General features: G+C 46.9%; 1 protein-coding gene and 2 long non-coding RNA genes across 10 annotated transcripts in view; 2 read left to right on the forward strand and 1 right to left on the reverse strand.

The window, feature by feature from the left end:
• The window catches only part of LOC310714457, a 48,780-nt gene extending 41,151 nt beyond the window's left edge, over window positions 1–7,629 (forward strand). For both annotated transcript variants that reach the window (XR_014529789.1, XR_014529790.1), the window contains exons 3-4: window positions 1,215–1,334; window positions 6,301–7,629. This is a non-coding gene — a long non-coding RNA (uncharacterized lncRNA). The remainder of the gene's footprint in view (window positions 1–1,214; window positions 1,335–6,300) is intronic.
• A 19,250-nt stretch (window positions 7,630–26,879) lies between these two features.
• On the reverse strand, window positions 26,880–107,587 carry PCDH1 (protocadherin 1). Of its 6 annotated transcripts, none has more exons than XM_083519061.1 (6): window positions 106,391–106,679; window positions 81,793–82,604; window positions 74,619–76,811; window positions 42,905–43,124; window positions 34,793–34,836; window positions 26,880–31,048 (listed from the first exon to the last, which is right to left on the reverse strand). In XM_083519061.1, exons 2-5 carry the CDS (start codon window positions 82,585–82,587, stop codon window positions 34,811–34,813), a joined length of 3,234 nt encoding a protein of 1,077 aa, XP_083375187.1. In that variant the 5' UTR covers window positions 82,588–82,604; window positions 106,391–106,679; the 3' UTR covers window positions 26,880–31,048; window positions 34,793–34,810. The 6 variants fall into 6 exon arrangements, with proteins under 6 accessions (XP_083375187.1, XP_083375186.1, XP_083375184.1 ...); XM_083519060.1 differs by lacking the exon at window positions 106,391–106,679 and adding an exon at window positions 105,732–106,322; XM_083519058.1 differs by lacking the exons at window positions 34,793–34,836; window positions 106,391–106,679 and adding an exon at window positions 107,453–107,587.
• LOC310714444 lies at window positions 106,581–111,236 on the forward strand. 2 transcript variants are annotated; one of them, XR_014529773.1, is made up of 3 exons: window positions 106,581–106,774; window positions 107,486–107,637; window positions 108,894–111,236. It is a non-coding gene; the product is annotated as an uncharacterized lncRNA (long non-coding RNA). The 2 variants fall into 2 exon arrangements; XR_014529774.1 differs by lacking the exon at window positions 108,894–111,236 and having other exon boundaries at window positions 106,660–106,774; window positions 107,486–107,766.
• The last annotated feature ends 32,943 nt before the right edge of the window (window positions 111,237–144,179 follow it).

A 144,179-nucleotide genomic window follows, 5' to 3' on the forward strand; every position in this document is an offset into this window, starting at 1 on the left:
GGCGCCTTCACTATACACTTTTAGGTGCCAGGCAAAAACGTTTCTTTTCAACCAGGCCTTTGCCTGACTTGATTTATATCCTATACCCTTTTAAAAAAGGCTGGCTCTTTTGGTTGTGTGTGTGTGTGGTTTTTTTTATTGGGTTTTTGGTTTGGTTTTGATTTTTTATGTATTTGGTATTTTATGTGAACCGCCATGAGACCTTCGGGTTTAGGGCGGTATAGGAAATTAATTAATTAATTAATTAAATAAATACATCTGAATGTGAATTTGCATTTTTCCTCCATCTCCATGCTTATGGAAGAGTGTGCTGTTCTCTGTGTAATGTCCCCCCCCTCTCTCAGGAATAGATTGTACCCACTGACACCAACTGCGCCAGCTTTCATTCTTTTACACTGATTCTTCCGCATGCTATGGATAGCTCAGTTGGTTAGAGCATGGTGCTGATAATGTCAAGGTTGCACGTTTGATCCCCTTATGGGACAGCTGCATATTCTTGCATTGCCAGGGTTGGGCTAGACCAGGGGTCTGCAACCTTTAAGACAAAAAGAGCCACTTGGACCCGTTTCCGAAGGAAAAAAAACTGGGAGCCGCAAAACTCGGCATTATAAAAATAACTTTTTGGTCACTTTTTATTATTTCTTTGTTTGACCCCTCAGAATTACTCCTCCTCATAGAAATAAACGTTAAATTAACAAGTTACCTTTTTTTGTGTGTGTGTTCTTCACTCCCCTTCAAAACAGTGACCAGCGTACATGCCCCCTTTCAATGCAGTGACCAGCGTACATGCCCCTTACAATGTAGCGGGCGGGCGGGAAGGTGACGTCGGGACGGTGCGTGACTAACGCACGCACCGCCCCCATGCGACGTCACAGCAAGTACAGTGCCTGCCACAGTGGGGAGTGTCGGGGCGCACAATGCGCCTCCTCCCCTCGCAAGTATCCGCCCCGGAGCCGCGGCAAAGGTGTAAAAGAGCCACATGCGGCTCCGGAGCCGCGGGTTGCAGACCCCTGGGCTAGACGATCCTCAGGGTCCCTTCCAATTGTACAATTCTACAGTTCTCTACCATTCTATTACGTGTGCGTGTGCGCGCGCACACACACACTTCACCTTGGATGCTGCTGTCTACCACCTAGGTAGAAAGGAACTGAAAAATTCTTTGGAGCCATCCAAGCAAAATCCAAAACGTGTACTCTCTCCTTATGTTTACACAGGAGAACATCACCTGACAAATTCCAAGACAGTCTTGTCTGACTGTACTCATGCACCAATGGATTCCTGAGGATCGATGTCTCCCGAGGCAGACAGATGCCAACCGATCCCTATTAACACAGGTCATTGCAGCTTGTCTCAGATATAGCAGTAATAGCTGTTGTTTAATAATGCAGATAAGCTGCATGTTTCTCTATTGTGAAACACGGTTCCTCTACTATATTATTGTAATACAAGTTGGGTCCTTCTTACAGATTGGAAATAAATGATGTTGTTGGGATCTGTCTGTCTTGAGATACGAGGGAAGAGAGCGCCGGGGGGGGGGGAGGCGGGGGGCGGCGGATTTAAACCATTGGAAAGCTAGAGCACCTGCTGTGGCTGTGGAGACCGACATGGAAGAGAAATGTTTTATTGTAAGTGGGGCAGATGAAGACGTCTGGTTTACAACCTATTTTGTTATTCTAGACTTTGTTTTGTTGATTTCCCCTCTATCAGGCAACCCAACTGAAATATACTCGGAGTCGAGTGTGAATTTCATGATCTTTATTCAGCTCGTAGTAGCAATGAATGAAACTTTCCCCAGAATGTCTAGCTATACAGTGGTTCCTCGGGTTACATACGCTTCAGGTTACATACGCTTCAGGTTACAGACTCTGCTAAGCCAGAAATAGTGCTTCAGGTTAAGAACTTTGATTCAGGATGAGAACAGAAATCATGCTCCGGCAGCGCGGCAGCAGTGGGAGGCCCCATTAGATAAAGTGGTGCTTCAGGTTAAGAACAGTTTCAGGTTAAGTACAGACCTCCGGAACAAATTAAGGACTTAACCCGAGGTACCACTGTATATACATTATTTACACAATGGGCCCTGCGTGATTGGCTAATTCTGGGCTGCTCCTGTAGGCCAATGAGGTTGCGGATTCACTTTCTCCAGAATCCTGATTGGCTACTCCTGCAGGCCAATCAGGTCGCTGATTCACTTCCACCTGGAGTTGGATTGGGTGGCTCCTGCAGACCAATCAGACTGCTGCATTCTGGAACCTATTCTTCTAGGATTCAGCTCAGTACATAACACCAACCATCATTATGGTGCACCATGATTCTTAGTCAATGATCCAAACGCATATCAGGACACAACTGTTACAAGAGCTGCCATAGCACTAGGTGGGGGTGGTGAGGAACCTGACTTGGGCGCAGAGACTGAGACAACCTTCCTGCTGGCTGTGACAAGAGACAGCTGGTGAGAACCTCGGGGGCCTTGCAGCTATCCTTGAAGCACAGTTGGCACACAAGCCTGCATTCCTCACATGGCACCCTGCCATCCCATTTCTTGGGATTATTTGCTGTTGGAACCTGGACACACTCAGATGTTCCAGACGCATGGACACATATGAGTTGCTTTCCTATAACAGTCTGAACATGCAGAAATACACTGTATTGTAAAAGGTAAAGGGACCCCTGACCTTCAGGTCCAGTCGCAGACGACTCTGGGGTTGCAGTGCTCATTTCGCTCTAAAGGCCGAGAGAGCCGGCGTTTGTCCGCGGACAGCTTCCGGGTCATGTGGCCAGTATGACTGAGCCGCTTCTGGCGAACCAGAGCAGCGCACGGAAATGCTGTTTACCTTCCCGCCGGAGCGATACCTATTTATCTAGTTGCACTTTGACGTGCTTTCAAACTGCTAGGTTGGCAGGAGCTGGGACCGAGCAATGGGAGCTCACCCCCATCAGGGGAATCGAACTGCCAACCTTCCGATCGGCAAGCCCTAGGCTCTGTGGTTTAGACCGCAGCGCCACCCGCGTCCGCACACGCTATTGTACACAGCTCTTTTTGTTGTACTTTTTCTTCAAAATCAACCAAAAATATTTTTTTAAAGGACAGTTCATATTTCAGGCAATATCCAAAGCAAACTGGAACAAGGAGTTCCTTTAGCTGAGTGTTAACATCAGTGTGATTGGAAAGACATATAGTCTTGCTTTTTTTTCTTCACCCAGTGTATGCCTTTTGTGTCTATTTCTTCAGCTGGATGAGATTCTTATTTTTCGTGTCTTCAGACTGGTTTTGACAAAGCAGGAAACAGCTGTGGATGTGATTACCTGGCCTGATAAGCATCTTATTGTGAATGCTCTCCTAGATTAAGGAAGGGAGGAATTGAAAAGGAAGGACATTACACAATAGCCCCCAGCTGAAGGTAGGGCTTTTCCAGGAACTTTGCCCTTCCTGCCCTAGTTTAGCTTCTTGGAGCAGTATCTTGGGAATTCGTTCCCTGTGACCAGCTGCTGAAAGCGACACCTACACCAGTAAAACTGTAATATCTAAATGACATTTGTATGTTGTTTGGTTCAGCGGAGATATGTGCAAGAGCCAAACAACAGATACATATGTGATTCATATGCATCTTCTAGATTATCAAATAGCCACAAACTGGGGTGGGGAAAAGACGTTAGCCAGGGGTTTCTGGCCTTGTTTGAAAATATAGGCTATATATTAAACAGCGACCAATGAGAATGAGTCCCTCCCAGAGATCCCTGCCTGAAATGTTTATGAAACAGAACAGGAAACTCCAACTAGTTTATAATAAAAGATCCGTCATTTCACAGAAAACAATTCATACTGATGTTTGTGTGTGATCATTGCCTGTGAACTATCCAGTTCATAGTACGATGACTATCTAGTACAATGGTACCTCCGGTTAAGAATACTTTGGCCACCTCATGAGAAGAGAATACTCCCTGGAAAAGACCCTGATGTTGGGAAAGATGGAGGGCACAAGGAGAAGGGGATGACAGAGAATGAGATGGTTGGATGGTGTTCTTGAAGCTACCAGCATGAGTTTGATCAAACTGCGGGAGGCAGTGGAGGACAGAAGTGCCTGGCGTGCTCTGGTCCATGGGGTCACGAAGAGTCGGACACGACTAAACGACTAAACAACAACCACAGCGATGCTGTCACCGCCTAAATATCAACAGGGAACACTCCTCGGTTCCAGTTCCCATTTCACAGAAATTACTTAGAAGGGACCTGCACTTTCTGTTCCACATCTTTCTTTCTAGGAGAGCTAGGTACTTTTTATTGAAAGCTCAGAGTCTGGGACACCCATGTCATGGTGCTCACAGGCACTGGGCTGGTGACCCCTGGAGTATAATGATACAACTTGTCAGGTGGTCAACCACGGGCTCCACTGTGCCTCAATGTTCCCAACAGGAAACAAAGACCTTGCTAAGCATCTCTTGGAGTTTGGGGTGGTGTCTTTCAGTTAGCAAATGAAAAATGAGAATCTGCTTGTTACATTAATGGATATTCTTCATTTCCCCATTCTGTGACTAGAAATTTATGCTTCACAGCCTTCTTTTTTCACTCAGAAGTGTATATAGATGTAGGAAGGCAATGACAGATACTTCCAAAGCGATCACACTTCTCCCACATTCTTTGTTTATCAGAATCTTCTTCGGTAATATTGGAAGGGAGAATTGTTCATTACCTTTGTTACTGAGATTGATTTCTCTTGACCCATCTCCATGTTGCCATCTGTCTGTATCATTTTTATTACTGAATGTAGTCTAGGTCTCCTCTCTCCCCCCCCCACTCCACACACAATATTGTACATGTTCTCTCCCCCAGAAACACCAAATCAAAGAGCCAGGCAGTTGCACATTATGGATTTCACATCTTTTGCAGTGGTGGCATGAAAGGTTTCCATGGCAACCCCAAGGCTCACTCTCTGACACCGGGCTGGAAAACGCAAACATTTCCAGTTCTTTCACAATAGCAGTATTTCCACAGCCACCCTCCTGAAGGGCGGCTGATGTGCCATACAGTATTTCTGTGCGTTAAAGAAGGTGTGCGGGTGCCTTTAATAGTGCCAGTCTGTACCAGACACTGAATCAAGCAGGTCCCAGAGATATAAAATAGTCACGTTTTGTTAGACAGAACTCCATCTTGTCTAGGGCTGTTTATTCGGACTGGCAGCAGCTCTTTAAGATCTCAGGTAAATAATCTTTCCAAATGGTACTATGTGAGAGCCTTTTAAAACTGGTGATAATAATAATAATAATAATAATAATAATAATAATAATAATAATTTATTATTTATACCCCACCCATCTGGCTGGGCTTCCCCAGCCACTCTGCGCGGCTTCCCCAAAAATATTAAAATACTGTAATACATCAAACATTAAAAGCTTTCCTAAACAGGGCTGCCTTCAGAAGTCTTCTAAAAGTCTGGTAGTTGTTGTTCTCTTTGACATCTGGTGGGAGGGCGTTCCACAGGGCGGGTGCCACTACCGAGAAGGCCCTCTGCCTGGTTCCCTGTAACTTGGCTTCTCGCAGTGAGGGAACCACCAGAAGGGGTGGAGACGCTCCTTCAGATATACTGGGCCGAGGCTGTTTAGGGCTTTAAAGGTTAGCACCAACACTTTGAATTGTGCTCGGAAATGTACTGGGAGCCAATGTAGGTCTTTCAAGACCGGTGTTATATGGTCTCGGTGGCCGCTCCCAGTCACCAGTCTGGCTGCCGCATTCTGGATTAGTTGTAGTTTCCGGGTCACCTTCAAAGGTAGCCCCACGTAGAGCACATTGCAATAGTCCAAGCGGGAGATAACCAGAGCATGCACCACTCTGATGAGGCAGTCCGCAGGCAGATAAGGTCTCAGCCTGCGTACCAGATGGAGCTGGTAAGCATCTGCCCTGGACACGGATTTGACCTGTGCCTCCATGGACAGCTGTGAGTCCAAAATGACTCCCAGGCTGTGCACCTGCTCCTTCAGGGGCACAGTTACCCCATTCAGGACCAGGGAATCCTCCACACCTGCCCGCCTCCTGTCCCCCAAAAACAGTACTTCTGTCTTGTCAGGATTCAACCTCAATCTTTGATGCCGAGGATGTGCTCTGTCACTGAGCTATGGCCAATGGTCGCTGGTCGCTAACTATCGCTACCAAAGTGCTGCTGTATTTCACAGAATCATAGCCTTGTAGAGTTGGAGGATCGTCTAGTCCAACCAGTATTTTTAATTAATTATTTCCTGTTTCTTTAAGTGCGAGCATGGCAAACATTTGCTGGAATCTCTCATCCATATTTTTTTCTTTCTTTCCAGGAGAGCTGAGAATGTGAGCTTGGAGCTAGAGGAAATCTCAGCTATGTGACCACAGCAAACCCCCCTATCTTAGCCACCAATCATAGCCACTGAGCCATCTTGTAGGTCATTATAGTTAATTTATGTGAAGTTCAGTAAACACTTGTGCAAAAACTGTGTACTTCAGTTGTAGTACAAACATGTATGTTGTAACAACTAACAGGTCTGAATCTATTCAGAAGTTCTCCTGTAGGAACAAGGGGGCGGGGAATGCATTCACAGAGTACACTTTCTCTGAAAATACTATTATTGATATACTTGCATTTCCCCAATGCAAATCCCCCAAAATAAGCATTTTTGTAGGCACTTTCCCCATAAAATACTGTTATCACTTATCTGAGAATGCTATTTGAATCGCAGAACAACCATTGCATAGGGTGGGAATGTGAGTAATCAGATTTGAGGATGCCCACGCCTCCAGCGACCAATCATGGGCCTGAGGACAATGGTGTCACAACACAACACAACACAACACAACACAACACAACACAACACAACATTTCAAGGGTCTTTTATTTTTTTAAAAAAATGTTTTAATTAAATATTTTCTTGGGTTCTTTCAAGGGTCTTTTCATAGAAAGGAACAGAACAAGTAAAGTCTAATTTAGCCCAAGATCCAGTAGTTGTTTTCTGAGACCTGAACTACTTTTTAATTCTTATGGGCAATCATGCATTCTTTCTCTCCATAGCATCTTAAGGAGCAGTTGAGTGGGACCATCATTCCTATATCTATATATTTTATGTCTGTTCCCAGTCCTGCGGCTGCATGCAGCAGCAAATCAACAAGTCCTACAAGTTTTCCAAGTCAATCCTCACATTGCAAATAGATTAAACAGAGGAGGCTGGTCCACTAGGTCTACTGGTAAATAGAATTGCAAGTAAAAAAAAGGTAAAAGCCCTTCCCCTCCATAAAACTAACTAACCAAAGCCACACTCTTTCCTGGTCTCCACATACTCTTATCCTTCCATCTGAATTTAGAGAAACTCCTGAAAATAGTTCTGTCAATCTTCCATTATCTGACCAATCAGCTCTCTGCACAATCCAGCCAATCCCCATTCAGAACAATATTGCTGTGGCCAGGAGGTCCCTCCCATCCATCTGGGATGGGTTGGGGGAGGGATGTGAAAAATCTACATTTTGAACTGCAGACTCCTGAGAAATAGCACTTTGCAGGTTATCCTCCCTCCTCCTTTCTCGTAATCTTAAATACAGATTTGCATTTTGAACACTGTTGTTTTTCTTGCCTTATGTTTAATAAATAAAGCTTGTGAAAAATAATAGAAAAGAAATGCTGAATGGTGAGGATAGTAGTTTTCTTGGCTATCTTGTATTAGGTAGATGCAGTGCTTCTCAAACTTGGGTCTCCAGCTGTTGTGGGACTACAACTCCCATCACCCCCAGTTTGCAGAATCAGTGGTCAGGTGTCACAGGAACCCCCCCCCCATCATTCAGTTTGTACAAACTCGACACACACTCACACACACGACATACGCGACACGTCTGTTATAAATTCATAGAAAATCAACCATACATTCCACTTTTATTTTACTCCATGAAGGAAGGACTACAAAATGGGGAAGGTTTCATACAGGCCAGCTATAATCCCTTGAGCATACCAGCACATACACAGGAGCCCTGCCCAGTTGCTATGCCAACCCTGATGGTCCTAGACAGAAGACCATCAAGGTCACAAAGGACTTGCATATGGGAGTGGATTCATCAGGGACTGGAACAAAGGACAATGATCAGATCTTCCCTCTGGGGGCAGGAAACTGCCAACTCCCTTTTGTCCTCTGGAAATGACTTATGGGGAGGGGGAGAGGAGGAACCAGCCAGGTGACAAGATACTCAGGTTACCTCCACAACTCCTCCCTCAACCCCTCCTTTTTGTGATGTGTCAATGAGGTAGTCATGATGTAGTTGTGATGTAGTTCTAGGGGTGTAGTTTGGGGGATTAGTAACTAATAAAAGTTGGGGGTCTTCTTTTGTTTTGGGCTTCCATTTTGTTTCACCTGGTGGCAGGTGGGAGTCCTGTCGCGACAGTCTTCAATAAAGACCAAGCCTACTGGCTGCTGTTTTCCTCTGGTATTCCTGGCTGGTGTCCTTGTTTTTTTGTCCAAGGGAGACCTCAGATTTCTCCGTTAACATCAGGGATGAGGGGAATTGTAGTTCAAAACCAGCTAGAGAACCAAGTTTGAGAAATACTGGTTAGTGTCTGACTAGGGCAGGGGTCGGCAGCATGCGGTCCATGGGCCAGATGTGGCCCACGAAGACCGTTTTACCGGCTCACAAGCTGCCCCTAAACCAAATCGCCCGCTTGGTGAATCCCCCATGCGCTGCACTAAACCAGCACAGCACAGTGCAGGGACTTGCTGGGCTCACCGGACATTGTGCCTGTGCACGCGCAGATATCGGAAATCGCATCTGCGCATATCCAGATGCCGGAAATTGCTTCTGTGCAGGTGCAATTTTCAGCGTCTGGCCATGTGCAGAAGCAATTTCCAGTGCCACGGACATGTGCAGACGCGATTTTCGGCGTAACACCTCGCCAGTCCAGCCCACAGACAATCTCCGTGGGAGTGATCTGGCCCACGGCAGTTAAACCTTGCTGACTCCTGGATTAGGGCCTGGGCAAACGGGGTTCAAATGCCCACTTCAGCCACGAACCTCACTTGGGTGACCTTGGGCCAGTCACAGTCTCTCAGCCTAGCCTCCCTCTGAGGGTAGTTCTGAGACTAAAATGGGGAGGAAGAGAAACGTGTGCAGGGAAGGTGGCATGTAAATGCACTAAAATTCTTAAGGATGAATTTTAGGCACTATCTATTCTGAAGGAAATCAGCCCTGAGTGCTCCCTGGAAGGACAGATCCTGAAGCTGAGGCTCCAATACTTTGGCCACTTCATGAGAAGAGAAGACTCCCTGGAAAAGACCCTGATGTTGGGAAAGATGGAGGACGTAAGGAGAAGGGGACGACAGAGGACGAGATGGTTGGACAGTGTTCTCAAAGCTATGAACATGAGTTTGACCAAATTGCGGGAGGCAGTGGAAGACAGGAGTGCCTGGCGTGCTCTGGTCCCTGGGGTCACGAAGAGTCGGACACGACTAAACGACTAAACAACAACAACAAATGCCCTAAAAAGAAATAAGATTTCTCAGTTAGTAAGCTGTAACTTTGGAGCAATGAAAGCTCCAGTTAAATTGTGGGGTGTTTTAAAGGCTGGAACCGAAACTGAAATGTCATGTAAAACATAGTCTCCGGAGGGGGCTGTTCGCTTATAGCCTCGACCTGGGGCCATTTACTGTGTAAGGAAGTGTACCGATTGCTGCTGGAACGACTGAGTGCAGCGCTCAATTGTTGTTAATACTGTGGTGATTGTAGGATTTACTCTTTAAGTGGAGGTTGATGACCAAATCACCTTATTTAGAATAAAGTGGAACACACATTAGGCATAGGGAAAAAACACAGCCACCAGCAATCTATTCCTTCAGCTGCTTCAGGCTGCTCAGCTTTTTGTAAAACATGGACCGGAGCTGCTCTCGGCTCTGGTAAATCGGAGCACATAAAATACAGAATGGATTCCCTTAACATTACAGTGATGACTGCTTGTCCCATCCCCGCCCCCACTCCTCAAAAAAACCTGTCTGCTTTTTAGCCTAGTAAATGAAAGGCAGTGTTTCTATGCATCACGTAAATGACAATGACAGAGAGGGGCGAATTATATTTCAGCTGTTGAGAAATCATCTTATTAAATACAGTGGTACCTCGGTTACATACGCTTCAGGTTACATACGCTTCAGATTACAGACTCTGCTAACCCAGAAATAGTACCTCAGGTTAAGAACTTTGCTTCAGGATGAGAACAGAAATCGTGCTCCAGTGGCATGGCAGCAGCAGGAGGACCCATTAGCTAAAGTGGTCCTTCAGGTTAAGAACAGTTTCAGGTTAAGAACGGACCTCCGGAATGAATTAAGTACTTAACCTGAGGTACCACTGTACAGAGATTCCTCATTGGTCAAGCAGCTCTGCACATGCTCATGCTGTGTATTTCTGAGGTCCATAATTCTTAGCCACACCTCCCCCAACTTAAATGAACCTCCTTAGGCTGCAGCGTGTTTTGATTGGCCTCACATTTTCTTTCTCCGTAAGCCAAAATAGTGGACTTTCAGCCAACTAGCCATGGTTTGCAGCAAAAATACAACACTTAAATATAATACTGAACAGTAGCTCAGTAGTACAGTGGTGCCCCGCAAGACGAATGCCTCGCAAGACGGAAAACCCACTAGACGAAAGGGTTTTCCGTTTTGGAGGTGCTTCGCAAAACAAATTTCCCATGGGCTTGCTTCGCAAGACGAAAATGTCTTGCGAGTTCCTGCGGGTTTTTTTTCCTCCCCCCCTTTTTCCCAAGCTGCTAAGCCGCTTATCAGCTGATCCTAAGCCGCTAAGCCGCTTAACAGCTGATCCGCTAAGCTGCTTATCAGCTGATCCGCTAAGCCACTTAACAGCTGATCGGCTAAGCCGCTTATCAGCTGATCCGCTAAGCCCGCTAAGCCGCTAATAACGCTAAGCCGCTAAGCCGCTAATGGGCTTGCTTCGCAAGACGAAAAAACCGCAAGACGAAGAGACTCGCGGAACGGATTCTTTTCGTCTTGCGAGGCACCACTGTACTTTGAAAAAAGAGTAAATATGCACAGGTTTTCATGGATTACCAGGAATAAGGCATCTGAGGCATTGTAGTCTGAGAAACTTTAACAGAAGGAAGATATTCTTTAGGAGACATTCTATATGACCAGATCTCCCTTCCCAGGTGGCATAGGACACAGGGATCTGGGGTGCCGGTGGAGGGAAGGGAAAATTGCAGTAGGTCTTAGGAAAAGCCTTGAAGAATAGGTTTAAAGAGGGGGAAAGATGCAAATCATTACCTATTCTTCCCAAATGGGTGCCACAGAGAGACCAGTGGAAGCGCTCAATTGTATCTTATTGTATCTTGACTAGATCTGCTTTAGAGTCCAAGCAGAGCAGAGGGTCATTGATTTGGTATTTTGCAAGTTTGCCAGAGCAAAAATAGGGAGAGCAGGGATGAGAGATCAGTCATTACGGCCAGCCACCTAGCAATTGGCCTGTATGATTATTTGAATGCATCTTCTTCTTTAGTGATCACTCGTAGCCGAGTAAGATTGTTTTCCATGAGCGTGGGCTTAGCGGTGTGTCCATAGGTGACTGTGGAGGCCAATTCTAGATCCGCACGTCCTTCTACAGTGGGGAGATAGATTTCCGGGTGGGAGTTGATCAGGGTGAGGGTTTGCCAACTGTACCTTCCTCTTAGCACGTTTCTCCCTTTCATCCTGAGTTTGAGCGCCTTCAAAGTCCACGACACCTTTGGTAAAGGCTGTTCTCCAATTGGAGCACTCGCAGGCCCGTGTTTCCCAATTCTCAGTGTCTATACTACATTTTTAAAGATTTGCCTTGAGAGCGTCTTTAAACCTCTTCTGTTGATCACCAGCATTACGCTTTCCATTTTCATGTTTGGAATAGAGCAGTTGTATACCTCAACAAATGGGATACGGGTGGCGCTGTGGGTTAAACCACAGAGCCTAGGACTTGCCGATCAGAAGGTCGGCGGTTCGAATCTCCGTGATGGGGTGAGCTCCTGTTGCTCGGTCCCTGCTCCTGCCGACCTAGCAGTTCGAAAGCACGTCAAAGTGCAAGTAGATAAATAGGTACCACTCCAGCGGGAAGGTAAATGGTGTTTCCCTTTCTGCTCTGATTTGCCAGAAGCGGCTTAGTCATGCTGGCCACATGACCCGGAAGCTGTACGCTGGCTCCCTCGACCAATAAAGTGAGATGAACACTGCAAGCCCAGGGTCGGACACGACTGGACCTAATGGTCAGGTGTCCCTTTACCTTATACCTCAACGATGTTGAAGGATCATTGCTTCAACACTAGTGATCTTTGCTTCTTCCAGAACACTGGCATCAGTTTACCTGTCTTCCCATGTGATATGTAAAAATTTTCGGACACACCATTGATGGAATTTTTCAAGGAGTTTATAAGTGTTCCATGTTTCACAAGCGGACAGTAAGGTTGGTAGTACAATAACTTTGTAAACAAGCATTTTGAATGCATGGTTAGTCCACATCCACCACTGGCATCAACCTCCATGTTATATACACACTCTTGACCTCAAGCATCCTGCCTGCAGTTTGGTAGTTACTAAGATTTTGCTTCCCCCCCAGTCTCTACTTTTCCTCTCCTTCCCTGGCCTTCTCCCTCCACCACAGCCAAGCTGTCTTAGCTGTAGCACGTGAAGTGCTTTGGATTGTCTAATCCCACTGGGATGTGGGCTCGTGATTCTCCCATCTGCTTGTTCTGAGGCAGACATTAGCAGCGGCACTTTCACCACACGAGCTTTAATGCAAGCAAATCTAATGAGATCAGTGCAAGCAAGGGACACAGCAAGAGAGGACAGATAGTCTTTCTGGCTGGCTATTTGTCCGTCGAAGGTTGGCCATCTATTTCATTATTTCAGCCTTGAGAAGCCAGATGAAGAACCTTCTAGATGGATACACTACTATTAAGAGTAAAACAACATAAAATGGCAAACCAGTAACACCATGCCTTATCTTGTTAGGGCCTATGCACATGAAAGAAGATCCACATAAATATTCATAGAATCATAGTTCATAGAATCGTCTAGTTCAGTGATGGCCAAACTTGGCCCTCCAGCTGTTTTGGGACTACAGTTCCCATCATCCCTGACCACTGGTCCTGTTAGCTAGGGATGATGGGAGTTGTAGTCCCAAAACAGCTGGAGGGCCAAGTTTGGCCATCACTGTTCTAGTTCAACCCTCTGCAGTGCAAGAATCCAGTGTGGGTTGAATCCATGGCTCTGAGATTACAAACCTCACACTCTACCAACTGAGCTAAAGATCACTTTGTAGTACAATTCTCCACTCTGGATCTGACATTCAATCAGCACAGGAGGATGGTGGTCTGCATGTGGAGGACTTCCTTTGAACTCCCTTTTCAAACCCTTTCCTAATGGGAATTCTTCTCCCCCTGCAGGCTGATACAGCCACATGCTCCACCTGTGCAAGCGGATGGATTCTTGAAAGCCTTTGGGAAGTTTCCACCTAGCATGGCTGGTGCTCCTGTTGACACCTTGGCCAGTCTTTCAAGTCCTGAGATAGCTTAGACCAGTGTTTCCCAACCGGTGTTCTGCGGCACACTAGTGTGCCGCCAGACGTTGCCTGGTGTGCCGTGGGAGGGAGGCGGGCGAGGCGGGCGGCGAGAGGCGGGGCGGCGGCGGCGAGGAGAGGCCGCCCAGCGCGGGGCTCTCGCCGTCTGCCTGCCTGGCTGCCTGCGTGGCGCTGACGTCACGGGGCTGTAACGTGCCCCACATAGGCACGCTTAGACCCTGGCTAGGAAGCGCCTTTGCCCTTGCCTTTTGCTCTCCTTACTTCCAGAAAGCTGGGCTGGTCGCCCGCTCCTCTCGGCGGCGGGAAGTGATGCCGCTGGGAGCTCCGGGAGGCGGCGGAGGGGGCGCCGTGGGCCGGGAAGCCCCTCTCCGTCGGGGCCGGCAGGCGGCTGCCGCTGCTGCTGCGGGTGCTGTACAGCCTGGTGCTGGCGATGCCTTCGGAGCCGCTGCCGCCTCCGCTGCTGCGCGGGAACTCCTTGAGCGAGCGGCTCAGCTGCTTGCCTTTGCTGCGGAAAACCTCGCGCTTGCAGGTGCCGCTGGCTTGCGGCGTTGGCACCGTGCTCTTGGGCAGCGGCTGCAGCGTGCGCTCCGTCCTGCCGGGCTCGTTGGTGAAGTGGACGGGCCTCAGGAAGCAGATGTCGATGCTGGACTCGGACGAGGCCGGCGAGCACGCTTCGAAGGCGGGCAGGTTCCGCAGCGGCTCCACCTCCTCGTAAGGGTCGCCCCGGTACTCGAAGCCCTCGTAGTCCGGCGCGAAGCCGGAGCTGTCCTGCAGGAGGTCCGCCGCCGAGGCCCGCCGACGGGGCCGCTCGCGGTTGCCGTCGGGGCCCGTCGAAGGAGGCGCGCTGTTGCCGCCGTACTCCAGGTCCAGGAGGGCGTGCAGGGAGGCGGCCAGAGCTTTCAGGTCGTGCTCGCTGAGCTGAGAGGGCGCCAGGCCGTGCTCGGGCCGCCGCCCGTCCGTTTCCCACTCGCAAGGGGAAGCGCCTTGCAGGCCGTCGAGGCCTTGCTGGGGGCTCGCTTTCATGTGGGACCTCGAGTGCCTTGGAAGGGAGACCAATCAGTGTCGGATTTAGGTATAAGCTAAACAAGCTATAGCTTACCATTACCTTCTATGCTGTTACTATTTTTTTTTATTTTTTTTACATAGGTAAAAAGTGACCTTTCCCCATCTGGCATGGTGGTGTGCCTCGAGATTTTTTTCATGAAACAAGTGTGCCTTTGCCCAAAAAAGCTTGGGAAACACTGGCTTAGACCACAATTGCTCCCTTAAGTTTTTCTTTAGAGAAATATTTTTATATGCCACGGTGGCAGCCCGAACACTAGTAGCAAAAAATTGGAAAGGGGAAAATGTTCCGACTTTAATGGAGTGGCAGAATAAACTACAAGCATATGTGGAAATGGCGCGATTGACCAACAGTTTAATTCAAGACAAGAATTTGGGGGGGGGGGGGAAATGGGACAAATATAAGAGATATGTGCAAAAAAATGCCAGTGGTTTATCATCTATGGCAGCACTTGAAGAAAGAAAGAAACATATGAGAAATAAGATCAACGGTACAAATTGTTGTAAGAATGTATTAGAGAATATATAAAGAATAGAGTAATAATGGTAGGTACATTCACTATCAAAATAAAATTATACAACGGGAATTGACAGGAAGTCAAAAGTCCTTAGGATATTTGTTGTTAATAATTCTTGGTAAGAATTTTTGTTAATAATTGCATAAAAGGTAACATAAATACAGCAGAAGTTCAAGGTAAGAAAAGATAAAGTATATGTTTTTCTTTTATTTTTGTGTGTATATGATTGAAACTTCAGTTTACTTTATGAGATGTATCATATATTTATGTAATGTATTGTAAGACTATTAATAAAGGGGGGGGGGAATAGACCACAATTGCTCTCAAGGAGCCTCTGCTGCTGGCAAGAGGTCACAGAGTTTGATGCTGGACTGGGTGAGTGGGAGCAACGAAGCAGCGGGAACAATGCTAAGAACACAGATGGAGGACGTCTTGAAGAACTCTTGGCTGAACTTGAGTTTAGAGCATGTTTTAGGGCAGGGGTAGCTAACTTTTTTAAGGCAGAGGGCCAATATTGACCCAATGCTCTGGAGGGGCATTTCAAAGTGGGTGTGACTGAACTGTAGAAGTGGGTGTGGCCTTTTAAAAAATTCAATGAGCAGCTTTTGAGGTCTCTTGAAAGGCGTCGGTTTCTGGTATTACAATGGTAAAGGACCCCTGACATTTAAGTCCAGTCGCAAACGACTCTGGGTGGTGTGGCGCTCATCTTGCTTTACAGGCCAAGGGAGCCGACGTTTGTCTGCAGACAGTTTTCCGGGTCATGTGGCCAGCATGACTAAGCCACTTCTGGTGAAACCAGAGCAGCGCACGGAAACGCCGTTTACCTTCCCGACGGAGTGGTACCTATTTATCTTCTTGCACTTTGATGTGCTTTCGAACTGCTAGGTTGGCAGGAGCTGGGACCGAGCAACGGGAGCTCACCCTGTCACGGGGATTCGAACCGCCGACCTTCTGATCAGCAAGCCCTAGGCTCAGTGGTTTAGACCACAGTGCCACCCATGTCCCATTACAGTGGTAGTGGTCAGGAAAAAGAATTGCAGTGGTACCTCAGGTAATATATGCTTCTGGTTACATACGCTTCAGGTTACAGACTCCACTAACCCAGAAATAGTACCTCGGGTTAAGAACTTTGCTTCAGGATGAGAACAGAAATTGTGGCACGGCAGCAGCAGGAGGCCCCATTAGCTAAAGTGGTGCTTCAGGTTAAGAACAGTTTCAGGTTAAGAACGGACCTCTGGAACGAATTAAGTACTTAACCTGAGGTACCACTGTACTGCTTTTAAAAAACAGATAAAAGGTGCAGATTTTGTGGACCCCAGTGGACCCATCCCAACCACCCCCTCAACTTGACAACATAGTATTAAAGAAAGATACCTAAAGGAGCAATAACAAATTAAATAAATAAATTCGAAAAATCAATTTGGTGGTGGTGGTGGTGATGATGATGATAAATGAAATGGGGTGGGCATGGAGAGCCTCCAAGATTGACCACTTGGTGGGGCATGGGGCAAGGAGGGTTGATCGATTATGCTGGTCAGCAAACTTTTCCAGCAGGGGGCCAGTCCACTGTCCCTCAGACCTTGTGGGGGGCTGGCCTATATTTTGGTGGGGGAAAAAGAAAAAGAATGAATTCCTATGCCCCACAAATAACCCAGAGATGCATTTTAAATAAAAGCACACATTCTGCTCATGTAAAGGTAAAGGTAAAGAGACCCCTGACCATTAGGTCCAGTCATGGCCGACTCTGGGGTTGCGGCACTCATCTCGCTTTACTGGCCAAGGGAGCCGGTGTACAGCTTCCGGGTCATGTGGCCAGCATGACTAAGCCGCTTCTGGCGAACCAGAGCAGCGCACGGAAACACCGTTTACCTTCCCACTGGAGCAGTACCTATTTATCTACTTGTACTTTGACGTGCTTTCGAACTCCTAGGTTGGCAGGAGCAGGGAGCGAGCAACGGGAGCTCACCCCGTCGCAGGGATTCGAACCGCTGACCTTCTGATTGGCAAGTCCTAGGCTCTGTGGTTTAACCCACATCGCCACCCATATAAAAACACACTTATTCCCGGACCGTCCGCAGGCCGGATTTAGAAGGCGACTGGGCCGGATCTGACCCCGGGCCTTAGTTTGCCTACCCCTGACCTTGAGAGTGGTCATCAAAGTTGTAAATGAATGAATGAATGTTATGGCTTCCGTCAGCATCCTGACAGCATTTTCTTTGTAACTTGGGACACAATCACCTAGCACTAGTTAGTCCTAGCTACATCTACTGCATAAGGCAGCCACCATGCAGGGGCATTTTTCATGGGAGCACAATCTCATAAAGCTGGAAGCAAAAAGCCATTGATTCCAGCCTCTTCCTGTGCAACCCAATCAAAGCCCAATCAATCATCTATGAGGCCGGCACATTTTGTGCAGGCAATCCAGGTCACAGGAATAGTAACAAGAGCAGCAGAAACGTTCAGGAAGGTTTTTTGGGCAGGGCTGCTGGGATGGGATACACTGCTGGTATTCAAGGATCATTCCCCAAGAGATGGCTTCCCCTCTCCTCATATTGCAGGGCTAAGACTGGGCAGTGGGGTGGGAAACGTTGTCATTTGATCCCTGGCTGTTCAGGGAACAATCCCTGAAGAGCTGGCATGAGAGAGCTTCGTGTCTGTGTCTGGTGTCTGTGTTTGTGTGCATGGGCATATGTGTGTGCTGGTCATGCAACCTTCAAGCTGACTGTCAATGTCAATGGAAACGGTTCACCAGTCCTGATCTAGGGATCCCTTTTCTCACTTGGGACCCCACCTAGGGAAACCTGGGACCTGACTTTGGATGACTTGATACCCATTCCCCATCACACCTCCTGATGCAACCACCTAAAATGTGATCAAATGACTCTATTTACTAAAATGAACAAAAAAGCAATTAAAAGTGCAATAAAGGGTGAGAAGCGATTCCCTTTAGTTAAGGTGAGAGGGGGAAAAGTTCACTTTCAAGATTCTATAGTTCATAGGAATGACACTTGCTTAGCTAACACCTTGGAATTTTGCATACATGATCTGCACGATGAGGTCTACAACCATTTCAGATTTCAAACCAATCTGATGAAAATTGCCACTGGTATAGCAAATTAAAAAGTGCTGAAAATTGATACTGCCCTATTTGTTTGTTTGAGAAATGATCCAACACATTTCTTTCCAATCTTTGTGTGAATGACTTACGCACTTTATTCAGGTTTTCCATGGAAGACGATCATGCATTGGTTGGGAGAAGTTCTGAGCAGCAGTTCAGAAGTTATTAAGCTTTCCCTGCCCCACTGAAGCCTATGGAAACCAAAGTACTGGCAGATCGCACAGGGCATGGTCAGATCCAAAAATGAAGCCACACGTCCCGTCAGAAGAGCAGTGCTTGCAGAGAGAGCCACCTAGTGGCTGCTATGTGCAATGCCTACTTTTTGTTGTTAAGGAATACTGTACATCTGTTTCAGGGGTCTGCAACCTTTAAGACAAAAAGAGCCACTTGGACCCGTTTCTGAAGAAAAACAACAACTGGGAGCCGCAAAACCATTGCAACATTTAAAGCATGCGCGCCGCTGCCCTCCGATCTGACAGCGGGCGGGAAGGTGACGTTGGGACGGTGCGTGACTAACGCATGCACCGCCCCCATGCGACGTCACAGACAGTACAGCGCCCGCCACAGTGGGGAGTGTCGGGGCGCACAATGCGCCTCCTCCCCTCACTAGTATCCGCCCCGGAGCCGCGGCAAAGGTGTAAAAGAGCCGCATGCGGCTCTGGAGCCGCGGGTTGCAGACCCCTGATCTGTTTGGTCAGACAAGGGCTCACCAATATTTCTGCAGGACATTTAATATCTCCAACATTTAATGTGGGAACATGAGCTGTCATATAATATCCTAACCTCGTGCACTGCAAACTCCAACCCTACCCCTTAATCAGTGGTTGCAGTGTGGCAAGGTGTAGAATGAGGCTGTACAGAAGCTTTTGGGAATGTTCAGGATTCTTCTCCAGCATTTATCCTCCCAACAACCCTGAAAGGTAGGCCACATGGAGGGATAAGGACTGCAGCAATGTATCCCTTTGATATGCATGTCACAGCATCAGCCTCATGCCAGCATTCTGCACGAGCTGCAGTTTCTGGATCAATCAATAGGGAAGCCTCACATTGAGTGCAGCATTCAGGTCTTGAAGTCACCAGTGCCTAAACTGCGGTGATCAAACTATTTTGGTGCAGAAACAGTCACAGCTGTTTTAACAGCTGCAGCTGAGGAAAGGTGCTCCTGGCCACTGCTAAACAAAATGGCCCATTTGCTCTCTCACCTCTTCTTGGAATAAGAGCCAGGCAGACCTTCATTTAGATTTTTAAAAATTATCCACAGATCCTTTATCCACCAAGACCTGCACATCTGTGCTTGCACTGCCACTGCCAGGCAGAGAGAGCCATCGACTAGGCTTTCTGTAGAGCCGACTGCGGAAGACTCAAGAGTGCTTCAGACCATCAAACAGATACTATTGCTACATAGAATATGCAAATCAGACCCCCCCCTGCTGTGTATTTTGGGTTTCCACAATTTGACAGTTATAATTTACATTCTTTTGAGGTTCTATACCATGCCAAGTGTCCATACTTTCCAGGGACAGTCCTAGAATTACGAACAAGCAGGCAGTGGCTTCTGTTCCTTCTCACTACCATGTGGAAGAGCAGTCCCACGAGGCTCCTGTTAGTATGGTCAGAATCAGGGTTTGGGTCCCTGGTGGGTGCCTGACTTTTGATGCCTGACCCCGCTGTCAGTGCAAGTCTATGTGGCCTTAGCGGCTCAAATGCGCACTGGATTTATTTCTCTTAAGCTAATCTTGACCAATTACTCCCACGATGCTGTGAGAAATACAGACCTGTCTCTTGGCAGGGGTGCAGGCATCTCTCTCATAGCTTTGTACCTTTCAGTCTGAAATTCAGAGAAATCCTGAAAGCAGCTTAAAATGCTTATTGTTATGTACTGAAGTTCTCACCCTGGGCCAGCAGGGGGATACTGTAGATAGTTCAGGTCCACATATGCAAATAAGGGATTGAAAGTGACGTTCAGTGATTGGATAGTTACAGAAAGTGGTTACAGTTACGTTGTACTGGAGCTCTATAGAAGCAGGCTGGCTGAACCCTTCAGTTCAGTTCTGTTCTGGCCTGTGAATAAACAAGAGCCGTTTGAAGAATCGCTGTGTCGTCTGATACGTTCACCCACGACTTAACACTTATGATCCTGGCTCCTTTTTTTGAGTGCCTCCGATGAGCTCAGCTGAAGAACCTCGGAACATTTTATTGCCAGTGCTACTTGCACGAGAAACTGATCCATGGCTTTTGGACACCCAAGAGGAAGGACTGCTGGTTCAGAGATCTGGGATGAGCACTTCCAACACCAAGATGCAAAGCGAGTTGAGATGACATGCTGCTTTTGAGGACAGAGCAGTCACAGGAAGTCCAGGGTGTCAGGAAGCCCACTGTATCTGCCAGCACTGAGATCCAGCCCAAGGACAGTAAGTGATACCCAAGATATCCTTCAAGGCTCCTTCCTACATCTGCTCCTTTATTTTCTGTGAGTAATTGCTGCAGAGAGTATTAAGTCTGGCTTTTCAACCCTGCCTCTTGCTGTAGATTAGATTCAGTTAGGAAGTGGCTGTGTATGCTCTGGTCTCTCATATATCCCTGATTTCCATGGCTATGAAAGTCTCCAGTTCTGCAGACCACATGCTTAAACAAGGAAAGGCGTGATGATGTCACTCCTGAGACTAACATAACATATCCCATCAGATATGTTGTCATGTGAATTTCACCAACTATTCTGCAAGGCATTGGGTAGGGGGATTTTTAAACAGTTTAGAAAAGAAAATTCTCAGAAAAAATGTCTCAGAAAAATCTCTTCCAATAAGTTTAGATTCCTATAATACTGAAGAAAATCATATTAGTAATTCATGGATGGATGAAGGAAGCAAGGCTAAGAAAGGCTAACAGGAGAGAGTAGGGCCAAGCCCATTTTTGCTTTCAAAAATATTAATATATACAGTATTAGGTTAGATCAACAGCTGTACCTAAAATTCACCCCCCTACCTTGAGATGTTGAAATAGAAGTGGTTTTTTCCATTCTCCTAGGTGAGGTCCAACAAGAAAACGCTACTCCTTTCTGCATTGAAATGTCACATTTGCACATGAATCCTGCAATTCTCACATGCTTCACATGTATCATGGGCTGGGGAAACTCAGCCAGATGGGCGGGGTATGAATAAATAAATAAATAAATAAATAAATAAATAAATAAATTGTGTGATGCTCCACATCCTGTGCTGTTTTCAAAAGTTTAGCGTGGAATGGGCTGTAAGGTGGTGGACTGGGCTGTTCAGTACTATGCACCAACTGGATGCGAGAGGTTGGCAGCGGCTGGTACCCAACTCCACAGCCAGGCCCAACTGGGTTCAAACCAGGGTGTGTGCCAGAAGTGCTGTTGTGCAGTAGCAGCTGATCACCCGAGATGCCGTCACTTCCTCTACGAGCACCCAAGGGTGGCAAGGCCCCACTTTTAATCATCCTGAAGCCCTTTTCTCGAAATACAAAGGAAGAACAGGGTGTAAGTTATGGAAATAAGGAACTGAAAATATATATAAATCCATAAAGCAATTTTCAAATAATAAATACTAAGGAGGCGGCCACCTCCCCCTGTCTACACTTATTTTTACTTTGATCAGGATTTCCTCCTGTTCTCAGTCACACACTCTGCGTCAGCGCCTTGAAAGAAAAGCCGTTCCCTTCTGCTGACACCCCCACTCCACCGGGTTTCCTTTCCAGACAATAGCTATTCTGGCCTCCCTTTGCGGATTTCCTTCCAGTGAATCGCACCAAGCCGTCAACTCAATGGCTCCCTTCCCCATTCCAATCTAGGAAAGCTAGCAGGGAAAGGCTGGATATAAGCACACCTGGTATCACAGGGGATAAGAGATTGCCCAGAGTTCAGCAGGCAGGCTCAGCCTCTGGTCTTTTAGCACCTAAGGCAAAATATTACATTGCATAGTCACATGCTTTCCTCCTATTATGGTGGGCCCTTCTTCCACTACTTGGGCTGCGGTCCTCATCACGACGCGCGTTCTTCTTGGGATCCTCACCTCCAGCCTGCTCCTCTCTGTGAAATCTAGCTCCGCTGATATTTGTCCCTTGCACCAAATTCTGGCAATAACCGTAACAACATGTAATTCTATGCTTGTCTACTGCATTTGAAGTACAGTGGTACCTCGGGTTAAGAACTTAATTCTTTCTGGAGGTCCGTTCTTAACCTGAAACTGTTCTTAACCTGAAGCACCACTTTAGCTAATGGGGCCTCCTGCTGCTGCCGCGCCGCAATTTCTGTTCTCATCCTGAAGCAAAGTTCTTAACCCAAGGTACTATACCTGAAGTGTATGTAACCTGAAGCGTCTGTAACCAGAGGTACCACTGTATTTCTGGTATTTCACCTTATTGAAATAATTCTTGGTGGCCCTGTGGGGCCCTCCCCCATCCTGTTTGGCTGCCGTCTGAAGCATAGTTACTTGAAAAGCTCAGTTAGCAATGTTCATGTTCATGTTCAATAGCATTCATGACAAAGAAAATGTCTGTACGTTTGATTTTTGTATACTCAGCTTTGCCATGAATTCTCCAGGTGTTAAAGGTCCATTAGGTCCAGTTGTGGACGACTCTGGGGTTGCGAAGCTCATCTCGCTTTACTGGCTGAGGGGGCTGGCATACAGCTTCCAGGTCATGCGGCCAGCATGACTAAGCCACTTCTGGCGAACCAGAGCAGCGCATGGAAACGCCATTTACCTTTCCGCCAGAGCGGTACCTATTTATCTACTTGTACTTTGACGTGCTTTCAAACTACTAGGTTAGCAGGAGCAGGGACCAAGCAACGGGAGCTCACCCCATAGCGGGGATTCGAACTGCCGACCTTCCAATTGGTTCAAGTCACATCAAGCTTGCCCCAAAGATTCAGAACTATCTCAGAGCTTCACAAGGGTGTTTTGACATTTTCCTGCAACCCAGTTTGATATACGTTTGTTTTCTCCAACCAACCTGCCCCCCGGCAAGCTCTACATAAGTGGAAAATGCCCAGCATAGAGAAGTAGCTCTATATGTGCTCTCTATGTGCTTCCTTTGACAGGAAACGATTTTAACCACATTTTACTTCCAGTAATGTGGAGGTACAGTGGGCCTACCTTATCAAAGGCAAAAACGCACAGAGGGGAACCCCCAGAATTGCTCCCAACCTCATGAGGTGGTGGGCTGCTTACCAGGTGCAATGGAGGGGGCGGGCATAAATAAATGGGACAGCAGAGAATGGTTTTCCATTAATCTATTTGCTTCTCCCTGCCGACTAAAGCAAGCACATCTGGTTAAGGGATGAAGCTCCCCAGGTTGACAAGTAAAGGGTGGACTTATGGTACACATGGGGGGGGGGAGCCAGGGCTGATTCCACCTCACTTGGCCCACGCCCTTGGCCCAAGATCCTCCTGAACTGACCTGACTTTGGGTTTGGCTGAATCCAGTGCACAGCCCTGCTGGTTACCACCAAAGATTCCTGGTGGAAGAGATACTCCCCCTACGTGGATTTTGGGAAATGCTATCAAGATATCTCCATTGGCATGGGCTGGGGAAGGCATAGAACCGGGTTAAAAAACAGACCCAAACTCCTTTCCCAAATCACTGGGGTGCCCTGGGGAAATGATTCACTGAGAACAGGGCCATGAGGTACAGGCATCCGGCAGGATTCCCCCCCCACCCCAACGGGACCAGCACCCACCCTTGCCGCCACATGATCCCAGTAAGCGAGGCTTGCGGAGTGGGGAGGGGGGTGCCAGAGCCATAGCTAGGTGATCTTGCGCCCCTGGCAAAACTGTCCAGATTGCGCCCCCAAATTAGCTCTTCTTTCCGCCTCCACTCTAACCCTCCCCCCCATTCAATTCACCCTCTATTAAAAACCTTTTCTTATGAGGCAATAATCAATATTTTTATTTATGGACATATTTTTAAGCCAATTTTGTGTGCCCCCTTGCCTGCGCCCCTGGCGGGGGACCACCTCACCACCCCCTAACTACAGCCCTGGGCGGCACCTTCCTATTTTTCCTCAGGTGGCCAAACAGGCCCCTGCCACCATAAGTAAAGATCTCCCCACCTTTCTAAAGTTCTGGACACAGAGCCATCTTTCCCATAGGGCTTAGTGGTGCATCGTGCCAGGGCGCCGGCCTCTCAGGGGCACCCCAGCAAGTGGGGGGGCTGTGGGGCTTTGCCGGCGCCCTCCCCTTTCCCTGCATGCCCGCCAGCTGCGCCCCGCCAACCATAAGGCTTGCGGGCGTGCAGCTTCCCTCCCAAGTCTGAATGAATGAATTTATTAACACGGTCACAGACCAGCGTCAACACACACAATATCACAAATCATTAAAAAAATAAAAATATCAGAAATACAGAGGACAATATAAATATAACAAGGATTTAAATATAAAAAATTAAAATTAATTATTAGCGTGCCCCCTGTAATTAACATTTAGGGGTTTGGTCATTATGGGATACCACTTGCTTCCTGCGATTAATTACAGACGCACAGAATTTGGCAACATTTAATGTGGTCTTGGGATTCTTGTCCTCTAGCAGTAGTTTTAAACTATGGTGTTCCGAATCTTTCCTGGACTTTTGCAAGACAGGTGTAATAAAAGTCAAGCGCATATCCTCATAAAGACGACAGCGTAATAGTACATGTGAAGCAGTTTCAACTTCCAACGAGCCACAAGGGCAGACCCGGTCTGTGTATGGTTTACCCTCAAATCTGCCCTCCCAAGTCTCTGCGGGGATCGTTCTCCTCCCGAGGAAGCTTGGGAGGGGCGCAACGTCACTCCCAAGCCACTGCAAAGACCACTCTCCCGCAGCGGCATGGGGGAGAGTTGCACCCCCCCAATGGCTGGCAGTGCGCAGCTACGACCACCCCAACACTATCCATGGTAATTTGGGGGCGCAGGGTGGATACTTGCGCCTCAGAGCTGCATCTGCAAAAGACAGCCCTGTCCGGGCATTTACCCAGGCAGCCTGGTTTCGTTTCGGGAGAGAGGAATCCAGGCAGTGGCGTAGCGTGGGTTGTCAGCACCCGGGGCAAGGCAAGTAATTTGCGCCCCCTAACCCGTGGATTTGCGCCCCCTAACCCTCAGATGTTGCACCCGGTGAGGCCGGCCCCCCCTGCACCCCCCATGCTACGCCACTGAATCCAGGAAAACTGCAGCTGCAGCTACTCTGTGGGTGTCCCAGGTGTGGGGCAGACAGCTTTCCCAGATGAGAAACAATATCCCTGGGGTCAGGCGGAACCCCACTTCCTTGATCTATCTTGTCTAGGCTGAGTTTCAGTTTATTCGTTCTCATCCAGCCGTATTGCTGACCTCAGACACTTGTTCGGCAGTCTTCTTAAAGCAGCCCCCCGGGGTGGGGGAATTGGCTCAGGGCAGCAGGGCACACAAGGGATACTTTAAATTTTGTTTCCCCCAGGCCATTTCCTTGCCCATTGAAGCTGCAATAGTCTCAAAGGGGATGACGGATGGAGGGAGGGACTTGATACAAGACAGACTATTGGCACAGTGCAAATAAAGACTATTAAAATTAGTTATTAAGCTTATAGTTAAAGCTAGCGTGGTTAAGAGTGTTGGACTAGGACCTGAAGTGCCGGAATTGGGCATAAAGCTCATTGGGTGAACTTAGGCCACTCACTGCCTCTCAGCCTAATCTGCTTCACAGGATTGTTGTGGTGATTAAATGACAGGGAGAACCATGTAGCTCCTTGGAGTTAAAACTGGAACATAAATGCAATAACTGAATAAATAAAATGAAATGAAACTTTCATGGACTAGAGTCCACTCCATCATATGCATAATTATCCTTCATTGGATCCACAATGAAGTGGATCCACATTATGCCAGAATAAAATCGGTCCAGTATACCTGAAGGAGCGTCTCCACCCCCATCGTTCTGCCCGGACACTGAGGTCCAGCGCCGAGGGCCTTCTGGAGGTTCCTTCGCTGCGAGAAGCCAAGTTACAGGGAACCAGGCAGAGGGCCTTCTCGGTAGTGGCGCCCTCCCTGTGGAATGCCCTCCCACCAGATGTCAAAGAGAAAAACAACGACCAGACTTTTAGAAGACATCTGAAGGCAGCCCTGTTTAGGGAAGCTTTTAATGTTTAATAGACTATTGTGTTTTAATATTCTGTTGGAAGCTGCCCAGAGTGGGCGGGGTATAAATAATAAATTATTATTATTAATATTATTAAATTGCCAGGCTTTAACATTTTGCCAGCCTTTAACTTCTGTCTGCAAGATGCCTTTTGAGAACTTTGCCCTGAAAGGCAAGTTTGATATATTTAAGCTAAGTTTATAAGAGGCTACACAACTGTTTTTTTCCTGCTATGAAAATGGGCATAATATAGATGTCTTTCCCTCCTGTGGGCAAATATCATCTGGCAGGGGACACTGAGCTGGGAGAATTCATTGAATCCCCTTCCCTCCTTCTGGTGCTACTGCTCCAGGCTAACTAACCCTTATTTACAGCCTAGTGGTGTTACACACACACACAAAAACACACACACACGGAGATCTAGTCATGGGTCTTCCTGGTTGCATATTTTGTCCTTGAGAAATGATACGGAAAGAAGCCCACGGTACACATATCTAACACCTAACCTAACTGATCTGCCGAGACAATAAATCAGATCAAGCCAGAAGGTTTTCACATTTTTATTGTAAAGCTTTGGGAGGGCTAATTACAGTGGAGTTTGTCATCTGACAGCTCAGCAAACAAACAGAATGGAAGAGAACAGAAAAGGGCTCACGAGGTGTCATGCTCACTGTTCCAAACAAAAAGGATTACAAGGGAATCAATTGTGCTCATGGCGCCTGGGGAGAAGGAAGCCCCGGGCCCAAAGCCTTCCCAGTGCAAGGGGAATGCATCACATTGAGAGCAATACAACCTTAGCAAGAGAGGCAGCGCCTAAACATAGGTCACCATCTGAAAAATAGTTGGGTACTCTTTATTCTGCCATAGGAGTCCTCCTTTTAGAAAAAGCTACACCTGCGTGTACATAAAACTGTACAAAAAACAAGGCATCACAAGCAAGGAACTGAAATCTCATATAAATAGAACCAACACGAAGAGCTACAAAGGGGTCACTTGGCTCCATCTTACACAGCTGGCCTGTGCCTGGCCTCCCACCTTTGGTTTTACCCCTGGCTTGTCCTAGTGCAGTGCTCAAAAGTGTCCTTCCCTCCCCCCTCGCCCTTCAATGTGCTTGTCTAGCCCAGGACCCTTGAGCTCCTCCTCTTTCCCCACCCCATCTCTGCGCACATAGGCTCTCTCCTTCTGGCTTTGACTTGTGCAAAATGAGCTTCTCCTGGTGGCACCTGGGCTCTTGGAGATCGCCTGCACCACCCTGTGGCACCTCCCTATTCCGTGGCCTTTCAGCCCAATGGCACTACCGCTGTCCCCCTAAAACATCCTCACCTCTTCTGCCGCACGCGGGAGGCAGCTATGTCTTGAACGTGGTTTTCCTCATGGTTTTCCTTCATGGGACCAGAGACCAAGCCCCCTTCTCTTTCCTCCCTCCGCCTTCTTTTATCCGATTTTCCAGGGGCAAACCAAGAGGGAAGAGGTGGAAGACTTTACACACACACACTCGCACTCATATGCGCACACACACACATCATGTCAGATACCATCAGATACACCAGTGTGGATTGATCCGGCCTGTCATTCACATTCACGTATCGGCCTTTGCCTAACTAAGAAGGGGACAAGCAACCCTAGCTTGCTTGGTACATGCTCATTTTGCTCCATGGAGCCCTGTGGCAAATGTCTCCAAGGATGGGAGCAGCGTTCGGCTGAGGGTAGCCTTAAAATGCCCGTTGTCCAGCGAAAGGCCTGGGCTTTCCCGTTGTGTTCTTTTTGCTTTCTTTCAGCAGGCCCGACTTATGGACAGGCCTATTTGAATGTCCCATTCCATAGGCATTATTATTATTATTATTAAAAATGAAATAAGGTAACCTTACCTGGGAACCACAGGTGAGTGAGCCTGGCTCCCATCTATGCCTTCCACAGCAGGGAAGAACTAATATGGAAGAGGGTCCTGCCCCCTCTCCACCTTAGAGTGGCACTTTAAAGTGTCTGGAAAGGACAATGTATGGTTCAGGATGGGTGGCTGAAATCCCTTTGATCCCTGGGCAGAGCAGATATAAGCTTGTGTTTGAGTGGGTATGGGAAGAACAGCCATTTCCAGCTCCTTTGAGGTCAAAGCTCACCACTGGCCCCCCAGCCTCTTGGTACCAGAATAAATAGGTAGTGCAAGGCGCCCCCTACCATCTGTGAGTTGCTTCTGGACCAGCCCTGAGTCTCAGAGAGTGTAGGCAACAGAACAGGAACGTCCTTTGCTCTCGTGCAGACTGCAAGTCACCAGGGATCTCAAACGGAGGACTCTAGTACTGAGATCCAGACACCTAATTCTCTGGTTGGTGGCAGCCATTGAAGGAAACTGCTTGTTTGCTCTGTTCTGCACTTTGGTGTCACCAGTGCCAATGGTCAGAAGATGATAGTTTAGCAACCTACTTGGTGGGAGCCAGGTGACACAATGGGACAAGAGGGTCCTATAAAGCTTCTGGCTCTGGCCTGGCTGTTCGGTCTTGGAGACTGCTCCTCCCCACCTACCTGCTTCCAGACTGTCAGCCCGGACACACATACACACACACACAACTGTACCACAAAAGCTAAGGAGAAGTATCCCTGCAGATACCACGAGGTGCTTCCCCCCCTTCTCCCCAGATCCATGCAACAGAGAAAGTTGAACAGAGACACAGCAAAGGGTGACGACCAGTCTGCCTCCTGCAGCCCAGCTAAGAAGAACACATCCATGACCCATGGCAAAATGTGGGGAGGGGGCAGGGTCTATGGGCACCAGAAGAACCAAGTCCAATGCAGGGACCAAGAGGGCTGAGCCGGGCCCAACGAGTATCAGTGGTCAGGTGAACAGAGGTCCCACAAACAGTTGTATCCTCCATTGCCATGCAGATTGGAGTGAAGCCCCACCGCTCGCAGGGTGGACAGGTGGATGGGCAGGGATGGCCACGAGCTCTTGGCTATATGGAGCCAGGTCCAATTAAGTCAGGACACCTACGAGCAACTGAAGAACTAAGTTACTTGAGCAGCCCATGGGTGGCTGGAGGTGGAAGAGTGCCCCTCGCCCAATTGGGGCTGGTCTTTTCACCCATCCAAGGGGACAACCCACTGCGGGGATCAATGCTTCCAAGGGTAGTTCCATGATTTGTTATAGGGCCCTGCTGGAACCACGATACCACCAGAGAGTTCCTATGTGGCTCAACCTGTGGCACCCAAAGAGAACATTGGAGCCCTTGAGGCTGGCTCTCTGGTCTCAAGGCAGAGGGAGGGAGGGGGGTGACTCCAGCATACAGAGGCCTCGTGGCCCCCAATGTGACCCTGAGTCAAAGCTCCATTCACAAAGGCAATGGTGGCTTACAGGCAGACTTTTCAAAGGCCGGGATCATGGCGCTGGGGCCCAGTGACCCCATGGGAGTTCCCTGCCTCGCGTGAGGCAGAAGAGATACTGGGAAGTTAGGGGGTTGGACGTCTCTTCCACCTTTCCAGCTGGCCTTAGCTCCACTGTCCAGGGGGCAGGGGCAAAGCAGGACCAGATGGAAGCCACAACCAGCAGCTCTAAGGCTCCTCCTCCTCCTCCTCCTCACATGTGACGAGAAGAGTTGCTGAAGTCTGGAAAGAGATTGGGGTTGAAAGCTCTGCAATGCCCTTCCGCCCAGTCCTGGTGACCGGCCAGAGCTCTCCCCTCACCAGCCAGTGCCCCATCCTTTTTACACTGCGGAAGGCGAGGGTGGGCTGCTTGGAAGCACTTGCTCCCATGTGCTCTTCTGTGTGGTGAAAGATTCAAGCTGGAAATTGCTCCCTGTGGTTTTTGTTTTGTTTCAAAGTCTTTTTGTTTCAAGGACAATAAAACTTCTGATCAGGCAGGACGCAAATGTCATTCCTAAGATTCATATTTACAGGAGTCTACAGTAACAAGAGAGGCAGCTTTTCCCCCTGGACCTGTGCCAGGTGCCCTTGGCCCTGTGCCCAATGGACTCCACCAAGTCTACGTGGACCTTTGGTAACTCAGCCCTTCCCCCCACCCCCAGCCCTGAAGCCATGAGGCCAAGCCCTCTTCGCTACGTTCCTCTCTCCCTCTTTCCAGGCATCTAGGGACCACTCTACTGAGAGCTTGGTAATTCATGTTGACATCGCTTCTCTTGCCCTGGGAGCAATGAGTTCATAAAAAAGTGTTCCTGTGCCCAGGGCCTGGGCAAGGCATTCTCACCTGGCAGGCACAGAACCACCAATGCGAGCGATAAAGCATCACAGTTTGAAAAGTCCCTTCTTTTTATTCTTCTTTGAAATCCAGACACTGGTCTGAGGTGTTTCGCAGGCACCTTCCACGGTCCTCTTCATCTCACAGGTAGATCTCCCGCTTGGCAGTTTGGGACGATGGTGTGGTGGCTGCCTGGAAGTCCGAGGTCTGGGTCAGAGGGATTTCCTCCATGGGGGAGTCCTTGCAGGGCTCATGGCTACTGTTGGAGAAGGCACTGTACGTGGGGAGCAGGTGGAGGTTAGCCATTTTGGTGTTGCGCTCTTCTGAGAGTCTGGGGCTGCCATTCCCAACTTGTTCTTGACTCCCTCTGTCTTGATAAGGCACAAATGTGGAGAGTTTGAGGGCGTTCTTGGGCCTCCGGCTTGGAGAGGACTGACCTGGCATCCAGCAGGTGTCAGAGTGACCAAACTCTGTGCATTCCCGGGTGCAGTTCCCTGTCATGGCTACGTCAGGCAGAGGCCGGAGATCTGCATACAACAACAACAAAAAGGAAGGAGAGGGAGGAGGATTAAACACGCATAGAGACACAGTGCGCAGTGTGAGAAGCTGCTATGGCCAAACTTCAGGCAAATCACACACACCCTCAGGAGCCATCTTCCTCACCTGTCCTTTCCATTATTCCAGTGCTGCATTATTCACAGAAGAAATACTAGAAGTGAGGACTGGAGCAGAGGCAGAGATGGGGGAGCACCACTGGTTCAGACACTCTGGGCACAGAGCCCTGGGGCAGGGCACCACTAGGATGCAGAATGCAAGGCGAGAGGGTGCCAAATTTTGGTGTTGTGCAGGGCGCCACTGAAAGTTGAGGACCCAAGGTCTGCAACTGACTAGAGAGTCAAGCAAAGCACTACCCTCATGGGTTAGGTGAGTTGTATTACTATAAAGGTAAAGGTAAAGGGACCCCTGACCATTAGGTCCAGTCGTGGCCGACTCTGGGGTTGCAGCGCTCATCTCGCTTTATTGGCCGAGGGAACCGGCGTACAGCTTCCGGGTCATGTGACTAAGCTGCTTCTGGCGAACCAGAGCAGCGCACGTAAACGCCGTTTACCTTCCCGCTGGAGTGGTACCTATTTATCTACTTGCACTTTGACGTGCTTTTGAACTGCTAGGTTGGCAGGAGCAGGGACAGAGCAATGGGAGCTCACCCGGTCGCGGGGATTCGAACCGCCGACCTTCTGATCGGCAAGTCCTAGGCTCTGTGGTTTAACCCACAGCGCCACCCGTTTCCCATTGTATTACTATATGCCAGGCAAAAAGACTGAGGCCTGGTCCAGACAACAGAATGAGGCTGGACTGATATATAACCGAGTCCAGATGGGGCAAAATGAATGCTAACACTTCAGACTGTAGAAGAGGGATCAGATGTGTGACTACTCTTCTACATTAGGAAAATCTTTACATGCAGAAAACACAGCAAAGGAGAGAAAAGGCTAGAGAGAAAATTTCTCCCAAAAGGTTTTGTTTTTTTACCTGCAGATATATTTTTTTAAAAAAATTGGCATTCCTCCCACTTACAGTCTGAAATGCCTATACAGTCTACCTCCTCCAGGATTCTTTCATCTTATTTTCCTTCATGTGCAAACCAAGCCTATAGCTTAGGCCAGTCTAAAGAACTCTGTCTTTCTGTTTACCTCTGGTTTGGTTTGGTTTTTTGCACATGTGCGTATGCACAAACATACCCCCGACCCCACACCCTACAGGATCGTAGTACCACTTCTCATTTCAGCCATATTTCCTTTATTTGCCAGCAGAGCCCACCTCTCCTTCCCAAGGGGGCACCTGGGCACCAAAAACCAGCGGCCGCTCCCCAAGGTGGCAGCTGCTCCTCTGCCTAGGCTACAGCTGACGTGGACATAGGAAAATAAACATATATACCCACATTTTTCGCTCTATAAGATGCAGCAGACCACAAGACGCACCTAGTTTTTGGAGGAGGAAAACAAGAAAAAAAATATTCTGAATCTCAGAAGCCAGAATAGCAACAGGGATCGCTGCACAGTGAAAGCAGCAATCCCTCTTGCTGTTCTGGCTTCTGGGATAGCTGTGCAGCCTGCATTCGCTCCATAAGATGAACATACATTTCCCCTTAATTTTTAGGAGGGAAAAGTGAGTCTTATAGAGCAAAAAATACGGTATATGTATGTTGCGATGAGAATATTTCCATGCACAGAACTGAACCCTAGATGCCTAAGTACTTGCAAGGCACCTCACTAGTCTTATGGTGCAGAGGCTGGAGTGGAACTTCAACTAGGGAAACCTGGATTTAGCTCCCAGCTCAGCTGTGAAGGCTGCCAGGGGACTTGGACAATCATTCTGTCCCATGATGGCCTATCTCGCAGGGATGCCTAGATGGAAAAGAAAAATTAGCTCAGACTACTTAAATAAATTATATGCTTCTGCTTTTGGGTGTTTATTGCTTCTGCCCAACTGTAGCTGTTTGGGCCAAAGGTGCCTAACAGATCTCTCGCCATGCTTTTATAAAAAGAATTTTTCACTGGGGAAGGGCATTTTTAATCATGCAAAAAGGAGGGCTTAGCCTTTCATTGAAATAAAATCCACACTATGAAGCAATATTGTGACAAATGTACTTTAATTTAAATGTGATTTTTTTTAAAAAAATTAGTATTTACATTTAAATAAAAGCACCCAGATTTTCAAAATAACTGCATGCCCGAGATGATATTTTCTGCATTCTGCGCCATCTGAATTTCCATCCATGGATGCTTCTCCCTCCCCCCCCCCGCTGCCCCCCACAGAAACCTGTGAAGCTTCAGTGGAAGGGGATGTGCTGTGTTTGGTTTTTCCAAATGATTCCATCACCTGCAATTGCTTGCCTTTACTAAGAAGGGGCACAGAATGGGCGAGGTGGGCCAAGGGATCCGTGCCCTGAGGGTGAAGAAGCAGGCTGGACAAACAGGAAAGTGGCAACACTTTGAGCTCACTAGAAGGCAATTCACAAGGGCTGGAGGAGGAGAATTCCCCACTACTATACATGCTTAAAAATACCCTGCAATATCTCTATTTATGGGCCCATTCCTGCAAGCTCAGACACCAATTAGCCACGCTAATTATTGTCACTACCAATTAAGGAAGGACAAGTCAGTCTAAGATATTTTGTGTGTGTGTGTGTGTGTGTGTGTGTGTGTGTGTGTGTGTGTGTGTGTATGTAATATCTTATGGAAATTTGCCCTGTCCCACTTTAAAGTTGCCCTAACAACTTGTAAAAGGCTATAAAATACTGGTGCGCTGCAGACTGCAGGCAGATACACTATCAATAATAAAATAAAATAAAATAAAATAAAATAAAATAAAATAAAATTAAAAAAAATAAAATAAAAATTAAAATAAAAATAAAATAAAAATAAAATATAAAAAATAAAATAAAATATCCCCTTCTGCTACCCATCCTGAGCACTCCAATGCTAGCTCTGCTAATGTCCCCTAAGGCTTATGCTTATGCTTACCAGGAAATCGTGTTACATCTATACTTCTGAATTCTCCACTGGTTCACTGCCTTGTCTGAAGGGATCATGTGGATCACCTTTCCTGCCCTCCCACATAACCACGCCCAAAATGCCAAGACTGATTCCTCTTGCCCATTGGCATTTGTGATATATACTATAATCGCTGCATAGGATTCACACAGATGGGGAAGCAGACTAAAACACTTCAATGAATAAGCAAATCAATGAAGAACAATAAAGATGGAAATCATGAGCTCAGCCACCTCCCTTCCCCTTTGCTCTCCGTCGCCCAGAGATTCCAGCGACAACAGAGGGAAGAAAAAGCAAAGGGACTGGATAATATATCTGCAGGGAGGCTCAGAACATGCCAGTATCCTCTTTTCCTGAGCTTTCGAAATTGCATCAGCTGTCGCCTGTTGCACTCTTTGCCCCCAAGAGCATGCGTTTCCCCAAATCATGCAGGACTGAACGTTTCTGTTCGGTTTTGCCCCGTTTTTGGTAGCAGCAAAGCGGAAGCACCTCTCTCTCTCTCTCTCTCTCTCTCTCTCCTCGCACTTCCACCCACGCCAGTTTGCCAGCAGTGCCTTTGTTCCATCTCCCAAGGCTGCCTCCCAAAACATCTCCATGCTGCTCCAAGCGGGGCTGCGCTTCCTAGAGCCCCACGTCCATTGCCTCCCCGCAACCCTCTCAAGGTGTGTGTGGGATTCGTAGGTCCCACGCTCTCCCTGGAAAGCCATGCACACCTACCTGGGTGCAGAGCCCCCTTCACAGTCTGCTCCATTCAGGGGACACTAATGAGGAGCAGAAAAAGGAGGAGAGGGTCACTCAGGATCAGGGCCGGATTTAGGCTGGATGAGGCCCTAAGCTTCTAAAGGTCACGGGGCCCTTTCTATGTCCAGCTGTCCTTTGTCAACAACAAATTGTCGCTGTTTTTTGTGATGAATATATGGTGTATGGTAATTTGTGGACCTAATAGGTATCTAATGCCATTTGCCACTGTTGCGGTATGTAGGTTTTATTTTCATCTTATAATTTGGAAATGTACGTCCAGTTTTTCTTTCCTTTAATTTTTTGGGGGGTCCCAAGAGAGTGGGGCCCTAAGCTATAGCTTGATTAGCTTATACGTAAATCCGGCACTGCTCAGGATACGGCCCCACTCTTAACTCCCTAAGGGTTCACTGTCCCACCTACCCATCCAGCAATCCCATGGGGCTTTCACCACCAAAGCAAGGCAATGCTATCTTTCCAAGACCTGATCCTGGCCTCCCCCAGAAACAGCCAGTTCTGGAACCCATGAGTATTCTGATTCACGTCAACACCTTTTACAGTCTTCTCCCCCCCCCCACCTTCTAAATTGACAAAGTTTGTGCTCCTAACCTGCATTTTCACACATCGAATCCCAAACTGTGGGCCAGGCACATTTGTGTAAAGATTAGAGGGATGGACTGGGCCTGGGGAGACCCAAACTAACAGGCAAATTAAGCAGCTGAACAGATTGAGCAGCAGGGAAAGCTGACAGCACAGACCACTCTGCCCTTTGAGCTAACAGATTCAAAGGTCCCAAGGAAACTAATTCAATTAAAACAGGCATGTAGGTGGAAAGGCACCAGGGGCCTGAGCCTAGGAACCAGGGCCAAGGCTTGTGAATCCAGGATCAGCAAGAAGGAGTTCTGGACTTCGTGGGAGCTGAGAAGTTGTTCCAACAAGTATTCACACCCACCAGCCAAGCTTTAAACTGAGTTGGCGTGCAGTCCTTACTCATGAGAATCTCTCCTTGCAGGTCTTGCCTCCAAGCAGGTGCTACATCTAGATGGTTGGGCCTCCTGCCTCCCCATAGGTGCTGCCTTCCCCTGGGAGAGAGCGCTGGACCGGCCTCCACCTCTACTTCCTGCTCAGTCACCCCAGGCTGTGGCTCAGAGCCCTCCCCAGACTCCGACAGCACTCTTTCCCCCACAGGAAGCGGGGAAGAGGGTTGAACTCCTGTCTCAACTTTGGGGCCGTACGTGTTTGGAGAGAGGGAAAGGCTTCCATCCAGGGGCATACGAAGTGGGAGGCGGGTGCCACTCTGGGTGTGTGTGTGACAAGATGGCTCCTGCCCTCCCCCCGATGTAGAACGGCCAAGGGCGCATGGCATCCATACGGGCTGACATTCTCTCGCACCATCCGTATGGGCTACCTCTTGCACGACGACTGCACAGGCTGCCGCGCGTGCGCGCTCCATACAGGATGCGACACATGCACAGTCCGTACAGGCTGCCACTTGCACGATGACTGTACAGGCTGTTGCATGAGCAGCATCCCATACGGACTGTGCATGTGCTGCATCCTGAATGGAGTGCGCATGTGCAGCAGCCCGTGTGGTCGTGCTGCAATAGGCAGCCCGTACGGATGTCCGCATGAGATGATGCAAGAGAGCTGCACATGCGCAATACGTACGGGCCGCACATGCGCAATACGTACGGGCTACCCTGCCCCGAGTGCCAGAGAGGGTTCCTCCGCCACTGCTTCCATCTCCTCCAACCTCTGACTCATCTCCCTTCAGAGTCTGCCATCCGGGTCTGAGCTTGACGGTACTAAGATTGTAATGACATGGTTGGGTCTTGCAAAGCACCCTAAGATTTCCACAGGGACCTTAGAAGTTTCTATTGGGGAAGAGCGGCTGGTGATTGCTTATTTGAGGCCCCCTTATGAGACATCCTGCTACTTTATTTTATTTTATTTATTAAAGATTTTCTTGATTTACAAAAGTGTTTGCAATGTCTCTCTCTGGTACCCCCCCCATGTAACATTTTTACAAATCAGTTTCATTTGTTGAGACATTAGGAAGAAAAGGGGGAAAGAGCTGGAGGGGGGAAAGGCGAGTGGGGGTGGGGTCGGGTGGTGATGTTTCTCTTTTACTTACTATATGTAGGGTTTGGTGTCAGCGTTGCTTGTGCAGGTTCTTTGCTGTTCGCTTGTGTTCCTTTGGTGGTGAGAGAGGTTGGGGTTGGCCTAGGGTGTGGCTGTTCATTTGTGGTTGGCTGTGGTGGTCTTTGTTTTCATGTGTGAGTGGGGTGGGTGGGTGTTTTGGATCAGGTTAGCCATATTGATTTGTATGCTGTTGGTGGGTTTTTGTCGTTGTCTTGTTGGGCTGTGTATGTGATAAAGGGGAGCCATACCGGGGGGAAGGTGTCTTCTTCTATTTGTCCCCATGTCAGTTTCAGTTTATTAGTTAATTTTTCTAGTAGGGCTGTTTCCCATACTATTTGGTACCATTGGTCCATGCTTACTCCTGACAGGTCTCTCCAGTGTCTGGCTATGATGCTTACATTCTGCTACTGTTGGCATCTATTACTGCCCACACCGGTGCAGAACATTTGGTCATGCCTTTCCTGAAAGGGCCTTTCCCCCTGGTGTTTGTTTCAAAGCATTTACTGCTAATGAGCTTTTCCTTTAATCTGCAGTGTGCAGTTACTTTTTTTGCATTTATTCCCTGACAGAATAAGCATCAAAGAACTCAAAGTAAGCAGGATGTTCATCAATGGAACTTCCTGCCACTGTAGAGCAGGCAGTGAGATTGCTGTAGGAACTTACATCTACTGATGCTGCTAATCTTTGTTTTGCATTTGCAACAGGAGGGACCCATAAAAGGAAAACGCTGCAGCTGGAAACAACATATTCCCTAAGCCCAGAGCTAGGAATAATAGCTAGCTAGTAGAGTTGGAAGGGGCCCTGAGGGTCATCTAGTCCAACCCCCTGCAATGCAATAATCTCAACTAAAGCATCGTTGACAGATGGCCATCCCATCTCTGCTTAAAAGCCACCAAGGAAGGTGAGTGCACCACCTTCTGAGTCCATTCAACTGTTGAACACCTCTTACTGTCAGAAAGTTCCTCCTGATGTTTAGCTGGAGTCTCTTTTCTTGTAACTTAAAGCCATTGGTAGGAGTCCTCCCCTCCAGAGCAGGAGTGCTCCTTCTTCCATGTGACAGCTCTTAATATACCGTATTTTTTGCTCTATAAGACTCACTTTTTCCCTCCTAAAAAGTATGGGGAAATGTGTGTGCGTCCTATGGAGTGAATGCAGGCTGCACAGCTATCCCAGAAGCCAGAACAGCAAGAGGGATCGCTGCTTTCGCTGTGCAGCAATCCCTCTTGTTGTTCTGGTTTCTGAGATTCAGAATATTTTTTTTCTTGTTTTCCTCCTCCAAAAACTAGGTTCGTCTTATGGTCTGGTGCGTCTTATAGAGCAAAAAATACGGTATTTGGTGATGGCTACCCTATCTCCTCTCAGTCCCCTCTTCTCCAGGCGAAACATACCCAGATCCTTCAACCGTTCCTCATAAGGCTTGGTTTCCAGACCTTTGATCATTTTGGTTGCCCTCCCTACCTCAGATTCAGAAGCATTCCAGGGAAAAGATTTGGAGGTAAATGCAGCAGGCAACAGGCCTGCAAGCAGATCCCCAGTGAAGGAATTGGAAGAGGCCTGTAAGGCACTGGAATTAATGGGGCTAAGCTAGTCATGTCGATTCATTTCAGTGGGTTTACTCTGAGTAGAAATAACATTGGCTACAACCCAAAGGTTTCAGGCATTGGATAATCAGTGGTTAAGATAGAAGGAGAGAGCATGCAGCTAGTGCAAAACAAAGACAGGATTGTTTCAATTGTTTCCACTGCCTTGACGCCAACCCATTAAGCCGCCACCCAAGGACAGGTATTAAATCTCCCTTCTCTCTTGGCAAGCAAGCCTAGCAAAACCCTCAGGGTCTCCCTGCTTCTCCATCTTCTGTTTCCAGCCTAATCATGTCTCTCTTTCTTCCCCTTGCTATTGTGAGTTCTTCCCTCCTTAGATGGCATCACCTCCAAATCTCAGATCCATCTTTCCTCACAGTCTATAGCCACCCACTGGAATTTCAGGCTGGCAGGCAAAGAGTGCACTTTGCAGCAGATCTGAGCCACAGAATGCTTTGTATGTCTGCTCAGGATTAAGTCCCACTATGTTCAGTGTGGGGGCTTCTTCCTTGGTAAGTGTATTTGGAATATTCAGTAATGGGATTTGTATAGTTAGAAGGATATAAACACTATTGACAAAAAGAGAGCATAATTAATGGAGCAGTCCAATAGAGAAGTCTATGCTTTTGGTTCAGGATCCAAATCAACAAGAAGCAAGGGGTGGTACCAAAGGGGGTCTACTAATGCTTGGTTGACCAAAGAACTACAACAGCCTGGAGCCAACCCTTCCATTCATCTAGCTAGGCTACATGTTTACTATGATGGTTCACCTGAGAACAGGGACTCCTCCTAAGTTATTTTCTGCATATACTACAGCACAGTAAGTGGAAATGCAAAATGTGAAAACTTTGCAAAGGGGGTGCTTCTGTGCAGGAACTGAAGCCCAGCCACTCATTAAGAATTCACTATATAGCTGACAAAGGTCCGTATAGTTAAAGCTATGGTTTTCCCAGTAGTGATGTATGGAAGTGAGAGCTGGACCATAAAGAAGGCTGATCGCTGAAGAATTGATGCTTTTCAATTGTGGTGCTGGAAGAGACCCTTGAGAGTTCCATGGACTGCAAGAAGATCAAACCTCTCCATTCTGAAGGAAATCAGCCCCGAGTGCTGACTGGAAGGACAGATCCTGAAGCTGAGGCTCCAATACTTTGGCCACCTCATGAGAAGAGAAGACTCCCTGGAAAAGACCCTGATGTTGGGAAAGATGGAGGGCACAAGGAGAAGGGGACGGCAGAGGATGAGATGGTGGGACAGTGTTCTCAAAGCTACACTCATGAGTTTGACCAAACTGGAAGGCAGGAATGCCTGGCGTGCTCTGGTCTATGGGGGTCACGAAGAGTTGGACACAACTAAACGACTAAACAACAGCAACATATAGTTCTTATAGTGCAATGGTATACAGATGCATGAGTACATTACTGTACTATGGTGAGTGGATAAAAAGAGTAAACAATATTATTATTGTGATTTTGTTGATGTATCTTTATGTTACTTCAAAGCTACATTGGGAGGATTTGTATCCTGATATAAATAAATGTAATGTATAATAAATGGACAGAGTATACTGCATTTCGACAGGTATTTTGTCCAATTTTATTCCCCTCCCCGGAGCTAACATGCAGGGAGTTTTTACGTGAGGAAGTATCCAAAAATATGACCCCCCCCCCACATCTGCAATCTGATGTTTAACCCGTGGAAATTAATGAACATGGCTTGACTTAGGTCCATTAACTTCAACATGTAAGTCTACTTTAAGTAAAACTTAGTTGACTATCACCCAGTGTCTAGAAATCTACCACCCAAATGGTATGTGAAACTTGCAGAATGGCTCAAAAATGTTGTTCTTTAAGATATTCTGAAGGTCTGAGGGAAACCAGTTGGAGCTGTCAGCTATGGATTTTTGGTGGACATAAAATACCTGGACTTGCTTAGTGAATAAAATCATCAAGTGAGGGATTTATCCTTTTTCCTTATGTTACATTATGTTAAGTATATTTAAGTATGTTAAGTATATTTAAATCCAGCATCTAGGCTGGATTGAGGTACTGTTGCAGAACAAGGTGGAGGTATCATCAGTGCTTGGAATGAATTCCTTCAGTTGAACCAAGTTCACTGAACTAGCTAAAAAAATAAATAAATCTGAACTACACACAAAAGTAGTTTCCCAAAGTTGCCAGGTAAACTAAAGGTGAATTAAGTTCATTTTGGAGTAGAACTTTGAATAATTTCTAGTTCATCTTCATGTTCATTCTCTCCCTGCCTCCATTGGGCTCCTAGCTCTTTAAAGAAAGCAGAACATGGAGGCAACATTCTAAGGTTTATTAGGCAGATATGGAGGCACTGCTGTTGCTAAGGATGCTTAGTCACTTAATCACTGTTGCTAAGCAACCAGAAGGAAGGAATGTGAGGGATTTTCTGTATCTTCCCTGATTAAGAGATTTGTTCTCTTCCAACAGGAGCAGCTGGCAGTGAGAAGTACAGGAACAGGAACAAAGTGAATGATTTCTTGTGCTTTTAACGACTGTGTGGCTGGCACAAATTAAACAGGGCAAGCCTTTTCTAGCATGGAAATACAATTGTGAGGCAAGCCTTACCTGTTCATATTCTTGTCTTTCAGACATCTTTTTACTTGTTTCTGGCACTGGATTTACTTGTGGATACTCTATTTTAGCACAGCATCATGTAACACCCGAATGCAGGTATATTATATATATTTTCCCGCCCCCCCCCCAATTTAATTTAAAAATTAACAATCTCTCTGCAAGACCATGAAATGTATGTGTCCCCAAACCTGAGTGCAAGGCAGGGGAAAGGATCTGATACCCAATGCACAAAATCACCTCTTTTAAGCCAGGTTTATGCTCCAACAGGAACCCATTTCACAGAAGGAAAAGTAGTGATACTAACTAAGGAGACAGTTAACTTGCCCCAGAACCCAAGGACAAAGGCAGAGGTGGGGGCTGATGCCAAAAGCATAAAACCATTCCTTAACCTACAGTTCTCTCTTTCAGGATCACCCACAACTCTCTTTTACACACATTCCCCTAAAGCACACTCACACTCAAAACTTTCACACACACACAAACATCTTCTCTCCCTGTTACTTAACCTCCTGTTGCCCCTCCCCCCACCATTAAAATTCAGCGGGGTGAATTATTTCATTCAAGTGGCGCTGGAAATCTTAATAATAAATTGAGGTAGGTTATTTTTGGCCTCCTCTTTTTCTTCCCTCCTACTTCCTTAATCCTTAGCAGCCCAAGGCAAGCATGTACCCAAGCTGCTGCTCAACATGCAAATTTCTGTCTTTGTTTTGGGGTTTCATTTCTACATAAGTGTTGATGCATTAAAGATAAAGGGACCCCTGACCGTTAGGTCCAGTCGTGGCCGACTCTGGGGTTGCAATGCTCATCTCGCTTTATTGGCCGAGGGAGCAGGCGTACAGCTTCCAGGTCATGTGACCAGCATGACTAAGCTGCTTCTGGCAAACCAGAGCAGTGCACGGAAACCCCGTTTACCTTCCCGCTGGAGTGGTACCTATTGATCTACTTGCACTTTGATGTGCTTTCGAACTGCTAGGTTGGCAGGAGCTGGGACCGAGCAGCGGGAGCTCACCCCATTGCGGGGATTCAAACTGCCAACCTTCTGATTGCCAAGTCCTAGGCTCTGTGGTTTAATCCATAGCGCCACCCACGCCCCATGTTGATGCATTAGTGATCTGCTATTCTTCCACTTTGTTTTCTGGACTTTGCAGTTTTCTGAAGTCCACAGGCTGTATCTTCTTTTCTTACGGTTTACTGATGTGCACCAGTACATCTGGGGACTGACTAATTTACAACACGGAAAGGAATGTGAATCCTATTGTGTCATCACATCCAAGGTCCCTTTTTGCCCTGTGCATATGTTCTGGTGTGCATCAGTAACCACCAGCAGCAAGAACATAGATGGAAACTGAAAACGGTGCACAAAAAAAGGCATTCACCAAATCGGAAATTATGTTGAGAATTACACCAAGTTAAGTCGGAAGGTAGACTGAACAGAATGCAGATCATAGCAAACTCATGGAAGGGTATGGATTAAATCCATCCATATGCTGAATAGTCTGCTACAAACTCATGTCTTGAAACCCTGTGTGTCTTCTGCTCCTTTCATTCCTTCCCCTATCCACTCTTTGGATATCGATCTGTCCCAAATTTTTACAGCAAATTTACCATCAAAGTATTTCCCTGCCACTGTTGACGCCCGATGCACAATCCTGCTCTCTTCCTTGCTTTGGTAGCAGCAGTGCACGCTCTTTGGCAAGTGGGAAGCAGATCTACTCATACTGGTGGGTTTCCTAAAGAGCCTTAGCCATTTTGAGCAGGGTCCTTACCATTCTCAGGGTGCTCAATTTCCCCAATGCTGCCGTCTGGCGTGGTGCGCTCATAGTGATCCTCCGGCAAAGCCAGTGGTCCAATGCGGGGCCCCGATGACGACTTGCTGCTTGGTGTTTCTGACTCCTCAAGACCACTGTCATAGTAACTGTGTTGGGAGGGGTCCTGCAGATCTTGCGCCTGATTGGCTGCAGAGAATGTCACTCGGCGATGAGGTAACTGCGCAAAAACAAAAACAAAACAACAAAAAATCACAAAAACATATTCCATAGGTGAACTGCAAAATGTTGCCACTACAATCAGGGGCAAACGAAGGCGTCGTGACACCCAGGGCAGCAAACCGCTATGTACGGCGCATGTGCGGTGTCGCTACGTACTGTTTATGCGCCAAAGTAGCGATGCTGCACATGCGCCGGACATAGCAGTTTGCTGGTGGCGTCGCTCCAGCGCCACCAGGATCCTCTGCTCGTGGCTACAGCCGCAAATGGAGGATCCTCCACATGTGGCTGTGACGGTGCAATGGCTGCTCACACCGTCACGAGCCCCCGCGAGGTGCCTTCTTGTCACCCCCCCCCAGACATGGCACCCGGGGCACACCGCCCGCACCGCCCCTGTTGCGACGCCACTGACTACAATGAATAGCAAGGAAGCTCAACTTATCAATGCAACCTGAGAAACACTTCTTCGTTAAGAGAGCCCACCTAGATCATGAGATGAGCTAGACTGTACCCAGTACATGCAACAGTAATAAATACTAAGAGCTGTTAGCAACCTGAAGATAGTCAATGCCAACGATCTTTGTACTAAACATAAGGCAGAGATTCAAGATGCCTTCTCACACTTTGTGATGCTGCCTCCTCAAAAGTACAAAGCACATAAAAGGTACATCTAAACCTCCAAGATTCCCTAGTGTGTGTGTGTGTGTGTGTGTGTGTGTGTATGTACGTGTATGTCTATCTATCATCTATCTATCATTTATCTCTCTCTCTCTCTCTCTCTCTCTCTCTCTCTCTTATCTATCTATCTATCTATCTATCTATCTATCTATCTATCTATCTATCTATCTATCTATCATCTATCTATCTATCATCTATCATCTCTCTCTCTCTCTCTCTCTCATCTATCTATCTATCATCTATCTATCTATCTATCTATCTATCTATCATCTATCTATCATCTATCTATCATCCATCTATCTATCTATCTATCTATCTATCTATCTATCTATCTATCTATCATCTATCTATCTATCTATCTATCTATCATATCTATCTATCTATCTATCATCTATCTATCTATCTATCTATCTATCTATCTATCTATCTATCTATCATCTATCTATCTATAATAAATCACTGTTTTACATATTTTTACCCTTCCTTTCAAGTTATGTACCCTTTCAAAGTGGTTTCTTTGCTCATAAGTGCCATAGTCACAGAGGCGCCTGATGAAGTAGACGCCAGTCCCCCAAAATGTATGTCGTGGGGGTGGCGGCTTGCCAGCGTGCAAGATGGCTGTATAATTTAATCTCTCCCATACCCACCAAGGTCCTTTTTGCTCTATACCAACATAACTTAGATGCGCTAAGTTGTTGAGACGGACAATCTAGCAGGGGAATGCAACTGGCATCTGGTAGGAGACATACAAAACCCCCTGAATTAGATCTGCCTGAAAGAGAACATTCTTAGTTGGGGCTGTCAAGCGCCAATGAAACTGATACCGTGCAGGATGGGCTCCGACCAGGGAAAGGCGTGAAACTAACAACCTGTCAAATGGTGGAGACATTGCTCATTACTTTAAATCGCCCCACAATGACTTAGCAGCGGACTGGCAAGCAGCGATTGCACGGCTTGGTCTGAACCGTTCCGATTTGCAGGGATGGTGGATACGGCAAGCAAGGCGTTTGAACTGCCTCTGCCCCCCATCTCAGAATCCCTTTCTCCCTCTGGCAGATCACCCATCCCACACAGGGCTCATGGCAACCCTCTTGATTAACCAGGTCTGAAGCTCCTCTTTGCTGTCCTTACTGCAAGGTTGAATATGGTGGGGTGGTGATACCTCAGTGCAGTTTGAGTATATTGCACCGATCCTGCCCAGACGGCACTGGCTGCCATTTAGCTTCCGGACCCAATTCAAAGTGCTGGTTTTGACCTATAAAGCCTTAAATGGCTCAGGACCGCAATCAGGGCTGGATTTAGGTTTGATGAGGCCCTAAGCTACTGAAGGTAAAAGGTTAAGGGACCCCTGACCATTAGGTCCAGTTGTGACCGACTCTGGGGTTGTGGCGCTCATCTCGCTTTATTGGCCGAGGGAGCCGGCGTACAGCTTCCGGGTCATGTGGCCAGCATGACTTCTGGCGAAACAAAGCTGCGCACGGAAACGGCGTTTACCTTCCCACCCGAGCGATACCTATTTATCTACTTGCACTTTGAGGTGCTTTTGAACTGCTAGGTTGGCAGGAGCAGGGACCGAGCAACGGGAGCTCACCCTAGCACGGGGATTCAAACCGCCGACCTTCTGATCGGCAAGTCCTAGGCTCTGTGGTTTAACCCACAATGCCACCCATTGAAGGTAATGGGGCCTTTTATATGTCCAGCTGTCCTTTGTCAACAACAAATTGTCACTGGTTTTTTTGTGTTGAATATATGCCATATGGTAATTTATGGACCTAATAGGTATCTAAAGCCATTTGCACATAACAAAATATGTATTTTATCAAAGCAATTGTCGATCTGTACTGTATATAGAAATGAGCAAACCAGTGATATTTTAGGGAGCAGGCTAGCAGGCGGGGCCCATTACTTACATCATAGGAGACTACACAATACAAAACACTGTTGCTGTATGTAGGTTTGTTTTATTTGTTTTTTATCTTATATTTTGGAAATGTACATCCAGGTTTCCCCCCCCCCCTTTAAATTTTTTTGGGGCCCCAAGAGAGTGGGGCCCTAAGCTATAGCTTGTTTAGCTTATGCACTGACCGCAATACCTCAAGGATGGCCTCTCCCCATATGAACCAGCCTGGACCCTGTGATCATCCTTTGAAACCCTTCTTCATGGGCCTCCCTCACAAGAGGTCTGGTGGGTGGTAACATGAAAACGAGCCTTTTCCGTGGTGGCTCCCCATTTGGGGAACCCTTTTCCCAGGGAGGCTGACCTGGGGCCTTCCTTACAAATCTTTAGGCATCAGGCAAAAACATCCCTTTTCTCCCAGGCCTTTGGCTAATTAAACCATCTATGGCCTTTTAAACTCAGGTGCTGGGGGTTACTGTTTTGTTTGTTGCTATGGTATATGTTTTTGTGATTTTACATTTTAAATTGCCAGGTGATCCTTGGATGAATAGCAGTACAGAAATTTAATTAATAAATACATCCATCCATCCATCCATCCATCCATCCATCCATCCATCCGTCTGTCCGGGTTTCATTCTGACTAGGCAGACTGCAGATTCTATGCATAGAGGTTTTAACTCTCAGAAGGTCTCAACATCCCTGAGTATTCTTGATATTTTTAAAGTATTCAACTAAATCGCAAAATTAATAAAAGCAATAGACACATTAAGCAACAAGGCATTTTTTTTTAAAGACAAACAAAAGGAAAAATTAAATGGAACAAAGAGAATTTAAAACAAGTAATTATAGCGGGTGTTGTTTGTTAAAACACAGAATGTGATTAGAATAAAAAAAGAAACAAATAAATAAATCACATAAATAAAAGCCGTACAGCTGAACTAAGGCAGGGGTAAAATGGAATGACCCTATACTGATCCCTCCTAAAAGTTTGCAAAATAACAACCAAACTTACACAATCTGGAAAAAATGAAAAACAGCAGAATGAAGTCAAATTGATTGAAATATTGATTTTCAGTTGTTTGCTAGAAAACAGAAAGCAGCTGGGAAGAATGCCAACAGTCCACTCTTCTTCCAAGCCCCCTGCTTTTTCAGGCAGAACTCGCAGAACAGCATCAAGGAAACAAATGCTTTTTATTTACTTCAACATTCCTCCTCCAAATCATTGTAATATGTATGCCTTGGAAGAATATTTCGCTCTCGTAAAAACCTAGATCTGACCACCAAAAAAAGCCCACCTCTCCACCTTCTTCCCACTTGAGCTCAGGGTGTTTTTTGTTTAATTGCAATAGTTGCTTTATGTTAAATAGGAAAATGTCGTGGTTTGGGGGGAGGGGGTGGCTAAGTCCACAGATCAACATCAGACTTTAGAGGGTCCCTGGTGTGATGTGAGATGCCTTATTGCTGGTACAGTCCAACACAAACATGTGAAAACCTCACCCAAATTCACTTCATAATTTGGGCTGCATATCCCTAATACAGAGGGACGAAGGTGGCGCTGTGGGTTAAACCAGAGCCTAGGACTTGTCGATCAGAAGGTCGGCGGTTTAAATCCCCGCAACAGGGTGAGCTCCCGTTGCTTGGTCCCTGCTCCTGCCAACCTAGCAGTTCGAAAGCACATCAAAGTGCAAGTAGATAAATATGTACCACTCTGGGGGGAAGGTAAACGGCGTTTCCGTGCGCTGCTCTGGTTCGCCAGAAGCAGCTTAGTCCTACTGGCCACATGACCCGGAAGCTGTACGCCGGCTCCCTCGGCCAGTAAAGCGAGATGAGCACTGCAACCCCAGAGTCGGTCATGACTGGACCTAATGGTCAGGGGTCCCTTTATCCCTAATGCAAACTCATGTAGATCCATTCCTAAACAGTCTGTCCTCGGGGTCAGAAATTAGGCGGTTGTGTCAAAGTTTTCATAGAATCATATCATTCATAGCATTCTGGAGTCAGATGAGATCCTGGAAGTACTCTGGTCAATGCAGAACAGCCACTTTTACTCTAACCAAAACACAAACTAGAATGTAGGACCAATAGAGTCAAACAATAAAAGCGATCTGGCAACGGAGGAGCATGAAGTAGGCTTCTTACTCACATATATCATATAGAATCAAACCAGAATTCAACTGCTATGTAGTAAAACCTCAAAGCTGGAAGCTGTACAGTGGTACCTCAGGTTACATACGCTTCAGGTTACAGACTCCGCTATCCCAGAAATAGTGCTTCAGGTTAAGAACTTTGCTTCAGGATGAGAACAGAAATCGTGCTCTGATGGCGCGGCAGCAGCGGGAGGCCCCATTAGCTAAAGTGGTGCTTCAGGTTAAGAACAGTTTCAGGTTAAGAACAGACCTCCGGAACAAATTAAGTACTTAACCTGAGGTACTACTGTATTTTAATTTAGATAGTAAAGATAAAGGAACCCCTGACCGTTAAGTTCAGTCGTGGATGACTCTGGGGTTGCGGCGCTCATCTCGCTTTCAGGCTGAGGGAGCCGACGTTTGTCTGCAGAGAGTTTTCTGGGTCATGTGGCCAGCATGACTAAGCCGCTTCTGGCGAACCAGAGCAGCACATGGAAACGCCGTTTACCTTCCCGCTGGAGCGGTACCTATTGATCTACTTGCACTTCGTGCTTTTGAACTGCTAGGTTGGCAGGAGCAGGGACCGAGCAACGGGAGCTCAGCCCGTCGCGGGGATTTGAACCGCCGACCTTCTAATCGGCAAGCCCTAGGCTCTGTGGTTTAGACCACATCTTCAAATATCTAAAAGCCATGGAAGATGCAGCAAGCTTGTTGTCTCCTGCTCTGGAGGGCAGGACCCGAACCAATGGCTTCAAGTTGCAAGAAAGAAGATTCCGACTAAACATTCAGAAAGAACTTTCTGACAGTAAGAGCTGTTTGACAGTGGAACAGTCTCCCTTGGGAGGTTGTGGACTCTCCTTCCTTGGAGGCTTCTAAGCAGAGGTTGAGTGGCCATCTGTCATGGATGTTTTAGCTGAGATTCCTGCATTGCAGGGGTCTGGACTGGATGACCCTTGGGGTCCCTTCCAACTGTGCAATTCTATGATTCTAGCCTCTTTAGTGTTTCCAGTAGTTTCCTCCCTCCCTTAATCTTGTCAAACACTAAACTTTTTTCATAGATTGCTTTCTTCCTGTGATCTGAGGCAGCCACCTCAGGTGAAGAAGTGAGGATAGATAAACAGTTGTGGCTTCTGGTGAGATCTCATGGGGTTCTTGTGATATCTAACCAGAAGCCACTGTAGTCACTTCTCCTGCGGTGGGGGAGCACTCTGCCTGCCCCTGCTGCCATGACTGATCAAAAAGCAAGGGAAATCAGCATCTTCCAGGTTTCCGTGAGATCTTGCAGGCCTCTTGCGAGATCTCTCTGGAACCTGGAAGCTGCACAAGCCTGCTAAGTGAGGTTTCAGCAGGAGGGCTCCTTCCCATTTCAGCTCAGGTGGTGAAATGGGATGGACTGTCCCTGGGCCTACCACCTGCTCACTTGACCCTTGCCTTTTAGGACTGGGTGTCTAGGCTTCTGAGGTAGCTTAATACCTCCCTGAAGGAAGGGTTTGTTCCTATCTGCTTCAAGGAGGTGCTGATAAGACTACTTATGGACCCCTCGGTCTCAAATTTCCCTCTTGAGGGCAAGGTGCTGGATGAGTGGTTACCTCTTAATTCCAGACAGTCTTGGGTGATGGTGATTATTTGGATCCATTCCAGTCTGGTTGCAGGCCTGGTTACGGGACAAAAAGTAGCTTTCACTGGTGAATGGATGGGTTATGTGCTACCATATTAGTTCTGGACCTCTCATAGCAGCTTTCAGTACCACCTACCATGGTATCCTTCTAGGTCACCTGTTGGGGTTGGGCTAAAGGGGGCACCATCTTACAGTAGTTTTGGCCCTTCCCAGGTGGCCGTACTTAATAGGGTGGTGCCAGGGTTTACAGAGTTCCATGGGAGTCTATATGATTTTCAGCCAATGAGGAAAGCCATCGAGAAGCTTGCAGTGCTGTTAGTACATTGGTGACACACAACTCTACCTCTCTTTGTCATCCTCTAATCAAGGGGTTGCTGAAGTTCTGAACCGATGGCTGGAGACAGTTCTGGGGTGGGTGAGGGTGAATAACCTGAGTTTAAATCTGAGCAAGATTGTGAGTTCCCCAGATCCAGATCCAGAAGGAGGTTTACAACTGGTTCTGGATGCAATAGTACCCCCCTTGAAAGACCAAACTCACACAAAAACTAAATCCATATGAAAAAGATCCCTGTTCAATCCTTTTTGTATGGTTTAATTAATGTGCATAATCATACTAACTGAAAACTGCAGCAAATTGCACATGACAGCAAGCTTGACGAAAAAGGGATTGCAAATGCATTGCTGCCACTCCTCAAATAAGAAATTTCAGAACTCTGAACTTAGAAAGAAAACCAGATTGTTGCCCTCATATCTGACTGTTTGTTGTTGTTGTTTAGTCGTTTAGTCGTGTCCGACTCTTCATGACCCCATGGACCAGAGCACACCAAGCACTATCTGACTGTTTACTCCATTTAATTCAATGCGATTTTCTTCTGAGTATACATGCATCCCACAATATTTGTTACAACTTACTTTGTAATAATAATAATAATAATAATAATAATAATAATAATAATAATAATAATTCATTAGGAGTTCTAGAAAGTGCGGAATTTAAAACAACACACTGGAGTGTGTCTCTTCCAAAACGATGGCCTTAAAGAACTGCAGTCTCAGAAAGATTCCAGATTGCCAACAGCAGGGTGGTTCCTTTCCCCTTAATATATCGAGGGCTGAGGGCGGTCCATTTCTGTTGCTTGAAAAGGCGCCTGTTCCAGCCAGCTGATATTCTGATGCAGAGGTGGGCTGGGAGAAAACTCTTCCTGGCCAGCACATTTCACGCTCTTTTGATTACTGTTCAGCGTGATATGGAACATCTTGGGGAACAAATCCCTCTTTAATGAGGCAGTTGGTTTCCTGCAACACATTGCAAATGTGGTGTGAACAACACCCACACTTCTTGGTAGTCTGGAAACAGAGGAGGCTGCCTTATATCAGTGGTCCCTCTAACTCACTATTGCTGCTAGTAACTGGCAGTGCTTTTCCAGGGTTTCAAACTAGAGTCTGTCCTTGCCTTACCTAGAGATGCCAGCGACTGAAGCTGGGACCTCTGCCTGCCCTACCCCTGAGTCACAGGGCTTCTAACACAGCAGGTGAACACACTTATTATCATTCAGTAATGTCACTACCACTTGGTTTCCTGACCAGCAACACCTGAGCCAGTTCTGGGTGTTCCTTGGGAAGAGTTGCTTGGGCTCTTATCACTTCCACTGCCCGCTGCAATTCACAGCGTACCTTCGTTGCTCTGTGCTCTGGTTCCGCTTACGGAGTTTGTTTCCTTCTCAGCTGCAGCCACAGAGACACCTGCTGGTAGTTGCTACTCAATACTTACTCACTTTGATGTGGCTATCCATCTCATCATTTTGTCAAGGGGAAGCAGTAAGATGAGAAGGAGGAGAATTATGCCCTTTATATGCAAACTACATTATTAAGCGTACACTGTTTGCCTGCAAGCCTAGAGTTTCCTCTGCATTACCTTTAAAGAAAAAGAAAACAATGCCCCACAGAGGAACTTACATTGGCCACAAGAAAAGCTGAATCTGTAACCTGCATAAATGATGTAAATTAGCATTATTATTTTGAAAGATTTACCCAGCATTTTCACTAATAATGCTTTCTATACTAGAAGTCACCAATGTGGGGCCAATGGGCTCCATGGAGGCTTGCAAAGCTATCTACTCCCCTCTGTGCCAGAAATGTTGGCAATGACTATGATTGAAATAATGGTAATAGTTGCTTCTTCCCAGTTCCTGCTTGACCCTGTCTGTGCATTGGGCCTGGTGGGGCAGAGGACATGGCAGTGAGTGGTAGGTGGAGCTAAAAGTTGGTGTCCCTACGTCCTCTTGCTTTGCCCATAGGAAGCGCCATGAGTTCCAAGTAGCAGGGCTGGCTGGATGCAATGGATGCTCCTGGAGAGGGTCTCAGTGGGGTTGGACAGACCCTGCCAGGGGCTTGCGGATGAGGATTCAGGGAGAGGTGCAAGTTTGGCGGGATCCTCTCTGCCCAATCCCATCACCCAGGCATGCAGCTTCTGCATCTCAGGAGTTGCCAGGGTCCACCCAGACATCTTGCTTGTGAGGCTAATCCTGCCTCCAAAGGCATCTGAGTCTGTCTCTGGTTTGGCCCCTCAAGAGAAACCTGTCTACTCCAGAGGATTCACAGCACAGGCCTGAGCCCAGTCTTCTCAAAGGAATGCCCGCTTGCATTTCCGGTCTAAGGAACAGTCCTGCTTGCCGGGCTAAGTTTGTGCCCATATCATGGGATCATAGGTGAGGAGGAGGTTGTTTGTTGGACCAACGTCTTAGCTTGCTTAGCCATGCATTGCATCTGCAGGGTCTTGAACTTCCCTTTGTTTACGTACTGCACTGATTTCAGTATTAACGGTTTTGTTGAACCCATAATTTGAGTTCTTCGCCCAGTGGGAACCAGGACAGGAAGCTGCCAAGTCAGACCTTCGGCTCCTCTTGCTCAGTACCGTCTGCACAGCACTTGACCACGGATTTAGACAGGGACCTTTCCTCTACCTGGAAATACCAGGGATTAACCCGACAGGCATGCAAACAAGATGCTCTGCTACTGACTTGCACTCCTACTCCTCCAGAATGCTAAGATTAAGAAATTAAACAGATGAAGCTATTCATCACCTGGCTAGAGAAACTTCCATTCTGAGCTTCTACATGTATAGTTAGAAGTAAGTTCCCCCGTGATGAAAAGATTTTATTCATTAGTGCACAGGACTGCAGCATTGATAAGCTTACTTTTCGTTCTCATTAGCTTTTTGTGTGTATCTGGCTGCTGCTAAATTCACAAGAGCAGAGCCAATGAAAAAGAAGCAGCTGGCAATCCTCTGCCTTGCAGAGACAAGTAGGGCTACCACCATTTTTCACAGAGCTCAGTCCTCCAAGGACCACCATTTTGGAGACATTTTCTTTTCCGTTCCGAGTATCATCCATTTTGAAGTAAGCAAAACTGTACGCATGTTTTATGTTTGAGTACTGAGTACAAAATTATCTCCCCCAAAGCCCTGAGATTCCTGATAACTTGTCCCCAGGCAGAAACAGCTCAGACCTGCCAATGGTTCTACTTCATTTTCTCCCTACAAATTGTGGAGAATTTTGGGAAACTCCACAGAATTGCTCTCCTTTACAGTGCTTTGATGGGCTGAATGGAACTCCCCTATCTACCCAGAGACAACAGGGAAACAGAGCAGGCAGGTGTGCTCAAAATATTAATCTAAGGGGCAGCTGGTCAAGTGGACTCCCTGGCTCTCCCAAAGCTTCTCTAAAGACACTTCCTTAAAGGTCTAGGGCAGGGGTCTGCAACCTTTAAGACAAAAAGAGCCACTTGGACCCGTTTCCGAAGAAAAAACAACTGGGAGCCGCAAAACTCGTCATTATAAAAATAACTTTTTTTGTCACTTTTTTAATTATTTCTTTGTTTGACCCCTCAGAATTACTCCTCCTCATAGAAATAAACGTTAAATTAACAAGTTACCTTTTTGTGTGTGTATGTTCTTCACTCCCCTTCAAAACAGTGACCAGTGTGCATGCCCCCTTTCAATGTAGCGGGCGGGCGGGAAGGTGACGTCGGGATGGTGCGTGACTAACGCACGCACCGCCCCCATGCGACGTCACAGCCAGTACAGCGCCCGCCACAGTGGGGAGTGTTGGGGCGCACAATGCGCCTCCTCCCCTCGCTAGTATCCGCCCCGTAGTCGCGGCAAAGGTGTAAAAGAGCCACATGCGGCTCCGGAGCCGCGGGTTGCAGACCCCTGGTCTAGGGCAAAAGTACCTTCTCAACTGCCCTTTATTTCAACAGCTGCCTTTGCCCTTACTGTATACTCACAGCGCCTGCTATCCAAATGCTCATTGTACAAAAATTCACTTATCCAAAGATGAGGAATTAGTGCCCAGACCTCGCAATACACACCACAGGTACCCAAACAGCCAGACCTACATGTAGTACTGTAAACACATAAACAGCCTTAAGCAAACTTTTCTTTTTGTGTTTTGGTCTGCAGCAACCGTTTCACTTGCAAAAAGCAAGCAAATAAGGAAAAGGTGCTCTCTTATTTTTCTGCTGTCTCCCTTTCCCTCCTTTTGCAAACTTTCAGAGGTTTTCCAGGGTTTTTTCATGTGTGCGTGTGTGTGTGAAAACTCCATGTTCAAGAATGCATTAGAAATTTCCCTATAGAAAGCAATGGAAATCGTTAGCTCGTTATGTGAATGTTCACACCAATGAACAATTTCCTGAAAACGCCTTGTGTTTGGATAGCAGGACTTGCATGTGCACCCTTATTCCCTCCAATAGAGCTGAAATTCCCAGAGTGGTTTAACAATCAATCTCTCTTCCCAATGAACTCTGGGAATTGTAGGCTTGAGATGGGAAGAGGAGTCTCCTAACAGCTCTCAGCACCCTTAACAAACTGCAGTTCCCAGAATTCTTGGGGGGGGGGGAGCCATGAATGTTCAAAGGGAGAGTGAGACTGCTTTAAGTTCCTGTGCTTGTTCCCATGAGGGTCTAGGGAAAAGAAGGTGGCTCCTCTTTATACAACTTTTGTAAGGAGTGGGTAGCCAGACCCCAAATTAAGAAGGAAGAAAGTTGGCAATGGTGTGTATGGAGACTTACATAACCTCCCTTCCCTCCGCCAAGTCTCCTCACCAACCGCTGCTTCTCGCATCAGAACGGGAAGCAGATTAAAGAGGCAATTTAAGGTTCCTTTATTTCTACCGCTGCAGCCAGTCAACAGAGAGGTGTTGAAGGGCAAGGAGCAAAAGAATGACTGGGAGATGAATTATGAACCTGGATTATGAATTATGCACCCACGGTTTTCCTGCACTGCCATAGGATTATGACAATAATTACAAATCACGAATAAATGGCATGCATGCAGCACTATTGGTATGCAATAACTGGTTGCAATTGAAAATTTAGGAAAACACGTCAACAGAAAGAGCCTTATAAACTCTCGCCATTTAATACTCCACACCCCAGCCTCCCTTTCCTGTGTCTGTTCTGCCCAATACACAGAAGTCTCCAAATGCTGCTAGATGAGGTCGCAAAAGGTCCTTGGCTTGATACCAGGAGGTAGTAGATAATGACTTGCTCCAAAGGGCTCACAAGTTCTAATAAGCAAACAGCAATGCAGCTGAATGTGCGAGGCATGAGCTACAGTGCCGGGAATATCAATCAGAGCTACTGGCATCCCTGCACAGCAGAGAGAGAGAGAGAGAGAGGGAGAGAGAGGGAGAGAGAGGGAGAGAGAGAGAGATGGGGTTGGCGTTGCAAAAAGCTGGGGCTTTTATACACAGAAGTACTTCTGTACAGATTGGAAAGTGGTGCAAAGGGTGGAGCCACTGACGTAGCTTTCAATAGATTCAAACACTTCAGACTGCACTGTCATGGCACACAACAACAACAACAGTTATTATTAGAATAATAACAATAATAAAGTTGTGTTGATTATTATTATTATTATTATTATTATTATTATTATTATTATTATCATCATCATCATCATCATCATTGTTGATAATAATGATAATGATATGCTATTGAATGATATGCTATCTAATGATAATGATATGCTATCTATGACAAATCTAGACAGCATCTTAAAAAGCAGAGACATCACCTTGCCAACAAAGGTCTGTATAGTTAAAGCCATGGTTTTCCCAGTAGTGATGTATGCAAGTGAGAGCTGGACCATAAAGAAGGCTGATCGCCGAAGAATGGATGCTTTTGAATTATGGTGCTGGAGGAGACTCTTGAGAGTCCCATGGACTGCAAGAAGATCAAACCTATCCATTCTTAAGGAAATCAGCCCTGAGTGCTCACTGGAAGGACAGATTCTGAAGTTGAGGCTCCAATACTTTGGCCACCTCATGAGAAGAGAAGACTCCCTGGGAAAGACCCTGATGTCGGGAAGATGGAGGGCACAAGGAGAAGGGGACGACAGAGGACGAGATGGTTGGATAGTGTTCTCGAAGCTACCAGGATGAGCCTGACCAAACTGCGGGAGGCAGTGGAAGACAGAAGTGCCTGGAGTGCTCTGGTCCATGGGGTTACAAAGAGTCCGACACGACTAAACGACTAAACAACTAAACAACAACAACAACAAATGCTATCTACATTGTGTTCTGCATTGTGTTTGATAGGTTCCTATCACAGGAGCTTACAGTTTTAAAATAAATACAAGTGAAACAACAGCGGAAGTGGAGAATGGAGGCAGGGCAAAAGGGGAAGAGTATGTGATAATTGCAATTACATGAATTTTGGCTTAGTTACAACAGGGTGCTGGCTGTTCCAGAGGCTCCCTGCAAAAGGTGAGTTTTGAGGGGCAACTTGTAAGGGAAGGGTTGAATTCTGGGAGGGAGCAGTCAGTAATTTAATTTTTTTAAAAAGGAATTTAATGGTCAAATTTGGGGGATCTTGGATCCCCCCAAAAAAACTTTTGACATCACAGTATCACAGAGTGGGAACTTATGGGAATAGTCATTTAAAAAAATAAAAAATTAGGGTCAACTTTTTTGATCTGCGGAACTGTGCGCAGTTACAGGTGCCACATAATATTCATTCTGCTCTAGCAATCATTATTCTAGTGTGGCAGCACCTACACTTTGGAATCCCCCTGCCTATTGATATCTGGAAGACACCTTTGCTGTACTTTTTTCGGTGCCTGTTTAAAATGTTTTTGTTTAGGCAAACTTATCCAGACATGTAGAAAATTCACATCTGTTTTAATCCCCTTAATCAGATACCATTTCATGCCATTACTTTTTTAGCCTCAGGACAGTTCCACCAGCAGTGGATACAATCTGCTCTATCCATTCCACATCCATCCATTTCCAGCACTCATCATTTCCCACTTTGTATATGTTGTGTATTGCCAACAAAGGTCTGTATAGTTAAAGCTATGGTTTTCCCAGTAGTGATGTATGGAAGTGAGAGCTGGACCATAAAGAAGGCTGATCACTGAAGAACTGATGCTTTTGAATTATGGTGCTGGAGGAGACTCTTGAGAGTCCCATGGACTGCAAGAAGATCAAACCTCTCCATTCTGAAGGAAATCAGCCCTGAGTGCTCACTGGAAGGACAGATCCTGAAGCTGAGACTCCAATACTTTGGCCACCTCATGAGAAGAGAAGACTCCCTGGAAAAGCCCCTGATGTTGGGAAAGAGGAGGGCACAAGGAGAAGGGGACGACAAAGGACGAGATGGTTGGACAGTGTTCTCGAAGCTACCAGCATGAGTTTGACCAAACTGCAGGAGGCAGTGGAAGGCAGAAGTGCCTGGCGTGCTCTGGTCCATGGGGTCACGAAGAGTCGGACACGACTAAACGACTGAACAACAACAACAACAACAACAACAACAACAACAACATATGTTGTGTATAAATACCACAATATCCAAAGTTTAAAAGAGTCTCCCCCCTCACAGACATCAATATTGATTTATCCAGCCTTGAGGAACTGTTACCCCATGTAGCATTGCTGTTAAATGGCATTAAAATACAACACAGCACGGTTTGCAAGAAGTTTTGTAAGGTGAATTATTTGAAATATTGCAAAAAAAGATAATGAGAAGAATTCTTAAAGATAATTAAAGGTAATATGAAATTAAGAAATGCATAATAAGTGATAAGAATGGAAAATCATCAGAGGTGTTGACAGAAGTCCAAAAATTATTGTATAAGATGAGAAGTTTTGTTGTATGAATGATAATTAATATGTTAAAAACTAATAAAAATGTATATAAAAATAAAATAAAATACAACATAGCACTTCAGTAATTTCCTCCCATTTTGTAACATAGTCAATTTTTGTTCTATCTCCCACGTGAAAAACAATTTGATATTTTTGGAGCAATTTTTTTCCAGGTTTTTGACAAATTGATTTCTCAAACTTATTTGGCCATTTATTTTAAGAATCTCTAATTCAAAAATATTAATATAATATGAATTCTATATTATCCAAAGCTTCCCTCGTTTGATCTATAGACATTATTTGATTATTACCAATTTGTTCAATCATAATTTTCCAGCCCTCCTTTATGCCAGTTAACAAACTACTCCATGGTTTCATTTTTACTGAATGGTGGATAAAATAGCAGAGATGTAATTAGTGATGTCAATAGACACAGTTTGCTTTTTATTTATCCCATATAGTGCAAAGTGCTGGAGAAACAATCCTTCTCCAATATTCTGTCTTTTGGGTCCATCCATAATAATACATTTGATGGGATTGTTACAAAACATTCCTCTACTGCTTCTATTTCTCCTTGTCCTGGTTGATAATACCATTTGGTAATCCAAATTATTTGCCTGAAATTCATTTATTAAATCAGGAGATGACAACCCTCCCTTATTTTTGTTGGTGTACGTTATTTTAGCTTTAACTTGTGGTGTTTTTGTTTTTCAGCCCATATAAAACTGATATTTAATTGTTGCCAAGTTATTACCTTGATGTTGCCCTCTCTGCAGATTAAATTTTGTAGATAAGCTTCCTTTCACTAAAACTCTTGCTTGGAGTAAACTGAATCTATTTTATAAAACTTGTTCCGAAGGCAACTTTTTTCAGCACATATAAAAGATAGGACCATTCAAGCCTATCAAAAGCTTTTTAGTGTCGACAAAAGTGATAAATGATTCCCCCATTGATGAAATTATTATATTTATCATTTCAAGGATATTATATGCCATTCTCCTTCTAAGAAAAACCTACTGTTCTGTATAAATTTATTTATGCATTACCACATCAAAGCTCCTTGCCAGTGTTGATGGAAATATTTTTAATCAGAATTTAATAATGATACTGGATTATGCTGCATGGGTAGTAATAAATTCTTTTCTGGTTTGGGAAAAATCATGACTGAATCCTCATTCAATTTTTGTAGGATTTAACCTTCCTTCAACATAGAATGACAGGCATCGCCCCATGTCCATGCGATCAGCATGTATGTGCCATTTTCAGCACTGCAAGGGGGTGGGGCTGGTCATGAATGCACTTCTGTGTGAGTGGGGAGTTTCCTGTATAACATACAATTGTATAGTTGGGAGATATCCCAATGGTCATCTAGCCCAACCCCCTGCAATGCAGGCAAGTGCTATGTAGAACTCAAATGAAAATCCATCAGGTCTGGACGATATTTGAACTTTAGCTTTTGCTATCATTTTCCTTACTTCTTTTTCTTGAATTGGAGCATGCAAATATTCTTTTTCTACACCTGTTAGGTTTCACAGTCTTATATTAGGAAAAAACTTTTGTTTTTTCTTGTATTTGTGGATTTTTGGAAGACATAACTTGATATAATATTTATTAAACCCTTCCTTTAGTTCTTGCTCATTAAGAACATATTGATTATCATCCTTCCTATTAAGTGGAATAACTTGCTTTCTAAACTTCTTTCTTAAATAATATGTAATTTATCATCTGTTACCTTTATTTTTTAAAAAACGTTTTCTTGCTAAACCAAACTGTACTTTCACTATAATAGCCTTTTAGCTTCTAATAATTTTTCATTAATCATTTCCTTGCATCCTTTCCCCCCTTAGATGCACCTTTTTTTAACCCCCCCAAAGGCCGTAGCAGATTCCCATAATATAGAATCAGTAATCTTTGGGGTATCATTATTATCAAGCTAAATTTTAAGTTCCTCTGAAACAGTTTTAACAAAAGACTTATTCTGTATTAAGAACAAATTAATATTTGCATTATATTGTATAGTTAATAGTAAAACTAATTGGACTGTGATCACTATATAGAGTAGTACCAAGAGTTGAATAGTCAATCCTTTGTGTTAACTCTGATGATGTACAACAAATATTTGTGAATAAATATCAGGTACTCTGAAATAATATATATAATCTCTGTAATAATAATAATAATAGGCTGGTTTTATTGTAAAATATTTCTGAGATGACTCATAATACGTTTAGAGAATGCAGTAGCTAGGTTGATGACTGGAGCCATTTATCACCGGGCTGCCGTGCCTCCTAGAATATTTGAGGGCTCTTTGCATCCTTTCTCTCTCACACCTGAGACAACTGAGGAATGGAAGGAGAGGTGTAAAACAGCCACCCCACCCCTTTGAGTGTCCTCCCTTCTTGCCGCATTCAAAAAATGGCAGAGGTTTGAGTGAAGCAGGGTGGAATAACACAGAGGGCTTGTTTTTCTAAAAGCAGGGAAACAAAGCAGTTTGAAGAAGGAGAAATAGAAAGAGAAGCTACAATGCAGAAGCTAACAAAGCAGAGGCTTTCCCTAACTTCCTTCCTGCTGTACTCAATCCCTGTTTTAAATTGCCACTTTCCTTCCTTCATTGTCACCCCTACTCAACACTATTTTAACCTCTGCCACCGTTTAAAATCTCTACCATTTCGTTTCCATTCCTGTTTCATTCAAACCTCTGCTGTTGTTTAAAACTGCACTCCTGCTTTACTCAAATATCTGTAGTTTAAAACAATTTTTTCCCTTAGTGTTGCTCTACCGCTGCTTTACTCAAACTTCTGCCCTTATTTAAAACAGCCACTTCTTTTTCAGTGTCTCTCTTTTTATTCTCAAACTTTTCCCTCTTGTATACCTCAGCTTCCTCATGTGAGAGATAAAAGATGTAGAACTTTACTCAAGACCTCTGTCATGGTGTAAAACTGCCATTTTATTCTCAGTTCCCTCCACCCGTTTTACTCAAATGTCTCCTGTTGTTTTACACCACCACTTTCCCTGTCTGTGGTGGCTGCTGGTGATGTACAGCCTGCCTTCTCTTTGCTCCCTGACCTGACTCTGAATTCATGCATTTTCTTCAGTGGGGGCTGTGCTCCGACTTCAAGGAAATCCAGGATTGTGATGCAGCACTACAAATGATAGCAGCCTTGCATTTTTATGTATATAGGAAGATATGTGCAACACTAACCTGGAGAGCATGGTAGTGAGTCCAGGTGTGGCACAAAGCCTCAAGCAAGAACATGAGTGTGGGAATTGCTAGTTGGTTTTGTCCTCACTTAGGGATGTGGGTGGCGCTGTGGGTTAAACCACAGAGCCTAGGGCTTGCCGATCAGAAGGTCAGCGGTTCGAATCCCTGCAATGGGGTGAGCTCCCGTTGCTCGGTCCCTGCTTCTGCCAACCTAGCAGTTCAAAAGCACATCAAAGTGCAAGTAGATAAATAGGTACCGCTCCAGCGGGAAGGTAAATGGCATTTCTGTGTGCTGCTCTGGTTCACCAGAAGCGGCTTAGTCATGCTGGCCACATGACCTGGAAGTTGTGTGCCGGCTCCCTTGGCCGGTAAAGCAAGATGAGCGCCGCAACCCCAGAGTCGTCCGCGACTGGACCTAACGGTCAGGGGTCCCTTTACCTTTACCTTTGTCCTCACTTATTTTTGTTGTCTTAATCAGTAACAAGGGGATCACTGGCCACGCATCCCCTCCCCAGAGTATGGTAGGAGGGCTTTCTTGCTCCTGAAGGTGTGTAGTGAAATGGAGTTTCTTTTGCAAGAGGACACACTAGAGCAGGTATCAGGGACAGGTGACGCACCTATGGCCACTGACACCTAAGAAGAACGATGCAGGAGGTAGTGACTAAGGTTGAGTATCGTCTCTTCCCCTATCCTGCCCATGTGAAGGTTCTTGCAGTTTGAGAATCTTTGGCTAAATGCCCAGTGACTGAGTGGTTACCTCCAAGTGAGTTATGAGCACTGCAAGGAAGAGAGGTGGTGATGGAGACTGTGGACGAGCAACAGTGGGAAGGAGCAGCAGCAGATGAGATGATAAAGAGCTGCTGACACAAGGAGAGGTCTGGTGATGGGGGTGGGCAATCCACACCAACGCACAAACCAGGCCAGGGGCCACGGTGGCTGTTGACTTAGCAGCAACAGATCAGGGGTAATCAGAGGGACCTCCAGGGTTTTTTTCATGAAACATTTTTTGATTTATAGATTTGGTATTCCTGGATTTTAAAGAACTGTGACATTTTGGGTGCCACTGTGGCTTTCATTATATTGCTTCTGTTTTTATGCTGTGTTTAGATATTGCTGTTTTAATTTCATAGGCAATGTTTTACCTTTATTGTAAGTCACCTGGGGAACTCTTGTTATTGGGTTGGCATATAAACTTTGCAAACAAATAAATCAAAATTCAAGCAGCCTCTATCCTGAAAATACAATTTAGCAAAAGAAGATGGACAGACCTGAAGCAGAAAGCCTCATTTTAGTGGACAGTGCAATTTTATAACAAACTGCGGTTGACAAGCTGGAACCAATTTCCATATTACTGACAGCAACCTGCCACAAGATGGAGATAGCAGGTAAGAGAGGAGACCCTACCTTTCCAACTAAAGTTTGTGTGCAGTTAGACCCCGACAGCAAGCCCAACTGAACTCAACGAAAGTTACTTCTGCGTAGGACTGCACTGCAAGTCACAGCAACTTCCACTACTGAATTATTTTAACACGTCTTGAAAAAAAAGTCTTTACAATCTAATCAAAAAGAATCTCACCAAAGCTACACACACCATTGGAACAGTTCACCGTCCATCATGGGCACACTCTATGCATTCGAAGCCATGGCCTGTGCCGTCTTATTTTATAAAATAAACTTTATTAATTTTTAAAATATAGACAAAATACAAACAACACAAAACATACGGATACACAAGGAAAGAGGGGCCAAGTGACTAGAGTAGATAAAATGGAGGGGAAGGTAATAGAAGATAATAACAGTAAAGGTAAAGGGACCCCTGACCGTTAAGTCCAGTTGCGGACGACTCTGGGGTTGTGGTGCTCATCTCGCTTTACTGGCCGAAGTAGCCGGTGTTTGTCTGCAGACAGCTTCCGGGTCATGTGGCCAGCATGACCAAGACACTTCTGGTGAATCAGAGCAGCGCACGGAAATGCCGTTTACCTTCCCGCTGGAGTGGTACCTATTTATCTACTTGCACTTGACGTGCTTTCGAACTGCTAGGTTGGCAGGAGCAGGGACCAAGCAACAGGAGCTCACTCCGTTGCGGGGATTTGAACCGTTGAACTTCTGATCGGCAAGCCCTAGGCTCTGTACCCTACATTAATTAATTAAAGTAACCTACATTAATTCATGTGATGCAACTTTTATAGTCACAATCCAAGGCATGAAAAAAGTATTCTACCATAATCTTCTAAAATATATCCTCTCCACAAACTTAATTGGACCGTTGAGGGTCCATGTTCCGTCTCTGCTGTATTGACGTATATCAATGATTTAGACCAAATAGCACAAAAAGAATCTGATTTATGTTCTCCCCTCATTTTTAAAAATTTTTTTTGGTATGTGATGTGCTCAGAGAGAGATGGCTTAAGGGCTCATAGTAATATTTAAGGGTATGAACCTGTTTCAGATGAAGCAACAAGTTTATTCTGCTTATGGCCTCAAAGACCATCTTGCTGAAGCCTCAGAACCTCATGGACAGCTAAGATTTCCACCAGTTATGTGAAGGGCTTCAGTGACTTGCTGCCATGCCTTTATCTGACCTGGTACCAGACATTTGTCCTCAGAGACAAACCAGAAACAGCACTGGTTAAGGAGCTGGCAGGGCCCCTTGGAATCAGTGCTGAGAAGACCCACTGAAGAGTCCTTGACGTTGTCAGAAGAGGAGGTCCTTGTGAGTGCTGGCACCAAAAGATCAAGGTCCAGGCCAGACAGCAATGACACAGCATGTTTCTACAATCCCAGAGTTGTCGCCTGGGCCTCATGAGTAAGCAATCTCAGAAATGCCTTCATTACTAGCTGCAATGGTGTGATCTAGAAGGGCAGATTAAAGGAGGTCTCCCTCTCCCTCTTGAGCCTTCCAGTTGCTGGAAATAACTCAAGCTGCTGACTCCTTGGTCCACTTACCCCTCCTTGTATCTTGCCTGAAGTCCCTCTGATAATGACCTTGAGCTGTTGCCCCACCTCACACCTCTGGGTTGTATTTTGGACCTAGATGGATTCTCTGTGCTTGACTTTGGCTTGTCTGAGCAGTGCTGCACTCATCATACCACCTGAGACTGGGACCCCAGACCCTGAGGATACCCACTAGACCACGGCTCCTCTTAGATCCTTGCCTGCTCCCCAAGATGAGCAAAACTAGGATCTAGATTGCTATCGGAAAGCTTTTAATGTTTGATGTGTTCCTTTATACTTTGTTGGAAGGCACCCAGAGTGGCTGCAGCAACCCGGTCAGTTGCGTGGAGTACAAGAATTATTATTATTATTATTAATATTAACTATCTCTCTCTGCCTTTTTCCTTCTCCTTAAAGCGAAATTCACGTGCACACACTCAAAAAGCCATGAAAGAAAGTAGTACTGCTGCTATTGGTATGACTCCCCCTAGGTCAGACACAATCCACTTGCAGGTTCCAAGCCATCAGCAGAATGGCTGTATAGGGAACCAATGGAAGCTGGTCCACCCGGGTTATCAGGGCACAGCCAGGGCTTTTTTCGTGGGAACTCACTGGAATTCAGTTCTGGCACCTCTCAGGTGGGCACCATTGCCATTCTAAGAGAACGAGGGAGGTGTTCATGGCAAGTTCTGTCACCTCTTTTTCTACAAAAATAGCACCAGGCACAGCCCTCCTAATGTGTATGTCAAGCATTTTAAAGATAAACTTATTTCAAAGCTACACTCTCTTTCCTGCCCCCCCCCCCCATTTTATAATTCTGATTGAAGTCTGAGGTTCTGCAAACGTTGCTGTCAATCAGCTCTCTGCCCCACACAGCCAACCCCAAATTCCTCCCATGCATCTCTAAGCAAAAAAGGCAAGTGATTGAATGGACTTGTCCAGCTAACAAATCTGTGGTTAAGAGGGCTATCCAGCACAGCCACTATAGCAGACTTGGGAGGTGTTAGGACTGCTTCAAGAACAGCCTTAGCCTAGATCAGAACCAGGCATCTGTTCTGAGCATGCTCAGAGCTGTTTCCTTGAAGGCCACACATACCCAGCCAGGCCTTGGGAGTGCACTTGTTCTCTGAGCTCCATTGCTACCTTTTTGTGTAACTGAGCAGGACTGGCTGCAAAGTGGCTTTGCTGTCTTTCCCTATGTATTTGTTTTACTTATACAATTTTTGTTACATGGATGGAGATACTGGGAGCACTTTAAGGGTTTGCAAGTGTATTGCTACATAAATGTTCACGGTTTACCACAAATGATGCATCGGACGAAATGGACTTTAGCCTCCAAAAGCTTATGCACTAATAAACGTGCTGGTCCTTTCTCTGTTTTGCTGAAATTGTACTGCAGTACAAGCTATTTTAAAGGCTTCTAAGGATAAAAAGAGTATGGCACACTTGGGCAAATTTAAATTGCATTACAAAAGGCTCAAACAGGAACACTGTGCACGGGTTGCAGTCTCTTCTTGCACACCACACCCAGGCAAGCCTGTTGCAACAGGCAAGGCACATGCTGGATTTGCTGAAGAGCTACCTATAAAGTCTTATGTTTCTAGGTCCGCATATCGCAGCTGTAGATCAGATCATTTCCCCCTTTGATTTTGGCTTGCTGTTTTTCATTTGTTTGTTTAATGATTCCAAACCGGCCCTCCACACCTCCCCAATGCAAAACCAGGGGCAGGAAGGCTGGATATTTACTTTTTAAACAATTCTCATTTCTTTTAATCATTATTGGGTTTGTGTCCATTCCACCCTTCCTCCAAGGAGCTCAATTCAAAGTGTTGGTGCTGACCTTGAAAGCCCTAAACGGCCTCGGTCCTGTATACCTGAAGGAGCGTCTCCACCCCCATCATTCTGCCCGGACACTGAGGTCCAGCACCAAGGGCCTTCTGGCAGTTCCCTCACTGCGAGAAGCCAAGTTACAGGGAACCAGGCAGAGGGCCTTCTCGGTAGTGGCACCCTCCCTGTGGAACGCTCTCCCACCAGATGTCAAAGAGAACAACAACTACCAGACTTTTAGAAGACATCTGAAGGCAGCCCTGTTTAGGGAAGCTTTTAATGTTTGATGTATAGCAGTATTTTAATATTTTTTTGGAAGCCGCCCAGAGTGGCTGGGGAAGCCAGCCAGATGGGCGGGGTATAAAAAATAAATTATTATTATTATTATTATTATTATTATTATTATTAGGTGGCAGTCATGGGTCTCCTTTCCCCCGTGTTATCCTCACAAAGACCTTGTGGAGTGTGTTAAGCTGAGAGACTGGCCCAAGTCAGACAGTGAACTTCATGACTGAGTCAGGATTTGAATCCCGTTCTCCCAGCTCCTGGTCCACTTAATATCCTTTCTCCCTATTCCACATTCTGGAAAGATGATGTAGAAATGACTAAGATCGCTGTATCCTCCCAAACAGTGCCTGTAGGGCACCTTTATGACTAACCTAATCAGGTTGCAATTCTGTACAAGCTTATGAAGTGGCAATCCCAGGGATTCATTGAGGCCTGCTTCTGAGTAATGTACGGTTTCTTTGACTTGAACACACACTAGAAATCGTGGTGGCAACTCTGAACCAAGGCACAACACTTAGATATAAAAAAAATCCACTGTTTCATTGCAAAGGGAGGGGGAAGAGAACCAGAGCAGGTGGGGCCGCACATATTTCTTTCCTGCAGAGAAGCAACTGTGGCAGCAGCTGTATCCTGACTGTATCTGTAGTATCTTTGCAAGGGAGCCGGGTGGAGAGAAAACCAGAACTGGCCACACCCATAAGATCTCCTTGGCCACGCCCCCATGCTTCTGCTCTTGGAGGCGAGTGTCAGTACAGAGGCATGCTCAATAACTCAGTGATGGGTTTCACAACAGCCAACTCATCCTTCATCTCTGGTTGCTGATATCCCCTGTAAGGGATTAGAATCGAGCCACATAAGTGGAACCTGACCAGCGAGTGACATAAGTCGGCAAAGTGTTGCTCTGGCAGGCCTTAGGTGGTTCAAAAATCTTCATAAAGGCAGCCAAGAAAGCCTCCCAGGATGGAGAAGTGGGCTTTCCCATTCAGGGACGGAGATACCCAGTCGCGATCTTCTCTCCATAGTGCTAGAACCAATTCAGTCTTGTCCATGTGACAGGTCTCAGGCTGCAGCATAGACAATAGCTTGGCACTGGGCAATAAAACTATGCAAGTTTGGGTGCTATTAAAACATTTGTGTAAAGGCATTTGGAGCTGTGAGTTCCTGGCTTGTGGTACAATGGTTTTCTGATAGTCTTCTGCTTGCAGTTGGGAATCTTGTCTAAGAACAACTAGTTTTCTGCCTGGTGATGATCTGTTCCTGCAGAGCCTGGGGCCCAGTTGTGGCTCCATCCATTATGTTTTTGGGAGTACAGTGGTACCTCGGGTTAAGTACTTAATTCGTTCCGGAGGTCTGTTCTTAACCTGAAACTGTTCTTAACCTGAAGCATCACTTTAGCCAATGGGGCCTCCCGCTGCTGCCGCGCTGCTGGAGCACAATTTCTGTTCTTATCCTGAAGCAAAGTTCTTAACCTGAAGCACCATTTCTGGGTTAGCAGAGTCTGTAACCTGACGCGTATGTAACCCGAGGTACCACTGTAATGTAATGTAAAGATTAATGGAGTCTGAGCAAACTGTCAGGAACCACTAGCGGCAGAGAGTCCAAACAGGCCCACAATCAGCTTCCAAAGGAGATAATGAACCAAAGGGTTCTAGAGAAAGATCTCCAGAGGGCCTTCTCCCAGCCAAGTGGGAAGCCAGTTTTTCTACTGGAAATGCTGGGGCTTAAAATCCCAGTGGCATTCCTGGCAGAAATGGATGCACCAGGGACCTCGAGCATCTGCTCCCACCTCCACTGCCAGATGCTGGTCCTTTGGAATCAGAAGGGGTGGGCAGGCGGGCACTCCACAAGCAGCCTGATCATTCTGCTGGTGCTTGAACCAGACGCTCGCAGGCTTTTAGATGAAGCCTTGAGTTGGTGGTTCTTCCATGGTCAGGTTCCAAAATGGGCAAATGATATGATGAAGTGAACTTGAGGGAAGGCAGAGCAGGCATCTGTTTAGCATCTTCTGTCATGGGTGAGTTGCTCAGAATGAGGAACCAAACCTGAAGCAAGAGCTAAGATAGGAGTTCCTTGCGTCATATGCTATGGCCAGAGTGCCAAGCTGCAACCCCATTCCTGCCTTTTACTAGGGCACTACTGCAACACAATAGAGATGAAGCTGGAGACCCTCTCTTCCTGAGGGCTTCTCTGGTGGTGCACTGGGAGCCTACGGACAGACTTCCCGATTCAAGGTCCCAGACCCCTTACACTTGGTCAATCCCCACCTGCTTTTGTAGAAGCACCAGAATGAGGGCAAGAGAGAAGAGCAGAGCCAGCACTTTCCCACGGCTTGCATTTTCTCTGCCATCTCCATAGTTCTTAGAAGGATTTTTGGCTTAATGAACATGATTGGTGAATGTCAGAAATGACAGCTGGTGTGATGGGGTCACTAGAGGATTGGACTAGGGCCTGGGAGACAGGGGATCAAATCCCTGCTCAGCTGGGAAGCTCACCAGGTGACCTCGGGCCAGTCTAACCTACCTCACTGGGTTCTTGTTGTTGTTGTGGGGATAGAATGGGGAGGAAGAGGAAACATGTGTGAAAACCTGAGCACCTTGGAGGAACGGTGGGATATAAACGTAATACATAAATAAAATAATAATAATAATACAGAAATAATTATGGTTAGGGATTTTAATGCTGTCACTTTCTGCGGACACTTTTGAAAACCCAGAAAATACCCAATACAAGTGTTTAGAAAGGTGTACTCTAACCCACCCGCCACCTGCCACTCTCCCGAACCTCCCCAAGTTTCTCCTGCTCTCCCAAACATAAACTCTACAGTGGTGCCTCGGGTTAAATACTTAATTCGTTCTGGAGGTCTGTTCTTAACCTGAAACTGTACTTAACCTGAAGCACCACTTTAGCTAATGGGGGCCTCCTGCTGCCGCCGGAGCACAATTTCTGTTCTCATCCTGAAGCAAAGTTCTTAACCTGAGGTACTATTTCTGGGTTAGCGGAGTCTGTAACCTGAAGCGTATGTAACCCGAGGTACCACTGTATTCTCCTTAGCATCCTCAGCAGGATGGAGCAAAGGAAGGGTCCCTTTCGCCCTCCCTCCTCCTTCCTGCCATTGTTCTCCGTTGCACAGACTAAAGGCAGGACGGGATGCTGGAGCGCTTATGAAGAGCTTCTCCAATGCAATGCAATATGGAAGGGGTCTTGAAAAGAAATCTAGATCACAGGCCCAAACTTTCACCACCCTAATACCCAGAAAGGGTGCACAAAGGAAAGCAGGGCCCACTCCCTTTGCGTATCCCCACTGAGCTGAAGAATCACCCTGCTGGACTTCTCAAATAAAATGGGAAGGGGCAGGAGCAGCTTCTTCCTCTTCCTCCTCCTCGAACGGCCATACACTTGCCAGCTTTAGTAGATGGATGAAGAAGCAACAGCCGCCCTATGCCACCTGCCCTCTTTGGTCCAGGAGAGGGGAGAGAAGGTGAACCATTGCCACGGCTGCCACAGAGCGAGGAAGGGGTGCTGCTGAACCACAAAGTGCTGCTCTCAGTGGCTGCTGCATCTGCGCAGCCACTGGTCAGCAGTCGGAGATGGTGGGGCCTAATAACAGTGGCAATTTCTGATAAAGTTCTTCTCCTGCTGGTGCTTCAGTTAAGTAGCACAACCTTGCTCCCAAACCAGCTCCTGATGAACACACGGCTGGCAGTTTCATGTGTCTGTCCACCCCCACCAATTTTCTGCTCCTCCTTCTCCTGCGCAAGCTCCACCCAGACTTAAACCAACATCAGGTTTTTGAGGGTATCCTATCTGCTGCTGCCATCTCTTTCTTCCCCCATCCCATCCACGTTGCAAAGAGTCTCTGCCTCCCCTTGCGCTGTGTGCAAATGGGCCGGTCCTTTGTGCAATTTTATTATTATGCTGTTACCATTTCATTTATGAATCGCTTTCTATGAGGTGTCACGAAATCATTTACATAAAAGCAAATATAAAACAGCTACATATGTAAAAACAGTTAAAACAATTGCACTTATAGAAACAGTTTAAACAACTACTATGAGACACGCCTTAATAGGAAAATAAAATAATAATAATAATATATTTATACCCCACCCATCTGGCTGGGCTTCCCCAGCCACTCTGGGTGGCTTCCAACAGAACACTAAAATACAATAACCTATTAAACATTAAAAGCTTCCCTAAACAGGGCTGCCTTCAGATGTCTTCTAAAAGTCTGGTAGTTGTTTTTCTCTTTGACATCTGCTGGAAGGGCATTCCACAGGGCGGGTGCCACTACCGAGAAGACCCTCTGCCTGGTTCCCTGTAACTTGGCTTCTTGCAGTGAGGGAACCACCAGAAGGCCCTTGGTGCTGGACCTCAGTATCTGGGATGAATGATGGGGGTGGAGATGCTCCTTCAGGTATACTGGGCTGAGGCTTTTTAGGGCTTTAACGGTCAGCATCAACACTTTGAATTGTGCTCGGAAAAGTACTGGAAGCCAGTGTAGGCCTTTCAAGACCGGTGTTATATGGTCTCGGCGGCCGCTCCCAGTCAGCAGTCTAGCTGCCGCATTCTGGATTAGTTGTAGTTTCCGGGTCACCTTCAAAGGTAGCCCCACATAGAGTGCATTGCAGTAGTCCAAGCGAGAGATAACTAGAGCATGCACCACTCTGGTGAGACAATCTGCAGGCAGGGAGGGTCTCAGCCTGCGTACCATATGGAGCTGATAAACAGCTGCCCTGGACACAGAAGTGACCTGCGCCTCCATGGACAGCTGTGAGTCCAAAATGACTCCCAGGCTGCACACCTGCGCACAGCTACCCCCACCTCTTCACCCCGATACTCTTCTCCATTTGACTGCGTTTGAGGCAGGGGCAGAGCGGGGAAGGGGCTTACGTACATCCCGCCAGTGTGCCTGGTGCCTTGGAACACAAACCCTGCACAAATGGGGAGTTGCCTGTAAACAAATGAGTGCCTTTGTTGGTGGTTGTTTAAAGACTTGATAGACCCCTTACTTAATCAGCTAAGTTACAGTTTAACCAGGTGGGGAAAGTGTTTTTGTTGGATAGGAAGGCTTCCGGTTGTTAAAATGAAAGCTCCCTCGCCCTACCTATGACCCTCAAAAAACACTTAAGAAGATTCAAATCCACTTAATTAATCCATCAATCCATTGGAGGGTGAGGGACACAAGAATTAGCTTAGAAAATTCACAGTAATTGGTATCCAAGGTTGGCTTGAGACTTCTCAGCACGGCAACAATTATTACTACGCTGCCATTTTAATGGTTTTATCCTTTTGGTGGGAGCCAGGTAGTGAACTTGGGGGGCGGTTTGTAGAGCGAACAGGGATAAACCTTGCGAGTGGGACAGAGAAGGAGAGGAGCTCTATAAAATTAAAGAATCATGTAATTAAGTCTGCAACTGTAAACATCTGGGGGAAATATAAATGGATTTTGGCTCTGGGAGTGCCCCTAGTATCACCAGCACTATAGTCTAAAATTTGGGTGCTGAATATTTCTCAATAAGTAGGATAAGTATTGTTTTAGGGATGGTAAAGAAAAAATTGAGTAGATACTGTTTGTGATGATCAATATAATTTTACCTTTTGCTGCTATAATAAATAATTACAGAACTACCAACATTAGGGATGGGGTTCTTAATGTCTGAACATGATATAATATAAAAAGGAAATGAACACAGCAACCTCATGCAGGCCAACTCAGAAATTGTACTCAAAAGGATTTACTCCCACGCGAGTGTGTATAGGAGCCACAACATGACTTTGGAAATATTGGAAAGGGTATATACCATTGCAACAGAGGCTGAACCATTTTTAAGTGTAAGGTAAAATGGGAATTGGACCTGCAGGTGTGTTTTTCAGACAAAGATTGACAGCACCTACCGTATTTTTCACCCTATAGGACGCACTTTTCCCCCTCCAAAAATGAAGGGGAAATCTGGGTGCGCCCTATGGGGCGAATGCAGGCTTTCGCTGAAGCTTGGAGAGCGAGAGGGGTCGGTGCGCACCGACCCCTCTCGCTCTCCAGGCTTCAGGAACACATCCGCAGCCTAGGTAGCCCTGCGGGAGGTCCCGCAGGGATGTCTAGGCTGCGGATAGCAGCCTGCTTCCCGGAGCGCCGGGCGCCCTGAAAGCAGAGTGCCCGGCGCTTCGGGAACACATCCACAGCCTAGGCAGCCCTGCGGGAGTTCCCCGCAGGGCTCCCCACGCTGCAGATAGCAGCCTGCCACCTGGCGCGCAGGGCACCCTGAAGCAGAGCGCCCCTCGTGCCGCACAGACATCTGCAGCGTGGGGAGCCCCACAAGCTCGGGGGACAGCGGGGAGGCGCAGCGCCGCCATCCCGCTGTTCCTCGACCTGGTTCGGTTTCCCCGACCTGCTATTGGGGGGGAAAGAAAGGGGGAAAATTCCTTTATTCTCCCCCCCCCAAAAAAAAACTAGGTGCGTCCTATGGGATGAAAAATACGGTATATAAAAAAATAGCAACCTCTGTATCCTTAAATGTGACCAGTAAAAAGAATTTAAACACTTGTGTGTTTATTTGGAACATTTACATGTACTACACTTCAACAAAAAGTTCTTAGACACTTTGGCTTACAACAATCTATTGTTAAAGCTGTTTACATTCTCAGCAGGGACACTTCTACCCCTGAGCAAACTGTGCTGCAAATCTGCTGTGTGAGTGCTGCAAATCTAAGCCTACAGATGTTTAGCAGATTTGCTGGTTATGTAAGAAAATTAAATACTTAGGGCCCCCATAAAAACACAGCGTGGTGTATTGACCACGGTGTCAGACTGGGACTGGGGAGTCTCAGCTTCAAATCCCTACGCAGCCATGAAGTTCCCTGGCTGACCTTAGACCAGGTAATATCCCTCAGCTTAATCTCCTTCTAAGGGTCGTTGTGAAGATGACAGAGGGCCAGGGAGAGTCATATAGGCTGCTTTCTTCTTCTTGGTGGAAAGGCAGGATATAAAAAATTGAAATCCCTGTTGTTCTGAGCACCAAATGGGTGTGGGAAACAATACAAACAGTTCTTTGGATTAAAATAATGCTATCTAGATTATACACTGATAATGCAGCAATAACGCCTCGTGCCAAAAACTGGAGCTCTCAAAAAGTCCTTTTTATGAGGATTTTCTTTCTTCTTTTTTTTTTTGCAGAAAATACAGTTTGTTATGAGTGCACACAAAGTCACTACTGTGATTTAAACCCATTTGTTTTGTTAAAGAGAAATGCATGTGTGTGGAAACAACTGGGGATTTTTTATTTTTTATTTAAATAGTAGGTCCCGTTGGGATAATGCTATAGCATTATTCCAAACTAATTTGTGAAATATTGTTCATATGGTATTCTTTTAAAAAAGAAGCATGATTTAATGTGATTTCCCCCCCATATTCCCCTTTCCTTGCCCAACATACCATATAAAATAATAATAAAAAATACACAAACAGGCCATATTAAATTACAAACAAAAAAGGAACAATGGAGGATACCAGTGGCAAAATGACTTCTGGAAGGAAAGTCCTTCCCTCCTCCTCATTCTCTTCTCCTCCGCTGCCCCAGAGGCTGCGGTACAACAGCCAGACATTCACACTTCACAACATGCTCACTAGCAACGGGTATTTTATTGCAGCCCTTCAATGGGCAAACACCTTTTCACTCTGAGGACATACAAGTCTGGATGGAAGGAGAACATGGCACAGTATCAGGGAGACAAGTCCCCTCCTCTCAGTACTTTGGATCTGTTGCAGAACCCTGCACAGAAAACCATCTACAGCTTGAAGCACAGACAGGAAAGGACAAAGCCTACCGAAGCCACACCGCCTACGGACTTTCCCGGTGCATTAACCAGTTTGCAAGCCGGAGGTCTCCCTCTCCTGTGCTCCCAAAGCTGCCAAGTACCCTGTCATGCAGTTCAGAATCTCTTATTTCAGCAGATACCAGCCCTTGCTTCAAACACAGCAAGAACAAAAAGAAGAAAGAAGAAGAAGCAGCAATAAGCTCTGTGCCCTACATGCGCTCAAAGCTAACCTCTTTCTTGTACTCCACGGATGTATCCCAACGCATGCATAGATAGCCCTCAGAGCGGGGGCGCACTCAAAGCAGCAGAGAAGCCCCAGCTGCGGGGGCAGGTGCCATTTCCACATGCAGAAGCCTTGCAGCCACACCCTTTGTGCCACCGCTCAAGATACTTGCCTTTCTTACCCTGCGTCCTCAGATACACTGAGGCTCTCGTGTCATCAGGCTCTGCGGCAGAACTGGGATAGGCATTTCTGCGTCTTGCCCGAGGTATAAGATTTGTGAGTGGAAGAGAGGCTGGAGACTGGGACACATACAAAGACCCAGAATGCATGCCTTCCGACCCGTTTTATTTCAGTGAGCACCATACATGGAGGGCTCTGTGAAAGGGCTCCAGCAGAACGCACAGAGACCCCACCCGCCAGTGGACCCTGCCCCTCCCAAGCAACATGCTTGCTCCCCCCCAGGTGCCACCTGCCAGCTCCTGTTCCTTGCAGCCAGAAGGTCTCCTCCCGCCTCCCACACAGTTGTCCCCTCCACCGGCTGGGCTGGCAGGAGGCCTCTTCCCTGAGCAGTCCTTTCCTGAGCAACTGGCACCTGGACACCTGCAGGCTCCGGCCTGCAACATGCCAAGGGGTCAAGGTCCATTCATTCAGGGTGGGCGGAGTCCACGTCACTCCCACACTTCTGTCCATATGGCCCGGGTGCGGCGTGAGGGGGTTCTGGGAGGGTGCAGGACAAGCTCTCCTACCTGCTTGTTGGTGTATTTCTGAGGGTTGGTGCGGTAGCTGTAGTCTGAATACTGCTCCGAGCCTGTGGAATTGCTGTCCCCTGTGCCCACAAAGGTATTGGTGGCCGGCAGGTCCTGCACCACCTGGTGCTTCTTGGAGGCAGACGGAGACTGGGGCTGGAGCTGGATGGAAGGCAGGGGGGAGTTGGAGCGGTAGTGGCGGCCCAAGTCAGGGCTGCCAGGGGGGTAGTTCAGGGGCAGGTGGATGCGGGGGCTGTCGCTGACCGAGTCATTCATCAGGTTGAACTTGAGGGATTTCTGCAAGCCCGTTTCTTCCTCATCCTCGGCTGGTTTGGGCGGCTTGGGGGACTTGTTCTTTTTGACCTTGCTCTTGGCTTTGTTGCCTTTGCTGCCTTGCTTGGGAGCGTACAGGTCCTTGGTTTCCTTCTTGCCCGCCTGGTAGCCGCTCTTGGCCTCCTTCTGGCGGCAGTAGCGCACCAGCACAACCAGCACAATGACCAGAGTGACGGCCACTATGCCCGCAATGACCCCGAAGAGGATGTTGCTGCGCTGCTTGCTGCGCTCATACTCGGGGTCGCCAGCGATGTCAATGTCGATAGGCGTGTCCAAGCTGTGTCCCACCAGAGTCTCCAGCAGCGTGCGGTTAGTCAGGGTCTCGTTGACGTAGAAATGGACCAGAGCGGTGCCGTGGCGAGACGGCTTGCCCTTGTCATTGACGCGCACCACCAGGCGGTGAAGCCCGTGGTGCTTGCGGAGGATCTCCTTCTCCAATGTGATGTTTCCGCTCTGGGGCGAAATCTTGAAGAGCTCAAAGGGGTTTCCACCCATGATGCTGTACTGCAGCTCAGCGTTGATCCCAGAGTCAATGTCTTCGGCTCCGACACTCATGACCTGCTGCCCAGGACTAGTGTGCGGCTGGATATGCTTGTAGGAAGCATTGGATGGAGAAATGATGACAGGAGCGTTGTCGTTCTCGTCAAGCACATTGATGGTCACCCCAACATAGGCAGACCTGGGCGGGTCACCTGAATCCACAGCTTTCAGTCGGAAGGTGTAAGTGCTCTGCCGCTCGCGGTCAAAGGAAATGCTGGAGAGGATGGTGCCAGTACCATTCTGGATAACAAAGTCCCCGTTGTCCTGCTCTACTGAGAGCTGAATGAAGGCATTCTCCCCTTTGTCTGCATCGATTACTGTCACCATGCCCACGGGACTCAGAGGGGGCATGTTTTCCATGACGGAGAAGTTGTAGCCACTTAGCATGAACTTTGGGTCATTGTCGTTGCGGTCCATGACGTTGATGGCAACAGAGGCCGTCCCCTTCCGGCTAGGGCTGCCTTTGTCCGCTGCGACTACCAAGAATTCATAGCGTTCTCGCTGCTCACGGTCCAGGACAGTCTTAACCCGGATTTCACCAGACTCTGGATCAATGGAGAATATGCCTTTGGATGAAGGCTCTGTCACTAGGGAATACACCAGCTTAGCATTGGACCCGCTGTCGGCATCAGTAGCACTCACTTCTACCACTAAGTCATCTGGGGAATTATTTTCTGGGAAAGAGACCTCTGTTGAGCTCTGGCTGAAAACTGGGTCATTGTCATTAACATCCACCACCTGCACCTTGAGAGAGTTGGTGCTGGACAGAGGTGGATTGCCAGAATCCACAGCCACAATCTCAATGGTGTATTCTTTCACGGCCTCATAGTCTAGTGGCGTTGTGGTCTGGAGAAAATACTTCTTTTTGCTGTCACTTCCGGTGTCACTGGCTTGTCGCAACTGGAAAGGTACATCACCAGCCACCACACAGGTCACAACAGCATTCTCACCTTCATCCCGATCAGACACCTGTACCAGAGCCACAGGTGTCTCAACCGGCACATCTTCTGAGATATTAGCCATGCCATCTTGGTGGGTGACCAAGCCAATACCACGGATTTCAATGGATGGAGCGTTGTCATTCATATCCCTGACACTAATCACCACCTGGGCACGGGCAGTTTTGGGGTTGGCCCCTTTGTCCTTGGCCAACACGGAGAACTTGAGCACATTGATGTCTTCACGATCAACAGGACCCTGAACAGTGATAAGTCCAGTGGCTCTGTCCAGGCGCAGCAACCGGCGAACCACATCGGAAGCTTGGTGGAAGGAGTAGTCAATCTCAGCATTGGCACCCTGGTCAGAATCATTGGCCTTCACCTGCAATGAGAAAAGGAACTGGTGAGCAGGTACCTTGATAAATTATGCCTGAGAAAACTGAGCTTGCTGACCTTAAGAATGTGCCCCAACTATCCCTTGCACCAAGGAGATGACAGAACACTTCAGCCATCGCAAAGTGTTGCATCACATTGTGTGATGTCAACTGAATCAATTGCACTGACACCAAGAGCACTAGTTCACTACAGCTGCTTCTCACTGGGCAAGATGCAAGCCAAAGGGAGCCATCCCTGTCAAAATTCCAAAAGTTACCAATATTTTTCTTGGTGATTGCCAATAAAAGTTTCACACTGAAACTTTTATAGCACTGTTGTCTATAATAGCGGTGGGCAGAAAGTACATCAGGATCTACAATGGTGATTTGTAATAGGTTGGCAACTCTTTTTTACTCTTAACTGTAGAACAATAGCAACAACGAAAAGGGTTGTTTCCCCCCAATCTGAATTTGATTGTCTAAATGAAAGACAGTGAGGGAAAGCCATGAGTGCGTTCTTGTATGAATGGTGTTCCTAGACTGAAGATGTCCTCAGAGTTTCCCTCATCTGTAATCTTAGGTGTAAGTCTACCTCCAGGAATCACTATTTTTCACATAGCTCTGGGCTGTTCCACTCCTGGTTCTAACAAAACACAAAACAACCCTGCAAGCATGAGGCGTGCCTTGTCTTGTCATAAAAGCATTAAAAGAGATGTTGTAGTGTGGACTCTACAGCTTTGGATCTGTTCGTATCCTCTCTCATCCATAAATAATAAGAAAAATTAAAGAGCTTAGCTCTACCTACTTCAGCATCCTATTTCCATCAGTGGCCAGCCAGGTGCAAACTTTGCCCCCTTGAAACTAGCATTTAGAGATACACTGCCTTTGAACATGGAGGTCCCAGGTGCCTCTTCTAACTGATAAACCGGTCTTCCATGAACTTGTGCAATCCCCTTTTAAGCCACTGTGATGCAGTGGCCATCCACACCCTGCGATGGAGGAATTACAAAGCAGGCATTGTGTTCTTCCTTGTCTGTCTGGAATATAGTAGCTGAGCTATAGGTTATATTGGGTGGCCCTGCGTTCTAGTGTTCTGGGAAGCAGACAGAAATACCGTATTTTTTGCACCATAACACTCACTTTTTTCCTCCTAGAAAGTAAGGGGAAATGTCTGTGCGTGTTATGGAGCGAATGCCTGCGGGTGGCGGGGGGGGGGGATCTGCTGCAGTCGTGAGCAGAGGATCCATGGTTCCCCTTCCTTCCCTCCTCCGTGGTTACAAAGCATGGATCCACATGGATCCTCAGGATTTTTGCATTGGGCTACTCCAAACTCACTGTCAGATCACATGTCTGTGGCCACAGCATGAACCACAAAAATCATATATCCACTATTTCGTTTAGAATATTTTTTTCCTTGTTTTCCTCCTCTGAAAACTACGTGCGTGTTATGGTCTGGTGCGTGTTATAGAGCGAAAAATACGGTATATCTCCATATATTATCTGCACATGAGACATAATGTTATAAACCTCTATCATGTCTCCTTTTCTCTAAAACAACAAGTTCTTTATTAAAAAAAACCCCCAAACCCAAACATATAGGGAAGATGCTACAATCCCTTGGTTGGCCTTTTGTACACATTTTCCAACTCTGTTTTTTTTAAGATGGGTGACCAGAACTGTCCACAGTACCTCACCGGGCGATCTTGGGCCAGTCTTTTTCTCAACCTTACTCAATTTCACATGGTTGTTGTGGGGAGGATAAAATGAGACAATGCCCACGTTTGAGAAATGGTGTGGTAAAATGCAACAAATGGTCTCCTTAATATGTAGCAGTAAGTCAGGGTAATTGAGAAGTGTGCTAATGAATGCTGCTGGATCTCTCCCTACTTTGTTCCTTCTCTGGTGCAAGCAGCAGCAATAAACCATAGGGCCTTTGCCTGTCATTACAGCATTACAAATCTGGGGTTGTGGTTCTCCCTAACAAACCACAATCATTAGCCAACATGAAGTCATGGTTTGCTGTTGACTTGATGATCATGGTTTGTTAGGGAGAAACAAACCGCAACCTTGGTAATGACATGCAAAGGCTTCATGGCTTCCTACTCCCATTTCCACCAAAGGAGGAGCAAAGCCAGAGTGATCTGGCCGTCCCCATCGTCATTAAACGTGGTTTATCACTACATGCAAATTGTCCCAATTAAATAACCACTATTACTACATCCTGCCATTCAAGTCCTCTGTTAGTCAAAGATGACACCCACAGTCCATACCTGATACACCCAAACACTGTCTTCTAAGTGCCCCAACTGCACATACAACAATGCCCCAGCTAACTCCATAACCCACATCCCATGACTCCTGCAGAAGCTTGCTAGGCTCCTCAGCTCTTTCAGCTCTTGGCTAAAAGCCCAGGTGTTGCCTGAGACTGACAGGAGGCATTTCTCTTTCTGGTGGAACTGGCTTGGCTGGTCGAGCTGAGAGGCCACCTCTTCCACTCTGGTATGCAAAGAATTTACCAAGAAAACCCATCCAAAAACCACCCAGCAGGTCCCTGACGCTGAGCAATAGAAAGAAGTGGGGCTGTGCCAAAGGTTTTCCCGCAAAGAAAGTCCTTACTGCATAAACCATTGAATGACTCCCTAGCTGAGAAGGGACAAACCCAAGATCAATACTAGGGGAGCAAGTTCCATAGTTTAATTACATGCTGTGTGAAGAAGTGCTTTCTTTTATCTTTCCTAATCTTCCAACACTCAGTTCAAGTGTTATGAAAGAGGGACAAAAACCTTTCTCCATTTTCTCCATGCAATGCATAGTTTTATTAACCTCTGTCATACTACCTTCTCACTTGCTTGTTCTCTAAGCTAAAGAGCTTGAAATCATGGGGTCTTTCTTCATAGGTCAGGTGTTCCACACCTGTGATCATTTTGGCTGCCCTTTCCTGAACGTTTCTCAACTCTTCAATATCCTTTTTGAGGTGAGGCAACCATAGATCTGTATGTGTCTCTTGGGTTGTGGGAATCCACACTTTCCTTTTGCATTCATTAGAGTGGGGTGTCAGCTCCGAAAATCAGGACCCAGAGGTGTCAGCAAAATCTAGAGGAAGCAGTGAGTCTCACACTGGCAGGTGCATGGTGGGCATCAACAATGCCTCATTGTGATGACTTGCTCCTGCAGTGGGACTGTCCCAAGGGTACATCTTTGCCCGATCAGTTACTCGTTAAAATACGAGATAACTAATCTGACCTGATGCTATCAAGCATCTTCTGAATAGGCAGGTATAAGATTGCACCATTCAGTAGACAACAAAGGGGGCTGTGAAGTAGCAGCATAACAACAACAACACAGCCCTACTGACAAGACAACAAGTCTCTCTGCTGTCATCAGAAAATGGATACTCAGCAATTGGCTTTAATTATAAACATGGAGAAGATATAAACTAGCCAAGCAGGGCCACAGCAAGAGCAACAACAACCAAAAATGCAAGAAAGAAAAATGGTGAATTGCAAAGACCCACCCCTTCCTCTTCTTGCTGCACACAGCTCCATATATGCCCAAGCTCTTATATTGTGTCTGAAGGAGAAAGTTTACCTGCAGTAACTTAAGCCACTTCAGGTGTTACATCTAGACAGAAAGAGATTTGTTTTACAAAATACCTAACAGAATGACTGAAAGAGCTTTTGCGAAAATGCACATGGCACACTGTGAACACACGGAAAGCACTTTATAAACACGGATTTCACAGTTGAATACAATAGTTTACAATTTAATGGGAATAATTCAAAAGGGAGGGGAGCCAATCCAGACACATTGTATGAGATTGTTCTGGAAGGGAAGGTGGGGAAACCAGGTGGCGATTGGCTCCAGCCAAGCCAATGGGGCCTCATAGGCTCCCCTCCCTCCTGCCAGGTAACCCAATAGAAGCACTTTATGAAGCAACAGGAGCTGCAGTAACAGAGGTTGCCAGTCACCTTGGCCACAGATTACTCATTTCTCAAAGCTGTGCCCTATTCCAAGAAATCACCCCCATATTCATTGTTTGCTTTTTTAAAAGGTCTGCCTAATGTTTGCTTTTCTCTTACAGCCAGTCATTTCTGTTCTTGTTTGCTCCTCTTGCTTATCATTTTGCTGTACTGGATGGATGGAGGGCCCTGATGTTAAATGTCAATTCCAGGTATCACCTTCACATGCAAGGTGGAAGGTGGTACCCCCGTCCCTTCTCCAAAAAAAGGAGGAATCAAATGCTCACACCCTTGGCTTGGGCTGCTGCTTCATAAACCAGTGATATCCCAATAGAAGAGTGAAAAATTAGAATTTAAAACCCACAGTAAAATTATCTAACTGCAAATCCTAGGAATGCCTTTCAGTGCCTGAGCACCACCAATTTCACCTATGCTAGGAGGAAAGGTTCTGACCTAAGTCATCTCCTGGATATGTGTGTGTGTGTGTGTGTGTGTGTGTGTGTGTGTACATACATCAGCATTATCCTGATCCAACAAGGTTGTAATTCTCTCTCTCTCTCTCTGTGTGTATATATTACGATTATGATAATCTTTATTGTCATTGTCCCATACAGAACAATGAAATTGAAAAAATCTATAGGGGCATAAATCAAACATCAGATTTGCCATCTCCATTCTGAAGTGATGAGGTCTCAGCCAGGGTTGGGCCAGCACTGAAGACGGTGTGTCTCAGGCACACCTGTGTTTTTTCTACCCTTCACACCCAAGCTGGCTTTCATTCCCCCATGAAAATCCTTGCTAAGCCACTTCTGCGTTCCCCACGCCCTCTTCCCGTTCTCCAGATTGTCAAACGGCAGTGAAATTTAGCTGGGAAAAGCAGCGGCATATCTGCACGGCCTCTGAAAACGCCAGTCATTCTAAACCTTGAGTCACACAACCTTGCCCTGCTTTTCAAACAGGAAATACATTCATCAGTCCCACCTGAGACCCGTTTAGTTCCCCCTATTTCCCCCCAGAAGGAGGGGCTCACCTGCAGCACGGAGTGACCAATGGGGCTGTTCTCCGAGAGTTCGGCCTCGTAGAGGGGCTTCTCAAACTTGGGCGCATTGTCATTCATGTCCAGGATGGTGATGCGCAGCAAGGCACTGCTAGCTCGTGGTGGGTTGCCCCCGTCCTGTACTTTGATAGTCAGGTCATAGGACTCCGATTGCTCCCGGTCCAGGCTTCCCATGACGATCAGCTGTGGCTGTTTCTCCTCTTGGTCTTCTGCTACCTGCAAGCCAAAAAGCTTCTGGGCATCTGAACCAGGCATGAGCTCATAGGAAGCCACACCGTTGGCGCCAGCATCACGGTCCATGGCCAGCGGAATGGGGAAGAGTGTCCCAATATTGGTGTTTTCAGGAATGGCTAATGTGATAACGGGAGAGGCAAAGTTGGGCGTATTGTCATTGATGTCCAGCACCTCAATCTGCCCTTCCAGCAGGCGTGGGCTATTGTTCATCAGGTCCGTGATGGAAACCTCAAACTCCAGGAAGCACGGGTCCCCTGGAAACAGCTGCTGGCATTCTCGCAGGCTCTCTCGGTCAATGGAGGTCTCTGTAGTGTAGATGTCACCAGTCTTACCATCCACACGCAGGTAGGGGGCACCTACCTCCAGCTTATACAAGTGCCCCACATCTGGGAAGCCATAGTCTGCTGCCAGGCTGCCGATGAGTGTGTTGGGTGGCTGCTCCTCCTGTACCTTGTAGACCACACGTGTCCCGGAGCTCAGGCAGGGCAGCTGGAAGAAGAGCCACAAGCCCAGGCAGGAGATCAGCTGCTGCATCCTGAACGGTGGCAGAGCTGGAAGAAAGGAGGGAGAGAGCAGGCATTAGTACACTCCAAGAAGTCTTCGCCGAATGTTTGCAGGAGGCAGCATGTTAGCTGCTGAGGGCTATGTACACAGTCCTCTGTGGAGCAGGCAAACACTCGTATGGGCCTTGCCGCCTCCTGGAAACAGGTGAAGAGTGCCCAGCCTCGGAGGTGCTGACGTCAATCATCCCAACCCCGAAACCAGACTGGCCACGCCCGCCCGACCCTGTCGGAAGCCGCACCTCCCACTGCTCTGCTCCTTAGTCACCACAGGAAGACTCGCAATCGCTGCCAGGGATGCAGAAAGGCGGGGGGGGGCAGCTACAATGTCCCCATGGACTCCTGGTGGGCAGACAGCGCCATCCCAGAGAGACAAAGGGCCATAAATGCAGACTATGCCACGTACCAAGTCTATGGCGTGAGCTTTCCTTCACAGAAATGTCTGTGTGCTCCTGCATATCATAGCTGTCAACTTTTCCCTTTTCTTGCGAGGAATCCTATTCGGAATAAGGGAATTTCCCTTAAAAAAAGGGAAACGTTGACAGCTATGCCAGTATACCTAACACGAGAATGAGGAAAGCACAGCTGCTCTTTAAGAACACACCCAAACACCAGTATTATGCACTCTCTCTCTCTCTCTTCACACACACACAAAAACAACCCTATACACCCTACACAATGGCAAGAGTCTCTTATGCTATCCAAACTGTACAAGTCATACCATGAAGCAGGTTTTGCCAACACTGCCATAGGAATGATTTTTTTTAAAGGCCAGCATTGCACACGAATGGGAAGGTGGTGTCATCAACACAGGTGGGCAGGCACACTGGTCTGGGGGGCAATGGTATAGCATCAGTCTGGGCAGGGCAGGCTGCCAGCCCAATGAAAATTGTGGGGCTCCCCCCAGCCCCAGCCAGCATTGCCAACAGTCACTCACGGACTAGGGGGCCGCAGGCTCCCCGCCCGTGAGCTACGGCACTTCATGCAAAAACACCCGGACGTGTTTTAGGGAGTCTCCTCTAAATCTCTGTGCTGTTCAGGCATAACTTTTTTTTCTGCCAGCCAGCAATTAGATCTCATTAATTCCTACATGAGGAGTGGCACCAGGGCTTCTTTTTTCGGGGGAAGAAATAAATGAAAATGGTTGTTCGGCTGGCTGTTCTGCTAACAGTTACAAGCAGTGGCGTAGCGTGGGTTGTCAGCACCCGGGGCAAGACAAGTAATTTGCGCCCCCTAACCCATGGATTTGCACCCCCTAACCCGTGGATTTGTGCCCCCTAACCCTAACCCCCAGATGTTGCGCCCGGCCCCCCCTGCACCCCCCACGCTACGCCACTGGTTACAAGGGACCATCCGATATCCCATTTTTTAATTTTACATTTCCACTCACTCCATCCCAGAAAAATCAAACAGTTAAAATAGCTAAATACTACTCTTATGCAAGACCTATTTATTTGTTTGTTTGTTTGTTTGTTTATTAATACCAAATGGAAATGGCTATTACCCCTCCCCTCCCGTTTCCCCCATTATGGGACATGATAACTAAGGGCTGGCAATGTTTGTTCTCATGATCTTTGAGTGATTTTATTTTTATTTTTTAAGTGTGCACACACAGGTATACAAAATAAGCACAGCTTGGATACATTAGGCCAAACTCTGGTGTGGATTCCAAATGGTGGAAGTGTAATAAAATGGGAATTAAGCGGTTGTTGTTTTTTAAAAAAAGAATGTCATAGAGGAATGGACTGGGAAGTCCTAAGAGAACTGACTTGTAATGGAAAATATGTTATGTATATATACAAAAATCTGGGAAATGCATAAATGAATGAGGGGATGAAGGTAATGTGAACACATAAGAACTGCAGTTGAATGACCTGCAAGTGACCCACAGCTACTGTCCAAAGGCACCCAGAGTATAAGCAGAACTGGGGCAGAGGTCTGACTGAAGGCACCTGTTCCTACCCCATAGGTTCTGCAAACAACACTTTGGAAGAGATAATCACAACTTCATTCTTGTGCCAGACCAAGCAGAGACCCACTATTCCAAGTTCTCTTTCTAGGAGACACCACCTGTCCTTTTCTTCCCCAAGAAGTCAACTGCTAACAGGAGGGAAGATTCACTTTATCACTGTTGCACACACACACACGCTACAATAAGGGGGAAGAACATCTGGAGACGGATGTAAATAAACTGACTTGCAATCCCTGATGTAAATGGTTAATAATAATACATACAGCACAAGTCTATACAAGTCTACTCAGAAGTAACACCCATTGAGTTCAATGGGGTTTGCTCCCAGGTAAGTGCATCCAGGACTTAGCATTTAAATAGCATTTTGGAGCATTAAAATGAAGGCAGTGCAAATTGTTATGCCCCCACTTGATTCAGTAATACAGATTTGCCCCGACCCAACCACTGAATCTGAACTGCAATCCAGAAAACCACCAGCAATCCTTGGAAACCCCACTAACTTGCCTTATCTAATAGGCAGATAGGCACAGAAAAATAACGCGGGAGACTTTTTACTCAAATCCCTGTCTTATAAGGGGCAGATTGTTGTCAGCAGCAGTGGTGATGGGAAAGAAAGAATTAAGAGTCGCTTTTTCAACGTGAGAAGGACCCTGTCATATATGGGGCAAAATGTTGCCAGCAGCAGTAAAATGAGGAGAGAAAATAGGAATGTGCACTGTATTTTGATTCCAGGCCCTAAAATCTAAGAGGCAGTAACAGCACCAGCACCAGCAATCATACTGGGATGAGCACAGTGGACCCAGTGGACTAGACGAGGCAAATATGGGGTTGCTGCAACCAGCCTACCTGCCTAGCAGTCTTGGTTGGCACACCAATTTCCCCGGTCCTAGGGAAGGAAGAGGGGACTGGCAGCGAGAGAGGGAGAGAGCAGCAGGCAGCTGGCACCACAGAGGGAGACCAAGGAAGAAGGCTGACATGCGGCAGCAGAGATGGAAAAACCACAGCATAAGGGATCCTCATGGCCCTGCAAGACTGGGGTGCCAGCAGTCTCCTGGTCAACACGCAGCATGACTGTGAGAAAGGAGGACCCATGAGGAACTGCAGCACATAAAATCCCCCCCCCCCCGGAAGTACCTGGAAGTGGAACACTAAACACAGGGCCGTCTTAAGCATATCCGGCGCCGTGGTGCAAAGATCCCTCTGGCGCCCCCGGCAACTCCAAAACGGGGGCGGGGGGTGAAAAATGTCCTCTGCCTCCCCCACCGCCCCGATCCCCGGCGTGGTGGCGGTGATCCAGCAGGAAAACGTGCTGGCAGACATGCTCTCTGAGAAGGCAGCCCGGGAAGGCTGCACGCCGCCTTTCGCCAGGAAGCAGGAGGAGGACAACGACCCGGAGCAGGGCCATATTTACAGATGCAGAGGCTTGGGAGGGAAGCTGCCTCTGTGGGGATCGCTCTCCTCCTGCGGAGGCTTGGGAAGGAAGCTGCAGGCCCGCCAGCCATATAGGTGGCGGGGCGCAGCTGGTGGGCATGCAGGGAAAGGGAAGGCTGCTGGCAAAGCCGCGCAGCTCCCCCACTCGCTAGGGCGCCCCTGAGAGGCGTGACGCACCACTAAGACCAATGGGAAAGACGGCTCTGACTCAATAACAGGACTCTATGTCAGGGTGGCCCGACACACAAGGTGCAGGGCGGTTGGCCAGCTTAGCCTGGGGTGGGGTGGGAGTGGGAGGCCGTCAGCCAGGCAGTTGAAGTTTCCAATGCCAAATGCACCGGACAACTGAGGCAGACCACTGGAAGCAGGCAGGCGGAAGGAGCCCAAGTGGCAGGCTCTGAATCAGATCTGATGAGACACGAACAGCCACAGCAAACGGACCAGGGAAATTGAAAACAACAACAACAACACATAGTGCATGCACAGAGAGTGCTGAGATTTGGGGCACAGTGGCAGGTACTTGCCCCTGGCAGACAAGCGGGTGGGTCTGGGTGGCCAGCAGGAAGAGAACAGGCGGCAGAGGTGACTCAGGCAGCAGTGCAGGTAGGCCAGGAGGGAGGGGGAGGTTAGGCAAATAGCAGCCTTGGAGATGGAGATCTTTGTCGGGGTGGGGGCAGCTGGACAGGCATGCGGCACAGCTGGCTCTGCAGGCTGATTTCTCCAGTCCTGGAGACCGGAGGCAGGCAGCTGTGGTTGCCAACTTAGTCTGACAGCAGAGGCATGCAGCTGGGCAGAGGTGTAAGGCTGTAGAGCCAGGAAGCAGTTGAGAAGAAATGATGGTGGGGCTGTCTGCTAGGGGTGGCACCCCCCACTGTTGCTGGGTGAGGGAGTCCTTTACCTCCAGGGCTTGTGATGGGTGGGTCAGTGGGTAGTGAGGGAGGAGAAAGGGCTTTTCAAAAGTCTTTTGACTCAAGGCCCTGTCCTTTAAGAAGAAGATCCATTGGAAAGGGGTGGTTGTGGGGCACATGGACTTCCTTGAGCCCAGAGGAAGAGATGGCAAGGGAGTAGGAAGTCTGTGAGGCAGCTGGCCATAGCAGAAATAGAAGGCACATCACAATGATACCCAACATGGGGACAGCTAGGTAGCCATGCAGCAGATGCCTCTGCAGGCCAAGCATTTTTTCCTGACCCCAGAGGTCCCTGAGACAGGCATGAAATGATATAACTGCCCAAGAAAGTGACATTCTGAAGTACACTAGCCCTGAACGTGGAGGCTGCATTAAGCTACCAAAGCTAATAGCCCAATGCATCAGCTCCCCTATAGCACCCGGTCAGGGATGCCCAAGAGGCTCAGGGATGGTGGTGGCTCCAAGGCTGACTTTGTTGCTTAAAGCCAAAATGGCCTAGGACCAAAATCTGCAAGGAGCAGACCTCCTTCTTCCATACTGACCTGCCTGCGCTTTAAACACAGGGCCCACATGTGGAACACCCTCCCCACTGAGGGACTGTTGCCCCCAACTCTTTGTGGTCTTAGGTGACTGGTACAGCCTAGACAGGCAGCATTGGATCTGGACCGCTACTGGAGCAATTTACACAGGAGCAGGTAAGATGTTGCTTTGGCAGTAAGGGGCTATTCAGGTAACTTAGGCAGGCAGCCCCCCCCCCCCACAACAGGAGCAGGCAGATGAACCAGCCTGACTGGGAGAGAACCGGTCTGGCTAGTGGTGCTTCTGCTGCTGCCAGCACCTCTGCCGGCACCATGGTGCTGCCAGACAGGTGCCTTGATTTATTATCATTTCATTCTGTGCTATGTTCAATGTGTGATGCTGCGATGTGCTTGCTCGTACAATGGTGGATGCACACATGCAAGATTTACCCAATACACATAACATACACAAGGCAAAGCTACAGTTAAGGTAGAAAACACAGAGACAACGAACAGCCATTTTGCTTTTAAAACTACTACAAGGAAGGATGGGAAATGATGAATTAGGAAAGGACTGGAGAAGCTGCAAGGCTGGGTACTGGGCAAGAAGGGTAAGGGAGACTGGGTGGAAAAAGGCAGGGCCGTATAGCAGCACTAACGGAAAGACAAGCTGCGGGAAGAACTGATAAGAGACACGCACAACCCAGGAGAAAACATCTGTGCCCATGAAAACAGGTTCAAAATGGAAAACTAAGATAAGACTCAGACAACAATTATTATTTTAAAATAAGGAGGATGGGACTGAGAATGGGAAGGCTGGGAGCGAGCAAACACAGATTTAAGGCCAGGAGGGACTAAAGGAAAACAAGACAAGGTGAATAATGGAACGAACCCACCAAAGAAACTGCCCACCAGCTCTTTCAAATGTTCTCTTTCTCTCTCTATACAAATTGACAAAAGAGTTAAGCCAGCGGGGGGAAGGTCATGCTTTTGAGACTTGGCCATCCCTCCTCACAGGCACTGTGTTTGGAAGCAAGAGGGCCGTTTCAATAAGCAAAGCCCCCCTCCCTCTCCAAGCATCTTCGCCCTGGATGTACAGGTACCAGCTGTCAATAAACAAAGTCCAGAACTCTCCTACCCCCCACCATCTCCACACCACGGCATTTTCCTTTTATGGTGCCTGCTTGACCTTACATTTCAGTTTTGGAAACATTTTGGCACCAGAAGCAGTTTAGTCATGCTGGTCACATGATCTGGAAAGCTGTCTGCGGACAAACGCCGGCTCCCTTGGCCTGAAACAAGGTGAGCGCTGCAACCCCAGAGTCACCTTTGACTGGAACTAACCCTCCAGGGGTCCTTTACCATGCCTTTTTAGTGTTCCCCTCCCACAATGCCCCCCAGGTGTCGCTTCTTGCTGGCAAATACCCACTTGGGGACTGAGAATGTGGTCTAGTTCTTGTGAACAAAAAGGGAACAAGAAGACAAGCCCTCCCCTTCAGGGCCCAACCATTGGGCAAGGTGAGGCAGGTGCTGAAGACAGTCACTCCTCAGCTATTCCCTTCTGTTGGAGGAGAGAGCTGTAGATCTTTCACAGCGTGTATTGTTCCCCGCCCCATATCTGCTGCCTCTGTCCTATCATTAGTGTTGAATTAACATTCAGCTACCAGTCCAATCAGCTGCTGTACGTGGGAGGCAGAAAGGGGTCCATTTTGTCATTCGCCTCAGGCAGAGAAATGTCTTTGGTCAGTTCTACTTTCCTTCTGTTGGTATGGACCAGGGGTTGGGGACCAAGGGCCAAATGTAGCCCTCCAATCCTGTCTATCCTGGCCCTTGGGACTCTTCCCAGGCCACAATCCATATGGTCATCTTCTGGGCCCTCCTTGAGAGCTTTCAGCTGCCTGGAATGTGTCCTTGAACTATGGCAATGCTTCTTGGAAGCCTACATGGAAGATGAAGAGATGCTGACAGAATAGTCACCCACAAGCCACAAGCTTAGTTTGCTTGAGGCTTTGACCGGAGTACCATTTTGGAAATTCTCAGCCTCACAATAGTTTTTGATCATGGTGCCCTTTTGGAACAACTCAAAGGACTGGAAGTCAGAGGCTCTGCACAGTGGTTCAATGCCTACCTATGTGGTAGGAATCATCACAAGAAAGTACTACTACTGCTATCACCCCAAATGGACCGTATCTTGCCAGCTGCAAAAGCTCTGCCCTGGGTGCCAGTGGGCTACTGAGCCCAATTCAGAGTGTTAGCACTAGCACAGAAAGCCCTACACGGCTTGGGACTCAAGTCCTTGAGGGAGCAGCTCTCCTGCATCTCCTCCATCTTGGGACTCTATGATCAGCAGTGGAGTTTTTAACTGCTTTAGATATGTTTTTATCTTATCTTCAATTGTGTCACTTTAACACTTCAATGTTTGCCATCTTGGGCTCCCCTTTGGAAGGAAGAGTGGCATAAAAGTGTAATGGACTTTTTTGGGCAGTGCAGCCTTTGCCATCCTGGTACCCAACAGTTGTTTTTGACTATGACTCCCATCAGGCCCAGCTGGCATGGTCAATGATGGCTGAGGCTCATGGTAGTTGTAGTCCAACACATCTGAAGGTCTGCAGATTAGGGGAGGCTGTGGTACTTTGGGGAAGCAGAGAGGTGTTTGTGATGGAAGGATCTAGAGGAAGGTCTGCTGGCCTGCCCTTAGGTAGATCAAACCTATGCAGCAAAATTGAAAGGGAACCATCCTCCCCTGATTTTTAGAGCATTATAGCTGGAGTCACCCATGCTTCTGAGGAAAAATAACATGAGTGGAGACAGAGTTGACTCCACCCCCAGTTATCAAGGTTACATTTGCCAAACTAAAATGCATCCAATTCTAAACATTTCCATTATTTCCAGAATGTATAGGCCCTATAGAGCCCCAATGTTCAGAAGAAGAAGATCCACCCTTTACTTTGCAAAATATTTGAAATTTCAAAAGGGTACTTTGGGGCTCCAAATTAGGATTTCTAAGTCAGTATGTGCATTTCACGTATGTTAATGGTGAGCAAAGCATTATATACTAACTAGATCCCCTCCCCCACCTGAATAGTATATCTATGTATTTTGTGGTATTGAGATTATAGAAAGTTTAGCGTCTGAAATATGCGTTTAATGTGTATTTTAAAACAAATTTATGGCAATTAAATATTTGGAGGAAAGGGTATCACATTTCAATTTGTAAAGATCTTTTTAAGTACTGTGTCATTAAAATGCTTTGCACAATGCAAAACTGTAACTGGAGAAACTAAGTTTAATAAATATCAAATAGATTTTCTGTATTAAACTTTTAAAAGAAGAGGAGGAGGAGAAGGAGGAAGAAGGAGTGTAGCAACTAGCAAGTGTGTACATGGCCCTCTCGTGGACTGAGGCATTTTTAAATAAAGATGGGATCCCCCACACCACACTTTTGTTAAATATAGTATTTTCTCAGGTACATTGACTATATTAAGAGGAGGCCAGTTTGTTTTGAACGATAGCGTTCTGTGTGAGGATTGCAGACTCTAGACATGCGCCAGCGCACAGCGGGTGGCAGACATCACTCCTTCAAGAACAGGAGCCCACCAGGCCTCCTCCTTCCCCCAACTGTTTGCAAAGGAAAGGTGAATCATTGCTGCAAGCATCTTTCTCTGCAGGCGATCGGGCGGGGCGGGTGGGCTGAATAACAATCTACATGATCCCCAGCAGAAAATGAGGCTTCCAGCATCTTAACTTTGCAAACAGCTGGGCGGTGGGGGGGGGGGAGAGGACTGGCAAGGTTTTTCCCTTTTCCAAGGAAGCTGTCATATTCCTGGCTCCCAGAGTGTGTGTTCTCTGATCCTTGGGTAATGAGACAGTAGGCAGTGGAAGGCACAGCTTGGAAAAAGTTCAGCAGTAATTAAGTTCTTGCAACATCCCAGATGTGGTCACCCTGACAGGGTGTGGGAAAAACTGTGTGGCACAGCCCTTGTGCCACTTTCCAGAGGTAGTTGCGTGGGATGACTAATTCATCTGAGTGCAATGCTCCTTAAAACAGCTCTGGACAAAATACTTTTGACGCAATATTGACAGAAGTACGACCTACCCAGTTAAGACAGGAGATATTAGCTTCTTTTCAGATACTGATAACTCGCAACTTATGCACATTTAACTTGCCCGCATTGAGCTTTACACATTTGGCAATTAAAGAAAAATTAAAAAGGAAGGCCACCTGCCATTGCACCCAGTGTGTTTTGACTATATGCAATTTTGGCTTTATGTGCCGTCCCAGGAATGTAAACTATCATACGTTGAAAATCACCTGTATACCCTTCTTGCACAACAAGTTTCACTCAAAGATAAATCAGGAAGTTTTTAATGTCTGGCATTTTATTATATTTTTATATGTGCTGGAAGCTGCCCAGAGTGACTGGGGTATAAGTAATAAAATTATTGTTATCCTTATTGTTATTACCTACCTAAGCAAGCAGTTGGCTGTTCTACATTTAGGAAGTCAGCACTTCTGACACAGACCGATCCCTTGTAGTGGTTGCTCAGTAATGGAAGCCACAGGTACAGTAACTTCCAAAACCAGCTCCATATAAAGTGAGCACTTGTCACCCAACACTGGTCTGACCTGGTAGGCCGGCTCTTAGTGTTTATCATTATAATGCTAAGGGCTGATATACCAGGGGAGGCCAGGGTTTTGTCTTGTCCTGTATTCTCTGCAGTAGCCAGGGTTGTGGGTTAGGTGTGCATTTATGCGCACATTTCTAAAATATGTTGCTTTGCCAAAGACCTAGTTGCAATGAAGAATACTAAAAAATAAAATTTGCATATTACTAAACTTTAATATGGGACGCGGGTGGCGCTGTGGGTAAAGCCTCAATGCCTAGGACTTGCCGATCGTATGGTTGGCGGTTCGAATCCCCGTAGCGGGGTGAGCTCCCGTCGTTCGGTCCCAGCTCCTGCCCACCTTAGCAGTTCGAAAGCACTCTTAAGTGCAAGTAGATAAATAGGGACCGCTTTATAGCGGGAAGGTAAACGGCGTTTACGTGTGCTGCGCTGGCTCGCCAGATGCAGCTTGTCACGCTGGCCACATGACCCGGAAGTGTCTTCGTACGGCGCCGGCTCACGGCCTCTAGAGCGAGATGAGCACGCAACCCCAGAGTCGGACACGACTGGCCCGTACGGGCAGGGGTACCTTTACCTTTACCTTTAAACTTTAATATAAGTGCTTTTAAAGAAAGAAAATAGGAAGTTGTAAGATAACAAAAATAAGAAGGATATCTGTTCTTTTCCTTTCCATTATATTAATTCTCCAGAACCAACACAGGGTATGACACATAATATACAGACAACCAAGATGAAAATTATTTCTCACCTATTATAGTTGGCCCTCCATTGGTTAATCAGTAGATTAATCAAGTGAAATTGTAGCTGACAGGTGTGCAACTCTAATATTGCTAAATGTTTGCAAAATCCTGTTTTTGCTCAAAAGTAATTCTTATTGTGTTAATCAGGATTTAGTCCTTAAAGGGTGTTTAAACTGGTTAAACCAATAAATTAAAAGCCTTTCCATCAATTGAAAATGTGCCTGCATTACACATTTGCAACTTTTTAATACAAATACTTACTCCACTCTCAAGTACAACATGCACCTGTCCCCACAAACAACTGCACCGCTACATAAAATACTTCCAGAAACAAACTGGATTATGATACATCCTTTGTTTTCCAGGGAGCAAGGCACAGCTGCCATTTATCCCAATCACCGACATCCTATTTAGACTTGTGTCCTCCACACCCACTTCCATGGCCTCAAAACAAAGTACATTCCTTTCTCAGAAAGGATCTTCAAACGCTATCTTGCTTACATTCAAACAAAGTCATTACCCAACTTCGGCTCAGCCTACCCAATAACATGCCAAAGTGCAACCCAAACTCACTTCCTCCAAACAGTGTGCAGCACATTGAAGTCACAACATACCATCTGCCTACCATCCTGTTTACCAGTCTCACTGACCCAGACTTCCTCCCACTCATCATTCCTCCTCCTCCTCCTCTAAATAACTCCCCTAGCCATACATGATACGACACCAACTTCCCAGGCAATTATCGCAAAATAGAAAACAGGCAGTTATAATCCTTGTCATAGCAAACCTTGTGTCAAATTAAACAGAGCCTGCCCTAACATATGTGAGAATTTTTTGGTATGTGGGAATTACCCCCTCCCCCAGCATTTCCTTAAAAACCAAAACCGCACAACAGCTGAGTGGTTAACAACACAAGGCTAGCCAATATTATGGATGGGGCAGGTACCACTAGGATGGGAGCAATGGAACGCCCAATCTCAGTGACCATGGTCAGCAGCAGGACCAGATCATGACATTACCAAGGAGGCAGGTTTAGTCACTATCTGAAGGCTATCCCAGAAGGATACAGGTGTCAACAAGGGTGTCCCACATGACTTGAAGGTGCTGCTCTGCAGCGCCAGGTCAATGACCAAGAAAACCAGTGCCATCCATGACTTGATCATGGCTGGGGGAACTGACCACATGTAACAGAGACTTGGTTGGATGAAGCAGATGGGCCTGTTCTTGCTGCTGCTTGTCCACCATGTTTCTCTTACACACAGCAGCCCAGGTCATGTGGGTAGGGAGAGGTGAATGCAGTGGTTTCTAGGAAGCCTTCAGTTTTCATCAGGTGTCCTATTAAGGAGTCCCAGTTCTCTGAGTGCATGTTCTAGAACAGTGTTAGAAATTAGCTGGGCACATTTTACAACTGGCAGGTCCAACAGTGACCATGTGGAGATCTCTGGATGCCAGGTTGGTGAATGGGAAGAGCAAAATGTCACTCAGATAAGGATCTGAAATAGTTTCCTTGGAGCTTGAATTTGTTTTATTCTGGATTGTTTTATTTGAGGTTTTAATGTGCTGTAAACCACTTTGAGATTTGTTCCTTAAAATATAAAATGTTATAGAAATGAAACTAACAACAGCAACAAATTCCAGTTGTGGTGAGGAAATGCCACCTAGACATTCCACTGTGGCGACTAACTTAGGTTTAAGGTGCCATTTGGCAATTAGATTATATATCTAATTACATATCTAATTACATATCTAGATTTCCTGCCCACCTAGCAGTTCGAAATCACGTCAAAGTGCAAGTAGATAAATAGGTACCGCTCCGGCGGGAAGGTAAATGGCATTTCCATGAGCTGCTCTGGTTTGCCAGAAGCGGCTTGGTCATGCTGGCCACATGACCCGGAAAAACTGTCTGTGGACAAATGCTGGCTCCCTTGCCTATAGAGCGAGATAAGCGCGCAACCCCAAAGTCGTTCATGACTGGACCTAATGGTCAGGGGTACCTTTACCTGTATATATCTGGATTATATAACACTAGTTCTGGAATTTGGGCAATAGAGGCAGTACAGGATTCCTAATGGTGTACCAACCTCCCTGCGGCACCAAAGATCCCCTGCCTGTTGTTCTGGAGACATTTAACCTGGTGGTCCTGGGGCAATGGTTTTCAACCAGTGTGTTCTGGCACCCTGGGGTGCCTTGAAGGATGGTCATCAGGGGTGCTGCGACCTTGCACACCTGTTTATTGCAGCAGCCCTGGCTATAAGCTCGGCAGGCGAATGATGCCTCTGGGGCAGGGCGGGGAAGCAGCTCAGAGACCAGGTATGGCAGCAGCAGCTACGCGGAGGACTCCCAAGGAGAAGAGGAGAGGAGGATGAGGGGAGGTGTTTTAAAAAGGGTGAGAGGCGATCAGCTCTGCGGGCAAGGGGTCACATAACTGGGCTCCTTGGACCCCACAGGGGTGCCACAGAAAGAATGTAGCTGGTCAAGGGAGTTTGAAAACCTCTGTCCTAGGGGATTTTAACCTCCATGCCAACTTGGCCATACAAGGGGCTGCTTGAGACACTGTGGAAAGCATGGCCTCCATGGGTCTGTCCTTGCATAAATCTGACCCTACTCAATAGTCATGGACATGCCGTAGATTTGACATTTTCCTCTGTGGAAGTGGGTGATCTAACACTAAGTTCCAGTAGAACAAAAGACGTGCCATGGTCAGATCACTTCCTGGTGCAACTAGACTTTTCTGTGACCCTTCCTTTCCACAGGGAGGGGCGACAGATTTGAATGGCCCACCCCTGCCACTTAATGGATCCAAATGGCTTCCAGAAAGTGGTAGGGAATGAATTTTCCCAGGTTGATGGCCTCTCAGCTGATTCCCTGGTGGCCTGATGGAATGCAGAGTTAAACAGGGCTATCAACTGTCTGGCTCCAAAGTGCCCTCTCAATTGCATGGACCCCGGATGGCCTCAAGGTTTTCCCCAGGGCCGAGTCATCGCTGAGAAGGCCAGAATGCTTGTGGCGAAAAACTCATTTCATATCAGACCAAACACGGGTGAGAGCTCAAGGAGTGAGAGCCTACCTAGTGGCGATAGCGAAGAAAATTTATTCGCCACCTCTACTGCATCCACAGAAAACAGTTCCAGGAGACTCTTTCAGGTGTTTCAAAGTTTAACAGAACCACCTTCACTATTGGGGTCCAATAAGGACTCCAAGATCTCCTGTAAAGGTTTTACTCAGATGGCGTTCAACAGATTGAGGTTAAATCCTGACAAGACAGAAGTACTGTTTCTGGGGGACACGGGGAGGGCAGGTGTGGGGGAGCCCCTGGTCCTCAAGAGGGTAACTGTGCCCCTAAAGTAGGGTTGCCATATTTTGATGAGCAGAAAAGAGGACACATTTGCTGACCTCTACTTTTAACTATGGATCGCTATGACGACTCTACCCATGAAAAAGAGGCCATGTCCTGGAAAAAGAGGACATATGGCAACCCTACCCTGAAGGACCAGGTGAATAGCCTTGGTGTCGTTTTGGACTCATAGCTGTCCATGGAGGCACAGGTTAATTCTGAGTCCAGGGCAGCTGTCTACCAGCTCCATCTGGTACGCCAGCTGAGACCCTACCTGCCTGCGCACTGTTTCACTAGAGGGGTACCTGCTCTGGTTATCTCCCGCTTGGACTACTACAATGCGCTCTACGTGGGGCTACCTTTGAAGGTGACTTGGAAATTACAACCAATCCAGAATGCAGCAGCTAGACTGGTGACTGGGAGTGGCCGCCGAGACCACATAACACTGGTCCTGAGAGACCTGCATTGGCTCCCAGTATGTTTCCAAGCACAATTCAAAGTGTTGGTGCTGACCTTTAAAGCCCTAAACGGTCTTGGCCAAGTATACCTGAAGGAGTGTCTCCACACCCATCATCCAGCCTGGACACCGAGGTCCAGCTCTGAGGGCCTCCCGGTAGTTCCCTCACTGCAAGAAGTGAAGATACAGGGAACCAGGCAGAGGGCCTTCTCGGTGGTGGTGCCCACCCTTTGGAATGTGCTCCCATCAGATGTAAAGGAGATAAACAACTATCTGACTTTGAGAAGATATCTGAATGCAACCCTGTATAGGAAAGTTTTTTTTTAATGTGTGATGTTTTACTTTGGTTTGATAATTTGCTGGAAGACTCCCAGAGTGGCTGGGGCAGCCCTGTCAGATGGGTGGGATAAAAATAATAGAATTATTACAGGACTAAACTGCAGGGCTGCCATACATTACCCAACAAAAAGGGTCCAACACTGAACTATTTTGCAGGGCTGGTGTAACTTGTACTCTCTAAACCACAAGCCCAGCTCCTGAATAAAAACAATGGTGCTTATTGGTGCTTCTTCTCCATCACATTTATTTTTAAAAATAAACTGGGGGGTGGGGCATTAAGTAAGATCTGACTAAGGAAAATCATTAATCCTGCTGTCATTTTTTTCCTTTGATTTTGGGTACAAACACTACTACCCAGTCACAGCTACTCTCAAATGCTGAATTTCTGGTTTTGCTCTTGCCCTTTGGGGCAGCAATCACTTCTTCACCAGCGAATGAACCAGGATGTTTTTCTCTCTAGTCTTTCTTCCTAAATACGAACCATTGCTCTGGGTTATTGTTATTGCTGCTGTTTGTTTTTCAGGAATAGTTGTTTTTGCTCTGGGTTGAAAATTGATGCCTGGACACCAGGTCAGGCACAGTGGAAGAGTAGGTGTGGTGCAAGTGTCTTGGGGACCAGGTCTACCCAGCTTGGTAGATTTGCTGCCCAGGCTTCACTGCCACTTACTCAACAGATCTAGTTTTGTACACCCATGTACAAAGTACTTTGCACACACAAACCCTGGAAAAATGGCTGCAGTTGCCTTTGGGCAATGGAATGGGAAACAGTGATGACTTATGGAGCACAAGTTACTGATCATTTGAACAGGATTTGTGCAGGAGAGTGCAGCAAGAGCTGTAGCAAAAACTTTATTGTTGGCTATCTATCGTTTTTGCTTTGTATTTATATACTTCAGCCTAGATTGTTTTTTTTTTTTGGTAATATTTAATTTATTGTTTGCTAAATTGTTGATTTTTGACATTTTATATATTTGCATTTCTTACATAGTCTATATATTTGTATTTCCAATGTCCTCTATTTGAATGTTTTCAGGGTTTACTGTAAGCTGCTTTGTGCACAGCTCAGTGTGGGAAAGTGGCATATAAGTTAAATCAGTCAACCAATTTCCTGGTGAATTGTGTCCATTTGGGAGAGAATAGGGCTTCTTTGGGTAGAAGGGCACGATATACATTTAATAAAATAAATAACTAGCCATTTAGGTTTTCCACATCAGACACCAAAATGCCTTGGATAAGGCATCACTGCTAATTAAACCCTTCTTAGCAGTCATAAGTGCTCTGGGTCTTTATCATGAGACTTTATTTAGAATTTGTACTCATTGCTGTCTTGGAACTACCCAAGATACCCAAATGGGAAGCAGCTAGTAATTGGTTTGATCTGTGGATGCAAACTTACAGATAATAATAATAATAATAATAATAATAATAATAGGCAAACTGAGAGCTACTTGTGATTTCTTTTTACATTTGAAAGGACCTCAGTGGGAGTTGTTGCCTAGCAACAGCCAGCAAAGACAGATTGTTCCCGTCCAGGTCTGAGCGAGATCCAGCTGCTCAGCCCCACTTCCCTGCCTCCCTGGATTTGACAGGAGCTTTTGGATGGCATGATACCAGGGTAGAACCAGGAAGGGGCAGAAAATGCTGCGTGGATAAGGCTGCCTGCTGGACTTGAGAGGTGGGGAGCGCTTCTCAGCCCAGGGGCCTCCTTCCCTTGCTCGGTCCCTCCTGCCCCCCAGATGAGAGCCAGCATGGTGTAGTGGTTAAGAGCGGTAGACTCGTAATCTGGTGAACCGGGTTTGCTTCCCTGCTCCTCCACATGCAGCTGCTGGGTGACCTTAGGCTAGTCACACTCTCAGCCTCACTCACCTCACAGAGTGTTTGTTGTGGGGGGAGGAAGGGAAAGGAGAATGTTAGGTGCTTTGAGACTCCTTAGGGTAGTGATAAAGCAGGATATCAAATCCAAACTCTTCTTCTCTAGTCCTTCCTCCTAGTCCCCTTTGCCTGCTCCACTTTCTCCTGGTTAGCTGCCTCCCTATTCCCAGTGGCGTAGCGTGGGTTGTCAGCACCCGGGGCAAGGCAAGTAATTTGCGCCCCCTAACCCGTGGATTTGCGCCCCCTAACCAGTGGATTTGCGCCCCTAACCCTAACCCCCAGATGTTGCGCCCGGTGTGGCCAGCCCCCCCTGCACCCCCCACGCTACGCCACTGCCTATTCCTGCCCATTTCCTTTGACTAGACTCCTTTCCTTGCTAACCCTGCGTGACCCAGCACTTTCTCAGCCCAATCCTTTTTCCTGTTCTGTATCAGGAAGTTGACCAAGCATCAGGCATACACACACTCCTACAACAACAAGGAGCTAAAGGTAAGCTGAAGGCAATATGTGCCATTGCTTGTTCCGCAGCAAAGCAGACCCCAATACTCCTCTCTTGGCTTTTAATTCCCTTCTCCTCAGCTACCTACTGTGCCCTGAAAAGATCCCAGAAATGCCATCCTATATCCCACCTGCATCATCCACTAAACTAGGGCCCTTGAAATGTTGGACTCCAACTCCCATCAGCCCCAGGCCAGCATAGCCAATGGTCATGGAAATGGAAATTGTAGTTCAAAAATATCTAGAGGGCCCATCACTGCACGAAACACATATTGATAATCTTATGTCCTTGTTTTATTCCTTCCACCTAACTACCTGGCCTCTGCAATGTGTTGAGCTCTCAAACTGTGAATATTTAATTGTTTAATTGTTTGCAGTGCTTATGTGCTACCCGGTAGCAATGTTACCTGGGTGGTTTACAACAATCCAGCATTAAAATGTAATGACAAACCAGCAATAAACAACAAAAAGTAGCACAAAATGTTTCGTAGCAGCAGCAGCTAATAAAACAGTATAATAAGATTCACAGCATTGCTAAAAGTATGCTGCAAATGGGGATTATAAATGCACAGCTCAAAAAATATTTATGATTCCTGATCAAAATACACAAGCTTCTGCTTTCCACCAGTTCACACATCATGGTAACCAAAACCCTGACTTAGCATAAATGCAAAAGCATCTGCATTCCCAGAGAGACCACAGCTGCTTTGCTCCTACTTGGGTCATCCTGCTGCATCACTGAGAGCTAAGCAATGGTTTGGTTTAGCATATCATCCATAAAACAAACCGTGGCTATAGCTCATCATTTGTCTGGAGTAAGGGAAACTATGAGCCCACGTTCCAATGACACACTAAGCCTAACCATGGCTTAGCTCACAGTGGCACAGCAACAGGCACTGAGGAGCAGCAAAGCAGCAGCAATCTCCCCTGTAGGAAGGAACCCACATCGATTGCCTTAGCATACCGTGTGAACTGGGTCTGTACTGAGTTGCAACTGCACGGGGCTTTTGGACAATCTAGGAAATGGGTCAGGAACCTTCTTCAGCCGTAGGCCGGTCCACCGTCCCTCAGACCATGTGGTGGGCTAGACTACATTTTGGAAAAAATAATAATGAACAAATTCCTTTGCCCCACAAATAACCCAGAGATGCATTTTAAATAAAAGGACACATTCTACTCATGTAGAAACAAGCTGATTCCCAGACCATCCATGGGCCAGATTGTGAAGGCAATTGGGCCACATCTGGCCCCTGGGCCTTAGGTTGCCTACCACTGATCTAGGAGCAATAGGAAACCTTTGGAGTATTCTAAGTGTTTTCTGCTTGGCTTTTATCTACTTGGATATAGTCCTAATTTCATTTAGTTATAACTTCATTAGGGTCTTACATATGTAAAGATACTAAGTAAGATCATGTATGTGGAGATTAAGGCTGTGGTTTTATGGACAACTATTTGGAAAGAAGTCCTGCTGAACAAAATAGGGCTTACAGTCTGGTCCTATGCATGTTTCTGAAGAACTGTTCAGAATTTTCCAGAAATAAGGCACCGAAGGCACTAGGCAATTTTAAAAAATGCTATTATGGCAACTAGTTGGTATACATACATTTGGGGAACAATTGAATTCAACAAAGCATTTCTTTTTTTTTTTAAAGAATCACGAAAATACACAAAGCCAATTAAAAATCAGAATAAAATACACAAAACCAATTAAAAAAGCAGAATAGAGCAAAGCAAATGCCCTTAGAAACAACAGTCAAAATAAATACAGCACAGAGATAGCCCTGCGTATTGGGAGGGGTGGGGGTTGTAGCTGCAATGGAACTGGACTTCCTTCATATGCAAGCCAACCTTGCCCCCCTCCCCGCCCAGGATAAACTTTGAAGCAGGCCCTACTATTAGATCTTTATTGCTGCGGATGTTTGATTTCAATCCACCTTGTAGTGAAAGGTATGGACTCTGCCCCTCAGATAGGATGGGGTGGTTGTAAACTAGAGAGATTATATCCTGATGGGCAGTCAAAAAGGAGGGGGCAGTGGTGCGGGCGAGGAAAGCCAAAATGTGGGAGGGATTTGCGAGAGGATCAAGTGGAAGGAAGCATGCTACAATACAGTACAGGGCAACGTTTTGCGACACGTATCACCCAGAAAATACTTTGTACTTAGTACCCAGTATAGGCCAATGCAATGGAAGGAACCCTGTTAAAACGAAGAGCTCCGCTTCTAAACATTTAACAAAACCCAAGAAAGCAGACAGCCGAGCAATTCCTGAACTGAATTTCAGTCATCTAATGAAGCAGCCAACATGGTAGGCCTGCAATAGGGAGCAGAAAAAGGAACCCATACTACTGCCAATTCAATTCAGAGCCTAGCAACAGCAGAAATGTGGAAATAGGATAGCCAAGCCTTCCTTAAAGTCCATCACATTAGGACTTCATGGGATAAAAATGAAATAATTGCATTTCCTAACGTAATTACCTGTGCAATCTGACCAGATGCAGGCAAAGGAAGATAGCTGACTCTGGGCATTGAGAAGTTCCCAAAGGAACTTGCCAGTGGATTGTAACCACGCTTAATTACTAAAATAAAGTCACCATTTTGCATTTCCACCTCAAGCACCATATGTTGAGCCACACCTGGCTAACGAATGGTCAAGGCTGCAGTGTGAGTTGTCACAGCCTCTTGCCCATGGATTCTGCACCGCATTTGCCCTTGAGAAATTCACTGTTGATTACTTCATACATGTGCATACCCAGTAGAAGCAAGCACATCCATACATTCCTCTCTATCCATGTCCCTGTACAATATGAGCACGCATGTGCATTATGAGCTTAAGCCCTTGCAGCATTCCTGCAGAATGGTGCTCAACACACACCAGCTCAACACCAACCTTCAACACATCGACTATTCATCGTCTCACAATAGTGCATTTCTTATTATTTTTCTGCGATCTTAGAGAAGCCACATTTCATCCAGGAGAAGAAAAAAACAACAGAACAAGCCAAAGCTCTTGCCTAACAAATCCAGTTCCACCACTTCATTAGGCTCCTTCTGCAACGCTTCTAAGCCAGAGTCAGGGTCAGAGCTTTAACCTTGTCGAGCTGCTTGCCTAGTCTAGTCGGTGCTGGGTTTGTGCACAAGCAAAATAAACTGCAGCTTGGGGCCTCAGATTATGAGAGGCCTCTAAGTAAAAAACAAACAAACTAAACTAACCTAAATTTGGAGTTTTGCATAATTGGTTAATGAAGGAAACAGGAAAACAAACTCATTCTGATATGATGAAATATACTCAACAGCTACACAATAATTTGTCATGTTGTGTTTATATGTCTATTCAGAAATAACAAGAATATTCTTTTAATATATGCTAAGAAATCATATGGTATTTTCATAAGCAAGCAGGCTTATTGCAAGACGTGCAAGATTGTTAAGTTTTTGGTTGCATCCTAGCCTATGCATCGGCATGTATACAAATACAATAGTTCATTATTTCTATTTTCATTGTCCTTCTTGTTAGAATAATACAGCCTGGGTAACGCTCAGGGGCCTCTTAAAGCTGCCATAGCTTAGGGCCTCAGCATGTCTTAATCCAGCTCTGAGTCCAGAGGCTGCCAACAGGGTGTTGGCCGCCAACGCCAGGTATTCTGGAAGACCACTCCCATCCCTAAGCATGGCCATGTTGGCTGGGGCTGAGGATTATGGCTTTGGCCCATGATCCATGACCTAGTCTTTTGCCCTGTAGGTTCCACTGATTTGTTGCAACCCAGAGTTTTGGCCAAAGGCCTATGCTGGCTGAGATGCTTTCAAATCCCCAGTGAAAGCACCTGCTATCTGCACCTGGCTTTGTTAGACCAATTTTTCCTTCCTCTTACAACTGGCTTAGCAAGACCATTCTCCAGCTCATTTAGGTGTAAACACATTAGCATATACAAAACTATTCAGCAGGGCTTAGGCCTCCTGGCTCCTATTTGGAAGCACGTTCTGCCTATAGGGATACTGTGGTGGTGGTCTTTTGTAGCATTTGATTCTGGGAAACACATAGATAACAGATCTGCCTTAAGGCAACTCAGAAAGCAATAAAGATTTCTTTAGAAGTCGAGTCCTAGAAGCCCTTGGGGTCACCAGCAAGCTGGCAATGGCAGTTAACTCATAACTTCCCTATCAAAATATCAAACCCCTCTACCTTACTAGGAGATGCTATAGGATGAAAGCCATACACTGAAAGCACTGCGCACAGGAAACATCCCAGAATAAAAGCTCTCCGGCCAGCAGAACACACACTCAGGAACACCAGGAAGCACAAATGAGAATTGGGACTTGGGGTCGAAATCAAGATTGTGCTGTGCACAACGATACAAAACCCTGAAAACAGCAGCTACCTAAGTAGTGATGACAGCTAAAAAGGCACAAACTTATTCTCTGGTCTCAAATATTGTGTTGGAAAGAATGCTTGGATGTTGCTGCAGTTTTTTTATATATAAGAAATAATCATTGGTTGGGTAACACATAAGAAACATTCAGTACTAGCGCTGGGAAAATGAGAGGTCCCCAGATGCTGGACTAGAAACTTACAGTAACCACAAACGGGAAGAAGAAAATAGAGCATGATTCATAGTTAGCATCTGCATACAAGGCTGCATGTAACTAGCTGTAAAGGGGACTCCGCCTCACCCCACCCTTCCAGCCCCTCAAAGAGGTCGGGTTAAGAGCGAATAGCAACAAGTAATCCGGCAACAATACAGTAAATGGCTTTTTGCACAATCAAATCCATACAGCCCCTCTCGCAGGGCGCACCTAACACATCCCTCACTCCTAGGAACATCCTCATAGGATACACACGCATCACATGCCCCTCCTCCATAGGAAGGTACATGCACCGCCACCGCCACATCCTTCCAGCCTGCCTCACCCCCCGGGATACCCAGGGGCGCCTCTTTTCTGTGCACCTTCCACGTCTCCCCCTCTTCCACCCATCATACTTCATCTGCACACACACACACACACCCCAATTCACCGACGACATGCTATGGACGCGAGTTCTCACCAAAAGCGCACGCCAGCGCTGAAACCCGGGTCTCCACCAGCCATGCCTGCCCACTTCCTTTACATGCCCAACACCTGAAGTTCACATCAGACCTGTCCGCTCTTGCATACACACGCACCCGTTCGCCTTCCTCCTCTTTCGTGCGTATTCCCCAGCCTTCCGTTGGGCTGCCTTCTGCTCCTTCCGCAAGCACTCCTCGGGGTCTCTCTCCGAAGGAGGCGCATCTACACCCGAACCCGCTGCGCGGCAGCACCCTTTCCCGTGCAGACGCTCCTCCAGACCCCAACCCCGGAGCAGCAATGCCCCGGACAGAGCGCGCGGGGGGGGGGGGGGACCTGGCAAGGGCGAGAATGCAACGCACTTTTCACCCGGGGAAGAGGAGGCGCGCTTGCCGCCTCGGCCATCCGCGCGCAGGAGCGAAGCACGAGCGCCAGCCAGGGCAGCTGCCAGCCTCGCCCGCCCGCCCGCCCCCCCCCCGCTCGCCGCACCAGCAAAACACGCGCAGTCCGAAAAGGCGCTTGCAGGGATGCCACGTCCCCGGAGCCCGCACACAGGCAGGGCATTCCGGGGCAGGGGAAGGAGTCGGGGCGGGGGGGGGCACACGAGCGAAACGGAGTTCTCCCCCCCCCAACACCCAACAAGTGGCAGGAGGCGAGGGTGCTGGGGTCCTGGCAGGAGCCCGGCTACTTGCCCCCCTTTCTGATCCGGGAGGGGGCGCACACAGCGCATCGGGGTGCAGCCATCGGGGGGAAGCCAGGCGTCGCCCACAAACGCCTCCCTGTCGTCGTCCCCCCCCCCGCTGCTTCTCGCTTGTCACGGGAGGGGGGTAGCTATGTGCGCGGAGCCCTCACTGCCCCCCCGGGAACTGCTTCCGATTTCGGCGGCGCTCCCGTCTCCGCAGATTGGAAAAGATTCATTGAGACCCCGATCCGTGAAAAAATAGGGTGCCGAAATGGAGGGGCGCGGGAGGAGAGAATGAATCGAATTGGCTCCGGGAGGGAGAGCAGCAACGGAGGCGCCGCAGCTCGCGGGGGGGGGGGCGAAGCAGCTGGATGCGGCGAGAGGAAGAAGGACCCGGCGCAGGACCGCAGGAGAGTCGCCTGCCGGCTGGAGCAAAAACTTGACCCCCACAAGCTGCCTACCAAGTATCCCCATCCTCGCCCCTCGCCCGTCCGTCTTCGGGGAGCTGCGCGGCTGCTCGCCCGCCTCTGCCCCCGCCACCCGCAGCCTCGAGCGGGCGCCTGCCTTGCTCGCTTCCCTCCAGCCCGGCGCCCGCATTCCGACACAGCCGCGAGCCGAGCGCGGTCCTCCGCCGCGGGGTCCGCCCTGGCCGCTTCCCGGCTGCCCGCCCGCCCGCCCGCTCGCCGCGCCGCGCTCCCTTACTTCGCGGCGCCCGGGGCTTCCTCCTCGCTCGCCGCTCCTCGCCGGGCATCTTCGCCTCCCGCCGCCTGCCCGCTGCTCTCCGCAGCAAATCCGCCAGCAGCCGGGCTCTCCGAGCCCCCCGCGCCGTCGCGCTCCGCTCCAAATCCGCGCCGCTCCGTTCAGTCCCTTCCACCCGAAGGAAGCCCTCCCGCCTGCCCGCCTGCCCCGCTCGCCCGCGCCACGAGCCCAGCCAAGCAGCCGCTGCTGCCGGGGCGCGCGCCGAGCCGGGCTGTGTCCGAGCCGGAGCTGCTCTCTCGGTGTGTGTGAGGAGGAAGTGCAGGGGAAGCGCAGCCCAGGGATTGCATCGCCCCCCCCCGCTCCTCGCGCGCGCGCGCGCCGCCGCCGCCTCCCTCTCCGCGCTCGCTCCCTCCCGGCTGGCCGCCTCCTCCTCGCCGTCGTCCTCGCTGCCCGGGGAGAGGGAGGCGGAGCTCCGGCGCCTTGGCAGAGCCGGTGCCCAAGCCAAGCTCCGCGCGGAGGTGGCCGCAGCGCCAGCGACCCAGCCAGCCTCGCGTGCCTTAGCCGAGCCCAGCCGCGCGCTCGCTCGCCTCCGAGGAAGGGGACCAGCCCTCCCCGAGCGCCTCCGGGAGCATCACCGCCCGGCTCCTCGGCCACTGACTTGCCTGCTTGGGGGGAAGCGATGGGCAGCCCCGCGCTGCCCGGGGAACTCGCCGCCAGATGCCCGCCCGTCCGCCCCGCGGATTTGCAGCCCGTCGCTGCAGCCGCGAGGTCGCGCGCTGGCGCCCGGCAGCAGGAGGCGTCCCACTCGCGGCGGCGGCCACGGCCACTAGGGGCGCGCGAGGCCTGCTCCCCACGAGGCGCCGGCGAGGCCTGCGCGCCCGCCCGCCCGCCTGCCCTGCTGGCCGGAGCCGCTTGGAGCGCCGCGCCGCCTGCCCGCCCGCCGTTCGCTCTCCCCGCGTGACTCCCGCTGACCTTGCCCCCGCCAACCCTGCCGCCCGCCCGCGCGCCCTCCTCCTCCTCCCCCGCTGTCCTCGCGGCCGGTTCCGGTGAGTCACCCGCGCGTCGCCGGCTGCACCTGCCGGGGGAGGAGGGAGCGAGCTGGGACTGCGCACCTGCCCAGCCGCCCGCCCTTCCCCCTCGCCGCCACTGCAGCAACCCCGAGGGGGCTGGCCAGTGCCATTCCGCTGCCCCTCGGGGTCGCGCGGCGGAGCTGCCCTCGGGATCCGTCTCCGGAGAGCCGCTTCCGAGCAGGCGGCGACCCTCCCGCAGGCCCTTTGGGGCGGGCGGGCGAGGGGCTTCCAGGGAGAACTCCGGGCTGGCGAGGCCAAGATGGTTGCCAGCTGCCCCGGCATCCAGGGCGGCCGAGAAAACAGCGGGGACTCACACGCGGGAAGCGGCTGCTGAGCGCCGGCTCCTCCTCTGCCCCTTTAAGCGGCGCGGGCCCTGCTCTGCCAGGGGTCCGGATTTCCAAGCTGGATTCTGGTCCTTTGCCAAGGACTGAGCGCTCGTTAACATTCAGCCTGGCGCTCCCGGTGCCAAGCTGCCAGGCTCCAGAGATTCCTGGCTCTTGGGCCCCTGCAGGCCGGCCGCGTCAGGCAACTCAGCAGGCGCCTTGCGGAGCCCTACCGGGGTGGGGGGCTGCCGGGCTGCCCTGCTGGCGAGCTCCCAAGTCCGCACGGGGTACTCTCTAGCATCGTTAGGAGTAGATTATGGGCAGAGCCAACCTGTTAAAAACACGTGTTGCTTCTTTCCTGCAGCTCCAGATTTTTTACATGCTGCTCAGCTCTATGAACCTGTTGCGCAGCGCAGCCCCCGCGTTCCTTCTTCCCATACATGCTCCATTCGCCTTCCATAACCCAATGCACCATCTAGAGGCTGCTTTGTCTTTCAATGGAATGACGGGCTTTATGTGAATTTGAGTCCTTGGGCTGTGTGTGTGTGTGTTTGTGTAAAAAAGAGAAAGAAAGAGTATCTGCATCTTCCTGGGAGAGAGGGGTCTTGTGAGGAATGTGAATTTCTTATCAAAAGACTCTTCCCCCCCCCCCCAAAAAAAGAGCGTCTCTAAGGATTCCTGCTGCTCCTCTTTGCTCCTACTCATCTCTCCAGGCTAATCCTCCACTCCTTGCTTGCTCCAGGCTTTTCTGCTACTGCCCACTGCTCTGGAGCTATGTTTACCCCCCCCCCCACTTTTGTTTCATTTCATCTTAAATTAAATCATATCCAAGGCTTGAAGTTTGCTTTCCCCTAGTACATCACTCGATGCTGATGTTCGGAAAAGCAACACACTGCAGTGGAACTGGCCACTTCTAGCTTTTAAGTTTGATCTTCCCCCCCCAGTGAACTCTGACCCCAATTAGGATGGCGTTTGCATGTTCCCATTGTAGCTACAAATCTGGCTAAGGTAATGTGCCTTTTGCCCAGCCCAGTCTCAATGGACTTTGCTCTGTTTACTTTGTAGGTAGGCCTGCAAGGCTTTGTTTGCATAAGATACCCAGGTAACTGGTGTGAGGCCGCACCTGCGTTAGAGACTGGGGAAGGGTTATTCTAGTTGGGTTGTTAAGACTAGGAAGCATGCAGCTGGTATTAAAAAGTTACCTTTTTCCTTTTATCTTCCGTCTGCTTTCAAAAGCTTGCTGGAGCGTCAAGGACGTTGATGGGTTGAGATCATGTTCAGCTACATGGTCTTCCCAGAAGTACAGTACACTTCCTGTTCCTGTTCCTTCAGGTGTTTCCAGTTCTTAAAAGAGAACTGAATGTTACCGTAAGACAGATTTATGAGGAGAGAAATTGAAGTAGCAACGTCCCTCCTCTTAACTCACACAAGAGTCAAAAGGAGGGAGGTTGTCACTTGAATGTCCCTCCTTCAAAATCTCTCCCATTAATTAACTCCCATTAATTTCCTGGTGGGTGGTGTTCAGAGAGCTGCTTTTGTTTATCTCGCACCCCAGTCCTTGAGTGGCATGATCCTCTGCATTTGCCACCTGAGGCAGCTCCTTGCCTGTGCCTTGTGGGTACAGCTGCTTATGACTGAAAGGCCCTGCCCATTCCCTTCAGCTTGGTTCCTACTGTGTTCAAGGGGAGGAAGCGAATCTTCATGAAAGCGTGGGTGATCCTCAGAAGAAGAGCGGCTCTCAGCATTGGCTTCTCTCCCTCAACCACCCGCAGGTTTTGATGCTGCCCCTTCCGGAGGACACTGGGGAGCTCAGCATGGCGCAGAAGAGTCCATCAGCCCTACCTTGCTGTGGCACATTGCACAGAGACAGCTGCAGTGTGGTGCCACGGGGCCTTGTCAGGAAAACAAAGTCTGTGATGGGAGAGTAGCCAGATAAATCTCCAGAAAAGGGGAAATATAGGAGAGCAAATGAACCTTACATGAGAATAAATACTCTCCCCCAACACAAATGCTGCAAACCTGGCTTCTGGTTGCTGTGAGCTGTTTCAAAGGCTCCTCTGTTCTCTCCTCATCAGCTCTGGGCTCCACAGGAGGGGGGAGGGAGAGGATTCGGGCAGCTAATGCTAATAACACAGATGTTCTGACAATTCTCTCCTTCCTACAATTAAAAACAAAAGGCACTGAAAAACAAACATGAGGAAATGAGCAACATGAAAGACTCTGGGCTTTTTTCCTCTTCCCCCATACAGTATTGCTCCTGCAAACAAATACAAGGCGAAACAAAGATGGGTGTCTCTGTGTGGCAGCCTGGGCACCATGCTAGATCTGAGCGCAATGTTGATTTTTCAAGCCAGGTTCTAATAGTATCTAGGGCACACTTGGGGAGATGTTCTGCTGATATGAGGACCGCCTGGGCTGCTTTTAAGAATTTACAGTACCAAATGGGTGGGCAGAAAGGAACCACTGTTTGGGGAGGGAGCACTAGCTCACACTAAGGGGGGGTGGGGAATAGACATGAAATAGACAATGTTATGGTGGTGGTTCAAAGACACAGTGCTAATTCCTGGGTGTTGATTGTGATGACAATCTCAGAGTTGTCATGCTGATCGGCAAGTATAGGCAGGAAGTGTGCCAGTTTGGGGTCCTCAGATAGAATGCATGTGCTGATATTCTTGTATGATATTCACATGGATTTGGGGTGTGGCCTCATCCTGAGTCCAGGTTATAGTCAGAAGGGTGCCAGACACTGTGAAACCTTGGGCTGGGGTTGTCAGGAGAGAAGGTTTTGCATTGATTTGGGGTGGTGGGTTTTTTGTTTGTTTGTTTCTGTTTTTTGCAGCATCACTCACATATTGGAGTGGCACCAGGAAGGTGTACTTGTGTAGGTGTGATTCCTGTCGCACTGGGCTTTTCATGGAAGCCATGATGTATGCTCTTCCCTGGAAAGCTTTCTCTCTCTCTCTCTCTTTCCTCTTGCCTGTAGGATACATGCTGCCAAATTATCAAGAGGTTGTTTTTATTACTGTTTTAACTCTTTCTTTAACCTTGTTTTTCTCTCTGCTGCACTTTCACTCACTCATTAATTTTGGTATTTTTCTCACGGTATATAACCCCTGTCACGGCTGCCATGGCAACAGGAGGGAATGCGTTCAGCGCTAAAATATCCTCTCAAAAATAACAAAAATAAGAAAACACAGGCAGCTTGTGTCAGCCACTGCAAATGCCAGTTTGATGCAGACCTTGCGGTGATGGGAGGAAGAGGAAGAGGCTGTGAGCTAGAGGAGAATTCCCATTATTAGCCCAAGGCCCCTCGAGTCGTGGTCTTGTCTGAAGATTACCAGATGTAGATGGCTGCACCCACTGAATGAGAACCCTCTGAGTTGATGTTGCCCTTTCCCCAAACTGCCCTTTGATGTCAGTTTTCCTTTCTGACTGTCGATTCCCCTGTTCCTTGAGAAGCAAGTCCCAGAAGGAAATCTGGAAGAGAGGGAAATATTGGCTGCTAATGGTTACATCACTGGTTTGCTCATGTCTTTCAGATTTCCCCCTATGAGCCTAGTATTCCAAATACCAAAAGAAGATGCCAGTCCTTTTTAAATATTCCCTGTACAGTATAGGGTCTTCTTCGGCACCCTGAGTTCTGCTGCTTCTCAAAATGAAGCAGCATTTCCGCTCCCACCCATTCAGCCTGCCAGCTCCCTCTTCTTCAGGACCTAATTCGTAACCTTGGCCTTTGGAGTCCACACAGAATGCAGAACACGGACCAAGAGGAGGAAGGGAGGGACTACGGCACCTGTGGGGAGGGAATGGCCCAAATTGCTCAGCTCATTTTTCCTTCACCACGTAATGTTTTTGTTTAGTCGTTTAGTCGTGTCTGACTCTTCGTGACCCCATGGACTAGGTACTCCTGTCTTCCACTGCCTCCCGCAGTTTGGTCAGACTCATGATTGTAGCTTTGAGAACACTGTCCAACCATCTTGTCCTCTGTTGTCCCCTTCTTCTTGTGCCCTCCATCTTTCCCAACATCAGGGTCTTTTCCAGGGAGTCTTCTCTTCTCATGAGGTGGCCAAAGTATTGGAGCCTCAGCTTCACGATCTGTCCTTCCAGTGAGCACTCAGGGCTGATTTCCTTCAGAATGGAGAGGTTTGATCTTCTTGCAGACTCTTCAAGAGTCTCCTCCAGACCAGAATTCAAAAGCATCAATTCTTTGGCAATCAGCCTTCTTTGTGGTCCAGCTCTCACTTCCATACATCACTACTGGGAAAACCATGGCTTTAACTATACAGACCTTTGTTGGCAAGGTAATGTCTCTGCTTTTTAAGATGCTTTCTAGGTTCGCCATCGCCTTTCTCCCAAGGAGCAGGCGTCTTTTAATTTCGTGGCTGCTGTCACCATCTGCAGTGATCATGGAGCCCAAGAAAGTAAAATCTCTCACTGCCTCCATTTCTTCCCCTTCTATTTGCCAGGAGGTGATGGGACCAGTGGCCATGATCTTTGTTTTTTTGATGTTGAGCTTCAGACCATATTTTGCGCTCTCCTCTTTCACCCTCATTAAAAGGTTCTTTAATTCCTCCTCACTTTCTGCCATCAAGGTTGTGTCATCTGCATATCTGAGGTTGTTGATATTTCTTCCGGCGATCTTAATTCCGGCTTGGGATTCATCCAGCCCAGCCTTTCGCATGATGAATTCTGCATATAAGTTAAATAAGCAGGGAGACAGTATACAGCCTTGTCGTACTCCTTTCCCAATTTGGAACCAATCCGTTGTTCCATATCCAGTTCTAACTGTAGCTTCTTGTCCCACATAGAGATTTCTCAAGAGACAGATGAGGTGATCAGGCACTCCCATTTCTTTAAGAACTTGCCATAGTTTGCTGTGGTCGACACAGTCAAAGGCTTTTGCATAGTCAATGAAGCAGAAGTAGATGTCTTTCTGGAACTCTCTAGCTTCCTCCATAATCCAGCGCATGTTTGCAATTTGGTCTCTGGTTCCTCTGCCCCTTCGAAATCCAGCTTGCACTTCTGGGAGTTCTCGGTCCACATACTGCTTAAGCCTGCCTTGTAGAATTTTAAGCATAACCTTGCTAGCTTGTGAAATGAGTGAAATTGTGCAGTAGTTGGAGCATTCCTTGGCACTGCCCTTCTTTGGGATGCACCTTAACAGCATCATCTTTTAAAAATTTAAATAGTTCAACTGGAATATCATCACTTCCACTGGCCTTGTTATTTGCAGTGCTTTCTAAGGCCCATTTGACTTCACTTTCCAGGTTGTCTGGCTCAAGGTCAGCAACCACACTTCCTGGGGTATACGAGACATCCATTTCTTTCTGGTATAGTTCCTCTGTGTATTCTTGCCACCTCTTCTTGATGTCTTCTGCTTCTGTTAGGTCCTTTCCACTTTTGTCTTTTATTATGGCAATCTTTGTACAAAATGTTCCTTTCATATCTCCAATTTTCTTGAACAGATCTCTGGTTTTTCCCATTCTATTGTTTTCCTCTATTTCTTTGCACTGCTCGTTTAAGAAGGCCTTCTTGTCTCTCCTTGCTATTTTTTGGAAATCTGCATTCAATTTCCTGTATCTTTCACTATCTCCCTCGCATTTTGCTTGCCTTCTCTCCCCCGCTATTTGTAAGGCCTCGTTGGACAGCCACTTTGCTTTCTTGCATTTCCTTCTAATTGGGATGGTTTTAGTTGCTGCCTCCTGTATAATGTTACGAGCCTCCATCCATAGTTCTTCAGGCACTCTGTCCACCAAATCTAAATCCTTAAACCTGTTCCTCACTTCCACTGCGTATTCATAAGGGATTTGACTTAGATTGTATCTTCCCGGCCCAGTGGTTTTTCCTACATTCTTCTGTTTAAGCTTGAATTTTGCTATAAGAAGCTGATGATCTGAGCCACAGTCAGCTCCAGGTCTTGTTTTTGCTGACTGTATAGAGCTTCTCCATCTTTGGCTGCAGAGAATATAGTCAATCTGATTTCGATGCTGCCCAGTACCAGATAATACCTGCTGCATATTCATTTCTATGGTGCTCTGCAGAGAACAGGACCTTCCATGTCCGCAGTTCTTTGTAGACCACAAGGGGGGCCTCACAGCAGGCCTAGCAGCAGGGTGCTGAGTGCTCCCAGCTGTTCCTCAGTGCGGTGGACAACCACCTTGTTCTAGTCAGGTTCCTGCACCTTTGCAAGTTCCATGAGAGGCAGTTCTATAACAGGGAAAGAGATACGCAGAACAGAGATGGAGTCACAGGCAATGTGATCCCTGCTGTCCTGCTGTTGGCCATGCAGCTGTCAAAGGCGGAAGAGCCACACTGGAGCAAACACTTGGCAAACCCATACACGTGTCGCAGAAACCCCCTCCCCATCCCTGGCGCTGTTCAATAAAAGTTTGCATCTTTGTCACAATGAGTGAGCAAACAAGGAGTCCATGCCCCCCTCTTCGTGGTAATTCATTGTTGCTACAGATGAGTGTCATGGGACACTAACAGGAAGGGGAACCAGGGACTCAGTTGCTACTGCAGGGGTCACTGTTAGTAGCTCCTCTACTGTGGGTATGGGTGATTCATTCTGTGTTTCTTGGAGAGGTACAGAATACATTCTACCAACACTGCAACAGTGCAAATGGCCTGCTTGAATAGCAGAACCATAAGGCTGTCCATTATATCTTGAGAACTATGATACATGGAAGATAGCATTTAGATTTCCAATGCCATCTCTAACCCTGAGGCCCTGCTTTGGGCAAGAACACAGGTAAGATTCCTCCATTAACTTACCCCATGTTTTATAGACAGTTGCATTTTGCATGGTTAGAGCACGTTCCTGGTAAGCAGTAATCCATGGGACACTGCTATGGGGATGATAACAATCCTGATCCACCTTACAAGAAACTTGGAAGGATTCTTGAGTGATTCTTGAAACACAGGGAGTACTTAATTGTTAATATACTACCAAGAACCAGAGTGACATATGATAATGAGGTAATGTCTTCCATCTCCACAGCAGCCTCCACCATGGCAAGCAATGGGGATTACAGTTATAAGTGGAAAGGCTTTTTTAAAATTATTATTAACCTGCTTCAGCCTTAGGTAGCCCTAAATCAATAACCCCTCAGTGGTGTTTACTTATGTGCAGAGATGCTCAGGTGGGCAACCTTTCTGGGGTGGCCACTGTACTGGAAAGGCTTGCGTTGGCATGATATTTAGAGGTATTCTTGTTTGAAAAAAAGCAAGCTACCAATGCAGTAGAGTCTGCTTCTTAAATTTCTAGGTATCTGGTTTGCTGTGTTCTAATGTAGCATTATACCAATGGATGAATCTAGTTTACCATACTTCTCAGTAAGAAAACACGTACCGTATTTTTTGCTCTATAAGACTCACTTTTTCCCTCCTAAAAAGTAAGGGGAAATGTGTGTGCGTCTTATGGAGTGAATGCAGGCTGCGCAGCTATCCCAGAAGCCAGAACAGCAAAAGGGATTGCTGCTTTCGCTGCGCAGCAATCCCTCTTGTTGTTCTGGCTTCTGAGATTCAGAATATTATTTTTCTTGTTTTCCTCCTCCAAAAACTGGGTGCGTCTTATGGTCTGATGTGTCTTATGGAGCAAAAAATACGGTAGCTGCTTCCCAGCCAGCAAGGTCACATAGATTAATAAGGTGGCATTGTGGAATGATTTGGGGCCCTAGAAGGACAGGGGTTTATTTATTAATATAAGCCATACTCTTTTGAAATCTGTTTAGGGTTGTTAACCATGAAATAATATCTAGCTTTCCTACCAGTTTAGTTCCATTTAACCTGTGAGGTACTCGTTTATTTTGAATTTGTAAATAAAGCAGGATATTAAAATAATGCTAATTGCAATGCTCAGTAAGAAGAGCAAATTATGCAAAGTGTAATGTAATGTAATTGGGTTAATCAATTTATCTTCAGCCCCTAACTATTGTTATACGACAGAGGGGTTGCTTTGGACAGAGGGGTTGCTTTGGTTGACGTCAGTGGCTGCCAATCAAGCCTGTGATGTTATCTCTGCAGTTTGTGGTAGAAGGGGCTGCTGAACTGGTCAAACCAGTCTCTTTATTAAGTTTATGTCCCTGGGATGGGCCTGTATGCACTCAATTTACATGCCTTAAGAGCTGGGAAAGGACAGGTGTGTCACCACTGCAACAACTGGTTTGTGGTGCTATTTCAGGAGGGGGTGGGCCTCCCCCTTCACTCTGCTAGAGGCTACACCATCTAGGAGAACAAAAGGCCAACAGCTAGTCTTCCATTTAGTTGGGGTTGAAGCTGCAGAGATACACAGCAGCTTGTTTTGCTCTCTGTGCTGAATCCAAAATTATGGTTTTGGGGACATGCCTATAAACCGAACGGGGCAGCCAGAGCTGTTGGAGAGTTCATGCTGTAAGCCTTTCCATCTTATGCTCGTGTTGTATATATGTGTGAATCAAAGCACAAATCCTAACCACATTACAGTCTCCAGTGATCTTCATTCCAAGGGAACAGAACCCTGGGTGAGAACTGGAACGGCTGGAGTCTCGTACCACTCAGAGATTGGGGTGCAAGCAACAGCATGCTCAGGATTTCTCAAAGTTAAAAATTAATCCATTCACATGTTTGCGTGTGAAGGGGACAATAGTCATAAAAGAGTATGGTGGAACCTTTGGAAGTGGGTTCTAGTATATAAAAAGAGACTAGCCAATAGAAGCAAGATGGACAGGAACAGAATGCTAGGAATGAGGAGGGAGAAATCCCCCAACCGTTCTAAGGCATGAGCTCAATAATGGCCTTGGTTCTAACTTAAAATATGTGAATATGTGACAATTCTCTGGCAAGCAAAGGCATTCTTGGCACCCTCTTCCCCTGCTGTCAAACTCCTTGTGTCACACACATGAGTCACACATGATCCCAGACGAGTGAGCAAATGTCAGCCCTTGTAACAGGTTTTGTGCTTAGATGATGCTCAAAGCCAATGTGTTTCAAACATAGATTCTGTGGGTAGCCTTCGGCAAGTCTCAGCCCCAATTGCCCACTTGAAGAATGGAATTATTTATTGGTATTTCTATTGTTATACATTTATGAGCCACTTTTTCCTCAAAGTGACTTGCAGTCAATTAAAATAGACCCTAAAACCATACAGTTAATTAAAGTGATTTTACATAACTTGACTGCTGGGGTAGCTCAGTCAGCAGAGCATGAGACTCTTAATCTCAAGGTTGTGAGTTTGAGCCCCACGTTGGGCAAAAGATTTTCCTGCATTTCAGGGGGTTGGACTAAATGTTCCTTGTGGTCCCTTCCAGTGGTTTGAAAGCAATAGATGTAAGGGAGAAGAAAAGCATTAAACTGCTAGAATGGCAAAGTAGCTAAAACCCATGAAATGTTTACTTGGGGGTCAAGGTACAAGAAGGGGAGCTTCACACATAATGCTGATCTCAATCTGACCCTCAAAATTCATCAGAGGCAGTGAATGGGAGGGGGGAATCAATTTTGGTGATTTTAAAGATGTTTAAGGAGTCCTTCCTTCCTTCCTTTCTTCCTTCCTTCCTTCCTTCCTTCCTTCCTTCCTTCCTTCCTTCCTTCCTCTCTCTCTCTCTCTCTCTCTCTCTCTCTCTCTCTCTCACACACACACACACCCCCCCCATTGCAAAGCAGTGGGTGGCCATGCAGCTGTCCAAAGTGGTGGCTGTGGGCTGGTGTCCACCATTTAGTTTTTGCCCCAATGCCCCAGATGTAGCTTCATTCCAAGGCACCTGGGCTAGGGTGGGGGGCTGGGGGCAGCGACTACACAGGCACACAAAAGCTGCTATTGGTGGTAGAAAGTTTATTTATTTATTTGCTGCAGCTGCAAGGAGTCACTTAGTGAAAGAGACCCCTTGCTGGCCACCAATGATCTTAAGAAATCCACCACAAATCCCTAGTTCTCCCACCCAGATTTGTGAGCCAAATGTCCTTGAGCCTGTCCACATGTGGCCATGGGAAACCCCTCTCAGCAGAAAGCAATACATGGGCGCAGGCTTCAGCTGGCCAGGCTAAAGGGCTGGATGGCGGAAGGGAGGGAATGGCCTCCTGCCTTCATCCTTTCAACTCCTGCCATGCATTTGGGGCCAATGCAGGCCCTGAATTTGCTAACCGCTTCAGCTCTGAATCCATCAGGAGTATGCAGCCTGTTGGAATCAGGGTTGCATTCATCCTCTGAGCTCAAGGAAAGGCCACCACAGAGTTGAAACCAAAATGGAGCAGCAGCCGCAGTTCTTAATAGCAGTGAATCCCTCCCACAATTAATAACCAACAGATCTACAAAATTGCAACAGGATTCATGAGTTTCAACTGAAAATTAAAAGCGCATTACAAAGAATCTGTGTGACAAACTGCTCATCATTCCAGTACCTGCCATGTTCTGCCTGCATATGCCAAAGCAGACAGGCAGGGGGTGAAAAATGGTTTCTGGTTTAGTCAAGTGGTGTTTCAGTTTGTGTGTTTTTTCCCTGCTGGATGGGAGGGCACTATTTGAATTTTCAGTTAAGGTGCAAAAAACTGGTCAATCCTGCCAAAGAAACAGGTTGTTGTTGTTGTTTAGTAAACTCCTGCACACAGTATTTGCTCTCTGCAGTCATCTTGATCATGAAAAATGTATAACAAACTCTCTCTCTCTCCTCCCATCTCTCTCTCATTGCTCTGTGCACCGGATCTTCTCCAGTTTAGCATCTTTGAATCCCATTAGTCTAGGTATTTACTCTATCTCTAAGATCACTAGGGAAAGGTGTTTAAATAAGATCACCGCAGTTCACAAACAGATACCGCCTCATTCTCTGAAATGCTGACACCTCTCATTATCTTTTATTCAAGATGTTCAGCCAGCTTTCTGTCCAATTGACAGCAATGCATCCATGCCAATGGATTTAATTTTGTGAGGAGGACTTAATGAGACAGAGCATTAAATTTCTTAAAGGACGTCTAAAGAGGAACATCCCACTGCATTCATTTCCCCAGCCAGTCAGGCTCAAATGCTTCTTTAGTGTGTTTGCTGTTTTATAAAAACAGTAAAGATTATTCTTACTTCCATTTAAATTGGAACTTCTCAAAAAGATCAGGTCTGTTCTGCTCATATTTCTGATGCTGCTATTTGATGATTCATGATGCATACTGTTGTGAGTTTGAGGGGTTTGTCTTTATGATGCCTGAATCTCTTACCATCCCTGGAGAGCTGCACCCAGCAAGGGTTAAACTCTCAAGGAGGATCCCATTGTTGGACAGGGAATGCCCATAGTTACCATCTAAGTATGGTCATTAGACTGACAAGGGAAGCTGCTCCGAGCCAGAGGGCAAATGACCTTCCTCACCTGGCTGATATAAAGAAAGATAAAGGCAGAGAGCTGAGCTGGAAGGAGGCAGAAGCTAGGAGCCCAGAGCCACACTTGATTTCAGCTGGAATCCAAGGCTGTGCAGATGGGAGAGGCAAGATGTTCTGGGGTGTTGTAAGCCCCTCCATCATATGATCATGTACATTTGTGTAAATAAACCACATATCATAAAGATACCAGAGTCTCCGCTCTCCCTCATTCCAAGGAAACGGAACCCTGGCTTAGCACCGGGAACCCCTGGACTCACACACTGCTCAGAGGTTGGGGGGGGCATGCAACAACACTTGCATAGGTAAAAGGTAAAGGGACCCCTGACTATTAGGTCCAGTCGTGGCCGACTCTGGGGTTGTGGCTCTCATCTCGCTTTATTGGCCGAGGGAGCCGGCGTACAGCTTCCGGGTCATGTGGCCAGCATGACTAAGCCACTTCTGGCGAACCAGAGCAGCGCACGGAAATGCTGTTTACCTTCCCGCTGGAGCGGTACCTATTTATCTACTTGCACTTTGACGTGCTTTCGAACTGCTAGGTTGGCAGGAGCAGGGACTGAGCAATGGGAGCTCACCCCATCATGGGGATTCGAACCACTGGCCTTCCAATTAGCAAGCCCTAGGCTCTGTGGTTTAATCCACAGTGCCACCCGCATCCCAACACTCGCATAGTAGCAGCCTTATTCCAGACCATGACACACCTTCCATGCTAGTCCTGCCCAAAGCTTTCTGTTGCCCAGGTGCAACTCCAGCAACAAAGACACTGTATTCTTGTCTCAACTAGGGCCTAACCCTGCCCTGGACGTTCTGTGTCTGAGGCAAAAAATGCAAAACATCCCGCCACCAAAAATGACCATAGTACACAGTATTGCTGCCCTTGCAGATTGTCCAGAAGATGTGTTTGCTGTTTGGAGCTAACCAGTACCAACTTTGTCGAAGCCATTGCACTAGTGGATTATCTGCTACCAGACCAAGTTCTTACGAAGTCCTAAACAGGTGTGGACCAAGTTCCTCGAGAGACCGCCTCGCCCTTACACATCTGCCTGGCAGAGGCCTTCCCTGAGGCAGCCCCTAAGCGCAGAATTTCCTCCCTGCAGAAGTGTCTCCAGCAGCTTCATTAAGCTGCCCTTTCTTCATCTTTTCCACACAGCGGACTTACACTTCCTTGTTTTGCCTCTAGCTCTGAACACAGTCGAAAATCCCTTATTGTGATTTTTTTACCTATCTCGGAAGCCTAAGCTCATTCTGAGCTTTAAGCCCCCCTGACACTCCTTCTGTTTCCTATACATGTCCCTTTAAAATATGAGATCATCAGAAAGCTCCTTTTGCACCCACCCAAGTTTTCTTGCTCTGCAATTGTTGGCTATTGTGCTTTCAACATCCTACTTCTAACAACCTCCCAAGGCTAACAGATTTATTATGGCACAAGGTTTTGAGGACTACAGTCCACTTCATCGCTGCATTGAAGTGTTATCCTGAGTTATAGGCATACATACACAGGGTTGCAAACAGCGAGACCAGAGGGAACTGAAACGCAGAAAAGTACAGAAAGTGATAATTACGTAAACATCAGTGGCAATTCACAAAGCAGCTTTTGATAATACAGTACAGACATTCTGGCATTGGTCAGCTAATTAACATATGAAGGATCTTGGAAAATTATTTGTCTTGATTCAGTCCAAAAGTAATTGCACCGAACATCTTGTTCAGTTGTAATACAGAGGTTTCATGTTTAAGGTTTGTTTGCTCCTGGACGGCCACTTTAAGGTCATTTATAGAGTGTTCTCAGAGGTTGAAATGTTTGCTCACTAGCTTTGGAAAATAGTCGTTTATTTATTATTTTGCACGGAGACCAGCCTGTTTGTCTTAAGTAGAATGCAGAAGGGCATTGCTTGCAGATGATGGGCTTTATCATATTCGAAGAGAGGCAAGTAAATGAACACTTGACATTGAGACAAACAATTTCTAGCACAATACCTGTGTTAATTAGGGACACGGATGGCGCTGTGGGTTACACCACTGTGCTGCTTGGGCTTGCCGATCGAAAGGTCAGCGGTTCAAATCCCCGTGACAGTGTGAGCTCCCGTTGTTCGGTCCCAGCTCCTGCCAACCTAGCAGTTCGAAAGCACATCAAAGTGCAAGTAGATAAATAGGTACCGCTCCAGTGGGAAGGTAAACGGTGTTTCCATGCACTGCTCTGGTTCACCAGAAGCGGCTTAGTCATGCTGGCCACATGATCCAGAAACACTGTCTGTGGACAAACGTCGGCTCCCTCAGCCAGTAAAGCGAGATGAGCACTGCAACCCCAGAGTTGTTTGCGACAGGACTTAATTGTCAGGGGTCCCTCTACCTTTACCTGTGTTAATTGGTTTACCGATGCCAGGATGTTTGTGTTATAAACAACTGTGTTGTGATTTGTCACTGTTATTTGCTTAATTATCACTGTCTGTGGATTTCATTTCCCTCTGACCTCACTATTTACAATCCCACCCTCTGCAAAAAAGTGTGGCTATTATTGTAACTGTAACTCAAACAACACTTTGTACTACACTGTAGTCCATATAAAAAAAAATTCCTTCCAGTAGCACCTTAAAGACCAACTAAGTTAGTTCTTGGTATGAGCTTTCGTGTGCATGCACACTTCTTCAGATACACATGCACACGAAAGCTCATACCAAGAACTAACTTAGTTGGTCTTTAAGGTGCTACTGGAAGGAATTTTTTTTATTTTGACTATTGCAGACCAACACGGCTACCTATCTGTCCATGACAGCTTATGCCATCAAACACTTGTTAGGCTTCAAGATGCCACAAAACTCTTTGTTCTTTTTCTTGAATCTAAATACCCTTGGAAGGGGTGGGTGGGTACTGGCTACAGTAGCTGGAGGAAACATGTTTCCTTAGACCCTACTGGCATCCTTGGAAAGGAGAGCAAGCAAATCGGAGCGTTGCTGTTGCCGCCACCACTAACCGAGCTCACAATCTCAGAGACTGTCTGGAGCTATTGGACAAGTCATTGCAGAATCATGCTTTATTATAAGTCTGAACATGAGCAAGAACAGCATTAAGCAAGGATCAGCCCATAAGGATTAATTCAACACAGCGCCGAGGGATCAAAAACAGCAGGGGAGTGAAGCAGCAAATGATGTTTAGGACAGAGAGGCCAAAGGCACAAAACCAGACACACAGCCCCAGGGCGCATGTGCACAGGAGAGATCTGCTACTCCGGGGCAGAAGAAGAGAAGGGACAAGGGAGGAGCCGAGGAAAAGAGGTTTGTGCATAAGAGTCTAATCAGCACCTGAAGTAAAAATGGAAACTCCCAAACAATTGCATGAATTGAGACCATTGTATTAGTGGACCTTTGACATATGAACTCCATCAACAGTAGTTGCAGACAAAGAGACCTAGTGTGGCACGGTGGTTAGAGTCTTGATCACAAAGGAGGGAGGCCTAACTTCAGATCTGTGAAGCTTTTGGTATGATATTGAACCAGCCACTACCTTTCTGCCTAATTTGCCTCACAGGATAGTTGCAAGGCAGGCACAGCAATCAAAAACACAGGAAGTCAGCACAATTTAGGCTGCCCTGTCCCACCACCAGAGGTGGCAAGTTCCATTTTGCCACCTGAGGTGCCCCACACCCCTGCCAAAGCCTCCCTTACCCGAGTCATGTGGTGGCGCCCATGAAGCAGTCACCAACTCGCCATGAAGTTGTAACAGTAAGTGACACCCTTTTAACATTGGGGAGGGGGTTGCTGGTACTGTATACCCTTGAATACCCCCAGAAAAAAAGCAATGACTATTTACAGTCTGTTATAAATTACAAGACTTTTGCTTTTTTGAAAACAGCATCCACCCAGTAGTAGGACTAGGGAGGACTTTGAAGAGCCTGTCCTGGCCAGAAGAGTTAGTACTGGGCTAGACACTCTAGATCCATATAGAAGTGCCACCCTGTCCTCTCAGGGCAGCAAGGGGGTGGGGAGCCAGGGCTCTGGCCGGCTTTCTTGGATTTTGATGCCTGATCATCAGAAGGCAGCACCTGGTTCCCACACGCAGCAGCTATCATCAATGACAGAGAAGATCTTTTCCTGTCCAAGATGACCATATCCTGTCCTGGTGGAAGACTGAAGTCTTGGCTGCATTCTTTTGGCCTCCCCCAGTGATTCCAATGATCACCCTCCCACTGGGGAAGTGTCCAGTTGCCCTTTGCTCTCACAGCATGACCAGAAGTCTACCTATTGTGACTCCTTGACTGAAAGGACCCTTTTCCTTCTCCCCCAGCCCTGGTTCGGGTTGAGTTTGAGCCCGCCATCATGACGCCAACTCAGCCTACGAAGCGCAGCCAGAAGCGGTTTCCGCACACAGTTATGCAGTAATATCCAAATCTGCTTACTGTCTGCCACTGTGATTGAAGAAGTTTCTGCAATAATGTATTAGCTAAAGCTTCCAGATTATCCCCGAAACATCAGCTTTAACAAAAGGGTAATGCCTCTTTAATCCCTGCATGATCCAGGTTCCAGTCTCTGCAGGACATTAATTCACAGCTAATACATGGATTCCCTGACAGTTTGCTTATATGGTTGTACAAGAGGCCCCGGCATGTCCAGTTGTCCCAATTGTAAGCTGCGCCAATGCCAGCCAAAGTCCTTCCCTCTCTTCTCATCATTTCAAGGTATTAGACACGAATCCTGAAGCCACTGAGAGTGAAAGGGGTCAGTGGGTGGCTGGAACACACTTCTCAAACCTTTAGGATGTCCAGACCAAGTGCATGCACCAATTGTGATGCAGGGTTTTAACCACTTTGGCTCAGTGCAGACAGGGATTGGGCATATAGCATTATTTATGTTCTCAAACAATGGGTGGTACAGATCCCAAATTCAAGTGCCACATGCCCTTGATCACGGCCAGCCCACCAAAGTGGGTACCCATGGTTGAGAACAACAGTCCACAAGTTTGTAGCTACATTCTTCATGGCAGAATCCACCAAGCCTTCCAGATGTTTCAGGATGCAACTTTGATCAACCCCAGCCAGTACAGCTGGGAGTTCAAAACATCCCGTGGGCACCAGGTTCATTACTTATTTATTTTACAAAGTTATAAACTGTTTCACAGACTGAAGCCCTCAAAGTGATATACCACGTAAAAATGAGATAAAATACAAAAAATAAATAATAAAAATGCAAGCTCTAAAATGATAAAGCACGAAATGACTGGGGAAACTTTCTTAAATAAAAATGTCTTTAAAGGTAAAGGTAAAGGACCCCTGACAGATAAGTCCAGTTGCAAACGACTCTGGGGTTGCGGTGCTCATCTCGTTTTACTGGCTGAGGGAGCCAACGTTTGTCCGCAGACAGTTTTTCCGTGGCCGGCATGACTAAGCCGCTTCTGGCGAACCAGAGCAGCACACGGAAACACCGTTTACCTTTCCACCGGAGCGGTACCTATTTATCTACTTGCACTTTGACGTGCTTCCGAACTGCTAGGTTGGCAGGAGCAGGGACCGAGCAACGGGAGCTCACCCCATTGTGGGGATTCGAACCACTGACCTACCAATTGGCAAGCCCTAGGCGCTGTGGTTTTGACCACAGCGCCACCCGCGTCACTAAAAATGTCTTTAGGTAAAGGTAAAGGGATCCCTGACCATTAGGCCCAGTCACAGACGACTCTGGGGTTGCGGCGCTCATCTCTCTCTATAGGCTGAGGGAGCCGGCGTATGTCCACAGACAGCTTCCAGGTCATGTGGCCAGCATGACTAAGCCGCTTCTGGCGAACCAGAGCAGCACACAGAAACACCGTTTACCTTCCCGCGGGAGGGGTACCTATTTATCTACTTGCATTTTGACGTGCTTTCGAACTGCTAGGTTGGCAGGAGCAGGGACCGAGCAACGGGAGCTCACCCCATCGCGGATATTACAACCGCCGACCTTCTGATTGGCAAGTCCTAGGCTCTGTGGTTTAACCCACAGCGCCACCTGCGTCCCAAAAATGTCTTTAGTGGGGGCCTGAATGTCATGGTGCCACCTGCCTGGCTAATTTCAGCCAGTATCTTATTCCAGAGGGCTGACATCATGGGTTAAACTCATTGGATGGGATAGATTATGTAGACTCATTACAATTTGGGTCCAGACCTGACTTCAGAACTAAGTAAGCCTTGGGGTTTGCCCACACTTTCCTTCCTCTGTGCTTTCCAGGCACAGTCCATGCTTTAAAGCTTCATTTTTTTGCCCCAGAGCTATCCTCGCAAAAACCTGCTCTTTATCGCTGAATAGGAACAAACGGTAATCTGTGGAGAAACCTAAAGGCAATGGTTACATTTCAGCTTTAAAGAGCAGGTTTTCACAGAGAAAGCTTTGGGGCGAAAATAAATAAATGCAACTTCTCCTTTTCTTGCCCCAGCTGTATGTTTAATTAATTAGCCTTTCGCTGAACCAGGTCCAGGGTGGGGTGGGTGGTCCCTGGGTTGGCTCAGGGTGGGTCAACCTGATTGGGGACCCCTCCAGATCAGAGCCAGGTGGCAGAGTGGGTGAGCTGCGTGCAGCCCTGTTACAAATCAGAGAACTATCTGCATCTGAATGAGCACGCCTTTTTATTTGCACACATGAGAGTGTGTACAAAAGTGCAGTGCTAAGTGGTGCTCTGAAGAGCTTTTTAGAGCAGCCAAGAGCTTACTCTTTCTGCTCCACTTGATTTCAAAGTGCAAGATTTTTGCCCATGTTCTTTCCAGTATATCCTTTCCTCCCTAAAGGCTAGACAACGACTTAAAAAAGAAAAATGAAAGCAAGCAGAGACTTCTAGGAAGCAGAACTCAACACGGAATATCACATTCTATATTGGGTGAAGCCAATATTTGTCCTTTTAGCCAGAAGTAAAAAAGGGCAGTTGCTGTAGCAGCAGTAGTGGGAAATGATCATACTTGAGAAAAAGAATTCTGGGTTAGCTTAAAATGTGGTTTGTTCTGTTTGTGCTCTAGTTTTCACACACACACATTTTAAAGCTTGATTTCTATTGTCCCAAGCCATAGAATCAGACTTGCTTTTAATTGTTTTTAGTTGTTTTTAAGTAGGAACGCTGTTCAAATTCTCTCACAGCTATGATATCCAACTCCCTCTGCCCCATTTCTTACATGCTAGCACAGGCTCCCTGATCACTTCAGTTTCATATTAAGCTACAGATCATTATTTTTTTTAAAAAACACCCTGATGTCAAATAAGGGGTGGCTAGAAAACACAGTCAGCAGGGGGAGAAACTCACTGCTTGCTAAATGAATGGTGGATGTTCATAAATTTTCTGTGGTGACTTTTAACTTAAATGCTCACAAAGTCTCCTCAGAGAGACAACCTTTCAATTTTAACTTGAAAGGAATCAATGAACTGAGATGTTTGCCTTTGCTGAAATCTGAAAATGGTACCCATGCCCAGAGCACCACAGCCAGTCTTTCCTACTTAATATAAAACCCAAATAGATCTACACATGATATTCACTTTTGCTGGTAGGTTATCCTGCTATGAAGAAACAGTCATGAGCTCCTCATGGGCATATGTTTTCCCATCTCATCCAAAGTGTGGATGCTAACTGACATCTGAAGGCCTCTAGCTCCAATCCCAGAATGCTCTCTCCCTACCCTTCCTTGCCTGAACTCTGTTGCCCCCCAGCTCAGGCTGATGAAAAGAATGCCTCTTATTTTTTAAAAAATATCTGTAATCACAGATCCACAGAGCCTGATCAACACCACACAGTAGAAACAAAACCACTCCTATCTTCAAAGGGCTCAAAATCAAATATAGCTTCCTGGAAGCCTCCAAAACAGAGGCTACTGAGCCTCATAGAATAGGCTCCCTACCAGGGAAAGATCCTAGAGCAGGGGGCCCCTCCAGATGTTGTTGGATTCCCAGCATGCTCAGTGGTCAGGGGGTGCTGGGAATTATAGTCCAACAGTACCAGGGGAGGGGGTGTCACAGGTTTCCTACCTGCACCCTAGAGGAAAGAATAAACTTTGACTGAGTAGAGCAGGTGCTCCTTTATTTTGTTGACCCAGCAGAAGCAGAGGGTGGGATTCAGCTAAGCAGCCCAACCAGCGGCAACCCTGTGCAAGGACTTCCACCTGTGCAATGGGACTTTCTCCCATCAAAAGCCTTACTGAAATCCAGGTATACTACTACATCCACAGCATTCCCTTGATCCACTAAGCTTGTAACTCTATCAAAGAAAAGAAATGAGAGTCATCTGGCATGACTTGTTTTTGAGAAATCCATGCTGGGTCTTAGAAATCACAGCATTGTTTTCCAAGTGCTCACAGACTGACTGTTTAATCATCTGTTTTAGGAGCTTTCCTGGGACAGTAGTTACCTGGGACTTCTAAATCTATGCCATGTTTGAGAATTCATTGTCTATTTCATGGTAAACCCACAGATAATTTTTTGTATGTGCAATGAGGTTTTACTGTGATACCCACAAAAGACTTCTAACAGCCAGCAGCACAATTACGTATATGCTCCTGCACCACGTTCATTCTCACAAGGGGACACCGCTTGGATTTTGCACCAGAATGAATGCAGAAAGTCCCAGGTTTAATCCTCAGCGTTCCAGTTAAAATAATTTCAAGCAGCCGGGCTAAAAAAGGCCTCTGTCTGAAACCCTGGAGAGATACTCCCATTCAGAGTAGACTAGATGACAGAGTAAGGCAGTTTCATATGTAAAACTATTCTTATCTTCTTTGCTGCTTCTGTGATGTCAATAAAGCAAAACACAGTTCATTTTCCTTTTCCTACATCTTAGCAACGCTGTGGGACCTGCATTGCTTCCTAATTAGTTTCCTGGTGTGATTTAAGATGTTGGTTTTAATTTTATAAAGCTCTGAATGGTTTTCCTCAGAGGCCGACACCTCTCCTTTTGGTGTAATACCAAGGCTGCGAAGAGACTCGGAGGCCCTTAGGTGTGTTTAGAAATAGAATAAAGAGTGTTTAAAAGCAAGGGTGGATTGTATGTGTCTGTATTTGCTTTACATTATCATTTTCTTTAGCTAACACTGAAACTTTGGTGTAGACACATTAGTCGACTATAGGCTCTCTTCAGTGCATGAATAAGCTCAACACATCTGACATTTGTTGTTGACTTTACAAGAAAGGTCACCCAAGGTCAGCCAGTTCATGTGATCTATTTGTTATGGACTTCAGTCTGTAGAGATATCATATGTAAAAGCTCCTCTAAAACACATATGCATGCAAAATTAGCTTACCACGGTGAAGATTGGCCTAGAATCTTTCTCCACAATGCACAATGCATATGCACAAGTTTGGTTTTGTGAGGACCAAAACAATGAATTCACTGGGTTTAACCACCATGACCCCATTCCAAATTGGGGTCAGAGTTCTCTAGAATGAAACTGACTCTCATGTGTGATGCCCCTTCAACCACAACTGCCCCTTCTCTTACCCAGCCCCAGATTCAGCCCCTATCGGCAAGGAACTCTTGCAGGGCAGCCTCAAACAGATTCTTATTTCTGCTCCTACCATCCACAGAGGCCATGATACCTGGTCTCCTGGATGGTCCTGTGCCTGCTTAAGGCAGCATCTAAGACCTAATAGAGGCCCTGCTGCAAGGCCTCTACATTGCTGCTTCCAAAAATGCTTTGGAAATGGAAACGGGGTTATGGCTGGATGGTGGGAGAAGCCCTCTGGGCCCTAACATGACAGTGATGACATAATTGGGTGAGGGCATGACATGGTCTTGATTATTAATGGTCCTAGTTTAAAGCAATTTAAAATCCAAGCGCCCATTGAACTCTTGTCAAATGAATTAATTTTAATCAGGCTCATTAAGAATCAGACTTGGAGGAGGATACCCATCACTAAGGGCAAGGAAGCATTTTCCGTGAAAAAATATTTAAACATTTCACACCCTACCTGCATCCCAAACAGACATATAGTGCAGCAACAAATATAGAACACAAACCTGCTGATCATGTGTTTTAGCTTTAGGTTGCGTATACCTGGTTCAAAGAGATGATGGGGAGCCCTCAAGTTAAGAAAATCTGTTCACTTTCCATGTGTATATCATATATACTCTCACACACAGCAGGAACTAAATATGGAAAGGTGTAATGGCACAGGTGTAGCACACCTTGATTTGTTGCCAGTGATGTTTTGTATTCAGAGGACAGCTGACACTAATGTGGCGTAAATAATGTGAGTCTAGTAACTTTAGTTTATGTAGTTTAGGAAGTCAGGCCCACATAGGAGGCAAGGCTAGAAGCCAGGGCAGCTAAATATGACCTGTTGTACACCATCATTTAATAAAACTATTTCTTGTTCAATTTCTCTGACCTGCTCATCATTAAACAGAGGTGACATTACGTGGTACTAGGAGTGGGGTCAGCATGGAAAGTAAGGGGCAGAAAACTGAGATAAAAAGGTGTATCAAGGTCCCAAGAGAGTTGAGAGTGACAAAGCAACAAGGCTTTGCCATCTATATGCAAGCTAGAGGAATGAATGAAAAGGACCCTCAAAAACCAACCACATATTTGCATATAGCAGGGTAGGAGGCAGCTGAAGTTTTCCATGTCATGCAAATAAGCCAGAGGAGCAGGACAGTTTTCCAGCCCTTCTAAAGAAATTAAGAGGTATTGCATTCCCAAAATTTATGAATCTGTTATGCAAGGAGGAGAATCAGTAAAATAATTCCTTGCTGACATTAAACTGATGAGTCAGGCATGCAACTTTGGGACCCTAACAGAACTGTTGCTTTGAGCTCAGATAGTGTTGGGAGCTAATTGCAAAAAACAAAAAAGACTTATGGAAAACTGATCTGGCTCTAGAAAGGGCAATTGAGCCTGCACAAGCGACTGCTGCAAAAGAGGCTAGAATGCAAGTGGGGGACTGTGAGCATTTCAATTGATAGTTTGTGGAGGTGGAAGCCCCAGGAATCCTAAATACAGCAGGAGGAGATTTTCACAGAAGAGACAGCCCTGGAGGGGAACGGCACAAAGAGCCAAGAACAAACCAGGGGCCAGATGAATGCACAATTCCTTTAAAAACAAATGGAATGCTAGTGGAATGCAAGTTGGACAAAGGAGCACTGGTAAATGTCATCACAGGCACAATCCTTCAAAACCTTTTTTAAAACCTCATCCCATAAGGTTACCAGATGTTTTCCAATGAATCCGGGGACACTTTTCAACTTCAGTCGAATTCAGTGGATTTTGTCAGGGGACTGATTTGTAAATCTGGGGACTGTCCCCAGGAAATGAGGACGTCTGGTAACCTTACATTAGAAAACAAAACGTAAGGCTGAGGGTTTCTACTGGGAAGTAATTCCACACAGAGGGGTCTGGGGGGTTGGAGCTCAGGTTCCAAGAGCAGATAGAGGCCATCCCATTTGTGACCATGTATTGGAACACCACTTCTTGTTAACAACACTCCTCCGGGTCCGCAAGGAATGGGATGCACCCAAACTTCACCTTTGAGCTTTAGAGTGTTAGGGACTGGAGAGAGGAGGAATAGTGGAGACCGCCTCCCCGTCCGGACCCTTCCAGGGAGGAGGAAGAGGAAGACCGTATAGATTTACAACAGCGGTTTGAGGGTGGTAGCAGCTCAGAGGCAGATGAGGGGGGGAAACTGGGAAATCATGGGAGAGCCAGAACACCACCCAGCTGACACGTTATCATTAGAAAGCATTCCAGACCCCACATCTACCAGAACCCGGCAGGCCTTAAAAGTAGGAGAGCAAAGAGCTCAAAGACAGAGGGCACCTAGCAGCACCTGCAGAGGACATGATGAGAATGATGAATGAGGTAGTGGGAGAGACGGGGTGGTGGTGGAGATTCACTCAGGACAATACCATTATCCAACAGGCTCAGTTCTATAGCCTCTCTCTGTAAAGATTGAAATAAAAAAGGATGGTAAGAAACTTTTCCTCGTCTTTATACTTTCCTGGGAAACCAGCCAGGAGGCGCTGACAGCATCTTGACGTAGAGGGACCAGCCCAATATCATTTCTTTCTCAGTCTCATATGTAGCACAGTGGAGCCTCGGTTTTCGAGCATCTCAGAAGCCAAATGTTTTGGTTTTCAAACGCCGAAAACCTGGAAGTAATTGCGTCCGTATTCGAACATGCCTCAGAAGTCAAATGGCTTCCGAGGCGTGTTTATCAGTTTTCTCCATTGAAATTGCCAACTGCCCATTGTGCCTCAGTTGTTGAACGTTTTGGAAGTTGAACAGTCTTCTGGAACAGATAATGTTCGACAACCAAGGTTCCACTGTATTTGAATCCCTTTGAGTCAGAATTAAGGTGATCCACCCATGGCAGTTCAGTCTTGAGTTTGCTACGGGGGGGGGGGGGGGGAACACCTCAACAGGATTGGGAGGGATAGATGAAGTACGAGGAGCACAGCAGGGGAAACATCATCAGGAGAAAAACACTGAGCCTCACACAATGAAGAATCTTCAGAAATAAGTCTGAGAAGGCCCAGCTAAAACTAGAAGACTCCGAAGCACTGCTATTTTTTTATTTAGGTAGATTCTTTAATTGGGGGATGGAGATTGCAAAAAGCAGGGACAGGTTCTGAAGGAGAACATTCCAGAGCAGATGAATGAGAACAAGCAATGTGAGCACTATGGTTCCTGTTCTTAAATCTCTGTCCCACCCTTCCTCCCAAAGGAGTCTGCCATTAAGGAGCCTAACCTAAGCAGGAAAGAGGCAACAGCTGAAATGCTCTTGAAGCAGGAACAGGAGATGGAGGAAGCATTTGATGCCACCTACGGAAGGAAGGGTGGGGTCTGGTTCTGAGATGGCCCAGTGAGGCATGGATGCCTCAAAGGCATTTAGTCTCGGTGCAGAAGGAGTGTTGGCTACAGCAGGCAATGCTACTTGCTCAATTATAAGTAATCCCAACCAGGTATTTATTTTAAATGTGGGTATTATTTATTTTGCACAGGAAGCAGCTTAATTTTTTTTTTAAAAAAAAAACAACTACAAAAGCATAGTACGGTATACAATAATCACAAAACATTTAAAGCAGAACATATAATCAGTGGCAGAGGAACCCTCTCTGGCACCTGGGGCAGGACGCCGAGGGGCAGGGCGAACAGCGTGGCGGCGCATGCGTGATGTCCGTACGGACTGCGCATGCGTGGCAGCTCATACAAACAACTATATGGACACCACATGCGAGCGGCGCCTATACTGACTGCGCACACGCCCTCAGCCACTCTACAGCTGGGGGGAGGCAGTGGGCCATCTTGTCGCCCCCCCCGGGTCGCACCCGGGACGGCCCACTCCCCTTGTATGCCCCTGCATATAATGTAGCAGAAGGCTTAAACTGAAACAACATAAAACATAAAATGAAGCCATCATCTATGGGGTAGTTCCACAGTGAACAATGTAGCATTATTAAGCTTCTTTACATAATATTTTGTGTTTTAGCTGGGAGGAGAAGGCAAGCTCACTTGGCAACTCATCCTTTCCCCCTGCTTCCTTCAATAAGAAGCCATTTCCAGTGAACGTACTCAGCAAAGATGGGAATTCAGGGCTCCCTGTGACAAAGTGAGAAGCTTTTGGGTTTTCATTACGGTTCCAGCATTTTTGGAGCAGCTGGAGACTGTGGTGACCAATGTGATTCATTGATAGGCACTCACAAATCAATGCCTCCAAAGCAAGACCCTGCGCATACGATTCTTTACTATGCATTCACAAGCTGCAGGTCCACATTAAGTCCAAGTGGGAAGTTGTATTGTCCACAGGAATTTAAATTTACGTAGCTGTGGGAGCACCCTAAGGATTGGTTTCTTTTCAACCCAACACTGATAATCATTTAGTTCCCATTGTTAAGAAGAGGGTTTAATACTAATGATTCACCCACACTGCTGTAATGTTTGCCTCTGTGAATAGCTTGCAAACCGGGGAGTCTACATATACCAATTCTGCAACAGGTAGGTGTGTGTGTGATCCCAGTACGTTTCCGAGCACAATTCAAAGTGTTGGTGCTGACCTTTAAAGCCCTAAACGGCCTCTGTCCAGTATACCTGAAGGAGCGTCTCCACCCCCATTGTTCTACCCGGACACTGAGGTCCAGCGCCGAGGGCCTTCTGGCAGTTCCCTCCCTGCGAGAAGTGAGGCTACAGGGAACCAGGCAGAGGGCCTTCTCGGTAGTGGTGCCCTCCCTGTGGAACGTCCTCCCACCAGATGTCAAAGAGAACAACAACTACCAGACTTTTAGAAGACATCTGAAGGCAGCCCTGTTTAGGGAAGCTTTTAATGTTTGATGTATTACAGTATTTTAATATTCTTTTGGAAGCCACCCAGAGTGTCTGGGGAAACCCAGCCAGATGGGTGGGGTATAAGTAATAAATTATTATTATTATTATTATTATTATTATTATTATTATTATTATCCATCGTTCTGCAAATCTCTTTGTCCACCTCCACTCATGTTTATGAAAGCAAGCAGGTGGAGGAGGACAGCAGAACTGTTTGAGGGAAAGGACGCACTTCAAAGGTACAAAGAGATCGTTTGCGATTGTGAACCAGATGAACCTGTAGGACGACTACGGTGTGATCATGTGATATAGTTTGGTACAGTATATCGCCGTATTGGTGCCAGAATGCAAGACTCTCAAAAAGTCGCCCAACAGAAAAAGCTGGACTAAACTCACTTTGATTGTCTCATTCATAAAACGCCCTTGCTACAACAGTTCCACGGGCTGTTTCTGGACGCAGCTCAAAGTGCTAAGCCCAACACGGCTTAGGTACAAGTTAGCTGAAAGACTGTATTTCCTCATATGAATGTGCACAGGCTCTGAGGTCTCCCCCCCCCCCAAAGATATTTATTAAAGTTTTTTTTTAAAATATAACAATGAAAAAATAAAAAATAAAAAGAAACAAAATACAACATAAAAACAGTTAAAAAACAAATAATTTTCCATACCATATCTTACCCATTTATAAAGCTTTTTTTTTTCGTATCTCCTAAAGCATTACAGCTGGAAACCCCTTAGTTTCTATCCAACATCCTTCTAACATTCATTAATTTTACAATATTTCTGTAAATAGTCTTTAAATTTCTTCCAGTCTTCTTTCACCAACTCTTCTCCCTGGACTCGGATTCTGCCAGTCATTTCTGCCAATTCCATGTAGTCGATCACCTTCATCTGCCATTCTTCCAGAGTGGGTAAATCTTGTATCTTCCAATACTTTGCAATGAGTATCCTTGCTGCTGTTGTAGCATACATAAAAAAAGTTCTGTCCTTCTTTGGCACCAATTGGCCGACAATGCCCAGGAGAAAGGCCTCTGGTTTCTTCAGGAAGGTATATTTAAATACCTTTTTCAGTTCATTATATATCATTTCCCAGAAAGCCTTAATCTTTGGGCACGTCCACCAAAGGTGAAAGAATGTACCTTCCGTTTCTTTACCAGGCTCTGAGGTCTTGGTGGGAAGTCCTTCTCTCAGCCTCTGGGCCCTCACAGGAATGCTTTGCAGAGACATGGGAGAGGGCCTTCTCAGTGACTGCTCCCAGGCAACTTTGCAATTCTCTCCCTGGATAAGCCAGACTGGCTCCCTCCTTGCTGTCCTTCCGCTGGCAGGTGAAGGCCTTCTTCTTCCAACAGGCTTTTGGGACCTGGCTGCTTTAAATGAGGGGGCAGGCACCATGCTGCCTTTGTTGTGATTATCTGTATGTTTTTAATAGATGTTGTATATTAATAGTTTTAATTCTAGCAATAATTGTTTTTAAAATTTTTTTTGCTATGTTTTTAGCTGTTCTTATTTTATCTGTAAGCCACCCTGAGACCCTGTCAGGGAAAAAGGCAGGATATAAATAAATATAGTAGTAGTAGTAGTAGTAGTAGTAGTAGTAGTAGTAGTAGTAACAGTAATAGTAGTACTACTAGCAGTAGTAATCCGTATGCTGGAAGTGCAAGAAAGGGGAATCCCTTTGTGTTTTTGAGAACTGTCTATTGCGATTTGGACAATGGCACTGTGACAAAAAGGAGAACTTGATAATTGTTTGGGATGGTAGATTATGGTGGAATATCAAATTGAACAAAATGCATTTCCACTGGATTAACTCCTCCAGTTTATTGTCTTGAGACAAAAGGTCAAACTACATGTGACATTAACAGAAGAATGTTTATTCAGGAATAAGCTCCACTACTTCCCCCCTACAGTGGTACCTCGGGTTAAGTTCTTAATTCGTTCTGGAGGTCCGTTCTTAACCTGAAACTGTTCTTAATCTGAAGCATCACTTTAGCTAATGGGGCCTCCTGCTGCCGCCGCGCCGCCGGAGCCCAATTTCTGTTCTTATGCTGAAGCAAAGTTCTTAACCTGAAGCACTATTTCTGGGTTAGCGGAGTGTGTAACCTGAAGCGTATGTAACTTGAAGTGTTGTAACCCGAGGTACCACTGTATTGTACATTTAGGATTGCACCCTAAACATGATTTTGGATCCCAGAAACAGAATTCTTTGTTTATTTCTCTTTCTCTCTTTTTCAACTCACAGCAGCTACAGGGGATAGTAGACTGTAAACCCTGCCTGATTTTTCCACTGAAATCTTCCCCAAGTGGCTCCAGGGTGGATTTTCAGCAGGAAAATGGTGCAATGGAGAAAGGTTAAACTCTCCCTCCCCAGTTCTGTTCCAGGCCACCCCTGCCCTCACAGCCACGCTGACTTAAGAGAGAGACAGAGAAACAGAGAAGCCCAATTATAGGATTCATTTAGCATTATGTGTAGTTTGACCCTAGAGCCACGTTATACAATCAGCAGAATCAAGTAGTAAAGCTCTCCCCGAGTTTTATTACTTTGACTGCAGGTGTGGGGCTGTTTATTTGAAAACATCACCCCTGCAAAACAATCCATATGTGAACAAAATAGCAAGTTGGGGGAAAGGCTAGGCTTAAGCCTTCTTTCTGAAAAGCTACTTTTCCATAGGCAAGGATTTTATAAATATATACGGTATATCTATATCTATATCTCTCTCTGAGATTTGCTGCCACAAAATGTGATGACCACAGGCTTAGATGACTTCCAAAGGGAAATGCGCAAATTCATGGAGGGCAGGTGTGGCTATAAGCCATGACAGCTAAATGGAACCTCCATGTTCAAAGGCACTTACCTCTGAATACAAATAGCGAACAGCTGGCAGGGCAGGAGCGTTGCTTTCAGTGCCTCATTTGTGAGCTTCCAGAGACATTTCTCTGGCTGATATTGGAAATATGATGCTGAACTAGATGGACTGTTTCTCTGATCCAGCAGGACTCTTCTGATGAAAGAGCATTTGAATGCACACCCCTTACTTGCAGCCTAGTGGTATGGTCTAAGAAGAAACAGATGGGTGAAGTGCCTCTTGCTACTGAGACTCTATGAACTTGCACACTTGTCGGCGGGAGACTGTCCCAGGAGGGAGGGAAGCGTCACTTCAGTTTTGGGCTCAATTCAAGGTGCTCACATTAGCATTTAAAGCCCTAAAATCAGGCTTCCTCAACCTCGGCCCTCCAGATGTTTTGAGACTACAATTCCCATCATCCCTGACCACTGGTCCTGCTAGCTAGGGATCATGGGAGTTGTAGACCCAAAACATCTGGAGGGCAGAGGTTGAGGAAGCCTGCCCTAAATTATCTGAAGCCCCAAATATCCGAAAAACTGTCCCTGTCATTTGCGCCCCCTTGCCCCCAGGGGTCCCAGAGCCACATGACATCAGTGCTCCATGTGCTCAGCACGCCATGTGCTCAGCTTGGGTGCATGACGTCAGTGCACCCTGTGGCATGCTGATGTCACACAGGCACACTCTGGGGCGTGATGATGTACATGTGGTTGCCCCCTGGTGTGCAAAGAAGTTTGGGGGGCCCTGGCCCTTTGATATGGAAATTTTGGAGGGCCTTGGCCCCATGCCCCCCCCCCGGTGCCCCTGGTCCCCAACCCTACTGACCTAATAGGGTGTGAAGATCCACAGAAGGGATCCTTCTTGGAAGTTCTGCTACCCTCAGAAGTGCAGGGAATGGCAGCCGCACAAAGGGCTCTCTCTTTCTCTCTCTATCTCTCTCTCCCTCTGGCATCTGCTTCTCTCATCCTGCAATTTTCATCATGTGCTGAAGACTCATCTTGGCCTTTGATAGTTAAGGTATGGAGTTTCATATGTGTGAAGTGCCTCCTTTATGGAATTTATATTGCTCTGTTCCATTTTGGAATGGGTTTATGTGTTTTAAAATTGTATGTTCTATTTGTTGTAACTCGCCCTGGGACCTCACAGTGAAGGGCAGATAACAAGTCCAACAAACAAACAAACAAACAAACAAACAAACAAACAAACAAACAAACCATCCATCCATCCATCCATCCATCCATCCATCCATCCATCCAGAGGCTTTCCAGCCCTCTGCCTGGAGAAAGCAAAGCAAGTGCTCCAGTTAGTATCATCTTTTTGTTTTTTGTTTTTTTGCATTATCTAATTCTTATACAAGTGAAACTCTCCAGTTGAGCTATTTATGCCGCATCCCTCCAAATGCTGCTACTTAAAGAATGGGTGTAATTTCTCAGAGACCCTTTTGCCCATTGTTTGTCGCTAAAAGAAATATCAAGTTCTTCTTCCCATCTACATTTTAATGGCACCATAGGAGGCGACTGTGTATTTTCATTCTTAGCTGAGTAAACAAAAGAAATAAAAGCTGTGATGATTAAACTGCAGAAGAAAGAGCCATTTTCAAAAGGCAAAAGCTTTCCCCTGCTGATAAACACAGAATGGCTGCTCAGAAATGTTCTATCCCTGGGAGAAGATGCCCTGAGTTGCACAGAGAGCCCTCTAATTTGCCTCTGGAGGGAAGCAGAACAGACACTCTGATTACTGGGCACTGGAAGTGCAGTCTCTTCCTGGGTGGGTGTTAAAGGGAATGCTGGAACCGGGAGAGGATCCCCCCCCCCACAGCCGTACATCTTTGTACTGTACACATCACAAGTGGCAGCAACTTTACTGGAGTGAGTAATCCCCACTGACTGTGAGTTTATTCAAGTTATTTAAACATGTAGGTGTTTCACTTTGCTGGCTGCAGGGTTAAGCACCATAATCAAATGTCTTTACAAAGCCACAGCCTGTTAGTTAAACGGAATTACAGGATGCAAGGAGGGTAGCTGTGGCTCCGTAATGGCATATTCATTTCCCAATTGCATACTTCCCCACCTGCACTCTGACTGACTTAAGAGCTGGACTGGCAGTAATTTTACATAATCATCTTATGGGTAGCCTTCCTGCACTTCGATTGGTTGCCAAAAGAGCCCATGCTAATGAGGCTTCAGAGGCTGGGTACTTTGCATTTGGGATGGCTGCATTTGCCTAGGGATCAAAGCCATGAACAGGCAAACCAGTCTAAACACAAACACGCAGATGTGCACTAAGGAGCCATCCCTAGCAGCATTGCCCTGCCTGCTGCAATTACAAAATAATCTCAGCCTCCTGTCCTGCAAAGAGCGGGGGAGAGGGGGGGAGTTTATTTCAACACATTATAGACAGCTATAAAACGGCTATTGGTCTTAAAAATTATTTGCCTGCCAGCTTTTCCATAGAGGACAATGATGAAGGGTTGAGGTGTGGTATTTCCATCTGAGTGAGGAGAAGTGAGGAGTAATAATAATATAATAATAATTTTTTATTTATACCCCGCCCATCTGGCTGGGTTTCCCCAGCCACTCTGGGCGGCTTCCAACAGAATATTAAAATACAATAGTCTATAAAACATTAAAAGCTTCCCTAAACAGGGCTGCCTTCAGATGTCTCCTAAAAGTCTGGTAGTTGTTTTTCTCTTTGACATCTGGTGGGAGGGTGTTGCACAGGGCAGGAGCCACCACCGAGAAGGCCCTCTTCCTGGTTCTCTGTAACTTGGCTTCTCACAGTGAGGGTACCACCAGAAGGCCCTCGGTGCTGGACCTCAGTGTCTGGGCAGAACGATGGGGGTGGAGACGTTCCTTCAGGTATAGTGAACTGAGGCCATTTAGGGCTTTAAAGGTCAGCACCAGCACTTTGAATTGTGCTCGGAAAGTGCTATCCCCTTTCCAGGGGATCAAAGTGTGAATGTCAGATGCTTATATGCCTTCACGTCCACCATGGCAACCAGCAGACCCAACCACATCACCTTGGCAAAGGCTAGCAAGCAGGACATGGAACTGAAACACCCTTGCCAGGCAAGCTCAGTCCCTGGATTACTACTTACTTGTTGATATATTTGGGGTGTGTGGGGTGTTAAGGGAGGGGTAGTACCTCTGGTGGGCAACATGTCATGTTCCTTCCAGGGTAGTTTGTCCACATTTGGACCCCAACCTTCACTCAGTGCTCATCTGTGGCTCCTAGGAGCTGTCAGCAAGCAACAGTGGCCACATCCTGGGAAACGGCTTTGACTAGCTGGCTAAAACAAGGTGAGGGGAGCCGATGGGTCTCAAACCCTCCATGAGTTAGGGTCTTCTCCTGCATGCAAAGACAGGGTCCAATGGACTAGCAGACAAGACCAATAGCAGGTCCAACGATCAAGAAAGCAGTTTCTGCACATGGTGTAGAGGGAAGTGAGGGGTGAATGGGGCTCCTCAACCTGGGAAGGTTGACCTAGGAGAAGGAAAGCAATGGTGCTAAACCTCTGCTGCCTTCTGAGATATCTTTGGGAGAAGAAAAGGCTAAGGAACAAGCCCTATACAAATCCAGAGTGGAGTCCCTAAGATGGTTGGATGATGCCTTGTATGCCTCCTTCCGGAAACTCCTGCAGGCAAGCCGGTGCCAAACTATAGCCCTGCTTTCCTTTGGACCACATCAGTGAGGCAGAGAGGTGGGTCTTGTCTTAGGCAGGTCAGGACCTCCATACATACGGCCCAGGTTTGTGCCCTGGAGATGTCACTTGGGAACTGCTAATGGAGCAAAAACAACGTGGTTATGAGCAGTTATGAGTTACCAGTCTCTGCAGCCACAGCAGGTGATGTGATTCCTCCGCGGTTTGACTTCACCCTCAGAGGCACACACCGCTGTCTCTCAAGACAGACGAAAGCCAACCAAGTTTATATATTTATTTATATACTGCTTACTTGCCCAAAAGGCTTCTAAGCAGTTTTAAATCGTTTCTAAGCAGACTGTGCAGGAGGAGCAAAATGTTTTAGGTTCAGAGCTGAGGTCCAGCATTGAAAGAGCACAAAAATTACAGTACATGGTCAGAACTGAGGTACTGAATCCAAAGGCGGGTGGGCAGGCAGGCAGGCAGAGGATGCAAACTGTAATTACGGCAGTCTTGTGGCAGTCAACATGCAGCTGCTGCAGCAAAGTGTGTCGAGTTCAGGGGGTAAAAAGCCGAACATTTTCAGCCAGATTCAAACCAGTTTTGATTAATGTACACATTTTTGGAAGCCATTTCCCCTAATATAATTCAAGTTTGTTTGGTATTTTCACTAACGTATGCATTTGTATGCAAACTTTCTCCTAATACAGTTTGTATCATGAGACAGGGATCTCTGGATTATTTCTGATTGCTCCATCATCCAGAATTTAAATAGAAGGTCTGCGATTAGCACCTTTTCAAATATAGTGGTGCCTCGCAAGACGAAAAGAATCCGTTCTGTGATTCTCTTCATCTAGCGGTTTTTTCGTCTTGCGAAGCAAGCCCATTGATGGATCAGCGGATTAGTGCTATTAGCGGCTTTTAGCGGCTTATCTGCTGATCGGATCAGCTGATAAGCGGCTTAGCGTCTTAGAAAAAGGGGGGGAGGGGAAAAAACAGCAGGAACTCGCAAGACATTGTCGTCTTGCAAAGCAAGCCCATAGGAAATTCGTTTTTTCGAAGCACCTCCAAAACGGAAAACTCTTTCGTCTAGCGAGTTTTTCGTCTTGCGAGGCATTCATCTTGCGGGGCACCACTGTAGCAGGCGATATAACTGGGGTGATCTTTCCCTTCCTATTCAACAGGATGTGTGGAGTTGCTGGTATGCTTAGGATATAACAGGAAGGAACTCATAGAAAGGAGATCATTGTCATTGAAACCAGGTAAAGGGATTCTTAAAGCAACAGGTATTGCCTGGTTAGCATGCCTTCAGAACCCCTTTTTGCCAAGCACATCTCACTGAATTTACAATGTGTTATGTGGGAGCTGTGCCAGGAGCCCCCAGCCTCAGCTCATCACTGCCAAGGATTAGACCAAGGTGTCTCCATCTAAACCTTCACTCTGCTTCCAACAGTTACCATTCAGGAAGTTCACCGGCAAAGCATGAAGGCAACACCTAAATGCTGGAAGCAAGAAAGCTAATGCCTTGACATAAACGTCGGCCTTTCAGATGTCAGTTGATACCCACACAATGCATCTAACCTGTACACATATAATTAATATATGACAGAGTATCTCTAACAGAGACTAGGAGAAAGCAAGATTGTATAGGAGACAGATTCCACAGCATGCCTTTTTGGGGGAAATGCAGAAATACACGCTGAGCCAGAATCCAACATGCAATAGGAAACTGCTGTTGTTACTATGACAACATCCAACAAATTACTGAAGTCCAACATAGCTGTGGGCAGAGATGTTAATAATGATAAAATGAATCCCGTAGAAAGTGAGGTAGGGGTCTAGTGGCTCTCGATTCTGGCAGTGTGCTCAAACACCTGAGCCTTTAAGTCAAAGGGAAACTGACCGGTTAATTAATGAGACAGATAACTGAAACAAAGACAGAGACCTATGGCACCTTACAGACCAGCACATTTCTTATGAACTCCGGTCCACAAAGTTCTTTAAGCGTATGGTTCAGCTGCTACATTTGTTGTTTTTCTAGCTAAGATGACAACCCATGCTGGAAATTAAAACAAGCAAACCTGGCCAGGCCATCGGTGTCCTCCTACAGTGACTCTGTGATACATTTCTGTCAATGTCACACAGAACTATACCTGTCAGATTTTCCATCTTACCTGAACCTTGCCTAAGCCTGCATTCCCTAGCAAAGCGTGGAACAAAAGCTGGTTTTAAGTAGGGACTGTATTTAAAAGCAGAGAAAAGCAAGGAATGGCCCTCCTCTGGTTCTGGTGGCACATAAACATGCGTCTAGCAATCCACGTGCCTGGAGAGTTCCCCTCTTGCTTTTATTATTGGGGTTTTTTCATTTTGTAACACCCTGAAGTGTATGCTAGGTTTTTTAGAGAGAAAAGAAGGCACAGAAGCTGTGCTGCAAAGAGCTTATAGCTGGAGTGGCAGGGGGCCAAATCACCCTCCCTACAGAAAGTTGTGCCCTATTCACCCACAAAGCAGCATTGATCAAGATTTCACCCACTACGAAAACCAACACATTTGCTGTTGTGAGGCGTCTTCTGCATGAGCTTGCTTAAACAACGCCTCTCTTTTATAGGTGCATGGCAGAAAGCATGTCATGGCAGTGCTGTGTCACACAGTGTGGCAGTGCTGTGATGTGGGGAGGTGCACTGCACTGAACGTCCTTGATGTCATGGTCTTTCTGGTCACTGAACAACACACCTCCAGCAGAAATACCTGCTAGGTAGCCAGATTATGGCAGCGTTGAAGGACAAAGACCAGATTCTCAAATATCAGTGGAGCGCTGATGTCAATGAAAAAATGCATTAGCTTGGTGGAGAACCATGTTGCCATGGTAACAGCTGTATCCAGGAGTCTTTCTTTGGGATTATCATGGGGGTTTGCCCCTCTGATCAGTGTTGCACCTCTTGAGGACAATGATGACAACGGCGCTGGCATCAGCATGGAGATAGCCCATGTGATCCACCAGACAATATGGTCCCATCAAGTTAAGTGCCGGCAGATGCCATCTGACCATATCGCTAAGAGCAAGGATGATCACTTGGGAAGGGAGCACAGCACAGAGACAGTAGCTTTCCCCTGCAAAATGTTTTCAGCTCCTCCTTTTGATGTGCAAATGTGTAGCCACCTCAAAGAGCTTTGGAATGGCTGCTATGGCATTCTCTATCGTGAAGCTTCTAATAAACCTCACCAAATGCAAATTCTTGCATTTCCAGCTACTGAACATTCCTTTAAATTTTTAAAATCAAAGTCTGTTGACTGCTCCCTCCTCCACAACACCACCTCTGCCACTTTGTTGAGCTTGCCAGGGATGCACGATAGAGAGCTTCTCACGACAAAGATGTGCTATATCACTGCTTTACAGTGAGACACGATTGCATCTCTGCTCACAATTCCATCTCCTGCCTATGTACTCTCCTTATACAGTGTCAGGCTGTAGGTCAACTCAGCCGACTGCCATCTGCTCAGACCAGCTACCCCAGGACAGTAGCTCTTTCCCAGCTTACTAGCTAAGATCCATTTTTAGACTAAACATAACCAGGATTGAAACTAGAGCAGTTTTTCCTCAAACAGTCTGCTAGGACCCACCACTAGGCCACTTTTAGGTGGGTCTCAGTGCCACAACCTAACCAGGGCCTCTTCGCGTTCCAGCCTGCCCATATCCTTTTGCTTGGACAAGTGTAGGCACCAGCAACTCCAGGCATGTGGAGTAAAGGGGATCAGGAGATGGAAGTTTGGGTGGAGAGGGAGGGGAAAGGGCCAGAGGAAACGTTGAGGGAAATTAGGAAGTGAGGAAATTGTGAACTATTATTATTATTGAAGCAAACAAACGGGGAGTAGGAGACAGGAGCTGAAATAGGAGGGAAAAGTGAATGTAAAAGGACCGGGGAGGAAGGGTGAAAGAAACTGGCAATTTGGGAAGATTGGATGAGGTGAACAAGGAGAAAGGGAGGAGAAATTATAAGAGATGGGTAAAAATAATTTGGGAGGCATGTGGGGGCTGGAAGTAAAAAATATAAGAGAAACACCTTCGAGAGCCTCTGGATCAGCCTGGACACTTGAATTCTTGGCAGAGACAGCCTGAGCAGCCCCTATGATCCTGGGGTTCTTCTTATGTCAATTAAGTGTGGCAGCACCCAGGGCTGTCTTACCCATAGAGGCTAGTGGCACAGGGTGCCAGGGCGCCAAGTTCTGGAGGACACCAGGGAAGAGGAGGAGGCTGGACGCAGTGCCTCCTGGCATCAGCTCGCCACCCTCGCCCACCTCCGCCATGCTGCGCCGAAACAGCACCGTGCCTGCCTCCTCCAGCCCTGCTGGCAGCGCCGTCCTCCCTAAAAAACTCTGGGAAATGGGGTGGGGGTGGGGCGCTTTGCACCATGGCGCCGGATATGCTTAAGACAGCCCTGGCAGCACCTGCCCTTTGGGATGTGGTTCCAATGATCACCTGGCAGGTGCCTACAGTATCGGCATTCAGAAGCCTGTGTAAAGCTGACCTGCTCACCCGGGATTTTCCTGGAGCGTTTTCCAGCTATGTTGATGTATTTATTTAAACTACTGATTTGTGATGTGTTTTTTGTTTTGTGGTTGCAATTTTATTGTTTTTTATGCTGATCACTGACATGATATTTTTTCTTAATGTTCACCACACAGACACACGCACTCTAACCCACCTCCCCCCAGAAAAATGGGTTTAACGATGCTGGATTACTTTTGCACAGCTAATGGAACCCATACTCTCTCACTTCCAGCCCTGCAGTATGAGCATAATGATGGATTTTATCTGCACTGGCATTAGCAGAGTAATTTTAAAAATGTCTTTGCATGAAATAAATCCTAAGCTGGAAAGATAATGAACTCCTGTCTTAGCTTCTACCTTTTGTTTTTGAGTCAACTCACTACTTTCCAAACAGTTACACTAAAATCCTGCATCCCTGAGTTATGTGCCAGCAATCACTCCTC

This window comes from Podarcis liolepis, assembly GCF_965112155.1.
Source record: "Podarcis liolepis genome assembly, chromosome: 8".
Lineage (NCBI taxonomy): Eukaryota > Metazoa > Chordata > Lepidosauria > Squamata > Lacertidae > Podarcis > Podarcis liolepis.

Excerpts from the sequence above, each read along its gene's own strand:
- PCDH1 (XM_083519057.1), bottom strand. The coding sequence starts at position 105,780 with ATGCCCGGCGAGGAGCGGCGAGCGAGGAGGAAGCCCCGGGCGCCGCGA. Across the intron at positions 82,605-105,731 it reads GAAGCCCCGGGCGCCGCGAA|CTCTGCCACCGTTCAGGATG; the intron begins GTAAGGGAGCGC and ends CCTTTCTTCCAG. Across the intron at positions 43,125-74,618 it reads AGAAATACACCAACAAGCAG|TTACCTCATCGCCGAGTGAC; the intron begins GTAGGAGAGCTT and ends GTTTTTGCGCAG.